The sequence below is a fragment of the Staurois parvus genome, unplaced genomic scaffold (assembly GCF_062004578.1).
Source record: "Staurois parvus isolate SC_StPar_1 unplaced genomic scaffold, SC_StPar_1.0 ptg000498l, whole genome shotgun sequence".
NCBI lineage: Eukaryota > Metazoa > Chordata > Amphibia > Anura > Ranidae > Staurois > Staurois parvus.
The window spans coordinates 6,962,234-7,106,412 of NW_028318294.1; positions in this window are offsets into that span (position 1 = coordinate 6,962,234).

Genomic DNA, 144,179 nt, shown 5'->3' on the forward strand with positions numbered 1-144,179 from the left:
ATTAGATTTGAACACTGTCTGTCCTAACAAAGATTTAAATATTTTGAAACTTCCCTCCTGCATTGTAAGGTAATGAGGCATAGCTCAGTCTGCAGTGGACAAAGACAATGTGAGACAGTCCAGAAATTTGTTGAATCAGCCATGACACATTGGGGTTGATTCATTAAAACTGGAAAGTGCAAAACCTCATGCAGCTGTGCATTGCAGCCAATCAGCTTCAAACTTCAGCTTGTTCAATTAAGCTTTGACAATAAAACCTGGAAGCTGATTGGTTTCTCTGCAAATCTGCATCAGATTTAGCATTGTCCAGTTTTAGTAAATCAACCCCAGTATCCTGTGGTGGAGTACATCTGTCATGTGATGGACAGAGAGAGCTTAATGATATTTTATCAAAGAACCATTTAAAAGATATCTGCATTGTGATCTTGGCTTGACAGTTCTATGGAATGCCTAGGGCCAAGTAGGCTTGTTGTGCCCCCCCACCAATCTTTGGAGGGTGTTTGCACTGAGGGAGTGTTCATTGTAAAAAAATTGTTGATATGTTTCTGAGGCCTGAAAAGTCCTGAAGAAGCGGGCTGTCCCACGAAATGCGTAGACTATGGTCCTCAGAGTGACTACTATGTACCGCCATTTGTGCTTTCTTATCTATATTGTGTTTTTATTGGCTAATTTGGCAGTTTTAATTTCAAGTTTTGTAATAAAGCCATGAGAACTTTAACAGATAATTGTGATATGTGTGTATATAACTATCAAAGGCACAAATAAAGCTGTTCTTTAGTCACTTGCCCACTGTGCAAGCGTGAGTTTCAAGGTGCTTTTTGAATGCTCCTGTAGCCTTCTGGGACCTGTTACATGTCCCAGGAGGTTGGGGGCAAGGAGGGGGAAGGGAGAGCCTTCGCTTGGATCACCTAAGCGATGTGAGCAGAAGTGGGAATGGGTACCTGTCAAACCCCCTAAAAAAAAAAATTGTGCAAAATATGTCAGAGTAGTTGGGTGGAGGAGGAAGAGCGGAACTTTTGGGTGAAGTTTCACTTTAAAGTTCCAAGTATCTTGCAATTATTATATATTTATATTTGGTGATCTATGTGGGGATGATGCCTCCCATGGTGTAATTATATTTTAATCTAAATTTAACACCTCTGTGTGTGTATATATATATATATATATATATATATATATATATATAATTTTATGTATGATGTGTAAATGGGAAGTTTTCTCAAATTTGACCGCAAAAGTGGAAATACACTTTAAATAGACCCAGCCTCTAAAATCGCACTTTTACATTTGCAGGAATAAAAAAATAATACCTAGTGAGTCTGTCTTGATGGTGTTTGTTCAGGAGCTTCACGTTTTGAGGTTGACACCGCTCTGTCTTTGTGCCCCAACTGTCTTGTTGACATATGGAGGTCCAATTGTCACCATAAGGAAACCTGTCTTGGGAAATGCCACGTAGCCATCACTGGAGTGCATACACATGGACAGGAAGAGGCTGTGAATAGGCTGCTCAGCAGCACTGAGATACAAAATATGATGAGATTGGAATTCACACTTCCAATGCGAATTAGAAGTTTTCTCAAATTTGGCTGCAAAAGTGGAAATACGCTTTAAGGTATATATAAACCCAGTTTCTAAAATCTCACTTTTACATTTGCAAGTGTAAAAAAAATTATCTAGTGAGTCTGTCTTGAAGGTGTTTTTTCAGGAGCTTCACGTTTTGAAGTTGACACCATTCATATGGAGGTCCACTGTTGTCACCATAAGGAAACCTGTCTTGGGAAATTTTATTTATTTATTTCAGGTACTTATAGAGTGCTGTCAATTTACACAGCACTTTACATATATATTGTACATTCACATCAGTCCCTAACCCTCTAGGAGTGTACAATCCAAGGCCCCTAACTCACATCCATACATACACATATTAGGGCCAATTTAGACAGGAGCCAATTAACCTACCAGCATGTCTTTGGAGAGTGGGAGGAAACCAGAGTACCCAAAGGAAACCCACGCAGGTACAGGGAGAACATGCAAACTCCAGGCAGGTGGTGCTGTGGTCGGGATTTGAACCAGCAACCCTAGTACTACCAGGCGAAAGTGCTAACCATTTAGGCACTGTGCATGCACTTCATGTATCTATCACTGGAGTGAATGCACATAGACAAGAAGAGGCTGTACATAGGCTGCAGGAGATCAGCAGCACTGAGATGCAACAAAGGCTGAGAAGAGGTGAAAACATTTTGTGAAAAAAAAAATTGTAACTATTTTGTGAAAAAAATAAATTGCAACTATTTTACACAATTATTGTAGTTTAGATCTACAATAATTGGGAAAAAAAATGATATTATCAATGTATGCTGTGTAAGTTTCTAAAATGAAAGTACAGTTTTCTTATAGTAATGTCTACATAATCATTTCTGCATAACTAGTATGTATTACTAACAATAAACCATCATTTATCTGCTACCTAGAAACAAAAATTGTTTCCCAAAAGTGGATTCATGAAGCTGTCCGACGCAAAGGCGTTTGCGAAACTCTATTGATAATTTTGTTTGCGCTCATAAATTGGACTGGAATTAGTTGGAAAATCGGGCAGTAATGAAAGAGTTAAACTGGTTAACTCCGACCTTTCTGTCTGTATGCTTCTGAAAAATTCAATGCAGTTCTCAACTTTTAATCAACAGTGAGTTTGCTGCCTTATGCATTTGATTGCTTCAATATGTGCCTGGCTTCAGCATCAATATAAACTAATAGAAAAGGTCATGAGGACTTTCTAGCGGCTGACATTGGGCTCTTAATCACTAGCGCGCCGTGTTTTGTTACACAACGGTGAGGTTTTTATCAGATGCAGACGTCAACACCGCTACTGAGACATGTTTACGCATTTCATCGGTGCAAATATTTTGCTTTTGCATATGTTTTCATAAATTAAAAATGACTGTGTCCGAGGCTAGCGGCGGCTGAGCACGCTTCAAGTTCTTTGCAGAATAAAACAAACAAACAAGAGGCATGCTCACCAAGAAAAATAATCTTGTTGTCGTTAAGATTAACATTTTGTTGGGAAGAAAGTCATGAAAATGAATAAAACTAGATTTGAATGGAACCTAATTTGAGGAGGAGGCTCAAAATAAACATTTGTGCATACATTGCAAATGACCAAAAATACAGGTTTTAGCCCTGGTTCACACTGCGTTTTCTGTGCGAATTCCGCACTGCATCAGAATTGCCCCCCATTAATGCGAACCGCTGCGGGTGTGTATGTTAAGTTAACAACACCCCGAAAGCGGTCTGCAAAATGCAGTGCGATGTGCAGAATTGGATCACATAGGTGCGAATACCCATGCAATCCGATTCTAGTGCGGACCAAAAAAAGGGTCCTGCACGTTTTTGGTGCGGATGCGGTGCGAATGTATGGGAAAAGAGGGAGCAGACATTTGGTCATTTGGCTCTGAGGAAGAGGCAAGTCCTTGAAACGCGTCAGCCTTTTGGATGTCTATACTCCCTATTGAGGACTGTTACTCAGCGCGGTGTTGACCCAGCTGTTCTTTATGATGTGCCTTGACTATATTGTCATTTTGAGTACAACACATACTTTATTTTTTATTAAACATTTTTTATGGTAATGCACTAGGCCTGTGCGCCCTCTGTTTTTTCTTTCCTCATTGTATGATCCCCAAGGAGCACCAACAGGTCATCTGTTCCTGATAACTATGTAGCCGCACAGCTGTATTAGTCCCAATTACCGCATGCCGCCCAGCCACTGTACATATACGGCGGCAGGGCGGCACTCACAGGCAAAACCACGTTTTAAGACGTGTGTTTTGTAAACAAATAGGGGCCGCGAGGTGCGCCTCCGCCCTATTTGTCCCGCGGATCACCACCGCAGATGTCAGTCGCCGGGTCACAGTCGCTCGTTAGCGGCTATGTTCCGGCGATCGGCGTCAAACAGTGACAGATAGCACAGCTGCAGTAGCTGTGCTGTCTGTCACTTCCCTGTCAGCTCGAGAATGAGCTGATCGAGAAAGAAGAGTTTCTCTTTCTCGATCAGCCTTGTCCCGTGCAGCACACACCTCCGCCCCCTAGTAAAACACTCCCCTCACTCCTATAACCCTTCCCTGCAAAATAAAGTTAACCCCTTCCTCCCTATTGCCATTAGTACAGTGTCAGGTTTTTTTTTTTTGCACTGATCACTGTATTAGTGTTTTTGGGGATGTCAGTGACCCCAAGTCAGTACCCCCCAATGTCAGAATGTCCGCCACAGTCCCGCAGTCCCGCCATAAGTCGCTGGTCGCTGCCATAAGTCCCTGATTGCCGCCATAATTTGCTCATCGCCGCCATTATTAGTATGAAAAAAACCCTAAAAATCCCAGTATCTTTCCCGCCATTTGTAAACGCTATAACTTTCACGTAGACCAATTAATTTACACGTATTGGTTTTTTTTTTAGCAAAGACATATCACAGAATGCATTTTGGCAGAAATTTATGACTAAATTTGATTTTTGCATTTTTTTTTACTGGACATGTTTTATAGCAAAAAGTCCAAAATATTGTTTTTTTTTCCTCAAAATTGTCAGCCTTTTTTTATAGCGCAAAAAATAAAAATTGCACAGGCGATTAAATACCACTAAAAGAAAGCTCAATTTGTGGGGAAAAAAAAAGGATGTAAATTTCATTTATGTACCGTATTGCATGACCGCGCAATTGTCCGTTAAACTAGCGCAGCGCTGTATAGCAGAAAAATGGCGTAAGTTGCAGTATTTGTATCATAGTTTGTAAACGCTATAACAAAGTAATCAATATACACTCATTGAGATTTTTTTTTACCAAAAACATGTAGCAGAATACATTTTGGCCTAAATTTATAACCAACTTTGAGTTTACTATATATTTTTTATAGCTGAAAGTAAAAAATATTGTTTTTCTTCAAAATTTTTGGCCTTTTTATGTTTATAGCGTGAAAAATAAAAAGCGCACAGATGATCAAATACCACCAAAAGAAAGCTCTATTTGTGTGAAAAAAAGAACGTAAATTTCGTTTGGGTGCAGCATTGCATGACCGCGCAATTATCAGTTGAATTAGTGCAGCGCCGAGTAGCAAAAAGAGGCCTGGTCATTAAGGGGGGTAAACCCTCTGGAGCTCAAGTGGTTAAAGGAATACCATGCTGCATTTTCAGTAAACACACATTTTGAGTTATCATTGTGACAGTTACCTTAAAGAAATGTTTGATGTCACGTTCACCTTTTATCTGGCTAGTTGTTTCATATTTTGATGTTTTTGTTTTATATCGCCATTCCTAAATGCTTCCTCTAGTGGTCATCTGTACATCAGAACTGTGAATAGCATCACTTTACAAAAACTAGACTTAGAATCATATATACTATATATTTTCACATTCAATATTGTAACACAGATATTTGTTACCTCTCAAAGAGATAACAGTACTCCCCCAACAAATCTAGAAGGATGATGATATTTTATGCTATTATGCTATTTTATGCTATTATGCTATGATATTTTAAAAAAAACAATGTCTCCAGTGCCAAAGAATCGGGAGATCCAGATAAACAGCAGTGATTTGGTAGTGCCCCTTTTCTTTAACCACTTGCCCTCCTGAGGATTTACCCCCCTTCCTGACCAGGCCATGTTTTGCATTACGGCGCTGCATTACTTTTTTTTTGTTCCAAAAAAACTTTATTAATATAAGAAGAAACAAAATAGCATATAGAGCATATACAGCTATAGATCACAGTCAGAACATAAACATGACATGTTGCCTCCCGTTTCGCAGATGGGACATATTGTAAACTGTAATACAAGTCAAAATGGGGTAGAACATTACGTCAGACATACAATGTAAACCGAATGAGGAAAGAAAAAACAGAGGGCGCACAGGCCTAGTGCATTACCATAAAAAATGTTTAATAAGAAATAAAGTATGTGTTGTACTCGCAAATATAGTCAAGGCACATCATAAAGAACAGCTGGGTCAACACCACGCTGAGTAACAGTCCGCAACAGGGAGTATAAACATCCAAAAAGCTGACGCGTTTCGAGGACTTGCCTCTTCCTCAGTAAATGTAAACCAGTGGATATGCAGAGGAAAGAGGATCGATGTATGTATATGTTGTCACTTCTTGAATATCAGCAATTTTTAATGATGAGGTGATATGAAGATTAGGGTAGGGAAAGCATTGGATGCTGTGAAAGTCATGGTTTACGTATTTATAACTTGAGTGAATGATATAGTTGCAGTTAGTCATATCTGTGTGGAAGTAAATGCTCTGTTTGGTTGGTGAAGAATGAATGATAAGGTGGTATAACAGGTGTGAAAAAAAAGGAGGTCGGAAAGAAGAACAGTAAGAAAAAGAAATGTAGGATGAGATGGTGGGGGGAATATGGGGGAAGGAAAAAAAAAATAATAATAATAATAATTTGGGGAGGGGGGGTGTAAGGGGTTAAGTGACAGTAGAATGTATACAGTAGGTAATAAAAAGTTAAATTGGATCACCTCCCTAAGTATTAGCCAAGCCAGAAAGGTAGTAATAAGGCTTAGAATCTGGTACGTGCAAGATCGGTCAGTGGGTAACCCATGGATCAAAAACCCCCTAAAGCATGTCATGATATAGACCTACAGCCCATCCTTACATGTGGTAAAAGTGTCCTCGGTGATCCGGGTATTTGCGGCGCTGCATTACTTTAACTGACAATTGTGCAGTCATGCAATGCTGCACCCAAATGAAATTTATGTCCTTTTATCCCATGAATTGAGCTTTCTTTCAGTGGTATTTGATTCCCTGTGCATTTTTTATTTTTGGCGCTCTAAAAAAAAGTGACAATTTTGAGAAAAAAACTATAATTTTTTAACTTTTTGCTATTAAACATGTCCAGTAAAAAAAATTTAAAAATCAAATTTCGTCATAAATTTAGGCAAAAATGTATTCTGCTACATGTCTTTGCTAAAAAAAATCCCAATATGTGTAAATTAATTGGTTTACGTGAAAGTTATAGTGTTTACAAATGGTGGTATATATACTGGGATTTTTTTTTCTAATCTTACTAGTAATGGCAGCGATCACTGAACTGAATTGGTGTCACTGACATCCCCAGTGACACCAATACAGTAATCAGTGCTAATAAAAAGCATTGACACTGTACTAATGACACTGGGTAGGAAGGGGTTAACATCTGGGGCATCAAATGGTTAACTGTGTGCTGTTTTGCTAGGGGCTGTGTGTTTGTGCTTCACTGTAAGCACACTGCTTTGCATGGCTGTGCTATGCACAGCCATGCAAAGCAGTGTGCATGAGCTGACAGAGAGGAGAACTGCTTTGTTTATAAACAGTTCTCCTCCCTGTCGGAGATTCTCGGCAATCACCGTGCGGGACCCGGTGATTGACAGCCACAGGAGTGAATGGTGGCCCAGGGCTTGTGGGCCCCCCCCTACCAAAAAATGCTAAATCATGTATATATACGTGATTTTGTGCACCCGTGCCACCGTGTAGCAGTACTACTGCTATAGGGAGGATGGGAAGCAGCTAAAATGGTAGTAAACACTGCATGGCCACTTGTACCAACTGGTAAGCTTGCAATATAGCAATGAATATCTCCCAAACTTTTAAGGAAATATTCTATATCTCTGCAGACGATGACGTCAACGGTGCATGTGCACAGCCCTCTGCATTTAAGGCATATTGAGTATACTGTAAATCCAGAGCACTGTGCTGCAACTATGACACCCATCTGCATGAAGGAAGACTCTCATAAACCCAAAAGGAAGACCCGGTGAAGATGAAAGCCCTTTAAGAGGTAACAGCGCACCATTGGATGATTTTGTTTCAGAGCTAGTTCACACTAGATGCAGTTCAGTGCACTTTTTTTTCTGCATCAAAAATGCATGTACAGTGTTTTCCATGTATTCTAATGACCCTGGTTCACACTAGTGCAGTGAGTTCCAGTCAGTTTCCGGTGCAGAAAAAAAAGTAGAATATGCTGCATTTTTTTCTGCACAGAACTGTACTGGAACATAAGAAACTGCATCAAAACTGCACCAGAACTGCATGTGGTCTGAACTGTAAGCAAAAACGTATCTGGAATGCATCTGGAGTGCATTTTTGTAGTGTGAACTGGCCCTTAGGGTAAGTCTTTCATAATGTGCTAACTGCATTATGTCATTACCTTGCAGGGAGACTTCTTTTTTTTTGGCAAAGATAACTACCACTTTAACCTCCTTAGCGGTATTCCCGAGTGAATTTCAGTACCAAGAGCGGTAACCCTGAGCTACACTCGGGCTTAACATGCGGCGTTGCTCAGGGAGTCCCTGCAGCAGTTACCTTGTCCTTCGCTCCCGCGATGTGTCCCCTGCAGCGTCCCCGGCCATCTCCTCCGGCCGATGCCGGCATCCGGCTTCCGTGTTCCGGTCCCTGTGACGTCGGGATGTACGGGCGCCGGAACCAGCGGCAAATTTGAAATTTTTTTAAAAATGTCATTTTTTAAAAATTATTATTACATAGTAAAACATTGCTGTTTCAAAACATTTCACATACATTTTGTCCCTACTGCTTTGTCCTGTGCCCTGCCTGGATTTTGACTGTTATTTCTGCCTGGAAATTTAGAAAAGTCCATGGTGTCCAAAAAGCGTCCATTTATGTCAAAAGCGGTTTTAGACCGGCTAGAGAACAGCGATAGTAAATCAGAACCACTTGCAAAATTGAGTGATAATGATTTGTGGGGAAATTCGTCATCAGACACTGAAAACGATTCTGCGACTTTGCTCAGCGATGTGTGAACTTGGTGCTATATTTCAAATTTCAGTGTTTTTATTTTGATTATATTATTGAATTAAATGTATTATTATTATATTATTATTTTTTATGATTATTTATTAAATTATAATTTATGATTTCGTGGTTCAAGTCTTATCATATCCAGAATGTTTACTAGACTCTTGTTCGGACAGATTTCAGTGAGTTATTCCTAAAAGTTACAGCCTAAAATAAAAAACTACATATTTCCATGCAAAAAAATGGTACCGCTTTCAGCACAAAAAATCGAAAGAATCATACCGCCAGGAAGGTTAAAACCCTTCAGAAAGCAATGACCATACCAAAGATGAAATCACAACGCATGATAAACACTATGGGGTTCATTTACTAAAAGCAAATAGTCTGTGCACTGCAAGTGCAGTTGCTCCTGGTCTGGTTGGAACATGAAAGGAAAATAAAAAAAATAGCATTTTTACTTGCACATGATTGGATGATATAAATCAACAGAGCTTCCCTTCATTTCAAAGCTTACCCTCAGATCTGGCAGTGCACAGACTATTTGCTTTTAGTAAATCAACCCCCATGAAGAGTGCATGACTTAGGATTAACATTATTGATAGTGTTCATTGTAGGACCTGCACTTTGGACAGTACCCATCATAAGATCAGCACTAGATAAGCACTATGGATAGTACACAGAGCACTACAGACATTACACAACACAGGATCAGCACTATGAATAGTACACAACACAGTATTAGTGCTGGGGATTGTACACAGCACAGGTTCAGCACTATAGACAATACATAGCACAGGACCATCACTACGGGAAATAAACACCAAATTGCCACTTTGGGTAGTGCACAGCACCAAATCAGCACTTTGGTCGGGACCATGCAAAGGATCAGCACTATGGATAATATACAGTAAAGAATAGGCATTATGGATAACACAGAACACCGGGTCAGCACCATGAACAGTGTATAGCCCAAAGTCAGCACTATGGATAGCACACTGTGCACGATCAGCACCGTAGATGGAATACAGCCCATAATCAGCACCATGGATAGCACACAGCACATGTTTAGCACCATGGACAACACACAGCCAAATAAAAATCAGCACTATGCATAGCACAAAGCACAGGATCAGCACCATGGACAGCACACAGCACAGAATCTGCACTATACCTTGCACAAAGCACAGGACCATCACCACGGGAAATAAACACCAAATCGCCACTTTGGGCAGTGCACAGCACCAAATCAGCACTTTGGTCGGGACCATGCAAAGGATCAGCACTATGGATAATATACAGTACAAAATAGGCATTATGGATAACACAGAACACTGGGTCAGAATCATGAACAGTGTATAGCCCAAAGTCAGCACTATGGATAGCACACTGTGCAGAATTAGCACCTTAGATGGAATACAGCCCATAATAATAATAATGTGGGCGGCACAGTGGTTTAGTGGTTAGCACGTCTGCCTTGCAGTAAATGGGTCATGGGTTCGATTCCCGATCATAGCACCTCCTGCATAGAGTTTGCATGTTCTCCCTGTGCTTGCATGGGTTTCCTCCGGGTGCTCCGGTTTCCTCCCACACTCCAAAGACATGTTGGTAAGTTAATTGGATCCTGTCTAAATTGGCCCTAATATGTGTATTTATGAATGTAAGTTAGGGACCTTAGATTGTACACCCCTTGAGGGTTAGGGACTGATGTGAATGTTCAATATATATGTGTAAAGCATTGTGTAAATTGACAGCGCTATATAAGTACCTGAAATAAATAATGAATCAGCACTATGGATAGAACTTAGCACCATGGACAGCACACAGCCAAAAAACATCAGCACTATGCATAGCACAAAGCACAGGATCAGCACCATGGACAGCACACAGCCCAGAATCAGTGCTAGGCATAGCACACAGCCCACAATCAGCACTATGGATAGCACACAGCCCACAATCAGCACTATGGATAGCACACAGCCCACAATCAGCACTATGGATAGCACACAGCCCACAATCAGCACTGCAGATCTCTATGGATAGCACAGCACAGGGTAAGCACCATAGAACACTTTATTTTTTTTTGTACTCATCATCTCTGTAAAATGAATAAAAACTTATGTGTGGTATAAGTGTTTTTACATGCTTTGGCTTCCAAATACCATTATTTAGTCAAAAAATACACTCATGCTAAAATCTCTTGCACTCTTTTGCATGGTTTTAATGGTCGACAAAGGCAGCACAAACATTCAATACACAACCTGCAGAACAATTAAACTAGTGAATACTTAATGAACAAAACAAAACAAAAAAGAACAAAAAGTCAATATAACTCAGACCTCGCCACCCAGTTTGATGTAGTCAGGGCAAAATGACAGGTTCTCTTGATGAATTCATCAGTATAAAATATGCTCCTTCATTGCTCAATTAGCAGAAGGTAAACTGTATTGTTTAATATTGGTAGCAGAAAGATTAAAAAACAGGCTTTACTGTCTGGCAGGGTGTCTGTATCAACAGACTGCATGAACAGATTTTTTGGAAATAAAGGCAATATAAATGAATGAATTCTGAGATTTTATTTAGTTGTTTGCCACAGGTTCTGCATTTAAAAAGGAAAAGTTAGGATAGGTAGGCTGAAAACATAAAACATATATGTCATGCATTTTTTGACATTTACAGAAGATTCCTGGTTACAAAGACCATGAAAGTTCCCTTAATGACTTGATCAAAGACAAATATCGAAATTTGAAATTTGAAAAAAATGAATTGCTGCTACCATGTACCATGCCAGCCCCTTTTCCATAATGAGCCTATCACAAAGGATAAGACTGAAAATTGCTCCCTGTAAGAAAATGAATTCAATATCCATCCTATGAGAGAACAGCTTCATTGTTTAACATGAGTTTTTGGTTTAATGGTTTTTAATTGGATTATTCTACCTAATGTTCTCTCTTTTTTTGTTAATGTCAGTTCCACTAATGCAGCTATTAAGGAAAAGTTACAGCAGATTCAAACTGAGCTTTTTCATCTCTTTTCACCATGGGATATAACAATATATGTTGGTATACATAAGCAATTACTACCTACACAACCTGCCCTGCAGGTTTTATACACACAGAAAAACCTCAGTTTAATTAAACAGCTCTCCCTTGGCTTTGTACAATCTGTGCTTATTGCCCATTCAAACAAGCATATAATCAATTAAGTATTTTATTATCCAATTGATTTTCAGAACCTTTCTTTAAAGCAGGTTTCTTGGTTCCACTGTATATGGGGAACAGTTATGAAAGCCGAACAAACAGGGCTCTTTCATCGGTAAAGAGAACAATAAATAATAAAACAGTTTGAGCCAAGTGTCAACAGGAAATCTAAAGAGGAATAAAAATACCCGCCGTGTATTGCAGGATATAAAAAACAGACAGTGAATGTTAAGATATCACAAAATCAGCACTTGTATTTTGTTACAGTGATAAGTAGGATATACTCTACCCTGTAAAGAATAATTCCAGGCATCAGTATGTTATACATAGTTACATTGGTCCAGCTTTGGCCAATGTACAGTTGCAAGAAAAAGTATGTGAACCCCTTGGGATTACGTGGAGTTTTGCATGAATTGGGCATAAAATGTGCTCTGAACGTCATCTAAGTCACAACAATAAAAGAACACAGTCTGCTGAACATAATACTACACAAACATTAGATGTTGCCATGGTTTAATTGCCCATAACATGTAAACATTCACAGTGCAGGGAGGAAAAATTATGTGAGGCCCTAGCTTAATGACTTCTCCCAGAGCTAATTGGAGCCAGGAGTGAGCCAACCTTGACTCCAATCCGTGTGATGATATTGGATGTGTTGCTGACAGCTGTCCTGCCCTTAAAAAACACACACCTGTTTTGGGTTTACTGGTTTCAAAAAGCACTGTCTGATGTCAACCATGCCTCGCAGAAAAGAGCTCTCAGAATACTTACGACCAGGAATTGTTGACTTGCATGAAGCTGGAAAGGGTTACAAAAGTATCTCCAAAAGCCTTGATGTTCATGTGTCCATGATAAGACAGACTGTCTACAAATGGAGAAAGTTTAGCACTGTTGCTACTCTCCCTAGGCGTGGTCGTCCTGTAAAAATGACTGCAAGAGCACAGCACAGAATGCTGCATGAGGTAAAGAAGAATCCCAGAGTGTCAGCTAAAGACCTACAGAAATCTCTGGCACATGCTAACATTTTTGTTGACACATCTACAATAAGGAAAACATTAAACAAGAATGGAGTACATGGGAGGACACCACGGAGGAAGCCATTGCTGTCCAAAAAGAATATTGCAGTACGTTTGAAGTTTGCAAAAGAGCACCTGGATGTTCCACAGCACTACTGGCAAAATATACTGTGGACAGATGAAACCAAGATTGAGTTGTTTGGGAAGAACACACAATACTATGTGTGGAGAAAAAAAGGCACAGCACACCAACATCAAAACCTCATCCCCACTGTAAAACATGGCGGAGGGAGCATCATGGTTTGGGGCTGCTTTGCTGCCTCAGAGCCTGGACGGATTGTTGTCATTGATGGGAAAATGAATTCCAGAGTTTATCAAGACATTTTGCAGGAAAACGTACTACCATCTGTCCGCCAACTGAAGCTCCGCAGAGGATGGGTGATGCAACAGGACAATGACCCAAAGCATACACGTAATTCAACAAAACAATGGCTGCAACAGCACAGAATACGTCTTCTAGAGTGGCCCAGTCAGAGTCCTGACCTCAACCCGATTGAAATGTTGTGGCATGACCTTAAGAGAGCGATTCACACCAGACATCCCAAGAATATTGCTACACTGAAACAGTTTTGTGAAGAGGAGTGGTCCAAACTTACTCCAGATCTTTGTGCAGGTCTGATCTACAACTACAGGAAACATTTGGTTGAGGTTATTGCTGCCAAAGGAGGGTCAACCAGTTATTAAGTCCAAAGGTTCACATACTTTTTCCTCCCTGCACTGGGAATGTTTACATGTTATGTGCAATTAAACCATGGCAACATCTAATGTTTGTGTAGTATTATGTTCAGCAGACTGTGTTCTTCTATTGTGACTTAGATGACATTCAGAGCACATTTTATGCCCAATTCATGCAAAACTCCACGTAATCCCAAGGGGTTCACATACTTTTCTTGCAACTGTAACTATGTTTATACCATACCTAGCCAATGTCCCTGGAAGGTGGAAATAACTGAAGTAGACACCACTACTCCAGTGATCTCCATACTTGCTTCTGGAAGCTGTGCCTAGTGGATGCTCTTCTGCATTGTGAATGCAGGAGGCTAAACGCTCGGCACAGGTGCTATTCATAGAATGCATTGCATTTGTGCCTATCCGTGCCACCTCATCAGTGCCCATCAGTGCTGCCTATCAGTGCCCATCAGTGCTGCCTATCAGTGCAGCCTCATCAACAGACATCAGTTTGCAAAATTTTATAATACAAAACAAGAAAAACTTTTTTTTTGCTTTTTTTTATAGTGAAAAAAATAAAAACCCCAGTGGTGATTAAATACCACCAAAAGAAAGCTCTATTTGTGTGAAAAAATGATACAAATTTCATATATGTGCAGTGTTGCATGACTGCACAATTGTCATTCAAAGTGTGACAGCAGATGCCTGACACCTCCTTAACCTAATTATTTATTACAGGTAATTATACAGCGCTGTCAGTTTACACAGTGCTTTACATATATATATTGTACATTCACATCAGTGTCCACCCCCAAAGAGCTTACAATCTAATGTCCTTAACTCACATACATACATATACTAGGGCTAATTAACCTACCAGCATATCTTTGGAGTGTGGGAGGAAACCAGAGTATCCGAAGGAAAACAACGCAGGCACAGAGAGAACATGCAAACTCCAGGCAGCTAGTGCCATGGTTGGGTTTCCAACTGACAACCCTAGTGCTAGGCGGAAGTGCTAACCACGTAGCCACTGTGCTGTCCCATCGCTATAATTCTATTTGACAGATTTATAGAACTCTGGGAAGTCAGCTATCGATGTAGTTCTGGGAGCATGATGCCGGACCTTCTAACTACAAAGCGGCTGAATTCCTGGAATTCAGCTTTAATGTTGAAGAAAAGCCTAACTCTAACTTTTCATAAAAAATATCCCCTCCCCCCCCCCTCCTACCTATCTTGCCTAACCCGGAGAAAAAAATCTGGTCTGGTCATGTGATCCCACAGCTTTGACTCTCCTGTGTAAGGGAGTGCTCAATAATGGCTGTGAATTCCAGGGGCCATGGCCCAGCCATTGTTGGTCCTCCCTCCTCTCCCCTGCAGCAGCCAGTCACTGACACAGAGGAGTCGGAGCTGCAGGATCATGTGACTGGAGTGGATTAAAAATAGGTAAGCACACACATCTTTATTATATAGGATAGGTAGGGGGGGCATTTTTAAGAATAGGTATAGTTAGGATATTCTTCTACTTTAAAAAGCATGAAGACCATGGGGGTCTGATATGTTGATGACACTAATGCTGGGGTTCTTTTATCACACCCATTGAGCACTGACAATGAGACATGATGTTAGTGGTTGGAGGTAGGTGAGTGTCAGTGGTTTGGGCTAGGCTGGTGTCAGTGCTTAGGGGTAGGTTGTTGTCAGTTATGGGTGTCAGTGGTTGGATGGGTGATAGGTGGATGTAAGTCTGGGATGTCAGTGGTTGGGTATAGGTGGGTGTCAGTGGCTGGGGTGGGAGGTGAGTCTGGCATATCTATGGTTGGCGGTAGGTGGGTGTCAATGGTTAGGTGTAGGCGAATGTCAGCTTGTGGTGTCAGTGGTCAGTCTGGGGTGTCAGTGCTTAGGGGTAGGTGGGTGTCAATTTGAGATGTCAGTGGTTGGGGGAAGGTGGGTGTCAGACATTGGAGATAGGTGAGTGTCAGTGGTTGGGGGTAGGTGGAAGTCAGTTTTGGGTGCCAGTGGTTGGGGGTATTTGAGTGTCAATTTGGAGTGTCAGTGATTGGGGTTAGATTGGTGTCAGTCTGGGGTGTCAGTGGTTGGGGGTAGATGGGTGTCAGTCTGGGGTGTCAGTGGTTGGGAGTAGGTGGGTGTCAGTCTGGGGTGTCAGTGGTTGGGGCTAGGTGGGTTTCAGTTTAAGATGTCAGTGGTTTGGGGTGATGGGTGTCAGTCTGGGGTGTTAGTGGTTGGGGGTAGATAGGTGTCAGTGGTTGGGCATAGGTGAGTGTCAATGGCTGGTGGTAGACAGACAATAAGGGAAGGTTCACGCATTCCGATGCACTGATGCAGTTTTTATGCATTCCTCTCTTCTGTGGATTCTGCTGCTTTTTGCATGCATTTTTATGCATCCCAGCAGTTTTTTCCCCTCTATTTTTCTTCACCTTGATTCAGGACATGTGCATTTGCATGCATTTACTTGCATTTTGGTGCATTTTGGGTGCATTTATGTTCAAACCAGTTCATTTTGGGTGCATTACCATGTATTCCAGTGCACTTTCTATGCAATTTTGAAGCTTTCGGGTACGTTTTTCTTCTCTTTTTTTCTTCACTGAAAATCAGAACATGTACAGGTGAAACTCAAAAAATTAGAATATTGTGCAAAAGTTCATTTATTTCAGTAATGCAACTTAAAAGGTGAAACTAATATATGAGATAGACTCATTACATGCAAAGCAAGATAGTTCAAGCCATGATTTGTCATAATTGTGATGATTATGGCTTACAGCTCATGAAAACCCCAAATCCACAATCTCAGAAAATTAGAATATTGTGAAAAGGTGCAATATTCTCGGCTCAAAGTGTCCCACTCTAATCAGATAATTAAGCCATAAAACCTGCAAAGGGTTCCCAAGCCTTTAAATGGTCTCTCAGTCTGGTTCAGTAGGAATCACAATCATGGGAAAGACTGCTGACCTGACAGTTGTGCAGAAAACCATCATTGACACCCTTCATAAGGAGGGAAAGCCTCAAAAGGTAATTGCAAAAGAAGTTGGATGTTCCCAAAGTGCTGTATCAAAGCACATTAATAGAAAGTTATGTGGAAGGGAAACGTGTGGAAGAAAAAGGTGCACAAGCAGCAGGGATAACCGCAGCCTGGAGAGGATTGTCAGGAAAAGGCCATTCAAAATTGTTGGGGACTTTCACAAGGAGTGGACTGAGGCTGGAGTCAGTGCATCAAGAGCCACCACACACAGACGGATCCTGGACATGGGCTTCAAATGTTGTATTCCTCTTGTCAAGCCGCTCCTGGGCTAAAGAAAAACAGACCTGGTCTGTTGCTCAGTGGTCCAAAGTCCTCTTTTCTGATGAGAGCAACTTTTGCATCTCATTTGGAAACCAAGGACCCAGAGTATGGAGGAAGAATGGAGAGGCACACACTGCAAGATGCTTGAAGTCCAGTGGGAAGTTTCCACAGTCTGTGTTGATTTGGGGAGCCATGTCATCTGCTGGTGTTGGTCCACTGTGCTTCATTAAGTCCAGGGTCAACACAGCCGTCTACCAGGAGATTTTGGAGCACTTCATGCTTCCTTATGCAGACGAGCTTTATGGGGATGCTGACTTCATTTTCCAGCAGGACTTGGCACCTGTCCACACTGCCAAAAGCACTAAGAACCTGGTTCAATGACCGTGGGATTACTCTGCTTGATTGGCCAGCAAACTCGCCTGACCTGAACCCCATAGAGAATCTATGGGGCATTGCCAAGAGAAAGATGAGAGACATGAGACCGAACAATGCAGAAGAGCTGAAGGCCGCTATTGAAGCATCCTGGTCTTCCATAACACCTCAGCAGTGCCACCGGCTGATAGCTTCCATGCCACACCACATTGAGGCAGTAATTGCTGAAAAAGGGGCCCAAACCAAGTACTGAGTACATATGCATGCTTATACTTTTCAGAGGTCCGATATTGTTCTATGTACAATCCTTGTTTTATTGATTGCATGTAATATTCTAATTTTCTGAGATTGTGGATTTGGGGTTTTCATGAGCTGTAAGCCATAATCATCACAATTATGACAAATCACGGCTTGAACTATCTTGCTTTGCATGTAATGAGTCTATCTCATATATTAGTTTCACCTTTTAAGTTGCATTACTGAAATAAATGAACTTTTGCACGATATTCTAATTTTTCGAGTTTCACCTGTACATTCCGGTGCATTTCAGTGTGTTTTGGAAGCTGTCCATTGCGTTTTCTCTATTTGCTTTACCTCAATTGTGGACATCTGGGTTCCTGTTGCGTTTCCATGCTAAGCTGGCCATACATGTTTAGATTTTCATTTGAGAATATAAGTTTCAAGAATATTCATTTGATTTTCCAACCGTTAGTGGGGTCAAATTAAGGTTTGTTTTCGACAGCAGTGATGGAAAAATTCGAAGGGGCAGGAAGGAAAACTTTTCTCAATCAAAAGAATTTTCGGCCAGTGTATGTGGTTTTTGTTCAGAAATTACATTCATTTAAAATCGAATGTTAAAAGGAAAAGACAATTTTCGAACGACATTCATCCATTCATCGAATGTACAAAGAATTTTCATACGACCTTTCTTACAAATATTCTTGGCCAAAAATCTACACATGTATGGCCAGCTTAAATCAGCAGAGGAAAAAAATTTAATTTCGAATGCGATCAATATCTTTTAAAAATCAGAAAGGAAGTTGATGGGACACTAGTAGTACAGTGGTTTTTTGGTGCACTGTAACAGATCTTCTTGTTCACTGTTGGAGAAGTTTTTTTGTGCAGGTGTACACTGTGACAAATGTTGATGGGGTGCTGGTACCATTCTGATCACCCCATCACCATACCAGTGTCCTGATCACTGCCATGCCCCATACCAGCCTTCTGATCACCACCATACCTCATACCAATGCTCTGATCACCACCATACCCCATAGCAGTATCCTGATCACTGCCATACCCCATTCCAGCGTTCTGATCACCACCATACCTCATACCAATGCTCTGATCACCACCATACCAGCATCCTGATCACTGCCATACCCCATAGCAGTATCCTGATCACTGCCATACCCCATAGCAGTATCCTGATCACTGCCACACCCCATACCAGCATTCTGATTACTGCCATACCCCATACCAGCTCACTGATCACCGCCATACCCCATACCAGCATCCTGATCACTGCCATACCCCATACCAGCATCCTGATCACCGCCATACCCCATACCAGCTCCCTGATCACTGCCATACCCTATACCAGCTCCCTGATCACCGCCATACCCCATTACCAGCATCCTGATCACTGCCATACCTCATACCAGCATCCTGATCACTGCCAAACCCCGTACCATGTCCTGATCACTGCCATACCCCATACCAGCATCCTGATCAATCCCATACCTCATATCAGTGTTCTGATCACTGCCATACACCACACCAGCGTTTTGATCACTGCCATACCCTATACCAGCATCCTGATCACCCCTCTACCCCATAACAGTGTCCTGGCTACTGCCATGCCAGCGTCCTGATCACCACCATACCTCATGCTAATATCCTAATCACCACCATACCCCATACCAGCCTTCTGATTACCCCCATACCCTATACCAGTGCCCTGATCACCGCCATATGCCATACCAGCATCTGGCATTTTAGGATCTCAACTGATCAATTTTCAAATTTATATCCCATAGTTTTTAGACTCTATAACTTTCACACAGACTAAGTAATATAAACTGTTTTTGGTTATTTTTATCACAAAAATGTAGCAGAATACATTTTGGCCTAACTTTATGAAGAAACAATTTCTATTTGCAAAGTTTTATAACAAAAACTAAGCAAAAATTATTTTTTTGAAAATGTTCAGTATTCTTTTATTTATATAGCAAAAAAAACCCCCAGTGGTGATCAAATGGCAACAAGAAAAAACTATATCTGTCTAAAAAAAAAGGATAAAAATGTCATATGGGTACAGTGTTGAATGACTGAGTAATTGTCACTCAAAGTGTGATACCACTGAAAGCTGAAAATTGGCCTGGACTAGAAGGAGGTGAAAGTATCCGGACTTAAATGGTTAATAGTAAAATATAGCAATGACAAGAGCCATTATTTTCCATTGTCACGCACATAGCTGTTTTTATTTTTTTATTTTAGGTTAGACAGCCACTTATGCAGAGTGATAATCTGATACCATCACACGACACATAAAAGCTGTCAGGAAGGATAATGCAGACAATGGAGTTGTAACTGATATTATTTTCTAGCAGTTGGCAGATCCATGCTCTCTCTCTTGTTATGCCTAAGAAGTTCCCAAATACCAGTCTGTGTAGATGGACTTCTCAGCAAGTTCAAAATGCTTTCACGGCAGGGATGAAATTTACAGTGTTCTCAGAAAATGTTTGGAGACTCCAATAACATACAGAGAACAAATACACTTTTTATGGTCTGCTGGTTATTAATCTGACTTTTCCACAGAGACAAAACTGATGGAATTTTTGAAAACTTTATGCTGCTGGTATACTGTGCCAGCATGGGGCTGACAGGCTGAATTTCATTAAGCTACATCTTGTTCATTTTTCTTATTATTAATGCTTGTTGCAATTACAATATGTTTCAACGTGGAAAAAAAACAGTATTAAACAGTAGTTTGGGATGTTCAAGGTCATATATTCACAGACTCATTTTTCTAAAGCTGAACTCTAAGCAGATAAATAAAAAACACCACGGAATACACTTATTTTTTCATTAAAATAATAGTAATGTTACATTTATTTTTTTAGGATGCAGCTAGTATTAGTACCTGAATTAACTTGGTATCAGCTTGTAGCTCCCTGGACTACAGTATTCATATTGGGCGAGGAAAGGACAAAACCTAAAGTTAAAGTGATTGTAAAGGTAAATGTTCTTGCACCTTAATGCATTCTCTGCATTAAACTAAAAAACATTTTAACAGTAGCCCCCCCCCTGTAAATACTCACCTGAGCCTGATCTATATCCAGCGCTGTGCAAATCTCCAGCATCTCTTCTCTCCTCCCTACTCTCACAGGCTTGGCTGAGAGCAACAGGAGCCATTGGCTCCTGCTGCTGTCAGTTAAACCTGAGAGCAGGCGGTGGAGCCGAGATGAGCTGTGTGTCTGAATAGACACAAACAGCCTATCTTGGAACTGAGCATGCACGAGTACCCCCATAGGAAGTGGTTTCCTATGGAGGAACTTGACAGGCGGAGGAGCTCCAAAGGAACCCAAGAAGAAGTGGAAGCATTACACATAGCAGGTAAGTATGACATGTTTATTATTTTAATACACAAAATGTAAAGCTTTACAATCATTTACTTATGTGTGCTGCATAGAACATGTTGAGAGGAGGAGAGAGCAGAGTGGACAGAGTGATGACTTTATTAGACTGCTGCTGCTTCTTCATGATCTAATCATAGACTGGGGACAAGAAGGTGACCTTTGTGTACCGATTACCTGCTTGGCTGTGCTGCTTAAAAAGGCTGTGTAAATCTCAAAACTGGCTAGACATTATTAAAAATCCTTTGCAGGTAAAATAGATTCCTATATATATTTTAACTAAGTATGTATCTGTTTGCCTAGAGTTATGCTTAAATCCTAAGCTTAGTCAAAAAAGGTTTTTGAAAAATCAGCAAAAGTGACATTACTTACAGTCAATGCAATGTGTCCCTTAACTGCTGGTTGCTGCTTTAGTTGAAATCTTCCATCCTCTGATCCACTCCTACCCCCCTAGTGGTAATCTTCCAGTGCTGTGGGGGTTAATACAGACAAAGAACCCGTCATATGTATTCTTCAAGAGTTCTGATTATGCCTGCCCTCTCCACCTTCCTCCTCCATTCATAGTCTGTACTAAAGCTTGTATGAATGAAAAAACTATGTATGAATGGAGGAGGAGAACCTTTCGTTCACACAAGGGACAGTATGGGGTTGATTTACTAAAACTGGAGTGTGCAAAATCTGTGCAGCTCTGCATAGAAATCAATCAGCTTCCAGGTTTTATTGTCAAAGCTTGATTGAACAAGCTGATTGGCCACCATGCACAGTTGCTCCAGATTCTAAGTGCTCTCGTTTTAGTAAATCTTCCCCATTTCATTGACTGTAAGTAATTAGAGATGAGCGAATCGAACTTGGCAAAGTGGAATTCATTTCGAATATTAGGAAAATTTCGATTCGCAACGAATCCGAAAATTAGCAGACTTCGGATGCGCGAATCGAAATTTTTCGAAAAATGGCGGCGACATGTGCCGCGACGGAGCGGGGATCTCTGGGGAGGCGCGCAGACAAGGCGCGCTGACCCATAATGCATTCAATTATGACATGTGATCGCATTAGCCAATCAGCAGCCAGCCAGCCAGCACTGTGTAATGGTCGAGCTATAAATTGCGGCCATTTTAGAATTCTCCATTTGCCTCCAGTCATTCAAGAGAGGAAGACCTGGCTGTATTGAGGGAGAGAGTTAGGGACACAGAAACGTTACTTAGGGACACAGAAACGTTACTTAGGGCCACAGAAACGTTACTTAGGGACACAGAAACGTTACTTAGGGCCACAGAAACGTTACTTAGGGCCACAGAATCGTTACTTAGGGCCACAGAAATGTTACTTAGGGCCACAGAAACATTACTTAGGGCCACAGAAACGTTACTTAGGGCCACAGAATCGTTACTTAGGGCCACAGAAACGTTACTTAGGGACACAGAATCGTTACTTAGGGACACAGAACCGTTACTTAGGGCCACAGAAACGTTACTTAGGGACACAGAATTGTTACTCAGGGACAGACACAGAATTGTTACTGAGGGACACAGAATTGTGACTGCGGGACACAGAATTGTTACTCAGGGACAGACACAGAATTTTTACTCAGGGACAGACACAGAATTGTTACTCAGGGACAGACACAGAATTGTTACTGAGGGACACAGAATTGTTACTGAGGGACACAGAATTGTTACTCAGGGACAGACACAGAATTGTTACTCAGGGACAGACACAGAATTGTTACTCAGGGACAGACACAGAATTGTTACTGAGGGACACAGAATTGTTACTGAGGGACACAGAATTGTTACTCAGGGACAGACACAGAATTGTTACTGAGGGACACAGAATTGTTACTCAGGGACAGACAGAATTGTTACTGAGGGACACAGAATTGTTACTGAGAGACACAGAATTGTTACTCAGGGACACAGAATTGTTACTCAGGGACACAGAATTGTTACTCAGGGACAGACACAGAATTGTTACTGAGGGACACAGAATTGTTACTCAGGGACAAACACAGAATTGTTACTCAGGGACAGACACAGAATTGTTACTCAGGGACAGACACAGAATTGTTACTGAGGGACACAGAATTGTTACTGAGGGACACAGAATTGTTACTCAGGGACAGACACAGAATTGTTACTGAGGGACACAGAATTGTTACTGAGAGACACAGAATTGTTACTCAGGGACACAGAATTGTTACTCAGGGACACAGAATTGTTACTCAGGGACAGACACAGAATTGTTACTGAGGGACACAGAATTGTTACTGAGGGACACAGAATTGTTACTCAGGGACAGACACAGAATTGTTACTGAGGGACACAGAATTGTTACTGAGGGACACAGAATTGTTACTGAAGGACACAGAATTGTTACTCAGGGACAGACACAGAATTGTTACTGAGGGACACAGAATTGTTACTGAGGGACACAGAATTGTTACTGAGGGACACAGAATTGTTACTCAGGGACAGACACAGAATTGTTACTGAGGGACACAGAATTGTTACTGAGGGACACAGAATTGTTACTCAGGGACACAGAATTGTTACTCAGGGACAGACACAGAATTGTTACTGAGGGACACAGAATTGTTACTGAGGGACACAGAATTGTTACTCAGGGACACAGAATTGTTACTCAGGGACACAGAATTGTTACTCAGGGACAGACACAGAATTGTTACTGAGGGACACAGAATTGTTACTGAGGGACACATAATTGTTACTCAGGGACAGACACAGAATTGTTACTGAGGGACACAGAATTGTTACTGAGGGACACAGAATTGTTACTGAGGGACACAGAATTGTTACTCAGGGACAGACACAGAATTGTTACTGAGGGACACAGAATTGTTACTGAGGGACACAGAATTGTTACTGAGGGACACAGAATTGTTACTGAGGGACACAGAATTGTTACTCAGGGACAGACACAGAATTGTTACTGAGGGACACAGAACTGTTACTGAGGGACACAGAATTGTTACTGAGGGACACAGAATTGTTACTCAGGGACAGACACAGAATTGTTACTCAGGGACACAGAATTGTTACTCAGGGACAGACACAGAATTGTTACTGAGGGACACAGAATTGTTACTGAGGGACACAGAATTGTTACTCAGGGACACAGAACTGTTACTCAGGGACACAGAATTGTTACTCAGGGACACAGAACTGTTACTCAGGGACACAGAATTGTTACTGAGGGACACAGAATTGTTACTGAGGGACACAGAATTGTTACTCAGGGACAGACACAGAATTGTTACTGAGGGACACAGAATTGTTACTGAGGGACACAAAATTGTTACTGAGGGACACAGAATTGTTACTCAGGGACAGACACAGAATTGTTACTGAGGGACACAGAATTGTTACTGAGGGACACAGAATTGTTACTCAGGGACAGACACAGAATTGTTACTGAGGGACACAGAATTGTTACTCAGGGACACAGAATTGTTACTCAGGGACAGACACAGAATTGTTACTGAGGGACACAGAATTGTTACTGAGGGACACAGAATTGTTACTCAGGGACACAGAACTGTTACTCAGGGACACAGAATTGTTACTCAGGGACACAGAACTGTTACTCAGGGACACAGAATCGTTACTCAGGGACACAGAATCGTTGAATTAAAGAGTATGTCAGACAAAACGCAGAGGAGTGTCAGAGGAGGCCATGTTTTTAGGAGCGAGCAGACGTGGCAGCAGAGGAAGGGGTCGAGGCAGCACTAGTCGCAGCCAGAGGCCAGTGCTCCCGGTGTCATCCAGCGGTCGTGTCTCCACCGACAACCCTGCCGTCATCGATTGGTTGGCTCGGTCGTCTTCCTCTTCCCAGGTCACCTCTGACACCTACAGCCAACGGTCGGTGGGTACGTCAGACACAACCGTTAGTTGGCATGGCCCGGGAGCAAGCCCACTGAAATCACGTGTCCTCTACCTGCCCCTGTCCTTTGGTGTTCCCTCACCAAGCGAAGTATCGCATGCTGTGGGCTCAGCCCCACTGTACAGTGAGGAAGAGCTAACAGAGGGCGGTCAGGAACGGGGGGAGACATCCGCCTCTTCAGCAGCCAGGCGAAGAAGTACTGGCGAGGAGAGTGGCTCGGTAGCCGGTCTAGAGACAGGTCTGTCTCCTGACCCACACGCAGCCGAGGGGGCTAGTAGTGGGGCGGAGACCCTAATTGATGATGATGAGGCTGATCGCACTTGGCAGCCTCGTCGTCATCAGGCTATTGCTTCCGCATCATCAGGAGAAGAGGGTGCCAGCTTGGCAGCGAGCAAAACAGTCGGTGGGTTGCCCAGGAGGCAGCAGCAGGGTCGCAGCAGTGTCAGTGGAGGCAAACGGCCACGGAGTAGAGCACCAGCTCCACTGCAGCCTACCACCACGGCCAGTAGTGGTGCCGGTGTGCACGGAGGAAGTAGCAGTCAGCCAGTGAGGAGTATCGGGGGCAAAGTTTCCTACTCGGCGGTGTGGCAATTTTTCGTCAAGCCGCCCGAGGAAGTAAACGTAGCCGTATGTCAACTATGTGGCCAGAAAGTCAAGCGTGGCCAGGGGGCCCATGTTGGGACTACAGCGTTGCGTCAGCATATGCAGCGTCGCCATTTGGTGGCCTGGGAAAACCGTGATAAAGATATGGCGGTTCTGCCTGCCCCAGCCCCCGCTCCATCACCCGCTCCGTTACTTGCTCCGTCACCCGACGTCAATCGCCCTCCATCAGCCAGTCAAGGCTCCAACACCTCTGCTGAGGGGAGTTGTCGCTCGTTGGCATCTTCCGCTCGTTCAGATGCTCCTTCTCCTGCTACTCCTCTTCACGGATTCCGTCAGCAGTCTTTCTTGGAATCCGTTTCCAAGAGACAACAGTTTGCGAGCACGCACCCGACGGTGCAAAAGCTGAACGTCCTCCTGTCCAAGTTGCTGGTGCTGCAGTCCCTCCCTTTCCAAGTGGTGGACTCAGCACCTTTCAGAGAAATGATGGCTTCGCCAAAAAGGCAGTGCCAGCCCTGCATTCACATGTAGAAGAGATGGTGGGCCAGTCTTTGAGCATGTCGGTCTCTGCCAAAGTGCACGGCAGCGCTGACGTGTGGAGCTGTAACTACGGTCAGGGACAGTACATGTCATTTACGGCCCACTGGGTGAACGTGGTGCCGTCACAGCCGCACCAGCAACTTGGACAGGTCACGCCGCTTTTGCCTCCACGTTTGCACGTCCTTGGTCCACAAAAGATGTCCGCCTCTACCACCTCTTCTTCCGCCGTGTCCTCAGCCGCCACCCCCGTGCCAAGTCCCATTACCCGACCGGCATATCACATGTGCAGGGCGCAACGGTGTCACGCTGTGCTGCACCTGGTATGCCTTGGTGAACGTAGTCACACAGGGGAGGAACTTCTGAGTGTAATGAACAGAGAAATCGACAGATGGCTGTCTCCGCGCAAACTGAAAATTGGAACCATGTTGACCGACAACGGAAAGAACATGGTGTCTGCTCTGCGTCAAGGAAGGTTGTGCCATGCGCCATGCATGGCTCACGTGTTCAATCTGGTTGTCAAGCGGTTCCTAAAATCCACCATCCCACTGCAAGACATACTTAAAATGTCACGTAAACTTTGCATGCATTTCAGCCATTCCTACACCGCAAAGCACACCCTCCTTGAGCTGCAGCGGCAGAACGGAATTCCACAGCATCGTCTGATCTGCGACGTTGCAACAAGGTGGAATTCAACCCTACACATGTTAGACCGCCTTTACGAACAGCGAAAGGCCATCACCGATTTCCTGATGTTACAAGCAGATAAAGGTACTCCCCTGTGTAACTTAGATGTCAGCCATTGGCAGCTCATGCATGACACCTGCCGCTTGCTCGGGCCCTTTGAGGAGGCCACGCTATTCTTGAGTCGGCAGGACTATGGGATGAACGACGTCATTCCTCTGTTGCACGTCCTGGAACAAATGCTGTTAACAATGGCTGGTCAGGGTGCGGTAGACGTGGCGCACAGATCTCAACGCCACATGACCCCTGTGGGGGCAGGACAGGAAGAAGAGGAGGAGGTAGAGGAGGACATTTGTGCTCAGGAATTATTGAGTGAAATGGGTGGTTTTTCCACTCAGCGGACAGGAGTGGAGGAGCAGGAGCATCTGGTAGAGGAGGAGGAGACAGAGGACCCAGACGCACCGTGGCAGTATGCTGTGGAGATGGAGGCAGGGAGTCCCTCGCATTCCTTGGCACAAATGGCCCATAGCATGCTCGGTTGCTTGCGTAGCGACAGCCGAATAATAACCATCAGACAGAGGGATGACTTTTGGCTGTCCACCTTGTTGGACCCTCGCTACCGTTCAAAAATGGTGGCCTTTTTCACACCTGCTGAGAGGGAGGCCAAAATAACGTACTATAAAAACCACCTATGTAGTCAGTTGGTCTCTGCCTTTCTGCGCCAACGTCCATCCTCAGACACTGTGGGCCCTGTGCGCTTGCGTTCCGCTGCCATGGCAGCAGGGGAGGGGTGGGGTGGTAGGAGCAGTGGCAGCTCCACCAGCAGCGGCTGCCTCAGTCTGCAGTCGATGATGAGTAGCTTTCTTCACCAGCGCAGTGAGGAAACTACTAACCAGCCGCAGCAGCAGCAGCATCATCAGGTGGACCTGGAGCAGGACCTCAAACAACAGGCTTGGGCCTACTTGGACAGCACCCTGCCAACCGAGGTAGACAATCCCCTTGACTACTGGGCAACGAAACTTGACCTTTGGCCCCAACTAGCTGAATTTGCCCTTGAAAGGCTGTCATGCCCGGCCAGTAGCGTGGCATCGGAGCGCGTGTTTAGTGCGGCAGGAGGTATTGTAACTCCGCGGAGGACACGACTGTCCACCCAAAGTGTGGAGAGACTCACGTTTGTGAAAATGAATCAGGCGTGGATTAGTCTGGATTTCAAACCACCAGTTCCTGACACAACTGACTAAATCCGCCATGAATCATGCCCCAAACATGTGCCACTTTCAGGTCTCCTCACACTGCTGGTGTGTTCCATTTTTTGTCATAGGGTGCTGGCAGATTGGCCTCCCATTGCTGCTGCCAGGCCCGTAATCTGCCATGGGCCCCTGTACCGCCTCCTCATGCTGCTGCCAGGTCCAGAGTGTCTCATGGGTCCCTGTACGGCCTCCCATTGCTGCTGTCTCCATCGCCACACTCTGCCATGTGCCACTTTCAGGTCTCCTCACACTGCTGGTGTGTTCCATTTTGTCATAGGGTGCTGGCAGATTACAGGCCTCCCATTGCTGCTGCCAGGCCCGTAATCTGCCATGGGCCCCTGTACCGCCTCCTAATGCTGCTGCCAGGTCCAGAGTGTGTCATGGGTCCCTGTACGGCCTCCCATTGCTGCTGTCTCCATCGCCACACTCTGCCATGTGCCACTTTCAGGTCTCCTCACACTGCTGGTGGGTTCCATTTTTGTCATAGGGTGCTGTATGGCCTCCCATTGCTGCTGCCTCCACCGCCACACTGTGGCTCCACACTCTGGTTTTGGCCCCGTGACTGCCCAAATGAGTGAAGTGTGCGGTGATTCTAAGATCGACGGCACTCATCTGCATGTCATACTGACTGACAGTATTATTTCTCTTCCCCAGCAGACTCCAAGGGCATTTAAATTAAAGGTACAGTGTTCTGCACTAATATGAAGGCTCTCTGAAGCCTAGAAACACCCTTTTATAAGTTAAATTCGCAGCGAATATATTCGCATCGAATCAAATTTATTCCTCGAATTCGCCAAATCAGCCGAATCGAATTTTTGAATACTTCGCTCATCTCTATAAGTAATATTCCTAATGCTGAGGTTTTCAAAATATTTTGTCTAAGCTTAACCAATACATAAACTCACCAAAAATTGAAACTGGCCACATAATACCATCCCACCACTGCTGTACTAGGAGATAACTATACATAGGATAGTACTTTAGTATGCTACTTCCTTATTAGGCCATTGATGTGACAAGGAATAGCCATTTTTGTTCCATAAACCCTTGCAGCATTAAGAGTAGGATTCGATTGGGTGGAGTTCACCAGAAGGTGAGCAGTCCATTCCCTTGGAGTGTAGTCTTCCTGATTTTGGGGCCTGATGTGTACTTTACTTTTTTTGTCAAGTTCTTAGGTCCACTCTATTAGTTCCCATGATCTAATTGAGTTCTATGATGTAGAGCAGTGGTCTCCAAACTGCGGCCCGGTGGCCAGATGTGGCCCTTTGCTTTCTTTTTTCCAGCACTTGGGGCACTATTCCTTCCACTGATACCAACAAGGGGACATAGCCCCCTGACTCCACTGAAGGGGTACAATTTATCCTAATTACACTAATGATGGGGCCCAGTGACACCAATGATGGTGCATCATTTCTCCTAATGACACCAACAATGGGGTGTGTTTCCTACAAATGACACCAGAGATCTCTCCTACCCCCACTGGCCACAGTCCAGCCCCCCTAATGTCTGAAGGACAGTAAAATGGCCCTTTGTTTAGAAAGTTTGGAGACCTCTGATGTAGAGAACTGATATCTTCTGGCAAACAGCCCAGATACAATGTCATTACTGTCACAAATTGATTTCTTAATCTCTATGAATAATCAAAGATCACTTTAAGAGAATGCTGCAGGTAAAAATGATGAATAGATCAGGTATATGATTGATATAATTATGGTTGATTGACTGACTAATAGAAAGTCTCCAAAGGCAACAAGGGCCAGGGCCAAGCTTGAATTTTACAGAAACATTTTTCATTTGCATGAAATTTTAGCTGCCTGTATCTCTGGACCTACTAATCATTCAGTTTTCATTAAATGTAACACCTATGTCTTTTTTTATCATATGTTCAGTTTGAGCTCCAAGGATTGTAATATATTTACTTCAGATTTAATGTGAAACTGCAGCCAAGCTGTGAACATTCAAGTATTTACATTACATTATGCTTACATTGTTAAAGTGGAGCTCCACCCAAAAGTGTAAGTTCCACTTCAAGGCTTCCTTCTCAGCTTCCCATTAGGGATTGGCACCTTTGGGGAGTGGGAAGGGGGAGCAGGTACCTGAATTGTACAGGTACCACTCCCACTTCTGGTGCAATCGCCCAAGGCGATCGGAAGTGGAAGGTGTTCTTCCCCCTCTCTTCCCATAGTCTTCTGGGACATGTGACAGGTCCCAGAAGACTACTGGACCAGGGGCGGACTGACCATTTGGAAGCTCAGATACTGCCCAAGGGCCCGAGGTCAGTAGGGGGCCCCATGAGATGCCCCTGGTACCGTTTTCATAGGCTTTTTTGAGTTTGGGCAAGGACACAGGGGCCCCATGATCCCCTATTGCCTGGGGCCCCATGATTTGTCAGTCCGCCCCTGTACAAAGTGCAGCGCTACTCACATGCACAGTAGGCACTCGGCTGTGAAGCCACAAGCTATCACAGTCGAGTGCCCACACTGAAGATGCTGGCGCCAGGAAGAGAAGGCTGGTGAAACCAGCCGTGGTGAGGACACCACTGGACCGAGGGACAGGTGAGTATCTGTATTTTAAAAGTCAGCAGGTACAGTTTTTGTAGCTGCTAACTTTTATTTTTTTTTCAACTGGAATTCCACTTTAACTAGCTGTAAATAAGCATTTAAACAAGCCCTTACTGACCTATTTAGCTGCAGGCACTGTGGAGGAAGTTATCCCCAAGAGAACAGCAGAAGAACTTTCCAAGGTAATATGATCTTCTCTGAGAAGCTCGGCTACTCCTCATTAGTGACCCAGTAGACCCACAGGCTTCTGATCTCTAATGTAAACACAAAGTAATACCTCTGAAAAGGGGTACTAGGGTGAGCTGAGCTGCGGTTTGAACAACTGCAATGCTTCTGCTGGGAATTTTAAAGCCCAACTCTGGAAAATTTGAAAACTATCTCTTAACTGTTTGTTTAGTCTAGGAGAAAGGAGAAGCACTTTAAGTTACCTGAGCCTGTGCTCTCCCCACAAATGGCATTCCCCCACATTCCATCAGTTGACTGTCCCTTGGTGTCATCACATCCACTGCAAGGCTATGGCCCTAGATCAGCCTTGATGATGTTAGGACCTTAGACTGGTGGAGCACTGGAGAAAAGGCAAGGTGTAGAGGATCAGGTAGATCTTCCTTTTTATGTCCCTTAGGCCTAAATGAACAATTAACTCTTGCAGCATGCAGTCTTACTGCAAGGGAATATTTTTCTGTTTCCCAAAGTTGGGATTTAAGTTAGAACTAAAGGCAAAATGTTTTTTTCCATTTTTGATAGTATGAGAGAGGGTCATAACCCCATGTAAGGTTTATTTTTGCTATCTGTGTCCTGTTGGGGAGATTCTCCTTTACTTCCTGTTCCATAGACAAAATAGGAATTGTGAACATTCATGTAAAGTGAAGGAATCCCTGGTTGTCACTAAAGTCACCAGAACCCAAAATGTAAGTTTTTCTTTTACGTTCACTTTTGGTTATATCAGAAAACAGAACAAATAGAGAGAGAGTGAATCTCCTTAACAGGGGCACAGACAACAATAACACCCTAACAGGCATTCTACTCCATATCCAATCTATCCAAAACTAAAAAGATGGTTAGTTATATTTTAGGAATAAATTACTCCACAGTGCATGATGCTACAGAGGTCAGTGAGGGCCTGTTCTACTTTTTAAAATGTAGATATTTAAATGTACAAAGCATGGCCACAGTAACACTTAAAATAACTAGGTCATATTTCCTTTTAAGAAATAGACATTGTATGGATAGAACCAGGGATACCATAGTGTGGGCAATTTTCATATAATTGTCTCAGACAGTAAGCAGGGAAACCTTCTTGTTTGCTTTGTAGGACCTCTAAATGCCATGTTAGATTGTAATAAAAAGAAAGAAGAAACATGCTTGTTTGTATTTTCAGTTTGGCTACACTTGCTGATTAATTCTCTGAGCAAAAGCAAGCTATGCCTCTGCTTCAGCTGCACACATTTATGCAGTCATAATACTATGAAACTGTGGTTTGGCTCTTAATTATTAGATTGCTTAATATTTTCATAGTATTTTCACAGTCCTGAACAGCGTTTCATTAGAAACAAGAATGAAGTCCCATAGATGTGCCTAAAGTGCATTTGTCTCGTAAAGCTCAATGTTGCATAAAGCAAAGAGTGCCAAACGCTGCCATCTGATGTTGGCTCAACGCGATAATGTCTATGATGTCAAAATTGGCACCACTCAAGCTGCTTATTATCATCAATTAATTTGCATGAAAAATAGCTGAGTTCTCCGCACCATAATTTACTATGCAGAGTCACCAGCTTTATCAATGTCTGCAAAAATTTAGAAATATGGGAAACTCAAAGTCAGATCAGTGGCCAAAAATACTGCTTGAAAATTTGTTTTTGACACTAGGTTGTATTTCAAAATGTATAAAAATCACTTTAAGTCCTATGGTATAAATAATTTTAATCAAGGTAAATTTAACGGTATTGTGAAAAATAACTTTTTTTTTATGATGCCAATTGTTTTAAAGGACAAGAGAATGTCCAGAATAGGAGATTAAGTATGTCCACATCCAAAGTAATTTATTTTTCTTTTTTCCATTTTGGAGAGATTTAGGAAGTATTAAAATCCTTGTCAGATTTTTATTGCTCTCTGTAAACCTGCTTTAGAGATTCACCTTTTTAGTTTGTCATGGTGACCAATGTCAGTACAACAGAAAGTGAGGGAAAATCCATAATTGAACAGATGTCAAATATACCAGAAAGTATTTTTTTCCAGTTTTTACCTGTTGCATTGACAATGGTCTAAAAAGGGGTTAACTTTCAATTTAAAGCATTTTCATCTTGTCCCATTTCTAAACATTAAGTAGAAGGTACAGGGAGATTTTTCCAGAGGGAAAACAGCAACAAAAAAGTCACCATGTTTATCCAAGCCTACACTATCTTATGCTTACGCCAAGGGCTTTATTTCTGCTGGAACATGGTGGAACACCATTCCATCACATCTGGAAGCCTTCTTCTCTCCAGCTTGTCACATACCACAGAAGCAAGTAGAGGAAGTTTTCTATGCCACTCAACCTTTTGCTTTCTCAACCTGCTTCTGTATGCTAGAGCCAGAATCCAGGGTGTGTGCCTGTTTGATGGGTACCCATGAACTGGGACCAGATTCAACTGTCTGAATTTAATGGGGGATTCCAGAGGTAGCTTCTAGCCCCCCACTGCTGCATGTCAGCTTGGTGTAGCTTGGAGCCAAGTGAAGCACTCTAAAACGCCTCCTCGGCTTTGTGCTACACTAATACTGACAGGCAGAGCTGCATGGATGAGACTGCATTAGGCAGATTAAAAAAAGCAGCTCTGCCTAATAGAACAGAGTTAGCTGCACTGCTCTAATGCAACTGCAGGTCAAAAGGGGGGGGGGGGGGATTGTACAAAGAAACTTTGGAGAAGTTGTTGATGTTCTGCAGAGGTCAGAGTTTGAAGGGGGGTTATAGATTGTGCAAAGTGAGCAGGGAAATTTTTAAAGCGCAATGAGAGCTTGGGGGGGGGGTGCAGGTGCAGAGGTTACACATAAGGGGTTTCAGAGGTTGAGAGCTGTGGATTGGGGTGGGCTGTAGTTAGGGGTGCAGAAGTGAAATGTGGATGGGAGAGAGATAAGCTGTGGATGGGGGTGCAGAGGTGGTTGTGGACAGGGGGTGTAAGCTGTGGATGGGGGTGTGTGCAGAGGTGACATTTTGAAAGAGGGTAAAAAGAGGAGTTGTGGATGGAGGGGGGTGCACATGCTAGGGTAAATTGAGCAATGTAGGGGGAGGGATCTGTGGTTGTGGGGGGTGAGCTGTAGATGGAGGGAAGAGGTTGAGCTATGGACAAAGGGAGAGTGTGAGCTGTGGACGGGAGAATAAGGTGAGTTGTGGCCCTGAGGGATGAACTGTGGATGAGTGGAGAGAAGATAACCTGTGGATGGATGGGTGAGCTGTGGAGGGGGGGGGGAGAGAAGGTGGACTGTGGATGGGGGGAGATGAGCTGTGGACAAGGGGGAGAAGGTGAGCCTTGACCACACCCATTATTTGACAGCACTTTACTTCTCTTTTTTGAGGAATGACAGGATTGGGGGTGGGAAGTTGACTGGGAGGGTGGTTTCCTGTAACTATTATTTTACATTATAACTTTTTTGGATTAGTTATCATTCATTACTGTGTCCATTCAGAGATTCACATACATCCAAATCTCTGAAAATCGTATTTTCGGCCACAAATCAATTCATTATGAAACAAAATGCACATGTCTACTGACAATAGTATGAGAGGTTACTCTAATCAAAGGTAGGAATATGTATGTATTTCTATCTGAAGTCTAATCTCTACCTGACCAACCAATGGAAAGTTTAATGCCAGTGGCAAGGCTGGGAGAGGGTATAAATGTTCAGGAAGTGATCTTGGAGAGTTATTTCTCACCAGGGCCTCCTTCCTAGGGTAGAATGTGTTTGACTGGCAAATACTGTTAGCCCTGCTGCCTGAGAAGAGTGACCATGTCACCAAGGCCTAAGTTTGAGACCTGGTTTGTGAAACCTGAAGATTGAGGAGCCATGGAAGAACTTGAGATATCCTGAGGGACTGAAGAAGCTGAGGTTTGAAGCTTAGATCTTACTGGTGTATGAGGTCTTCTCCCCAGGGTTTTGGCAGCTGAACTGAGCTATTGCCATGAAATACCATGTTGGGTTTAAGGTTCTTCATCTGTGAAGACTGTAAATACTTTTGCTCCCCTTTTCTGGAGTCCATGGGTTTCCTGTGCCCTAACTCTATCTATCTGGAATATTGAATGATAGATAACAAAATCCTATTGTGTTGCATTTAAAAGTGACTGGTGCACATCTGTACACATAGATCCACTACTTCAGAGAACACTGAAGTTAAATGCTAGCCCATCCTGTCCCTGGGGGTCCCACTAGGTCAGGGAGGTACCACACAAATATCCCTTTTTCAGTTATGATCTACCACCTTTAATACTGTCACCTACAATGTAGTTAAGGCACATTGCAGTACATTTCCTCCCTCTTGAGGGAGGTGCAAAGTTGGAGAGCTGTGGACAAGGATGTAGTGAGATATATGAATAGACAGGATGTATAATAGAACAAAAACTGCTAAAATGGAGATGAGGTACAGAGGTTGAATGGTGTGAAATGACAGAGTGGATGCTGAACTGGAGGGAAGAGCAATGGTAGAAAGGAGTGCAGAACTTAGTGAAGGGGAGCAGATGTGGAGAGCAGAGCAGAGAATGGAGAAGGGGTACAGAGGTGGAGATGGGTTATAAAGTATGAGTGGGGTGCAGAGATAAAGATGGAAGCTGAGGAGGAAAAGGGTGCAGTAGTAAAGATGGCAAGTGGGGGGTGCAGACATGGAAAGGAGTGCAGTGATATAAAATAGTATGAAGATGAAAATAGGGAACAGAGATTGGTTATAAACAAAAAAGTGGGGTGCAGAGATAGAAACAGAGATGGAAAAACATAGAGGAGGGAAGATAAAGTACAGAGGGATTAAGGGAAGATAAAGTAAGAGTTCTCTAAAACATTTGAGACAGGTGGGTAGAGTTGGGATTTTAGATGCATATATCTTGTGTAAAGAGGTGATTTAGACCCCCGGCATCCATATAAACTAAAATATCATTTTTTGGTGAAATTACCTGTAGGACATTGAGATTAACATAGTTTATTTTTAAAAGTGTACATGAAAATAAAGCTTAAAAATGTGAAAGAATAGTTGTAAACACCTTCATAGCTGGTTAGTCCCATGAAAACTGCTCTAAGGCTGAGGTAGTGCCTTTATAAATATTCAGTGCTCTTTAACACCACACTATTTCTTTGCAAATTATTATTGTAACCCTCTGATATGCTCTAATATTCCTCATATTTTTAGAAAACTGCCTATCACAATATAAGCTATATTGTTAATTTGTTAAACAACATGAGGTGAATTTCCTACCCTGCAGACATTAGTAATTATCGAGCCTCTCCCTTTTCTAAAAAGACATTTACCTAGCATTTACGTGACACTGGCTACCGGGAAAACACAGAAGTATTCATTACATAGTATTCTCCCTTGATTTGTACAGTTAATGTAGTAGGTTAATTAAATGATTAATTTTCCTCATGAATTAATGGTGTTCATGGTTGCACCCTCAAGCAATATAGAAAAGATGTGTATATGTCATGTGCTGCTTTTTTGAAGTCTAATTATTTTGTAGTGTTGAGTTTTAATTATTTTTATGTGCTTTTACTGTAGATGCCTGTATTTTTAGCTTTGTTTTGGTATATTGCTTGAAGTATTTAAGTATTTACTTAAGAAGTTATAGTTTTGTCATTAATGTTGGACAACAGTTGCATGTTGGCTATCTGACCACTAACGAAACTTCAGTTTCATAAATGTATTGTGTATATATGCTGAGGAAATTAGGGTCCTATAGATTAAATATTTATAGGCTCTGTCAATCCATAAATTATATTCCCATCACTTTTGCATGTTCCAGCTCCACCTGTTACTGATAGGGCCAAAAGTACATGAAAAATCTCGAACTATTCAATAAAGACATGATTTGACCAGTTTGGTGTAGAGGAACTTGAGTGGTCTGCACAGAGCCTTGACCCCAACCCTACTGAACGCCTTTAGGGTAAATAGAAGTGCTGATTGCAAGCTAAATCTTCCTGTCCGTGGCTGATCACAAATACTGGTTTGGCTAAATGGAATATGAATTCCTAGAGACACAATCCAACATTTTATGGTAAGACTTCCTGGAAGACTAGAGGCTGTAGAGGGAAGCATGCCTATGGGAATGGGATGTCCAAATCAAAATGATGTGATGGTCCAGGGTTTACAAATATTTAAAAACGTAAACTATGTTGATCAATAAAAAACTTGTTCAGCTGCCAGCAGACAAAGATGATAAACACATCCAACTTAGAAACACAGAAAATTTCATCAGGAACTAGATCCTTTAATAGAGAACAGTGATTTGCTCTCTACTTGCCTTTTTTGGGGAACAGCTTCCATAATAAAGGTCCTCTTTATTTTGGTCTCTGTATTTACACCACTCTAGCTTTAAATGGTCCATATCTTTAACTCTTTTACAGCAGGTAAACAAACTCCAGGCCCTTTAGCAGCCAGGAGCTTGTTTACCTTTCTCGGTCCTCGGGATGTGACATGTAGCAGAAGATGCTGTCACCCTGCCTGACATCTCCAAAACCCTCCATGAGTCCCAGGTTCACTTTTCACTTTTGGGTTCCTGTGACTTCTGTGATGGGTGGCAGCAGGGATAGCAGTAGGAAATCAGTGAATATCCATTTCCCCAGGTTAGTATGAACCTGGAACTGTACATCTATTAGCACTTCCAGGTTCAGAGCTGTCAAACTCTGGCTGATCTGGCTAGGAAAGAAGCTGATCAGTCATGGTCTGTGCCAATCAGTTTCAACAGAGTGCAGAAGTGATGTTGGTCTAAAAGGATCCTTATGTTTCCTTGAAGCGTTATTCTACCACAAACAGAGCGTATCAGCCCCTTGTGATATCAATATAGTTAAGAAAAAAAACTTTTAAAAATGAAAGTTTATTCAATAAATACAAAAACACATAAAATTGTTTTTAAAAGCTTCCCACTTACACATGAATGCAACATGCGCATCAGGTGCACACATGTAAAAAAACAACAATTACATCTCACATATTAAAGAAGTATAGCCAAAGCTTTTTTTGGTTCTACTTCTCCTATGGATCACAGGAGTGCACTTAGTTTTGCACTCCTGTGGCCAGTTTTCAGCTGATAGCAGGCTAAAGAGTCGGTTCAGACTCTGAAAAGATCCGGATCATATGGTCAGGATCCACCCCATTACCTGGGCTTTGCCTGCCGCACTAAAATTTATTTGCTCAAAATGTATATTTTAAAAAGCAGGAGTAGGAATATTGTGTTACATAGTTATATAGTCTGGTTGCAAAAAGACCCAAGTCCATCTAGTTCAACCAATAAAAGGGGAAACAATATACAATCCTATATACACAATCCTATATCCGTAGTTGATCCAGAAGAAGGCAAAAATCCCAATAAAGCAGGACCCAATTTGCTCCAGCAGGGGAAAGAATTCCTTCCTCATCCCCCAAGAGGCAATTGGATATTCTCTGGATTGTTTTTACCTATAAATATTAGTATCCAGTTATATTGTGTACTTTAGGAAAGAATCCAGGCCTTTTTTAAAACAATCTACTGAGCTGGCCAGAACCAGCTCTTGAGGGAGTCTATTCCGTATTTTCACCACTCTTACTGTGAAGAAACCTTTCCATATTTGCAGATTACATTTATTTTCCTCCAGACATAAACAGTGCCCCCTTGTCCTCTGTGATGACTTTAAAGTGAATAACTCTACACCGAGTTCACTGTATGGACCACCTATGTATTTATACATGTTTATCATATCCCCCTTAATCTTCTCTTCTCAAGAGAGAATACATTCAGTTCCTCTAATCTTTCCTCATAGCTGAGCTCCTCCATGCCTTCTATCAGTTTGATTGTCATTCTCTGCACTTTCCCCAGTTCCCTGATGTCCTTTTTGTGATTTATGCAGACCATAGACGGGTCAAAAATCGGCCATTTTTCGGGATTTTTGCACATTTGTTTTTATCGGGCATGTTGGAAAATTCGCAGCCAATTTTGACGATCGGCCGATTTTCCCGGCAATGATGGGCAAATCGGCCGATCGTTTTACCGTTCTTACCAGATGTGACCTGCAAGAAGAAGAAAAAGAAGAAGAATTCCAGTCCGCTATTATATTTTATTTAAAAAAGTCTTGCAGTTGCAACAAATGTATCCATTTGTATCCAAATAAAAACATCTGTATACAAATAAAAATATTGTAATCCAAATAATGTCTTACAATGTTTTTGTTTGGATACAGATGTATACATATAAAATATAATAGCAGACTGGAATTCTTCCTCTTCTTCTTATTCTTCTTCTTCTTATGTATTGCTGTCACATTGTATGGTGTGCTCCCCTGTCTCTGCAAGGGACAGAAGTAATGGAGTTAATGCCGGCTGAGGTAAAATTAATATCTCCTAAACGTGAACCATTTAGGAGATATTGGCCCTGTCTGATAGCCATGCCGTTCCTTCAGAGTACTGTGCTGTGGCCCCGAGTCTCCCATGCGCATGGGTGGGACTGACGTCATCATGGCTCGGCCAGTCAGCCAGCCAGAGCTTGTGAACCCGGAAGGAAGACCAGGTGAAGATGGAAACCCAGGGGAGCCATGACAGTGCTCCGCTGGAGGGCATCATTTCAAGGTAAGTCCTTTATAATGTGCTAGTATGCAATGCATACTAGCACATTATGCCTTTACCTTGCAGGGGGTGTTTTTCTTTTTTTGTTTTTGATGCGGTTTACTACCACTTCAATACTAGAAAGGATTTTGAAAAGTATACCTTATGGCGCTGCTCCAAGCTATGGATGGAAGGAAAAGGATCACTCCACCAGCAAGTGAGAAGAGGGGAGCAAGAGACTGAGCAGTTCCAGTGTTAGCCAATACAAGTGAAGGGATGGACGCTGCTCAACCGACCTCAGGAGTCCAATGTTGAGGAATGGCCTCAGCCGCTGTTTTGGCCATGCCTTCTGATGTGCTTTGCCCTGTCCACCGGGACTTGGCCACAGAGAAAGGATTTTGCTTGCTTTAGAAACTGCAGCTTGGCATTGCATGCCATTATTAAACTTATGATCTACCGGAACACCCAGATCCTTCTCCACCATTGAATCCCCCAGCTGTTTTTCCCCCAGTTTGTATGATGACTGCATATTTTTAGGGCCCAGTGCATAACTTTACATTTATCAACATTAAACCTCATTTGCCACATAGTTGCCCAATTGAGCAGAGCATTGAGGTCAGCTTGTAAATTGGAGATATCCTGCAAGGACCTTATTCCACTGCATATCTTGGTGTCAAACACCGAAATAATACTTTTAATCCCAGACCCTATATGTGTGTCATAAAAAAATCAAATACCATCCTTTTATTGTACAGGGTCTCTGTTTTCAAAAATATGTCATGTTTTGGGGGGTTTATGTAATGTTCTGGTCTAAAATTTGTATGTGTGTACAAAAAAATGGAAAAAAAGGCAGCAAAGAAGTTAAACTGTTCAACTCTACTTCTCAAGGTGACTATACAAAGAAATGTTTTGAATACAGCTGTGTTTCAGACACTTCGAATAAAATCAGCTTTCTCTTTTTTTTTCTTCTTGTTTTGTAGAGCGTACTCAGCATGGGTGTCTGCTAAAAAGAAACTTTTACACTTATTATGGGTGAAGGTGTCAGAGATTTTAACACTCTGGAAACATAAAGATGCTTTTTGTCTGTAACTTTTTTACCTCCTCCGCTTTCTTATTAGATTGTTGCTGCAAGGGTGCTTGAAGGGATCAGAAACTGACGGGCCATTAACTGAAACTTATGTTTAATATTCAGATGTTGTCTTGATGTTTGCGTAAATTCTCTTTGTAGTTTCTCTTCTATACCATTCAAAAAGTTGTCTAGGGCTGAATAAATGAGTGCTTAAGTCCCTAAAGCAAGTGGCCTTTAGATTGTTATATACTGTAATAAACAGCAATGTTATACCATTGACATCACAAGATGCATTTTTGTAGAACACGTGTGCAGTAGAGCAGAACTTTCTTAAAACAGAAGGCATTTATATGTCATTGATTCCATTAAAAATCCAAACAACAGGAGGCTGATTTCTCATCTAAGGTGGGTGGAGCTATGCAAATCATATCTTTTTTGCCCCCCAGCAAACTGTACATCCAGAACTGCTGGTTTATAGCACAGCCTAATGTTATTAAAGAGTAAGTCCACTTGTGTTTGTCCCCTGGGTGGTCAAAGTACATTGTAAGGATTTCAACAAACTTTGTTAAAGATTCCTACCTGTTTCTGCTCTAAAGAAAAAAGCTGTATGTTTGATCATGTCAATGTGCAAAGTAAACCTAAATAGGAGTGAATGTTTTCATTATTAATCAGCTGATGCACTTACAGTGTTCAGTTGAGGAGTTGCAGTGTCAGCATCCCTTTAGAAGAAATTAACCCTTTGGGAGTTTTTCGATGAAAAAAGGAATTTTTTTTGTTGCCGATGATGCATAAAAATCTGACTTGTATCTTGGGGATGACTTCTGGGAAAATCAGTGAACCAATCACACAAACAGGAAATTGTATTTTTGGGAAATAAACCAACTATGTACGGGAGGCCTCCAAGCTGGTATATTGCATTGAATTTTACAGAGAATTACAGTGCTGCAGATTGAACAGGAAAGGTAATTGTTATACCATTCAATTGCAATGGTTTCCAGCCATCATTGGTGCAGTGTATTGAAACCTGGCTTCTATAGAGTTGGGATTGGGAACCAACAAGACAGTATATCTAGACAGGTTATAATAAGGGAGGTTTAAAGAGATATTTTCACCTTGCCCAAGCTGCAAAATGATAACATCTACGCAGATGGCCCTGGTGATGGTAATGCAAACTGGGTACCCAAAAACTGTGTGATAAGACTCAGGGCAGCCATGTTGTTCCAAATTCCAATTCGGTCATGACATTTTTAGAGTATGGATTTCATCTTTATAACCATTTAACTTGAGTACATAGTTTGTGAAGGGTCTGGAACTGCAAAAGAACTCAAGAATGGCCATTACCCTTCTGCTGTACCATTACTTAGCAGATAACTAATAAAAAAGAATTTGCTTAAGCTGTAAAAAAAACTGTGAATAAAACCACATTTTATTCAATTTCTTCATTTTCAAAAAAATTGTGACAAAAAATCTTCAAAAAACTCACCATGCCTCTTATTAAATGCCTTTAGACTGTCTACTTTCCAAAAAGGGGTCATTTGGGGTGTCCATTCACACACACAGCTGTGGCTCAGCCCCGCACCCTCTCTCTCCTGATGGACTCACTGGTTGTGATTGACAACAATGGGATCAAATGTCTCAGCCAATGAGAAGGGAGATTTCCCTGTGAGCCAATAAGGAGAGAGAGGGGGAGGGCCCGAGCCACAGCTTTGTGTGCAGCTGTGCATTGTAGCCAGTCAGCTTCTAATTTCAGATTGTTCAATGAAGCTTTGGCCATAAAACCTGGAAGCTGATTGGTTTCTATGCAGAGCTGATCAGATTTTTCACTCTCCAGTTTTAGTAAATCAACTCCAATGTGTCAAAGGTTAGTAGACACACTTTGAAAATAAACAAGCAAAGCAATTATCACATCACTCTTTTCTCTCCCTGGAGGAAATCCTTCTGACCAGAAGAATATGCACATACTGTAAATGACAACATAAACATAGCAACGGTTAACATCATTGCTATTTTCTGCAGACCACTTTTCTAGGATAAATCCATTACAGAGATCAGCTGCAAAGAAAACATGGTTAGTAACAGATAGGTATCATGCTATGAGTTTCAATCACGTCCATCAAAGCATGAAGCTGCACAGCACAGCTTTGTACAGCATTAGAGATGAGCGAATTATTCAAAAATTCGATTCGGCTGATTCGCCGAATTTGCGGGAGAAATTCGATTCGATGCAAATTTATTCGCCGCAAATTTAACTTATTTAAAGGGTTTCTAGGCTTCAGAGAGCCTTTATATTAGTGCAGAACACTGTACCTTTAATTTAAATGCCCTTGGAGTCTGCTGGGGAAGAGAAATAATACTGTCAGTCAGTATGACATGCAGATGAGTGCCGTCGATCTTAGAATCACCGCACACTTCACTCATTTGGGCAGTCACGGGGCACGACGAAGAAGAAGAAGAAGAAGAAGAATGAAAAGAAGAAGAAGAAGAATGAAAAGAAGAATGAAAAGAAGAAGAAGAAGAAGAATGAAAAGAAGAATGAAAAGAAGAATGAAAAGAAGAAGAAGAATGAAAAGAAGAAGAAGAATGAAAAGAAGAAGAAGAAGAAGAAGAATGAAAAGAAGAATGAAAAGAAGAATGAGAAGAATGAAAAGAAGAATGAAAAGAAGAAGAAGAATGAAAAGAAGAATGAGAAGAAGAATGAAAAGAAGAATGAGAAGAAGAATGAGAAGAATGAAAAGAAGAATGAGAAGAATGAAAAGAAGAATGAGAAGAATGAAAAGAAGAATGAAAAGAAGAAGAAGAAGAATGAAAAGAAGAGGAATGAAAAGAAGAATGAAAAGAAGAAGAAGAATGAAAAGAAGAAGAAGAATGAAAAGAAGAATGAAAAGAAGAAGAAGAATGAAAAGAAGAAGAATGAAAAGAAGAATGAACTATATTACTATATCAGTCTCTAATGGATGCTGGAGAGTTAAACCCCCTAACACCTGCTGTGCCCATTATGAGGGGTTCCCACCATCCCTGTGCTGAGGTTCCAGGTCTGCACACCTGCTGCGCCCATTATGAGAAGTTCCCACCATCCCTGTGCTGAGTTCCTGGGTCTGTACACCTGCTCTGCCCATTAGGAGGAGTTCCCACCATCCCTGTGCTAAATTCCTGGGTCTGTACACCTGCTGTTCCCATTATGAGGGGTTTCTACCATCCCTGTGCTGAGGTCCCAGGTCTGCACACCTGCTGCGCCCATTACTAGGGGTTCCCACCATCCCTGTGCTGAGGTTCTGGGTATGCACACCTGCTGTGCCCATTATGAGGGGTTCCCACCATCCCTGTGCTGAGGTTCTGGGTATGCACACCTGCTGTGCCCATTATGAGGGGTTCCCACCATCCCTGTGCTGAAGTTCCAGGTCTGCACACCTGCTGCGCCCATTATGAGAAGTTCCCACCATCCCTGTGCTGAGTTCCTGGGTCTGTACACCTGCTCTGCCCATTAGGAGGAGTTCCCACCATCCCTGTGCTAAATTCCTGGGTCTGTACACCTGCTGTTCCCATTATGAGGGGTTTCTACCATCCCTGTGCTGAGGTCCCAGGTCTGCTCACCTGCTGCGCCCATTACTAGGGGTTCCCACCATCCCTGTGCTGAGGTTCTGGGTATGCACACCTGCTGTGCCCATTATGAGGGGTTCCTACCATCCATGTGCTGAGATTCCGGGTCTGCCCACCTGCTTTACCCATTATTAGGGGTTCCCACTGTCCCTGTGTTGAATTCCTGGGTCTGTATGTACACCTGCTGTGTCCATTGTGAGGGATTCCCACCATTCCTGCACTGAGTACCTGAGTCTGTACACCTGCCAAAAGAAAGTTTCAGGATTTTGAAGGAGCAAAATACAGTAATACTGGAACAAAAATGAGCTGCGTGGTGGAGTTGCCAGAAGAAGAAGAAAAGAAGAAGAAGAAGAATGAAAAGAAGAAGAAGAAGAATGAAAAGAAGAATGAAAAGAAGAAGAAGAATGAAAAGAAGAAGAAGAAGAATGAAAAGAAGAATGAGAAGAATGAAAAGAAGAAGAAGAAGAATGAAAAGAAGAATGAGAAGAATGAAAAGAAGAATGAAAAGAAGAATAAGAATGAAAAGAAGAATGAGAAGAAGAATGAAAAGAAGAATGAGAAGAAGAATGAGAAGAATGAAAAGAAGAATGAGAAGAATGAAAAGAAGAATGAAAAGAAGAAGAAGAAGAATGAAAAGAAGAAGAAGAATGAAAAGAAGAATGAAAAGAAGAAGAAGAAGAATGAAAAGAAGAAGAAGAAGAATGAAAAGAAGAATGAAAAGAAGAATGAGAAGAATGAAAAGAAGAAGAATGAAAAGAAGAAGAAGAATGAAAAGAAGAATGAAAAGAAGAATGAAAAGAAGAAGAAGAAGAATGAAAAGAAGAAGAAGAATGAAAAGAAGAATGAAAAGAAGAAGAAGAATGAAAAGAAGAAGAAGAAGAATGAAAAGAAGAAGAAGAAGAAGAATGAAAAGAAGAATGAGAAGAATGAAAAGAAGAAGAAGAAGAATGAAAAGAAGAATGAAAAGAAGAAGAATGAAAAGAAGAAGAAGAAGAATGAAAAGAAGAAGAAGAAGAAGAAGAAGAATGAAAAGAAGAATGAAAAGAAGAATGTGAAGAATTAAAAGAAGAATGAAAAGAAGAAGAATGAAAAGAAGAATGAGAAGAATGAAAAGAAGAATGAAAAGAAGAAGAAGAATGAAAAGAAGAATGAGAAGAAGAATGAAAAGAAGAATGAGAAGAAGAATGAGAAGAATGAAAAGAAGAATGAGAAGAATGAAAAGAAGAAGAAGAAGAATGAAAAGAAGAATGAGAAGAATGAAAAGAAGAATGAAAAGAAGAATAAGAATGAAAAGAAGAATGAGAAGAAGAATGAAAAGAAGAATGAGAAGAAGAATGAGAAGAATGAAAAGAAGAATGAGAAGAATGAAAAGAAGAATGAAAAGAAGAAGAAGAATGAAAAGAAGAAGAAGAATGAAAAGAAGAATGAAAAGAAGAAGAAGAAGAATGAAAAGAAGAAGAAGAAGAATGAAAAGAAGAATGAAAAGAAGAATGAGAAGAATGAAAAGAAGAAGAATGAAAAGAAGAAGAAGAATGAAAAGAAGAATGAAAAGAAGAATGAAAAGAAGAAGAAGAAGAATGAAAAGAAGAAGAATGAAAAGAAGAATGAAAAGAAGAAGAAGAATGAAAAGAAGAAGAAGAAGAATGAAAAGAAGAAGAAGAAGAATGAAAAGAAGAATGAGAAGAATGAAAAGAAGAAGAAGAAGAATGAAAAGAAGAATGAAAAGAAGAAGAATGAAAAGAAGAAGAAGAAGAATGAAAAGAAGAAGAAGAAGAAGAAGAATGAAAAGAAGAATGAAAAGAAGAATGTGAAGAATTAAAAGAAGAATGAAAAGAAGAAGAATGAAAAGAAGAATGAGAAGAATGAAAAGAAGAATGAAAAGAAGAAGAAGAATGAAAAGAAGAATGAGAAGAAGAATGAAAAGAAGAATGAGAAGAAGAATGAGAAGAATGAAAAGAAGAATGAAAAGAAGAATGAAAAGAAGAAGAAGAAGAATGAAAAGAAGAAGAAGAATGAAAAGAAGAAGAATGAAAAGAAGAAGAAGAATGAAAAGAAGAAGAAGAAGAATGAAAAGAAGAAGAAGAAGAAGAATGAAAAGAAGAATGAAAAGAAGAATGAGAAGAATGAAAAGAAGAATGAAAAGAAGAAGAAGAAGAATGAAAAGAAGAAGAAGAAGAATGAAAAGAAGAATGAAAAGAAGAAGAATGAAAAGAAGAAGAAGAAGAATAAAAAGAAGAAGAATAAGAATGAAAAGAAGAAGAAGAAGAATGAAAAGAAGAAGAAGAATGAAAAGAAGAATGAGAAGAATGAAAAGAAGAAGAAGAAGAATGAAAAGAAGAATGAAAAGAAGAAGAAGAAGAATGAAAAGAAGAAGAAGAAGAATGAAAAGAAGAATGAAAAGAAGAAGAAGAAGAAAAATGAAAAGAAGAAGAAGAAGAATGAAAAGAAGAAGAAGAATGAAAAGAAGAATGAGAAGAATGAAAAGAAGAAGAAGACGAATGAAAAGAAGAATGAAAAGAAGAAGAAGAAGAATGAAAAGAAGAAGAAGAAGAATGAAAAGAAGAATGAAAAGAAGAATGAGAAGAATGAAAAGAAGAATGAAAAGAAGAAGAAGAAGAATGAAAAGAAGAATGAGAAGAAGAATGAAAAGAAGAATGAAAAGAAGAATGAGAAGAATGAAAAGAAGAATGAAAAGAAGAAGTATTCCAGTACAGCAAAAAGTGTATCTGCAGAGAGCTCCGCTATTTCTGACAGTTCTCTGACAGTTCCTTCACATGTACAGCGGTTGAAACATTGTATCTGTTTCCGAATAAAAACATCTGTATCCTAAATGGAAACAAATAGATACAATGTTTCAACCGCTGTACATGTGAAGGAACTGTCAGAGAACTGTCAGAAATAGCGGAGCTCTCTGCAGGGACACTTTTGCCGGCTGATCGGGAAAAATCGGATTCGTGCACCCGAAGTTGGCTAATATTCGGATTCGGCACGAATCGAATTTTTCCTGAAATTCGAAACGAATTCCACTTCGCCTGGTTCGATTCGCTCATCTCTATACAGCATAGTATGGTCTTTCCAAGATGTCATAAGTAAATACTAATGGGGGTCATCAAACACAATCTCCTCTGTTCAGTTCTCTAGGCATTATTCCAGAAAATCACAGCATAGACTCAATAGGAACACTTGGTGCTTCAATCTTGCCTGGAACCGTAGGCATAAAGTCTGGAGCTCATTGTTCAAAGGCAGGATAAGTAGAGTCCAAACCTAAGGCTGGCCATACATGGCTCGATTTCCGAATGATTTTCCGTTCGAAAATCAGACCTAAGAATAATTGGCCTATTTTCGCTCTGTTAATGGCACCGGCAGATATTCATGGTTCCTCTCCATTTCGTTTATCTGGCATGCTTGAAAATTCGTGAAAAACAACCAATTTTCGAAATCATTGGTGGCACCATCAGATTTTCAATCAAAAAATCATTTGGAATACGACCCATGTATGACCTGCTTTACCCCTGAGAAAGACTTCAATTAACAACAGGTGATGAAGCCTGGAAAAGAGACTCAGGTGTAACTGTAAGCCAACCATTGCCATCTCTCTGTTCTCCATTGTCTGCGCAAGTCACATCTTTAGAGTCTATAGCAGTACTAGATTGTGATAATTCATCACTAGTAGCAAAGTATGGTTCTGTAAGCAAATGTTTTCTATTCCTGGCCCTTATCTGACTTTCAAGTCCTTGAGTCTAGGTTCACACTGATACGGTACCAGTTGAATCCGTTTTGCAGTATGATTTCAGAAGCAGCTCCAGTGCAAGTTAGTATTGAAATCTCTTAGAGTCCACAGCATGGATGTTCCATTTAAGTCTGTGGAGCTACATATCGCACTGCACTAAACTCACACAGGACCCTTTGTCACATCATATTCGCACTGCATATATGTGAACAGCCTCCATAGAAACTCATTTTTTTTCACTGGAACGCATCAGAATTTGCATGAGCCTGGGTTCACACTGATGCGGTGCGGCACATCGCATGAGATTTGCACAGGAACCCCATCGTATTACTGTGCAAATCACATGCGATTTCTATGTGGTACAGTTTGAGTCATACATTTTATATGGCTCAGATCTCACCGCATCCACACCAAAATAGCACAGGGCTCTTTTTATTTTGTCCACATCAGAATCGGATGGCATGGGTATTCACACCCATGTGATCAGATTCTGCTCATTGCAGCGTGTTTTCAGAAACAAATTCTGGGTGTTGTTAACGTACACACTCTCAGCGATTTGCATGAACTGGTGCGAACTCTGTACCGCATCAGTGTGAACCCGGGCTGAATCCTATAGTTTGAAATTCTTGGTAGCTGTTCTGCAACCTGGGACCTGAATTGTGAAGAAACACTTTATCATTAGGCTGCAAGTCTTTGCATTTTTTTGTATTTTTGCAGAATTTTCTTCAACCATCCAATAGGCATATTTAAAACTATTTTTGAGTCATGCAAAATACCAGTAGTGACATCAACAGACACACCCAACTGAATGTCTGTAGGGAGATGGGCTTCTCTCCCAAAACATGAGGAAGTAAATAGAGAAACCAGTTGACTCATGCCTATTACAGTTGGAGGCATGTACCATAACTCAGACATGTTGGCTCCATGCTTTGCTTAACACTAGAGATGAGCGAATTATTCAAAAATTCGATTCGGCTGATTCGCCGAATTTGAGGAAGAAATTCGATTCGATGCGAATTTATTCGCTACGAATTTAACTTATAAAAAGGGTTTCTAGGCTTCAGAGAGCCTTTAAATTAGTGCAGAACACTGTACCTTTAATTTAAATGCCCTTGGAGATGAGGAAGGAGAAGGAGAAGGAGAAGGATGAGAAGAAGGAGAAGGAGAAGGATGAGAAGAAGGAGAAGGAGAAGGATGAGAAGAAGGAGAAGGATGAGAAGAAGGAGAAGGATGAGAAGAAGGAGAAGGAGTAGGAGAAGGAGAAGGATGAGAAGAAGGAGAAGGATGAGAAGAAGGATGAGAAGAAGGAGAAGGATGAGAAGAAGAAGAAGGATGAGAAGAAGGAGAAGGATGAGAAGAAGAAGAAGGATGAGAAGAAGAAGAAGGATGAGAAGAAGAAGAAGGATGAGAAGAAGGAGAAGGATGAGAAGAAGGAGAAGGATGAGAAGAAGGATGAGAAGAAGGAGAAGGATGAGAAGAAGAAGAAGGATGAGAAGAAGGAGAAGGATGAGAAGAAGAAGAAGGATGAGAAGAAGAAGAAGGATGAGAAGAAGAAGAAGGATGAGAAGAAGGAGAAGGATGAGAAGAAGAAGAAGGATGAGAAGAAGAAGAAGGATGAGAAGAAGGAGAAGGATGAGAAGAAGAAGAAGGATGAGAAGAAGAAGAAGGATGAGAAGAAGGAGAATTCCAAGCCAGCAAAAAGTGTATCTGCAGAGCTCCGCTATTTCTTAGCGGAGCTCTGCAGATACACTTAGTGGAGCTCTGCAGATACACTTTTTGCCGGCTTGGAATTCTTCTTATTTTCATCCTACTTCTTCTTCTTCTTCTTCTTCTTCATCCTCATCCTCATCCTCTTCTTCTTCTTCTGAGGATGAGGATGAGGATGAAGAAGAAGAAGAAGAAGTAGGATGAAAATAAGAAGAAATCCAAACCGGCAAAAAGTGTATCTGCAGAGCTCCGCTAAGTGTATCTGCAGAGCTCCTCTATTTCTGACAGTTCTCTGACATTCACATTTACAGCGGTTGAAACATTGTATCTATTTGTTTCCATAAATGGAAACAAATAGATACAATGTTTCAACCGCTGAGCTCTGCAGATACACTTAGCGGAGCTCTGCAGATACACTTAGCGGAGCTCTGCAGATACACTTTTTGCCGGCTTGGAATTCTTCTTATTTTCATCCTACTTCTTCTTCTTCTTCTTCTTCTTCATCCTCATCCTCATCCTCAGAAGAAGAAGAAGAGGAGGATGAGGATGAAGAGGAAGAAGAAGAAGAAGAAGAAGTAGGATGAAAATAAGAAGAATTCCAAGCTGGCAAAAAGCGTATCTGCAGAGCTCCTCTATTCTGCAGATACACTTAGAGGAGCTCTGCAGATACACTTTTTGCCGGCTTGGAATTCTTCTTATTTTCATCCTACTTCTTCTTCTTCTTCTTCATCCTCATCCTCATCCTCAGAAGAAGAGGATGAGGATGAAGAAGAATAAGAAGAAGAAGAAGAAGAAGTAGGATGAAAATAAGAAGAATTCCAAGCCGGCAAAAAGTGTATCTGCAGAGCTCCTCTATTCTGCAGATACACTTAGAGGAGCTCTGCAGATACACTTTTTGCCGGTTTGGAATTCTTCTTATTTTCATCCTACTTCTTCTTCTTCTTCTTCATCCTCATCCTCATCCTCGGAAGAAGAAGAAGAGGATGAGGATGAAGAAGAAGTAGGATGAAAATAAGAAGAATTCCAAGCCGGCAAAAAGTGTATCTTCAGAGCTCCGCTAAGTGTATCTGCAGAGCTCCGCTATTTCTGACAGTTCTCTGACATTCACTCCATACAGCGGTTGAAACATTGTATCTATTTGTTTCCATTTAATACTCCATACAGCGGTTGAGGAGTGAATGTCAGAGAACTGTCAGAAATAGCCTATTTCTGACAGTTCTCTGACATTCACTCCATACAGCGGTTGAAACATTGTATCTATTTGTTTTCATAAATGGAAACAAATAGATACAATGTTTCAACCGCTGAGCTCTGCAGATACACTTAGCGGAGCTCTGCAGATACACTTAGCGGAGCTCTGCAGATACACTTTTTGCCGGCTTGGAATTCTTCTTATTTTCATCCTACTTCTTCTTCTTCTTCTTCTTCTTCTTCTTCTTCTTCTTCATCCTCATCCTCATCCTCTGAAGAAGAAGAAGAGGATGAGGATGAGGATGAAGAAGAAGAAGAAGAAGAAGTAGGATGAAAATAAGAAGAATTCCAAGCCGGCAAAAAGTGTATCTGCAGAGCTCCTCTATTCTGCAGATACACTTAGAGGAGCTCTGCAGATACACTTTTTGCCGGCTTGGAATTCTTCTTATTTTCATCCTACTTCTTCTGCTTCTTCTTCTTCATCCTCATCCTCTTCTTCTGAGGATGAGGATGAAGAAGAAGAAGAAGAAGAAGTAGGATGAAAATAAGAAGAATTCCAAGCCGGCAAAAAGTGTATCTGCAGAGCTCCTCTATTCTGCAGATACACTTAGAGGAGCTCTGCAGATACACTTTTTGCCGGCTTGGAATTCTTCTTATTTTCATCCTACTTCTTCTTCTTCATCCTCATCCTCATCCTCCTCAGAAGAAGAAGAGGATGAGGATGATGAAGAAGAAGAAGTAGGATGAAAATAAGAAGAATTCCAAGCCGGCAAAAACTGTATCTGCAGAGCTCCTCTATTTCTGACAGTTCTATGTCAGAGAACTGTCAGAAATAGAGGAGCTCTGAAGATACACTTTTTGCCGGCTTGGAATTCTTCTTATTTTCATCCTACTTCTTCTTCTTCTTCTTCATCCTCATCCTCATCCTCTTCTTCTACTTCCGAGGATGAGAATGAAGAAGAAGAAGAAGAAGTAGGATGAAAATAAGAAGAATTCCAAACCGGCAAAAAGTGTATCTGCAGAGCTCCTCTAAGTGTATCTGCAGAATAGAAGAGCTCTGCAGATACACTTTTTGCCGGCTTGGAATTCTTCTTATTTTCATCCTACTTCTTCTTCTTCTTCTTCATCCTCATCCTCAGAAGAAGAAGAAGAGGATGAGGATGAGGATGAAGAAGAAGAAGAAGAAGTAGGATGAAAAGAAGAATGAAAAGAAGAAGAAGAATGAAAAGAAGAAGAAGAAGAAGAATGAAAAGAAGAATGAGAAGAATGAAAAGATTCTTCTTCTTCTTCTTTTCATTCTTCTTTTCATTCTTCTTCTTCTTCTTTTCATTCTTCTTTTCATTCTTCTCATTCTTCTTTTCATTCTTCTCATTCTTCTTCTCATTCTTCTTCTCATTTTTCTTTTCATTCTTCTTCTTCTTTTCATTCTTTTCATTCTTCTTTTCATTCTTCTCATTCTTCTTTTCATTCTTCTTCTCATTCTTCTTTTCATTCTTCTTCTTTTCATTCTTCTTTTCATTCATTCTTCTTCTTCTTTTCATTCTTCTTCTTCTTCTTTTCATTCTTCTCTTTCTTCTTTTCATTCTTCTCATTCTTCTTCTCATTCTTCTTTTCATTCTTCTTTTCATTCTTCTCATTCTTCTTTTCATTCTTCTTCTCATTCTTCTTCTCATTCTTCTTTTCATTCTTCTTCTTCTTTTCATTCTTCTTTTCATTCTTCTTCTCATTCTTCTTTTCATGAAGAAGAAAAGAAGAATGAAAAGAAGAATGAAAAGAAGAAGAAGAAGAATGAAAAGAAGAATGAGAAGAAGAATGAAAAGAAGAATGAGAAGAATGAAAATAAGAATGAAAAGAAGAAGAAGAAGAATGAAAAGAAGAAGAGGAATGAAAAGAAGAATGAAAAGAAGAAGAAGAAGAATGAAAAGAAGAAGAAGAAGAATTAAAAGAAGAATGAAAAGAAGAAGAAGAATGAAAAGAAGAAGAAGAATGAAAAGAAGAATGAAAAGAAGAAGAAGAATGAAAAGAAGAAGAAGAAGAATGAAAAGAAGAATGAAAAGAAGAATGAGAAGAATGAAAAGATTCTTCTTCTTCTTCTTTTCATTCTTCTTCTTCTTTTCATTCTTCTTCTTTTCATTCTTATTTTCATTCTTCTTTTCATTCTTCTCATTCTTCTTCTCATTCTTCTTTTCATTCTTCTTCTCATTCTTCTTTTCATTCTTCTTCTTCTTTTCATTCTTCTTTTCATTCTTCTCATTCTTCTTTTCATTCTTCTTCTCATTCTTCTTTTCATTCTTCTTCTTCTTTTCATTCTTCTTTTTATTCTTCTTCTCATTCTTCTTTTCATGAAGAAGAAAAGAAGAATGAGAAGAATGAAAAGAAGAATGAAAAGAAGAAGAATGAAAAGAAGAATGAGAAGAAGAATGAAAAGAAGAATGAAAAGAAGAATGAGAAGAATGAAAAGAAGAACGAGAAGAAGGAAAAGAAGAATGAAAAGAAGAAGAATGAAAAGAAGAAGAAGAAGAATGAAAAGAAGAATGGAAAGAAGAAGAAGAATGAAAAGAAGAAGAAGAAGAAGAATGAAAAGAAGAAGAAGAATGAAAAGAAGAATGAGAAGAATGAAAAGAAGAATGAAAAGAAGATGAATGAAAAGAAGAAGAAGAAGAATGAAAAGAAGAATGAAAAGAAGAATGAGAAGAATGAAAAGATTCTTCTTCTTCTTCTTTTCATTCTTCTTTTCATTCTTCTTCTTCTTCTTTTCATTCTTCTTTTCATTCTTCTCATTCTTCTTTTCATTCTTCTCATTCTTCTTCTCATTCTTCTTTTCATTCTTCTTCTCATTCTTCTTTTCATTCTTCTTCTTCTTTTCATTCTTCTTTTCATTCTTCTCATTCTTCTTTTCATTCTTCTTTTCATTCTTCTTCTCATTCTTCTTTTCATGAAGAAGAAAAGAAGAATGAGAAGAATGAAAAGAAGAATGAAAAGAAGAAGAAGAAGAATGAAAAGAAGAATGAGAAGAAGAAGTATTCCAGTACAGCAAAAAGTGTATCTGCAGAGAGCTCCGCTATTTCTGACAGTTCTCTGACAGTTCCAGCGGTTGACAGCGGTTGAAACATTGTATCTATTTATTTCCGAATAAAAACATCTGTATCCTAAATGGAAACAAATAGATACAATGTTTCAACCTTCAACCGCTGTACATGTGAAGGAACTGTCAGAGAACTGTCAGAAATAGCGGAGCTCTCTGCAGGGACACTTTTGCCGGCTGATCGGGAAAAATCCGATTCGCGCACCCGAATTATGCAAATATTCGGATTTGACGCCAATCAAATTTTTCCTGAAATTCGAAACGAATTCCACTTCGCCTGGTTCGATTCGCTCATCTCTACTTAACACCATCAGAGAGGGTGCCCAGCATGATCAGCAAGATCTGTTTCAACATTCAAGGAGGGCACCCCTCTCTGAATGATAAGGTGTGGTATTGTGAGCGCGTGTCAATATTAAACAATGTTAACAGTTGTATAATAAGGTGGCTTTCATAGTCCTGCCTTGGTTAGATTGAATTTGCTTTAGCAGTCCATGATAAACAAAATACTTCTCCATATAACACTTTGGCTACAGTCGCTATTTTTTGGTCTTTGGTGGAATAAGCTTGAGCATGGTGAGTGTATTGACTGGTTACAATGAAAACATTGGTCACTCCACTGCTGTCATTGTCGATACACAAAAGGTCCATGTACACTACATCCATTGGGTCAGAATTTTTCAAGTGTTCCATAGGGGCAGCTCAAATAGTCGGGTGCAGACATATAACACAATGCCTGCAACAGTCTGCAAATGTTTCCCTCATTTCTGGCCAAAATAAATGGTCTTGAAAAGGTTTTCTTAAAGTCTAGATGTTCATGTCAGTCATGCAAACTTCTCAAAACTGTCCTTCTGTAGACCTAAGGAAGCATTTACTATCTTTCTCCAGGATCAGGGCATACTTGTACCCTATATAGAAGTTCATTGATTATTTTGAGCTAATCCCATTCTTTCAAATAGTAGGTACTCTACTTAGTTTATTTTTATGTGCTTAAGGTCTCTGCTGATAACAGATTCTCTAATATGTCTGATTACTGGATTTCTCTTTTGTAGAAGAGTCACATACAGTGGGGATCGAAAGTTTGGGCACCCCAGCTAAAAATTTGTATTAAAGTGCATAAAGAAGCCAAGAAAAGATGGAAAAATCTCCAAAAGGCATCAAATTACAGATTAGACATTCTTATAATATGTCAACAAAAGTTAGATTTTATTTCCATCATTTACACTTTCAAAATAACAGAAAACAAAAAAATGGCGTCTGCAAAAGTTTGGGCACCCTGCAGAATTTATAGCATGCACTGCCCCCTTTGCCAAGCTGAGACCTGCCAGTGTCATGGATTGTTCTCAATAATCGTCTGGGAAGACCAGGTGATGTCAATCTCAAAGGTTTTAAATGCCCAGACTCATCTGACCTTGCCCCAACAATCAGCACCATGGGTTCTTCTAAGCAGTTGTCTAGAAAACTGAAACTGAAAATAGTTGACGCTCACAAAGCTGGAGAAGGCTATAAGAAGATAGCAAAGCGTTTTCAGATGTCAATATCCTCTGTTCGGAATGTAATTAAGAAATGGCAGTCATCAGGAACAGTGGAAGTTAAAGCAAGATCTGGAAGACCAAGAAAAATATCAGACAGAACAGCTCGCAGGATTGTGAGAAAAACAATTCAAAACCCACGTTTGACTGCACGATCCCTCCAGAAAGATCTGGCAGACACTGGAGTTGTGGTACACTATTCCACTATAAAGAGATACTTGTACAAATATGGTCTTCATGGAAGAGTCATCAGAAGAAAACCTCTTCTACGTCCTCACCACAAAAATCATTGTTTGAACTTTGCAAATGAACATATAGACAAGCCTGATGCATTTTGGAAACAAGTTCTGTTGACCGATGAGGTTAAAATTGAACTTTTTGGCAGGAATGAGCAAAGGTACGTTTGGAGAAGAAGGGGCACAGAATTTAATGAAAAGAACCTCTGTCCAACTGTTAAGCATGGGGTTGGATCAATCATGCTTTGGGGTTGTGTTGCAGCCAGTGGCACAGGGAACATCTCAGGAGTAGAAGGAAAAATGGATTCAATAAAATTTCTGCAAATTTTGTATGGTAACTTGATGCCATCTGTGAAAAAGCTGAAGTTAAAGAGAGGATGGCTTCTACAAATGGATAATGATCCTAAACACACCTCGAAATCCACGGGGGATTACATCAAGAGGCGTAAACTGAAGGTTTTGCCATGGCCTTCACAATCACCTGACCTCAACATAATTAAAAATCTATGGATAGACCTTAAAAGAGCAGTGCGTGACAGACAGCCCAGAAATCTCAAAGAACTGGAAGACTTTTGTAAGGAAGAATGGGCAAACATACCTCAAACAAGAATTGAAAGACTCTTGGCTGGCTACAAAAAGCGTTTACAAGCTGTGATACTTGCCAAAGGGGGCAGTACAAGATATTAACTCTGCAGGGTGCCCAAACTTTTGCAGACGCCATTTTTTTGTTTTCTGTTATTTTGAAAGTGTAAATGATGGAAATAAAATCCAACTTTTGTTGACATATTATAAGAATGTCTAATCTGTAATTTGATGCCTTTTGGAGATTTTTCCATCTTTCCTTGGCTTCTTTATGCACATTAATACACATTTTTAGCTGGGGTGCCCAAACTTTCGATCCCCACTGTATTCCTTTTGTAGATGAGTGTTTTCTGGTACTCTTATCTGTGGAGTTGCAGTAAATGTTGGAGATGCAGGCTTCTCCAGCTCCTAAGGAGACAAGAACTCACACATCAGAAAATGAAATCTGGTCTTCTTGCACAGCAGCCAAAGCAGAGTAAGCATTCACAGTAGATATGGGTACTTTTTCCCACTTACGCTCTTTCAGGTTTGCCAGCAAACCAGTACACTTTGAGACAGCATTAGCTCCAATACATTTGGACTCTTGCTCGTACTTGAGTGTGAATTGATAATTAGGCAAGTCAGTAGGCCACCTGTGATCAGTGGCATCCAGCTTGACTGTAACTAGTTAAAATGTTGTTGTCATTCCTCACCATAAACTAAGGCCCCCTACAAGTAATCATGTACTGTAATTATGTGTTCTTACTGTATCTGCTGGGCTAAGACTCCTATAAATGTGAGTGAAAGGACTCAGTCCTCCTGGATACTCCTGATGGAGGACTCCTCCTAACCCATCATAACTAGCATCCACATGTAGAATGTATGGCTTTTGAGGGTTTGCAAAGGCCTACACATGTGTTTTTGTAAAGCTTTTCTGTAAGGGATTTGACAGCAACAAGGATTTCTCTTTAGCAGGCCAATAAGAGGTCTCACAATCTTTGAACAGCCTCCAAGGAACTGGCAACAGTAGCTGCAAAACCCCAAGAAGGACCTCAGTTCTTTCAAACTAATGGGACAACCCTAGGTCACAAAAACCTACAGGATCAGTTGCTACCCCTTCCGCAGATACAATGTAGCTCATAAAGTTTACTAAAAGATGGAGCAAACTTACATTTGCTCATGGGGAGCCATTCTGTCCTCAATTGATCAGGACATTTTAAAGTCTATTATCATGCTCCTCCAGGATGGAGCCAAAAGCAATTATTTCATCTGGGTAGACAATACACTGAGTGGGGATATTAACTGTGGATGCAGGACTGTCAGTTTGAAAACTATTTTGCACAATTGTGCATCATTTACTGCTTTGTAGTACACACTTGTTTGGTGCCTGTTAAGATTCTCATAGGACTTCTCATTTAGAGGTTTACAAATGTTTTAAATGTTTGGTCAACTTTTCAGAGGTTCCATCATCTCTAGTTATCACACTGAAAATGCAGTCAGTGTACAGGAGTTTTTCACAATGCACTGCAACACAACAATGTGAACAGGTCCTCTTGAAAACAATGTATTTTCTCTTGTCTATTCCTTTTGCTGCTTTTGAAAATGCTGCAAAATATGTTCTAATTGCCATTCTGCAAACATGCCCTAAGGCTGGGCTTACTGACCTATATAATGGGGCTTTTCTAAAATAAGACTGATGGATGTGCATGCTATTTTTTACTTGTTACTTTCTTTGAAAAAAGTTGACTTTTGCATCATCAGTAGAGTCTTTCGTCAATTCATAGGAGGGTAACTTAATGTTCCAGAAAATAGATGAGTTTGTTTTAAGAGCATGGCTAAGGAATACCGATTTTAATGCACAGTTCATACATAATAAACAACAAAGACATTCATTCTACCCAGGGCTGCTATCAAATGTAAATATCATTATCTAAAAGCTGATGGTTCATAATTCATGAATTAGCCAAGAGTGAGTGATACCATGTTCCAGAAACAGAACAATATATTTCATTCAAGCCATCACATGGTGTTATGGGAGATAATTACTAAAATCATAGAGGGCATTAATTTGCAATGTGTATGTTGTTGGCATTATAGTTGTATGCAATATATGTAAAGGTTAGGGGTCCAAATATAAATAAGCCAGTGCTTATATTCCAATCTATGTGATGAAGTCTCCATGAATAATTTGCATATATAACAAATAAAGCTTCTAAAAAGTCCAAAAACAATAAAAATGCTTCTGTGAAATACTTTTCCTTTTTCTATCTAAACATTATAAACTCTCACCAAATGTTTTGATCCTGAAGCAAGGGGTCATATAAAGCTTGATATGATAATACAATTGATGCTCCTTAGTTCTTCCACCCACATATCATCCACAAGAATATCTACCTCCAGCACTCAGGGGGTTAATAGTTTTGGGCTCTGGGCTGAGCTGTTGTGATAAGGAGCCACCCACCCACTGTGCCACAATGCTTTGTGTGATAAGCCTAATAAAATGTCAAAATACAGTGCACAAACATATTTCAAACCCACAACATCATATTCCCCAAACCCCTTCCCATCCCTATACCCCCATTTATTTCCAAAATATAGACTTCAGTTATTCGTGTATTATTTGAGACACCAACCTTATTTAGTGGCTGGACAGCATTTAAGCAGTTTAAATAACCTGCAGTATAAGAGGGAGAGATGAGGCAGGTTTTACCGTGAAAAAAATTAAAGAGTTTGGGGAAGCGTGAAACATCCCTTTGAAGCCTGCCTCATTGCTTTCTCCCCCACCCCCCCACCAGGATTCCTTCCTTCCTCATACTCATGCTCATCATGTACATCCTGCTGCCTGCCTACTGACATGGTAAACATAACCCTAGCTAGCAAGAGCCTGTCCTCGTGCCATAATTGCGCAGATATGCATTACTGGCATGCTGCTGCTAGTGTAGCCTCTGCAGCATGGCCAATGATGAGTTACAACTCATTGGGATGTCAAAAATGAGGCAATTAGCAAGCAGCTGATGTTGGTGATTCATTTTTCCCAGGCAAACTAAGGCAGTGGCTTTGTCCAGCCACTCTACTACCTCTTGTGCATGTTGTGGCTGTATAGCATAGCTACTGTGAAATGTAAAAGGCAAATATGCCCAGCTTCTACATGGTGCAGCCCTACCACTGCTTTGTCCTGAAAAATCTACTACCACCTCCACATGCAGAGCCTTCGCCTCTCACTTTAGGACTGCCTGAACTTTTTTTTTTAATAAAGGGGATTACTATGGTATTGAATGATATTATAATGGTAGGGTGGATAAATAAGTAATACTCTGATTTACAATACTTTATTGTACAAGTAAGCAGTGACCTGTTGCAAACATAGGGCAGCTTTGCCTGTTTTTAGCAACAAGCATACACTGCTCAGGACAACATTTAAAGAGGCTGAATCAATAGGAAATAAAATAAATGATACTTCTCTGAAAAATTACCCTGAAACACTAAACCCCTACCTATTTTTTAAAATAGCAGAAAATAAATGTGGATGAACATGAAAAAAGAAAATAATAAGAAAAAAATAAGAAATCCCTGGAGAACAAAGCATGGTCATTTACTAAGTATCATTGCTGTCACAATGATAGAAGGGGAGTTAGTCACATGACCTCCATACCCAAAAGTACTGGGTAATTTTCTTTTCTCCCAGTGGCTAAGTGGAACAACAGGGTTGGTAGGGAAATGTAAGTATATTTTGCTGGTGGGGCCAATGAACCTGCCCTTTTGCCTTGCATGGTTTACTTTGTGGCAGTGCTCTCCACACTGTGGTCTGTGGGCTGGATATGGCCCTTTGCTTACCTTTGTCTGGCCCTTGGGGTCTGTTCCTCCTATTGATATGAGGCACTAATCCTTCCACTATCACCAATTATGAGGAACCATTCCTCCCACTGACACCAACATTGGCCCACTATTTCTTCCACCGATGCCAATGATAGGGCACTATTCCTTCCACTGACACCAACAATGAAGCATAATGCCTCCCTCTAATTTCATTGATAGGCAATATTTCTCCTACTACTTACCACAGTTGCTATGTCACCACCAAGCCTGCGACGTGGTCTACTCCCACTGATGCTGTGGCATTTTCTACTTTCACTGTCTACAGTCCGGTCCCCCTAAAGTAAACCGACCCTTTGTTTAAAAAGTTTGGAGACCCCTCTTTATGTTATCAGTCATATGTATGTCTTTTATTTCCTCTATAAACAAATTTGTGACTTTGTGTCAGCCTGGACATAAAAGAAAAAAAAATAGCTTGTACTTAAAAGAAATTAAAAAAAAAAATTCAGAGAAGCCTCCTGGAACTGAAAAATTGTCTTCTATAGTAGCCAAATATTTAATATTCTTGACCAGTAGGAATCAAACATAAATTCCTTTTTTAGGATATTTAACCGCCATGTTGATTTTAAACAGATGTTCTGTATTGCCTGCCAGGGATATTATTTTAACATACAGACATTTTAATCTTTGTAAATATTTTCCATAGTTGTAAGAAGATCACAGAAGAAAATATTGCAAGTCAAATAAACTCTTTTGCTGTGTACTAACTTGATAAGCTATACAGTTTATATCACCCGGGAAAATGATTATGTCTGGAAGTATATTAGCCTTCTGCTTTCAAAAAAGCTGTAATATAACAAGTACCTTTTATTATTCAATTTGGCACTTGTGAATTTTAGTATAGATTTTGTGCTGTTGGTGGCCTAAATTACATTAACGCAATGCACAGAGGATACAGAATATCTGTAAGAAGCAAAAAACAGTATAAATAGTTTATTGGTTATGAAAATTTTATGAAAATGAGAAAATGATTTTGCTGGGGTCATGTCTAATATCACCCTCATCTGAAAAGAAAAAATACTTCAACTGTTCATTTCATAGATTGTCAATATGTTTAGAATAAAATAGTTTTTTGCTTATATCTCTAGCTATTTGCAGTCATTGTGAATAAAAATTTTAGAGCAGAGAACCCTTAAGAAAATTTTCAAAAAAATTTATAGAAAATGTGTTTCTCCTTACCTTATGATTACAGTCTGTGTGCCAGGAATACGGACTGATACTAGCTATTGTCACTCCTATTAAAAAAAAATCCAAGAAAAAATTCTTATATGCTATGGATCCTCCAACAAAGAAGCCCCCCTGCCAAAGTTTTAAACTCTATTTCTCTCCTACCTGGGAGTTTTGAAAATGGCCACTCAACTTTGTTTGTTCCAGTGCCTCCTGTTGCGTGCTGTATAATTTGTGTACAGGACGTTAATTTTTCTCACTTTTTAAGAACCGTTGGAGACATGAATGAGAATGGTATGAGTTCAGAGAATGGATCACATTTGGATACTGTGCATACTTGCTGTATTCCCTGCAGGCTGATGTTCAGGCCCATTCCAAAAGTAAGGATACTTGCAATCACAATATAATTTTTCATTGTGCAGAACCCTCCTAGATAGGCTGCTAGGATGTTAGTTCTTTTTGGATCCTTAGTAATCATAGGAGCAGCTGTTGGTTTCTTCTGGCTGTTCTCGGTTTAACAGGCTGCAAGTTTGATTACTCTCCCCTGCCTTCTGGAGACTTCTGGAACATGAGAGGTTGAGAAAAGTATTTGAGCAGCATGCATATTTATTGTGCTGCAGCTAATCCTTGGAAAGGTGTGCCCATTAGGTGGCTGAAAAGCACATACTTATTCTGAAGCCTAGAGCAGCCATGTACTAGTCCTGGGTCAAATCCTGCAGCAGAAGTCCCCAGCCTGAGGGACTATGCCCCTCTGGGCTGTTTGCTGCATGTCCATCAAGGTCCCAGCTGTGGTATAGCTGGGGGGCCTACTTCTAAAAATTCTTTTTTTTTCAAAGCCAAGCAAGGGAACTCTTTTCTAAAGGCCTTGGTCTGGAGATCTCACTGCAGAGTGCCTGGTGGAAGTTAGCAAGAGCCTGCCTGCCCCGTGGCATTGTGAGCATTAACCTCTCCCTCACTGTGGCTGGTGGATACTGGGAGGGGGAATCAAGTGATCCTGTGGCATTGTGAGTAATGACCTGAGCTCAGGATCCTAGTGGTAGTCAGTGACTGGGAGCCAGTGGCAGTCCTGACTGGGATAGCTTTTAAAAAGGACGCTGTCATCTGTACTTGATCCTGCATATAGACTGTTCAAGGAGCCTTGGCAAAGTAGGATGTCCTCCTGCAAATATTCAGTAAATCTAGAGAATCCCATATTATCCTACACCCCAGCAATACAAAACCTAAAAAGACATCTTCTAGACTAATTACTGAGTCTATAATGAATAAAGTGTTGCAGTGTGCCTGGCTACTTCTGCACTAGTTTTGTAAAAGAACTGGTTAAATTACAGCAGCTCTTTTGGGGGTAGCACTACAATTGTAAAATTATTTTATTTAAGTATATTGATGAAAACTGCAAGTCATTAACTGTTGGGTTATAAACAAAAAAATAGCAAGCCAACCTCGGGTAACCCCTCCTACTACCAGCTACCTCAATTTTGGGATTTCCAAAAGAAATCCAACTGAGGGTTGGGCAACAGCAAACAAAACATTAATGGGAGAGCTCTAGTTAAGGTTTTAGGGGGGGTTCAGGGTGAGGTCAGGCACAAAGGTTAGGCATTGTTCACCCTTTTTCCACTACTGAATCATAATACAGTATATCCTGGCCTGTCTATTAAATTTCCTAACATTTTTTTCCCTTCCATTTATATTTTTTGGTAAAACCTTTTCTTTATTGTCCATTTGCTGTTGGGTATTACTGCTACTTGTTTACTCTAAGTTTCCCAAGTCCTATCCAGATGAGCCTGTCCTCAAAGAACTGAAGTTTTCTGCCCTCCCTCCCAAACGTAGAGACCCTTTTGCCTCCTATTGCCACACTTCACTCACTTTGACTCAAGAGGATTGGCCCATTGCATCCACTAGTCCTGTTCCTAGTCTGCAGTTTTTTAGCGCTCATAAGACTGGCACGACCTTTCCAGTGTACCCACTGTTTCAAGTCCTCCTTTATGGAGACTGGAAACACCAGGACAGGATGTTTGTTCTTCCAAGTGCTTATTAGTCTTGCACTTATTTTAGGAGTTTAAAAAAAAGGAGATGATCTCCACCCAAACATCAAACCCACCATGGCCTGAAAAACACAACTTTTATTGAACTTATTCAATAATAAAATAAACTAAAGTAAAAAAAAAAACCTACCAAGTGCATAACTTTACTTAAAGGGAAGTCCAATACCCCACTTGAACTTAATAACTATAATAATAGAGATGTTTTGCCTAATCAGAGAAAGTTCCCTTTGCAGACCTCAGAAGTATCAGAAGGGTGGCCATCACAATGACCTACCCTTTCTACCTACAGGCGTGGGCTATAACTCCTATTTTAGAAGGACTTTGTTGAAAACGTGTAGAGAAAGGAGCAACATTTTAAACATTTTAGTTTTTGGTAAATAAGTGATATAAAAACAGCCAAAGTGTTTCAGGGGCAACAACACTCCACCTTCATCAGGGCTCAACAGAATATAAAACTTGGGTGGACTCAGACTTTACAGATCTGTGTTAGAACCAATATTGAACTTTCTGCAAGGAGTGCTAACTTGTCAGCAACTGTCCTCCCATTGTTTTTTGCTATCTATGTTTTATTGGGGAGACTTACCTTCTCATTCTGTCCTGTAGCCACAACAGGAAGTGAGAAAAAAACTCCTTAAAGTGAGGGAAAACCATGTTAGACAGTCATGGTAACAAGTGTTCCCCACAAGTGCCCCCATTGGGAAGTTTCATCATTATTCCTAGTGTAAGGTAAACTGGATTCTCAGGAAATGAGACCGGACTTACGTATGCTCATATGCTGCTGCTTATGCCCATGCACAGTGCACTGCTGCTCATGCCCCTGCACATTGCATTGTTGCTTCTACGTCTGGGAAAGAGAGCATCATAAGATGTGCTGTGATTACCCGGCACACAAGTGCATATGCAAGAAGCAATTGGCATGCACACTTGCTGCCCAGCATCCTATTTAAATAGATGTGTCACTGTGTTGATGAATGGTCTTCAGCTTGGTCCTGATTTGTTGTATTTGCCTACCCATGTATGACCCAGCTTCTCCCTGGACTTCACCTCTGCCCTTTGTCTAAACCTTGCTCACCTGGTTACCCTGACTTTAGCCTGTTTAATGAACTTGTCTCTGCCTCCTCTTTTGGTACTGCTTTGCCCAGCTGTTACCAACTTTGAACTGCTTCTTGGACTTGCTCTGCCTGCCGATTCTGTCCCTTGCTGCCAGATCATTCTGACTGTTCCTGTCCCTGCTTCCATCTCTTGCTTTGGTGCCCAGCTGCTTCAGCATCCTATTCTGAGGACTGTGACTTCCAGCTATACCCACCTAAGAAATGGACATCACCAGCCACCTACTACAGCACTTGTTCCACTCCATGCCCTCACACTCTCAGTCTCCAACTCCAGGAGTGTTGGGCAGGATATGCAAGGGATATGCAAGAGAGGGCTCCACTACGTTCCAGTCTTCACCAGGTACATGATATCTAGTGAGTCAAAATTTTGGATTTTCTTATCATTTTCCTTTTCAGTGATATTGACAAGCAGGACAAATAGAGGCATGAATCTCCCTAGCAGTGACATAGACACCCCCTTGACAAGGCTTCTAATTCTTGCCTACTATATCCCAAACTAAAGTTTTGGGTTTAGATATACAGTGACATCATTGCTTACTACGTGTGAAATCTGTGAATGATCACAGAGGACACATGGTACAAGGCTATTCACAACAGCCTTGTACCATGGGACAAGCTGTGACCAATCACAGCACACTCAGTAATTCTCAATGAGTGCAAGAATGCAGACAGAGAGAAAGAGAAATGATTGCTTTTACATCCTATATGGGTGTAAAAGCAATCAGTGTAAAAAAAAAAAAAAATCATCACCCCCCACAAGTAATACAGTGTCACCATGGTGACACTGTACTGCTAGGATGACAGTATGTAAAAATAAAAATAAAAAAATGTAAAACAAAAAGTTTAAAAATTATAATTTTTGGTTATAAACTAATTTGGATTTTTTTTTTTACTAAAGAGATAACTGAATACATTTTGGCCAAGATTTATGACGAAATATTATTTATTTGCAAAATTTTATTAAAAAAACACTTTTTTTCAAAATTTTTGAGCTTTTCCATTTACATACCAAAAAAAATAAAAATCCCAGTGGTTAATAAATACCACCAAAATAAAGCTTTATCTGTCTCAAAAAAATGGTAAAAAATTCATTTGGGTACAGTGTTGCATGACCGCACAATTGTCATTCAAAATGTGATAGCGCTGAAAGCTGAAAATTGCCCTGGTCAGGAAGGGGGTAAAAGTGGTTAAAAAGTCCACCTCTACTCCACTCATTAATCTAATGATTCCATGATTTCTAAGTGGGAGAACTTGCAAAATCGCAGGGTGTTCAAAAACTTCTGTTCCTCACTGTACCTCACACTAAGGCTGGCCATACTCTATACAATTTTCTGTTCAATTTCTGCCCAATTTCCTTTAGATTTTCCTTCAGCTATGTAGTGCAAGGGCTGCTTAATTGGATACAATTGAAAGTGTTGTTTAACCTCATATAACCTCATATTATATGTTTTTTGGTAAATCTAAAGCAATTTCTAAAGAAAATTGTATAGTGTATGGCCAGCCTTACCCTCTTTTTACCTTTAATTCAAAATAAAGTTGTTTGCTTACCAAATTTAACTCTGTACCAACTCTTCTTGCTCTGAAAGATGCCAGTACCAGTAGTTTCAGTAGCTTGCATCTGTGAGCCAATTTTAAATGAAAATTGTTTATGTTTATTTTCGGCAATAAGCTGAATATTAGTCTGTGGCCGGCATTTGTAGCATAAGGGCTCATCAGATTTGGTGTACAACGAATTTCAAATGATACAGCTTTGTGCTTTCCAGTAAAAAAAAAACAACTAGAACATTTGCTTAAAAAAAAAACTAGAACATAGAACTGACCTTCAATAGTAGCAAAATAAAATTTGACAGTAAAGAACGTGTTTTCTAATTTTGCTCGGGAAAGTGGTTAGATGTTTATATATCTGTAGGCTGTACACAGAGAGCCATCAAATGGAAATTACAAAGATTTATATATTCATAGGGTGATGATTACTGCAATTCTGAGGGATTCTACAGTATAGAGTACAGTACCTTGCACTAAGATATCAAATAAAAAATGTAGCTTCAGGCACAAACTGTGTTCCGACTAGTTCTCAGTTTTATGCGGTGACTCCAATTTGTGCTCTGTATCAATGCTCAGAAAGCAGTTTCCCAATGTGTTTAACTATTCAGTGGTTCCGGCAAGTTACAAAAGATCAAAACAAATCCTGTGTTAAGATGATATTTTTCTATAACTGTTCCTGTTGGAAAAGAGGGCATTAAATAAGGATGGCTACTTAAAATATAGCTGCTTGTGTTCACAACACCCTTACTCTTCTTCTTTTTACTTATCTGGAATACAGTTCATTTCATCAGTCTTTTGATTTTTGCATCTGCCAGACTTGAGTTTGTAAAAGGGCAAAAAAGACTGGGAGCTAGGCTGGCAAGATATAACTAAGCAGGAGACAAGCTCTTCTAAACCTCAGTCAACTATATAAAATGTAAACTATGTATATATCAAAAGAAAATTACTGTTTATGTGTTGTTAAAACTTTTTATTTTAGTTTTAGGATAGTTTTTGTTTCAAAAGCGGATGTATGCAATTACATACCTCTTTAGACCAAGATGACCACTTGCTGACTTGGCACTATTCACATGCAGCTTAACTCTTCATTAAGACACCGAAGTGGAATCAAATGTAATTTTACTTTAGATAATTGCAGTACAGAAGATGTTTTTCCAGTCTTTTGTAGTGTAAGAAAACAATAACTTTCTATATCTATTACATTGATGTATAGTGATGTCCCTTAAAATACATCATTCAATTCATAAATGAAAATGTATATATCAATCAATCATTAAATGCATATGTGAAAATTCATATATTAATAAATACATGCAAATATCCACCAATATGCAAATATAAATATAAATAAATATGAATAAAAGTCAGCAACTGCAAAAAGAATAAATCCACCAAATAAATAAGGACCCAGTAGATTTATGCTGTATGCACTTGTCTACTTATATCTATATTTATTGATATTTATATATGTAATGCTCTCTAATTTTAGCTAGAAAGTGTTTGTTTGTTTTTGCTGTGAGTCAGAGGCTTTTTGGAAGCATGGGATGAGTCAGCCTGGGAATAGGTAGTGAGGTTACCTCAGGACAGCCTTGGAGGATTTACAGGTCAGGGCTTCTGGTGCCCTCCCACTCTTTTAGAAACTGGAGGAACTTTCTAGAAGGGGGGCGGAGGAGGGGAAGAAGCCTGGAAATGCATATTTAGAGGAACTTAGCCAATCCCCAGGCAGGAGGCTAGGCATGGTGGCAAAGCACAACCCTTAAATGTGAGAGAGCTTGTGCAGTGGGTAGAGTGTTGGAGTTGAGTGGAAGATGGATTGAGAGAAGGTGCTGGAATGTGGAGCCTGGATATAATATCTTTCTTGTTTATTTATATTATTTTGGTTTTCATATCTTGTTATACGTACTTCACACCTATAGTTGGTTTTCTCTGATGGCTCTATTATATGCAAGTACTCAGGCTACTTTGGACTGGATTGGTACATTAACTATTGTACTCCTATTTTTTTTTTTTTTTGCTCTGGAACCATCTTGATGAGACTTTATTTCTTGTCATTTCTGTATTTATTTGTTTGAAAAGGAATAAAGTCTTATTCTTTAAAAAAAAAGAAACCCATTGACATAATAGATAGAAGTGACATGTCTATGGTGCAGATATAATCCTAAAGACAGCAATAAGATTATCCAAAACGTATTGCAGTTTCCTTGGAAATCTCCTGGTTACATGCTATTTTAGCTGAAAAAAAGATACTCACGGATATGAGATGAATCTAATTAGGTAATCGATGTTCTCCTGCCAATAAGCTGCAACAGCTTCTTTCTCCTCTACACTTCCTTCCTTTTCCATTGAAAGTACTTTTAAGCCTGGCTAAGCAAAACTCTCAATTTGGAAGACCACCCTGATACCCACTGGAATAGGTGGATCATACATGCATCTTCTGTTTTTAAAGTCTAGCAGGTTAACAATAAGTTACTTATCTTCCCAAAAAAATTAACTCTGGAAACTGTGCCCAAAAAGGCAGGCAGAGGGTAAAGAATTGGTCACCAGTATTGCCTGTGGTCTCCCTGCAGCTGATCTTTTCCAGGTACTTACCATGCTTTGTTCTGCATTGTGTTTTTGTGTGAAGGCAACCATCAAGGTAGGGGCAGGGATGTCATTCCTCATGTCATATTCTCCAGCGAGGAAAACAGTGTGAAACTGTTAAATCACCAAATCTCGCTCCTGAGACAATCACAGGATGGAGTGTCTTAGATTTTCAATGTAGTTTTACGTGAGGTTGTATGCACAGGAGTGCATAGGAATCCCAACACACCAGGAAATGTACTGCCAATTTTTGAGGAGGAATTCAAGACAAAATGTACATTTTCAAGGAATTGCTTAGGCACAATTTATATTTCTAGACTTCTGTTCCCACAGTGAACATAACAAACATAACAAATCTTTCTGAGTTCAATTCCATTTAAAGGGTCAGAAGAATGATCATTCAGGTGCTTTTCATATTGACCAGAATGCAGACCTATAAAGTCAGGCTGGGATCCAGGGATCCCTCTGTATGACTACCAGGTTCAAATTAACCTGCCTTACTGCCTGACCTCAGTTAGTCCTGGCCAATATAACTGTGCATGTACCGCTGTGAAGTTTCATTAGTTCATATATAGATTATGCTGTTAATACTAATGACTAATGAACACCATTTTGTTGATCTGTAACCAAACTGAGTAGCTGTGTTGCATTTTATATATATATATATATCAAAGGAACACTTTTTAATCAGAGTATAGCATCAAGTCAATTAAACTCCTGGGATATTGATCTGGTCAGTTAAGTAGCAGAGAGGGTTGTTAATCAGTTTCAGCTGCTTTGGTGTTAAAGAACTTAACAACAGGTGCACTAGATGGGCAATAATGAGACCATCCCCACAACAGGAATGGTTTTACAGGTGGAGGACACTGACATTTTTTTCCCTACTTATCTTTTCTGACTGTTTTTCACTAGTTTTGCATTTGGCTAGGGTCAGTATCATTATTGGTAGCATGAGGCGATACCTGGACCCTACAGAGGTTGCACAGGCAGCCCAACTCCTCTAGGATGGCACATCAATACATGCCACTGTCAGAAGGTTTGTTGTGTCTCTCAGCACAGCCTGAAGAGCCTCAAGAGCATGGAGGAGATTCCAGGAGACAGGAAGTTACTTGAGGAGAGCTGGGCAGGGCTGTAGAAGGTCCCTAACCCATCAGCAGGACTGGTACCTGCTCCTTTGTGCAAGGAAGAACAGGATGAGCACTGCCAGAGCCCTGCAAAATGACCTCCAGCAGGCCACTGGTGTAAATGCCTCTGACCAAACAATCAGAAACAGACTTCATGAGGGTGGACTGAGGGCCCAAAGTCCTCTATTGGGCCCTTTGCTCACTGCCCAGAACCTTAGAGCTCGATTGACATAGGTATCAGGGAGGAAATCCTTGGACTCATTGTCAGACGCTACGCTGGTGCAGTGGGTCCTGGGTTCCTCCTGATAAATGACAATGCCAGGCCTCATGTGGCGAGAGTATGCAGGCAGTTCCTGGAGGATGAAAGAATTGAATTGATACCATTGAATGGCCTCCACGCTCACCTGACCAAAATCCAATAGAACACCTCTGGGATATCATGTTTTGGTTCACCCAAAGCCACCTGGTTGCACCTCAGACTGTCCAGGAGCTCAGTGATGCTCTGGTCCAAATCCAGGAGGAAATACCCCAGGATACCATTCGTCATCTCATTAGAAGCATGCCCGGACATTGTCAGGCATGCATACAAGCATGTGGGGGCTATACAGAGTACTATTTTGAGTTGCTGCAATGAAAGTTCAACAAAATAGACCAGCCTGCTGCATCATTTTTTTACTTTGATTTTCAGGGTGTCTTTGAATTCAGTCCTCTGTAGGTTGATCGTTTTCATTAATGATGGGGCATCCTTACGTTCCTAACACATTGCCCAGTCCATATCTGTATAGCTATCCAGCATGATATTTTTCCCCATTGAGATCTGATATGTTTTCAAAGTGTTCCTTTAATTTTTTGGAGCAGTGTATACATACAGTATATAAAAGTCTTCTCAGAATTGCATAAAAATGTGTTCATTTGTTCTAGAAGAAACATCAGATTTCAAACAAATGCTGTTGGAAATGTTTACACAAACTGTTGTCTAATACAATGGTAATAGATACTATTGTTGTATATTGGGCAAATGTCAGTTGCCAGTTAGATGCTTCCATTGTGTTAAAGGAACTTTGTTATTGAGGTCAACAAGTCTACAAGTAAGGTCAACAATAGCTTGACCTTTTGACATATATGGCCTATAGCAGCTATCATAAAACGGTGCAATCTAGAGGTTGAGTTGGGAAATGTTCACTAATACAAAATTAAGTAGTGAGAAAAGATACACCTATGTGGGATTGTCTACCTAAACTTTCCAATTAAAAGGTAACCAGCATCAGCTGACAGGGGGTTCTGTAATGACACAAGAACAAAGAAGGTCTGTGAAGAAACTCCATCTGAGAATGATGATATTGCCTAATTTCTTGAAATCGCTTGCCTGGAACCTTGGTTGCCTACGGAGATTGTGAAGCTGCTATAACCCAAGCGGCGTAACTTTTTAGTCTATCCTTATTGTAGGCAGACCACTATTCATGCTCATTTGCTAGGAAAGATAGGTAGTGTGTGTGCATGGGTGTTGTATGTCTTGACTTGTTTTCCTACAATTGCTTGCACGGCGTTTCTGTTTAGTAAAGTATATTATTATACTACAGAGGTTTTTATACTTCCTTGCTATTACCACAAAAAATCTTAATGGATGCAAAGCAAAGTAGTACGTGTAACTGGCCAGGAACCCCTGACATTACACAGGACAGCAATCATCTTGGGGTTATTTGTTAGGCCCTAAAGTCCTTGAAACTCAACCCAACATTTCCAGTACAGCAATTAGTATTGTAACCCTTAGAAGTCATGTTAGTGGTGCTCCACTAGGGAAGGAAGGGTCACTCTTTAGAGATTTGGTTACTATGTTTGCAGAGAAAGTGGTATTGCAACTAAATATTAAAATATTCATGGAGCTGGTCCCTTTTAACAGTTGGCATTTCAATGGCTTTCATTTTGAAAAAAAAAAAAAAGAATATTTGTATATTGTTTAAATGTATTGTTGTGAGATTTAGTTTTTCAAAACATAACAAAAAAATAAACATGAGCTGACATAGTGTTTATCTATAACTTAGAAAAGATAGAATTATCTGGGCACTAAACCTCTTGGGTGTCCAGTCCTGAAAATGTGATTATAGCTTTGGGAGTCACATTTAAACAAAAAGACTCAAATCAAAGCTCTGTTCTACAGTGCTTATACTAAATGTATGTTAACCTTTGGTGATTACATGGTGAAGCCTTAACATTTTTTTTTCATGCTGCTAAGAGATGGTATTTTACACAGAACCTTTCGGTTTCTGTCTCTATATTAACACCCTGTAGTACAGATCATACTTATGAAAAGAAATGCAACTGGAAAGGTTATGAGCAACTGTACTAAAAGAAAGTTAAAAGATAGTTTAAAGGATAAGTTCATTTTTTGTTCACCTTTTTTCTCCTAAATTCTGGCTCCCCTGTGTACCAATATAGCATTATTGTACTTCTTTTGCAGAAATTCCAAAACTTTCCATTTTTTATACACACCTTTATGTCAGTGTCCAGATGGCTGTACACAAAAGCTTTTCCATTACTTCTGCAGATACTTTAGGGTCATGACACAGGAAGGAGTTGACCAGCTGACCTCTTTAGCACACACCCTGCATCATCTACCCTCCTACCTCCCACCCTCTTCCAGGTGCACGACTATTGAATAAAATGCAATCAATTAGTGATCACTGTTCTCAGGCATCCAAAGGAGATTATGCAATCAGATTGTATAATGCATGGTGAACTTCACAGAATCCAGAACACAATTCTCCTGTTTTCAATACTACAGCTCTATACACATAGGCTCATATCTGATCTCTAAGCACACTATGCCAATTGAATCATCATTGCAAGATGAAAGTTAAGCTGTAACTAAACCCACAACAGTAAAATCAGTCTGTATGTGCAGTAAAGCATGCTTGTTGTACTCACTGTAGAACCTAAGGGGTTAATCATCTGCATTGTGTAAAAAGGCCATTTGATCCTGACTTCTCTGCTCCTCCTCTTGTTCAAATGTCCACATCTTATCTCCTGATAAGCCAGACTGAACTGTAGCCATTCTGCACATGCTTAGTTTAGTGTGTATTGCTAGAGAGGTTTTTTTTTTCTTGGGAGAGTGCATGTGATCAGCACAGGGCCAATCAGCACTGTCCAGACTGAGGTCAGGGGTTTTGCATCCTTCTAGAGCAGAAAGAAAACTCCTCCTACAAGCTTTAACCAGTGCTCTGCTGAACACTGATAGAAGTCACAAGACTGCTCTAACTGCTGATGAGAAAAGGTATTTAGCAGTTTATATTTACTAAAATAACTGTACTTCCATGCTCTGTGTACTGTGGGAGACCAGATATAGTGAATGCAGGGTCCGGGGTTTAGTAACACTTTAAAGTGTTACTAAACCCAGGACCATACATTGAAAATATGCAGTGTCAGAATCCCTTTAGGAGCAATGAACCATTGGGGTGTATCTCATCAAAAATCATTTTTTATAGAGGATGCCTAAAATCTTACTTATATCTTCTGTTAAAATAAGTGAGCCAATCACACAAGTTGGAAATGATGTTTCTGGAGGTTGCCAAATTGCATTGAATTTTACATAAAATTACAGCACTGCCAGTAGAAATAGAAAGATAGTTTTTTTATTAACATTCAATTACAATATGGCTTGTATAAGTTATATATTTTTTTTATTTGCTATATTTTTTCAATAAAAGTCTAGATATCCTTTCAGCATAATTCAAATTAATTGGACAATTCATGCAGGTGCATTGGGGGCCATTTTGTTGTGTATCCTTTAGCAGCGTTACAAAAAAAAACAGAGCAGAGATGCATCTGGTTGTATAGGTCTTGCATTTTTTACATATGTGCATGTGAAAAAACACATACAAACATGCTTAAATACGCCTGAGCAGGGGCGGACTGACCATTTGGAAACTCGGGCACTGCCCGAGGGCCCGGGGTCAGTAGGGGGCCCCATGAGATGCCCCTGGTACCTTTTTCATAGGCTTTTTTGAGTTTGGGCAAGGACACAGGAGCCCCATGGTCCTCTATTGCCCGGGGGCCCCATGAGTTGTCAGTCTGCCCCTGCGCCTGAGCTCATGTAAACGTGTGATTGTGTCTAAATGCGTGAAAATATGTTTAAATGCATTAAACGCAATGGATATAAATGCGCCCTTAATGTGTTTTAATGTGACTAAGCCAGTGGTCTCCAAACTTCAAATAAAGGGTCAGTATACTGTCCTCCAGACTTTAGGGGGGCCGGATTGTGGACAGTGGGGGTAGAAAATATTCTGTGCCCAGCATCAGTAAGAATAAACAAGGCTACAGGGTTTGTAGTCAGAAGGAGGAGGAATAGTGCTCCATCATTGGTGTCAGTGGGAGGAATAGTGCCCCATCACTGGTGTCAGTGGGAAGAATAATGTCCCATCATTGGCGTCAGTGGAAGGAATAGTGTCCCATCATTGGCATTAGTGGAAAAAATAGTGCCCCATCATTGATGTCAGTGGGAGGAATAGTATCAGTGGGAAGAATAGTGGCTCATCATCTATATTAGTGGTAGGAGTAGTGCCCCTTCATTGGTGTCAGTGGGAGGAATAGTGCCCCATCGTTTGTGTAAGTGGGATGAATAGTGGTCTATCATTGGTGCCAGTGGAAGGAATAGTGCCCCTTCATTGGTGTCAGTGGGAGGAATAGTGCCCCATCAATCGGTGTCAGTGGGAGGAATAGTAGCCCATCATTGGTGTCAGTGGGATGAATAGTGCCCCATCATTGGTGTCAGTGAGAGGAATACTGTCCCATCATTGGTATCAGCAGGAGGAATAGTGTCCCATCATTGGTGTCAGTGGGAGGAATAGTGCTCCATCATTGGTGTCAGTACAAGGAATAGGGTCCCATCATTGGTGCCAGTAGAAGAATAATGTCCCATCATTGGCGTCAGTGGAAGGAATAGTGTCCCATCATTGGCATTAGTGGAAAAAATAGTGCCCCATCATTGGTGTCAGTGGGAGGAATAGTATCAGTGGGAAGAATAGTGGCTCATCATCTATATTAGTGGTAGGAGTAGTGCCCCTTCATTGGTGTCAGTGGGAGGAATAGTGCCCCATCGTTTGTGTAAGTGGGATGAATAGTGGCCTATCATTGGTGCCAGTGGAAGGAATAGTGCCCCTTCATTGGTGTCAGTGGGAGGAATAGTGCCCCATCAATCGGTGTCAGTGGGAGGAATAGTAGCCCATCATTGGTGTCAGTGGGATGAATAGTGCCCCATCATTGGTGTCAGTGAGAGGAATACTGTCCCATCATTGATATCAGCAGGAGGAATAGTGTCCCATCATTGGTGTCAGTGGGAGGAATAGTGCTCCATCATTGGTGTCAGTACAAGGAATAGGGTCCCATCATTGGTGCCAGTAGAGGAATAGTGACCCATCATTGGTGTCAGTAGAAGGAATAATGGCCCATTATTGGTACCAGTGGGAGGAATAGTGCCCCAATGGACAGATAAAGGCTAGTAGAGGGCCACATCTGGCCTTCGGGCTGTAGTTTGGAGACCCATGGTCTAAGCAGATGATTTTTCTGCCAGCAGGAACCTGCTTGCCCTTCTGAAAAATGCACTTGTCCGTGTTAACATGGCCTAATAGTTTATCTATTCAGCCTTATCTGCCAGGAGAATTTACCATGGAAAACATAGAAATATCTTTTGTTTGCAGCTTGATTTTTTTAACTTTCCTTTCTTTTTCAGTTAGGAACCAGATATAATTTTCAGCCTATACTGCTGAGGTAAAATTATGGGTATCTTCTGCATTAGGATTTTCATCTTTTGTAAGATGCTTTTTAAGTACATGCACAATAAGCTTTCCTATTGCAGCAGTAAAACTGATTGTGTTATTATAGTAAATGGAGACCTTGGCATTTAGTAGTGAATTTCAGATGCTTCGGCAAGAGCTATATTAGCATTCATGAAATAGATTTCTAGAATCCTTTCAATATATAATTAACCTGATCATGTACTTATAGTGAAGGCAGATCCTCCCTTTCAGCAGTCAGTCTGTAAAAACACACTTGCCTCCACTGAACAGAAACAAGTAATAGATGTACAGCATAACTGAGTAACATCTAGTTTACTAAAGAGTGTATCATAAAACAATTACCATTTAAAAAAAAATATTTTTTACCTTTTTTTCTCTTTTTCCTATATCAGTGGTGCTGATAACTTGCAGCTTCTTTGTAGTAATTTACTCGCCAAATGCAAGTACTCCAATGTTAGTTGAATGCCATTTGTTAGGACGGGTTTCATGATGGAGATAAATGTGTGTTGCATAATGTGTGTTGAAACAGCAAATTTTAAGCTGTCCATAGATGGATCCAGCTGAGATTCAATCGATCTATGGGCAGGCTGGTTGTACCCAAGTGTATCCATCAATCTACTTGGGTACAACAAGCCTGTCGGATTTTTTACTTGGAATTACCACTGACGTCTATAGCTGTTAGCTGTAATCAATGTGCTCTGCTGGCTGGGAAGGCTCTCTGCTGACAGAATACAATAGTGCTGTAGGAGATATTCCCCCATCAATACTGACTGTGTTGATGGAGGAACCAAGCATATTTTCTTTCCTTCCACCCATGGTGAAAGGAAGGAAAATGGCAATATCATTAGCTTGCCTTAGTCTCCATTGGAAGACCATGTGACAGATTCAGCAATCTACTATCTGGTGAGCACTTCCTTGTATCACTATCAGAGAGGTAGCAGCCCAGGACAAGAACAGGGTCCACTTATACTAGACTTCATGCACAGACTTACTTCACAGTACAGGTGAAACTCGAAAAATTAGAATATCGTGCAAAAGTTCATTTATTTCAGTAATGCAACTTAAAAGGTGAAACTAATATCTGAGATAGACTCATTACATGCAAAGCAAGATAGTTCAAGCCGTGATTTGTCATAATTGTGATGGAATGGAAACTCTCAGCCTGTGGCACTTCTGAGGTGTTTTGGAAGACCAGGATGCTTCCATAGCAGCCTTCAGCTCTTCTGCATTGTTCGGTCTCATGTCTCTCATCTTTCTCTTGGCAATGCCCCATAGATTCTCTATGGGGTTCAGGTCAGGCGAGTTTGCTGGCCAATCAAGCACAGTAATCCCACGGTCATTGAACCAGGTTTTGGTGCTTTTGGCAGTGTGGGCAGGTGCCAAGTCCTGCTGGAAAATTAAGTCAGCACCCCCATAAAGCTCATCTGTGGAAGGAAGCATGAAGTGCTCCAAAATCTCCTGGTAGGCGGCTGCGTTGACCCTGGACTTAATGAAGCACAGTGGACCAACACCAGCAGATGACATGGCTCCCCAAATCAACACAGACTGTGGAAACTTCACACTGGACTTCAAGCATCTTGCAGTGTGTGCCTCTCCATTCTTCCTCCATTCTCTGGGTCCTTGGTTTCCAAATGAGATGCAAAAGTTGCTCTGATCAGAAAAGAGGACTTTGGACCACTGAGCAACAGACCAGGTCTGTTTTTCTTTAGCCCAGGTAAGACACTTCTGACGATGTTTGTTGTTCAGGAGCGGCTTGACAAGAGGAATACGACATTTGAAGGCCATGTCCAGGATCCGTCTGTGTGTGGTGGCTCTTGATGCACTGACTCCAGCCTCAGCCCACTCCTTGTGAAAGTCCCCAACACTTTTGAATGGCCTTTTCCTGACAATCCTCTCCAGGCTGCGGTCATCCCTGCTGCTTGTGCACCTTTTTCTTCCACACTTTTCCCTTCCACATAACTTTCTATTAATGTGCTTTGATACAGCACTTTGGGAACATCCAAATTCTTTTGCAATTACCTTTTGAGGCTTTCCCTCCTTATGGAGGGTGTCAATGATGGTTTTCTGCACAACTGTCAGGTCAGCAGTCTTTCCCATGATTGTGATTCCTACTGAACCAGACTGAGAGACTATTTAAAGGCTCAGGAACCCTTTGCAGGTGTTATGGTTTAATTAGCTGATTAGAGTGGGACACTTTGAGCCGAGAATATTGCACCTTTTTACAATATTCTAATTTTCTGAGATTGTGGATTTGGGGTTTTCATGAGCTGTAAGCCATAATCATCACAATTATGACAAATCACGGCTTGAACTATCTTGCTTTGCATGTAATGAGTCTATCTCATACTGTATATTAGTTTCACCTTTTAAGTTGTATTACTGAAATAAATGAACTTTTGCACAATATTCTTATTTTTTGAGTTTCACTTGTACATCCATCAAGAACCAATTTTTATTTCTATGGGTCCAGTCTGCTATCACACAGACACAAGGACAGAATGTTGTCACCTTACAAAAAGAAGGCAGTATATATATTATATAAGATATTGTAAATAGGTTTTGAAATTAAATTATATTGTTATTTTGATAATAGAAGGTTTTATTGACTGGGTTTATGTACACTTTACAATTTTAGATAAAAACTTTTCTGTTAATTTTTTTTAACATTATGTTTATTAATAAATATATATGATTACATTCTGCTTTATTTACCTCTTATCCTGGGTGAAAATGTTCACTCCAGTAGTCTTTTTTTTTTATCAAGGACTGCCATGCTCCATGGTAGACATGTGCAATTTGTTTTAGTACGAATCGAAATTCGGATGAAATTTGTGTGAGTATAAATGCAGATGTAACAAATTTCAACTAATCCAAAATAAACTATAATGAAAACAACAATTCATATTATTTCTTTTCATTTGGATGACATGATGGGACAGTTTGGGCCTTTTTTTAATGTTTGAAACATTCAAAATAACGCAATGAATGAAAACTGATCCAAATTGATTCGGATCCATTAATTTTTATTCTAGTGAGTGTATTATGATAAGATTATTTTTGTACTGGGGTTGAACTTTGTTTAATCTGTATGTGCGCGGCCCAACAAATAAATTCAGTTGGGAACGGGGCAATTAATTCAATTTAATAACATCATGAATATAGCCAATCTTCCGAAATAACAAAACAAAAACAGAACTTCCAAAAATGGGAATCAATTTGGAACAATGAATATATACTTTCCCAATATAACAAATCAGTTCCAAAAAGGAATCATTCTTACATAACGATTATGATGAAACAAAATGATTTACTTAATGAATGAAACCGAAACGAAAAAAAATTTAGTTATGCACCTCTCTACTCCCTGGTAGTGTAGTTGTCCATAGGATCAATTTGGAACAATGAATATATACTTTCCCAATATAACAAATCAGTTTCGAAAAGGAATAATTCTTACATAACGATTATGATGAAACAAAATGATTTACTTAATAAATGAAACCGAAACGATAAAAAAATTTAGTTATGCACCTCTCTACTCCCAGGTAGTGTAGTTGTCCATCTCCAATATATTCTTGGGTAGTCATGAAACAATAGGTAGTAATGAAACAATGGGTATCCATAGAAATTATAACTCTCCCTCTTTGCATATCAAAGTAATTGCACAATGACCCTTAGGTTTTCCTTAACAATAGCACATGGACAATTATAAACTCAGCTAGAACAAGGTTGAGCACCACTTCTCCAGGCCATAATTGAAAAGCAATGTACTGGATAAATATTAAAATAGTAAGCAAACTAATTTCACTTATTTATTAACAAGTTCTTCCAAGCTTGTAGACACAATGGCTTATTTCATGCCAAGCTAGAATCGTTCAACTTTTTGAACTGCACAATAATAACAGCGTGCAGTCTATTATTTGCCTGTATTATTATTCCACTACAATTTCCATAATTCTCTAAATAACAATTGAAAAAAAGAGCCCCAGAGCCATTGGACTATCTGCAGGTTTTCAAAAAAAATCAGGAGAGCAAGAGTGAGGAGAATATTGTAATTAGTCACATAGGAAGTTGTTTATCTGAGCTGTTAACTATTTTATATCTTGAAGGGTTATGTTGATTTATAATTCCCTAATCTAGTATGAATTGAGCCCTAAGTGCTTGAGGTTTACTTTGCCCAAGTTTCATGTTGTTTATGTAATTTTGAAGCTACATCAAGATGCGTAACTATAGGCTCAGACTGCCAGCAATTCATTCCAAGAGGCAGTTCTTTTCTTCTAGTCAGCAGGAAATCTTCAGAAATATTATCATCACTCCTCTGTATCTTGCCTGGCCAGATAGCATTCATTGTAAATGGATTCCCAGCAGATAATTTAATGCCAGCAGTAGAGTTTAAGAAAAAATAAAAAAAAAACATACACAAACATTCTCACTCACCATGGTGTTAGTCGGCCTATGTAGGGAAGACACTCTGGTAATTAAACATTAACTGTTGGAAAATATGCTTTAATTCCACATTCCTATTTTACTCTGCTGTTTCCGAAAGTTTAAATCACGCGAGGAGTATTAGGGACGCCAACCATGAAAGCAGTTTGTGTTAGAGGACTTTTTAAGGAGTCATTAAATCTTCATTTTGACTGGTGGAAAAGTTCTGATTTTTTTCTTTACTTTGCTAGCTACTCCATTAGGATTTCATTTTATCGAAATTATTAGTCGTTCAGCAAGATCTCAGCCTAAACAAGCTTGGTAATTTTCTGATAGAGCGTAACCAACCAATTGTATCTTGTGTCACAGAGTAATCACAACAAGGGCACAAAGGCACAGCTATACGTAAATTAGGATGACATGTGCTGAAATGAAACCTTTTGTCCTTTTGGTATAGACTAAAAATAAGGAAGTCTGGCTCCTATGCTCATAAAACAAGAGAAAAAAAAATAAAATGTGCAAATGATCTGTCTCCTTACCTTCTCTTCTATTTTACTCTAGTTCTTCTATTTATTTCCCTTAAACCTTATGCTTTCCCTTATACTTTCCCCTTTTGCCTTAATAACTTTGTTATTATTTCCTCATTAGATGGGCATAGAGAAGGGAATATGTCAACCACACTCAAAGGTAGGGGCAAACTTTAATCTAAGTGCATTGCCCCTTTTGACTGTCCTCACCAGCTCCAGACCCATGTCAACTTCAACACTTGTCCCATCCCTCTCACAAACGCAAGCTACAAGCCAGTGTTTAAAGATGTATTATTGTTTAGGATAGCATTCATTTCCCACCAGACTTTCCACCCAGGGGCGGACTGACCATTGGGAACATCAGGCACTGCCCGAGGGCCTGGGGTCAGTAAGGGGCCCCATGAGATGCCCCAGGTACCTTTTTCATAGGCTTTTTTGAGTTTGGGCAAGGACACAGGGGCCCCGTGATCCCCTATTGCCCCGGGGGCCCCATGAGTTGTCAGTCCGCCTCTGTTTCTACCTCCTTCCCGATCCACAAAGCAATAGGATAACCTTCTAGATCAACATTCTAGATTAATATCCCTTTTAAATTTAGCAGCCATTCATATTTTGAGCATTTTGAAACACAACCAGCCCTTTTTGCAGGTTAAATCTCATTTTGTATAGTCACAAAAAGTGCCCTTGTAGCTTTTTCAGAGAGTTTATATAGCAGATATTTTAAGAGCTATACCATCTGTATTTATACATGCTGACTATATCTCCATCGTAATCAACTCTGCTCAAGGTTGAATACAATTCAGTTATTATTTTCTCTTAGTTGAGGTCTGGTATGAGACTCAGAAAATTATTTGCTGTCTTTGTGTGAGCATGTGGTGTTATTTCTAATTGTACTTTTATAATGGGGAATATTCATTTTCTATTAATTAAGGTACAACTTAACCATGTAACCTACCTTTTGCATTGTGGAAGAAAATATAGAGACACCCACATAGTCATAGTAAGGGGGTTCCAAAGTGAAGGTTTCCCAGTGATAAATTTCCAAGCAAAGGCTTAAGCCAGCCATAGATGGATCGAATCTTGGCCGGTTCAATAGGGACTGGCCAAAATTCAATCCATCTATGAGTAAGCTGGCTGTACTGAAGTCGATCCATCCATCCTGAAGTCGATCCATTGATCGACTTTTGATCGACTTTTGACATTTGAATTTTTTGCATGTGATCACTGCTGGTGGCTATAGCCGCTAACAGTGATCATTGTGCTCTGCTGACAGGGAAGGCTCCCGGCCAGAAGAACACAATAGCACTTTGGGAGGGATGGGGAAATTGAACCATTATCTTTCCTTCCACTCGTAGTGGATGGAAAGAAAATTGTATAATCTATGGCTTGCTTTAGGGATAAATGGTAATTAGAGCCAGCATTTTTGGGGGGATAAAGTGGGGAAGGGTTAGGACTAATAACAGATTTTTATTGCTCTCCGAGTCTTGACTGGGAAGATTTAACTTTTCTTATTATCTTGATAGCCAATGTTGTCAATACTTGGTCATTATCATAACAAGTAATGAAACATCCCAATTTTGAGTTGACACTAAAGAATAGGGAAGGAATTTTCCTTACATCATACAGACTTCCTTTTATTTCTTTCATTTAATTCTTGTTTTATGTATGGGACACAAAGTGAAGGTGATTCTCTGTGGAATGCAGAGGGAAGATAAAAAGTAACAGGGGTTTGACCATTACCTATTCTATTCAAAATTTAAAAAATAAAGAATGTGGTCTTTGGATGTAATTTAAGTGAGGATTAGTGTGAGGTTCAGAGCTACAGTGAGGGTTAGTAGTCCGGTTATGGGGAAGCATATTACGAGAGTTACTATTAAGGCTGGGGGCAATGTGAAGGGTTTATGATTGGAGTTACAGGGAGGGTATTTCTGAGTGTAATGGTGGCAGAAAAAAAGTAAAAATTTGTGTTTTAGGGAAGATTAGCATACAGGGAGCCTGAGGGTGAGGTGTTGTTATTAAGAAAATTAACACCTGGTGCTAAAATCTAACATACTAAATTGTTGCACTACTGAAGGTTTAGATACGCTTTAAGTAGTCCACCATGTTTAATAATTATCTTATCACAGACAACTCGGGAACACATTTTAGATATTTTGATATATGAGGCTATAAGATGGCTGTTGCTTTTGTATATTTTCCTGCTTACACAACATTTTCAGAGCCCATAGGTTTCAATGAATACTTCAAAAGACATCACTAAAATACTTTTTAAACACATGGTGACAGTTTTAAAGACAACACATTTTAGCTGCCAAAATCATTTCTAGCGCTTCTTCTTCAGCTCCTCAAAAAGCTGTTTTCTGCATTCAGACAGATTCTGTTCGATGCTTGCGATCTGCGTTTGTATAAACAACAGCTGAAAAAAGATATATATATATGAATTTCAGTGCTGCATCGCCAGGTGGAAGGTTTGCCAAATGTGATATCAGCTATTCTCATTATTTAATCAAATATGCACAAATCTCTGCCAACATCATTGGAAAATCAAATTATTCCAAAAGAGCAATTTTTTTTTTTTTTTTTTTGCATATCAATTTTATTTTCTTAAAAACTGCTATGCACAAGTCACAAATGAGTAGGACTTAATTGAAAAATAAATTAGCAATCAGAGTTCATTATCTACCCCATCTTGCAGCCGAAAACACTTCAACAATCCAAATGTGCACTTTAATGTTTAACTCTTCTTGCTGACATTGCTCTCCGACTCGGTGCTGGATCCACTGGCAGGAAAAGCGTATCTGCATTCTATATTAGTTTACAGAAAAGTCAGTTGAAAGCATAATAAGCACATTAAAATATATTTAAAGCCAAAAGTTTGAATTTTTCGATACAGTCATGAGGGATGAGGATCGTGTTTCTCAACTACGGTTCTATGGAACCCTAGGGTTGCTCCTAAGGCTGCAAGGGGTTCCTTGAGCAGTGAGCAATGGCAAATTGATCTTCTACGTACACTGATCACTAATGCAGGGGTTCAAGAGGATAAATCCAAGAGATGCGAGGACTGCAATACTAACTGATAACTGAAAAAGCTCACTGGCTCTGGTTAGCTCACATGGGGTTCACCAGGGCTAACCTCCATTGGGCATCCAAGATGATCACTCAGAGCTAAACCAAAAGAAGGATTACCAGTCCAAATTGATAAAGGAGTCCAAAACAGCTTTAATGGTTTACAAAAAAAGTTTCTTGTAGGTGTTTCAAATGGCGTTTCCATTCAAACATTTGAAAACATTACTGAGCTTTGATGTAAGAGGAGCGTGGCTTCCCCCCAAAACACATTGACTGTCTTGTGAATCAATATAACTGCTTTGGACTCCTGGTGCTTGGTCTGGTGTTCCTTCTTTAGGATAACCAGGCACCATATTGGAATCAGATGTGCTTTTCTCGATGACATGGATGTGACTTTCATGGAAGTACTTACTGTATACTGAGTCACTGAAGATAGGACAGGAGATAATCTATACTGGATATGGGGATATGCCAATATAGTTGGAGCCTTTTGGAGTTAGCCAAGTCGGTAAACACTGCTATTCCATATATATCGCTGAGAGAACATTCACATCTATATAGGATGCTCTGAGGATCAAGATCTACAATTGGTGCTTGGAGAATGTATAATTCTCCAAGAAAATCCTTAGCCAAAGTAATTGGTCCTGTACACCTAAACACTTCAAGATTAGTTGCATATGTGAATTTGTTGTTTTTAATGGTGTTTTTGGAATAAAAATGGATGACAGTATTTTATAATTTCTGTGTGATTTCTCACTGGCACATATAAGGTCCCATTCATGTTCTCCCTGCCTCATCTGGCATTTAAAAGGGGGAGGGAGTCTATAGATTATAGTTTACTATACTTAAATCAGCAAAGAGGTTAAAGTCCTGTGCCAATGAGATATTGTTTGCTCCAGAACTACTTAAGCCTATGGTAATGGAAAAGCAGCTTGAAGCAGGTAAAATGCATGTCAGAAAGAAGTAAAGTTTAGGTCGAATGAACATCAGAATGATCTCAGAGGAGGCTCAAACTGACGTCAAAGCAAGCTTCATTTGCCCATCAACACAAGTCTAAAGCCCATGGAGAGAGGCCCCTAAAGCTAATCTAAGCCTGAAAACAAAAATGTATATATATTACAGCGTATATGGTAACAGTATTAGTTTCATATCTTTTTCTTTATATTTACTGGGTGATCTGGCCATTAACAGACCTCCTGTCCAAGGGCAACAATGCTTGCTCACTGTAATGTATGGAGGGAACAGCGATATTAGCCTAGATTGCTCTCCAGTTTTGCACTACAAACACCCCCTCCTTCCTTCATCTCTATTACGCAAGGAAGTGCTATTTTGTATTTTACAAAAGATATCTGAAAAACTAATAACATTGCTTGTTATATCAATTCAGTGCATAGGAAGTTATATGGGCACTGAAATTCTGGCTAGAGAAACAGGTATTTTTCTTCACTTGCATAAAATGTAAGGCTAAAACATGAAAATGAATGCTGCCACCCAGGGGCAGACTGACAACTCATGGGGCCCCCGGGCAATAGGAGATCATGGGACCCCTGTGTCCTTGCCCAAACTCAAAACAGCCTATGAAAAAGGTACCAGGGGCATCTCATGAGGCCCCCTACTGACCCCGGGCCTTCTGGCAGTGCTCGAGTTTCCAAATGGTCAGTCCGCCTCTGCTGCCACCACATCTAAGGAATGGTACACTCTAATATATGACCATTGTGTTCTTGGGTTTAAATATTTTCTAATCTGATTGGTTTCAGACAATTACTACACTTTGTAGATCACTGATGTGTTTTGCATTCTTGCAGAATTTACCTGATATGTTCCTTCTACTAGGTTGTAGGATTCATGTTTCTAATTTTCCAGAATAATAGCATGATGCCATTCTGAGCATAGCAAACACAAATGAGAACCTCTGATCTAATAGATTGCTTAATAGTGAAAAAAGAAAGAATTTTCAAAAGACAAGCCCGCTGATGTATCTGCTTTTGGTTGATCATTTAGAACAACTAAAACTATCCTTGTTACATCTTTATCCTTATAATCAACCAACGAAGAAGGAAAAACAACATCAAAGTCTTTAGTAGAACAACACAAGTGAGGGAACAAATCCAATTAGCTTTAAAATATATTATTTTTCACACAGATAACGATGCCTTATCTAAATAATAGAGTTCAATGCAATAAAAGGCAAGGTTAATAAAGCCAAAAGATAAAAGATAATTGGAACGAGTCTAGTGACACAAAATAGGAGTCTCTATGTTATGTGTTTAAAGCTGCTCTCTATCATTTATTCATCAGTGTTCAAGCTGTTGGATCTTTTGATTGAAGTTGTGAGTGATGTCACAATGGAGGTGGAACTTGTTGTCCCTTTCTTCATGTACAGTCGCTCCAGGCCACCAAAATAATACAAAGTATATGTATTAATCTGAAATCAGAGAAGAGGCAAAATAACTGCCAAGCCCAAGGATAATCAGTTTGAAGTTGAATGGCACATAACCCAATTTATTTCAAATTGCTGTGTATTTAAAGGATGTGTAGAAAAATATCTGTTTCTGGAATTTCTTTTGGTTTTCAAAAAAGGAGCTAAGAACAACTATAGTCTTATATTTAAAGGAAAAAAGAAATATATATATATATATATATATATATATATATATATATATATACATACATATATATATGTATGTATCTGAGAGTGATTAGTGCTTGAAGGACTTACTCCCTTTTACCTTTTTTGACCGGGGTTGGACAAGGGTCCTTATCCAATTAAAAACTTGGAAATCACATTCTGGTGCTCACTTTCCTTACTCCTGGTACATGAACTCACTTTCACTTCCGCTCCCACTGATAGAACTCTCTTTTGCTTTTGGTGCTGGAACAGAGTGATGGGGCAGTAAAGGGAAGGTAAATAAAATTTGATGGGAAACAATTTAATTCCAGGAATGCCACATCAAGGCACTATAGTGGTGAGTCACACAGCAGTCCGCACTCAAGCGTGTTCTGACATGTTCTAACTTGCACTCACCTGGGTCGTAGACCAGTTGACTCAGTCTTTACAGAGTAGTAGAAGAAATAACATGTGTGTTCATTGTGCTGTAGGTGGAAAGTGAGTGACAGGAATCTGGAGCAGTGCATTAACATCAAACATCAGGCTTATGATGAATTTTCCATGGAGAAATCAATTGTTTTTGAATGGCATAGGTGGTTTAAGAAGGGGCAGGAAGATGTCTATGATGATACAAGAATTTAACAGCCATAAAAGCAAAGGATGGATGCAAATGTGGACAGAGTGTGAACCCTCATGTGCTCAGATCGAAGACTGAGTGTACGAATGATGACAGAAGAACAGTGTTGCAGATTCTAACGGAGGATTTGGGAATGAGAAATATTTATGCAAAGATGGTGCCTCGAATCTTGAAAGAAAATCAGAAAAAACATTATCTTCAAATTTCATCCAGTCTTTTCAAGAATGCAGAGATGTAAATGGAAATGGAAACAGTGCAGCAAAAAGAACAAAGAATTTGGGAAAGATCTCCGCAAAGCTGGTGCCTCAAATTTGGACAGAATATTAGAAAGAATGTTATCTTCAAATTTCATCTGGCCTTTTGAAGAATGCAGATGTGCTTTACTTACGTATTACCGGTCCATTCTGGGAATCAAATTGTCACACCTCATATATTGGTACACCATTATAGTGAACTCGATAATGGAAGAACACAGTAAGAAGGCGCCACTAAGTGTAGTAATATGGTGATTTATTGGCATAAAAGGTTAAAAACACTTACAAGATGTACAGTAAGAAAGGCTCATCGTATATACTGTATATCTCCTATGTTCCTGGTGAGTGTGGAGCATATATAGGAGATATACATGATGAGTCTGTCTTACTGTACATCTCGTCAGTGTTTTTAGTCTTTTATACCAATAAATCGCCATATTACTGCAATTAGAAGGTGCCTTCTTTCTGTGTTCTTCCATTATCAGAGTCTTGCTACTACTCAATGAAGAGCTTCCCTAGTGCTTACTTGGCTTCCAATTTTCCTCAGTACTTATTGGATGTTCCTGAAACCTAGCGCCAATAGAGGTCTGGTCCCAGCAGGAGCGCTCTATGGACTGTATATACTGTCTTTCATTATAGTGAACCTCCTTTCCTCTGCATGGGCAAAACACAAACACAGGTGCCTTTAATATAAATTATATTACCAGTTTATGGCATTATAGTAGACTTTGTTTTTATATGTATAGTTTGTAATTTTATTAATCTGAGGGCATCCTTAATAAACTGAGGACATCCATATCTGTTTATAGGCAGCCTCCATAATTGTGCTTCGCCCTCTTAACTTACTGCCAGTTCACTCATCGGGGTCTGCCTTCTGTTAAACAGTAGACAATAGACAATACAATCTCTAATAACATAGAACACTTGCATTGTTTTGTCATTGGATCTGTAAACAGATGATTGTCAGAGACAAAATATGTTGTCGCATTGCAGGTACTTGCCTACTGAGTAGCCTAGTAATAAATGATTACAATAATTCAGTTGAAGAATGAGAGAGCTTCACCTATAAAAGACTTGGATGCATTTTGTCTCTGGAAAGGCAAGGTCATAGCTGTATTAGATTGAATCATGTAAATCATCAAACAACCTTAACAATTTAGCCAGCCCTTGTGCCAGTCATGAAAGATCCATAACACAGAACTATCAAGACTAATCAATTCTAACCAATAGTCTCACACAGGCATCCACAGGCCTCAGAGGGCAATACAACTGCTGCTAAGGTAAAAGTTGCCAATAAAGATTCTACAATAACAAAATATGTATGGGAGGAACTTGCTAGGAAAATGTGCTGGGCAGTACAGTGGCTAAGTGGTTAGCACTTCTTAGCAGAATTAGGATCGTTGGTTTGAATCCCAACCACAGCACTACCTGCCTGAGGTTTGCATGCTCTTCCAATGCTTACATGGGTTTTCTCCCACACTCTAAACATATGCTGGTAGGTTAATTGACCCCTGTCTAAATTAGCCCTAGTATGTGTATGTATGAATGTAAGTTAGGGACCTTAAATTTTAAGCTCCATAAGGGCAGGCTTTGAAGGGAATGTACAATATATATGTAATCACCGCATGAATTGACAGTGCTATGCACAGTAAGTACCTGTAATGAATAATAAAAATAAATTAATTACAGGAAACAGAAGAGGCAAAGTTCTTTCCCTAATATACTTAGGGAAGGGACTGGACTGATGCTCATCCCTATAAGCTGGAACCAGGGGCGGACTGACAACTCATGGGGCCCCTGGGCAATAGGAGATCATGGGGTCCCTGTGTCCTTGCCCAAACTCAAAAAAGCGTATGAAAAAGGTACCAGGGGCATCTCATGGGGCCCTCTACTGACCCCGGGCCCTCGGGCAGTGCCCACGTTTCCAAATGGTCAGTCCGCCCCTGGCTGGAACAACCAAAAAGAAACTTTAGCATCTACGTTTTTAAGACTAATTTACCACCCTAACACCATGCCATCTTTCCATCAGCTAAGGCTCTCTTTTACTACAGTTTAAGGGGTCTTTTTGTTCCTTGTGTCACTTGCAAAATATGTGTACCTCTACCTCAGGCAGGACTAATAAGATGTAAGCTCTTATATGTTACAGCTAGAATCCGAGAAGACAGTTCTGTCACCCAGCACAGCCAGGTAGATGACAACAATTTTCTGTGACGGTTATAGAATGTAACAGAATTCAAAAGGCTGATACCAAGTCCGGCTTTTTTTTTTAATAGAATTTCATTTTAACTTGCTTTGCAATAACAGTAAAGTATTTATCTTATCTTATACCAGTTGCATTAAAATAATACATTAAACAATGTGTTAGTAAATATTGTATCACATTTATTTGCATCTTTTCTATCTGCTCTGAGTCCAGATTTAAAGGTGATGCCAACATTCTGAATGGATGTTACCCAATTGTTTGATGGCTGACATTGTGATGTAGAGGAAATTGGGATGAGGCTATCTAGGTTTATGAGCCCCTTTGAGTTGAGGGCATAGTTGCAATTGCAACCTCTGCTACCTGGTTCCTGCATCATTAAAAAGTTTTAAAACTTTAGCCTCATAAACATAAAAACAATTAATTTTAATGAGAACCTGTCAGAATAATTGTTACCTATTACAGAAGAGGCTTTTATCCAACACTTGAGGTTACCACTACTTGATTCCATCAAAAACTAGAATTGTTGGCAGAAGCTCAGCTTTAGGATGCCTGGAATAAGTGGTCCTGTTTGAGAACACTATAATTGGACTCTCTTATACAGGAAGGTAATTCAACTCATTTTATGTACTGGAAAAGGATATCACAAAATTCCATTACCTCTATGGTACACTATTAACAACACAGTATTGATAAGCAATTTTAAATAAGGGTTAAGGTTCACAGATAGTCGGACACAGATATCTATCTATCTATCTATCTATCTATCTATCTATCTATCTATCTATCTATCTATCTATCTATATCTCTTGCTATATACTGTATATATATATAAAATCTACATTAGAGCTATAAATATATACAAATATTATATATATATATATATATATATATATATATATATACACTGCTCAAAAAAAATAAAACGAACACTTTTTAATTAGAGTATATCATCAAGTCAATGAAACTCCTGGGTTATTGATCCTCTCAGTGAAGTAGCAGAGGGGTTTGTTAATCAGTTTCAACTGCTTTGGTGTTCACGAAATTAACAACAGGTGCACTAGATGGGCAACAATGAGATGACCCCCAAAACAAGAATGGTGTTACATGTGGAGGCCACTGACATTTTTTTCTATACTCATCTTTTCTGACTGTTTTTCACTAGTTTTGCATTTGGCTAGGGTCAGTGTCACTACTGGCAGCATGAGGCGATACCTGGAACCTACAGAGGTTGGACAGGCAGTCCAACTTCTCCAGGATGGCACATCAATACGTGCCATTGCCAGAAAGTTTGCTGTGTCTCCCGGCTCAGTCTCAAGAGCATGAAGGAGATTCCAGGAGACAGGAAGTTACCCTAGGAGAGCTGGACAGGACCTTAGAAGGTCATTAACCCATCGGTATCTGCTCCTTTGTGCAAGGAGGAACAGGATGAGCACTGCCAGAGCCCTACAAAATTACCTCCAGCAGGCCACTGAATGTCTCTGAGCAAGCAATCAGAAACAGACTTCATGATGGTGGTCTAAGGGCCCGACATCCTCTAGTGGGCCCTCTGCTCACGGCCTGGCACCATAGAGTTTGATTGGCATTTGCCATTGAATACCAGAATTGGCCATTGGTACCCTGTGTTTTTCACAGATGAGAGCAGGTTCACCCTGAGCTCAAGTGGCAGACTTGAAAGGGTCTGGAGAACATTTTGCTGCCTGTAACATTGTTCAGCATGACAGTTTTGGTGGTGGGTCAGTGATAGTCTGGGGAGGCATATCCATGGAGGGCTGCACAGACCTCTACAGGCTAGACAATGGCACCCTGACTACCATTAGGTATCAGGATGAAATCCTTGGACACATTGTCAGACCCTACGCTGTTGCAGTGAGTTCTGGGTTCCTCCTGGTGCATGACGATGCCTGGCCTCATGTGGCAAGAGTATGCAGGTAATTCCTGGAGGATAAAGGAATTGATACCATTGAATACTCCCCACGCTTAGCTGACCTAAATCAAATAGAACATCTCTGGGATATCATGTTTCAGTTCATCTGACACAGTCAGGTTGCACCTCAGACTGTCCAGGAGCTCAGTGATGCCCTGGTCCAGATCTGACATGGTCAGGAATGCATACAAACAAGTGGGGGCCATAGAAACTACTGAGTACCATTTTGAGTTGCTGCAATTAAATTTCAGCAAAATGGACTAGCCTGTTGCATTATTTTTTCACTTTGATTTTCAGGGTGTCTTTGAATTCAGTCCTCTGTAGGTTGATAATTTTCATTTCCATCAAACAATGGTGCATCCTTGCGTTCTTAACACATTACCCAGTCCATATCAGTAAATATATCCAGCATGATATTTTTCCCCATTGAGATCTGATGTGTTTTCAAAGTGTTCCTTTAATTTTTTCAGCAGTATATATATATACACACACACACACACAGTATATATATATATATATATATATATATGTATATTTATACCTGTTTACTTATCTATCTACTCAAATAACAAAGGAAGAGAAACAGGTATTGTATATATTTTTTTTCTGTTGCTTACCCTGTTTTAAATGATATTTTCTTCCAACATCGTAACAATAAAAGGAATCTAAATTACCCACTGTAGAAGTCATCTTGTCCAGCAGCCTAATCTGTTTGACAAATGCCAAGTCTGTTCAGAGAGGCCAGGCTGTGAGAACCCATTCCACTAGCATATTTCATCAATGGGACATGATCTTCTTCATTGAATTTGCATCATCAATGCTTAGAAAGTCATTTTATTTGCACGTTTTCTCCTTAGGCGATTATTGACCACACTTGGCCAGTGGAGTAATTGCTGGACTCGGGTCAATAAGCATTGAAGGATTCTTCAATAAAGCTAATGTCTGCATATTAAATGCTCCGAGTCTGACACAACGTCCAATTTACCCACTACCACTCTGAGACTAAAGACTAACAGGGAAACATTAAAGGGGAAGTATACCAATGAAAACCAAAGGAATAAAATACTCTTAAAGTACATTTAAACTATATTTGCTTGTTTGTTGTTTTACTTTTGGATAATGTGGAAAAGTGTTAAAATAGGTTTTGCATTGGTCTCTGTGTCCCTGTTGAATAGACTATTATCACCAAGATATAATCTGATGTGGAATCCAATCTTTTCAGTTATCAGCTCAAAATGTATAGGAGTGAAGTCTTCCAAGGGGGAACTGCTACTGGAAACCCTGTCAAAGGGGGGATATAATTACATTTGGAGATATTGCCTCTCACTTCCTGTTATATCTCTGGGATAGGAAATTAAGGAAAATCTCCCCAAAGAAACATAGACAAAAAAATGGAAAATTGTATCAAATACACAGTATTGTGATATAGAGGTGTTTAGCTCTCATGGAAGATTAATTTTGTACACTGAGTCCATGGCAGACAGGGACTATAGTTAAGGGTCTGGTAGTCCACTTTTCTTACAAGGAAACAGAAAAGCAAAGAGTCTGCTACTCAGCTTTACACAAAAAAAATATTGCCAATCCACCTGGATCTTAAGCTCACTCAACTTTAATTGCAGTACCTTGCTGCACAGGCCCACTCTTAGCTCTTAGGTAGAGGTTCTCCTGATACCCCAGCAACTCCTACTTACAGATTCATCTGGTTCCCCTGGACTCTCTCTCAGTTGCCTCAACTCTAGTCTTCCAGACTCTCTCAGTCTCCCAGACCCTTTCAGCTGGCTCAGCTCTCTCGGCACAATGGCTTGGAATCTCTTCCACTGTCTTGAGGATATTGCCTTGGTCTCCCTCCTGGCTGCAGCAACTGCAACAACTACAACTCCATCTCCAACTGTAGTAACTCTCATTAAGCTTATATCACCCCTGCACACCTGTGTACTTGGTTATGATTAAGCACGAGATCATGTGAAACGCGTTAACAAGTCCTGTATTCATGCCCTGGTGTTTTGTGTGTCCTATGGATTAATAAATACACACTATATTCATCTATCCTCCAGTGTGCGGCTGACCTTTCTTCCTAAAACTTCCAATTATCATGAGCACCCATGACTGCCACTTAAAAGGAAGTTGTACACCTTTACTTTGGAACTCTTGGAGCCCTCCAGCTGTTGCCAAACTACAAGTCCCATGAGGCATTGCAAGATTGACAGTTACAAGCATGACTCCCAAAGGTAGAGGTATGATGGGACTTGTAGTTTTGCAACAGCTGGAGGGCTGTTTGACTTCCCTGTCTTAGAGTATATTTAAACCCAAGAACAAAAATGAAATAAATTGGAGCTTACCAGTCCTTAGATGTGATGCCTGCATTTGTTACTTTTTTATGGCTCTCTCCATTATTTTTTTCCCAGGGAACAGACTTTGGCTCCTAGGGTGAAAATGCTCACTCATTTTTTTTGTCTATGGGGGAGCAACATTCTAAGCCTATGATAAGAAGTGTGTTAGGACTACAGAACAAATCCCCCTCCCCTCATCTCTATAGGTGGACAGTATTCAGCAGTCCACAGATAAATACTTCCATCAGAGAAGAGTGCAGTAGAGGCAGGCATGTATGAAGTTATCAGCTTTTAAAATATCTGGCAGGAGCAACATTTTTTTATAATTATTCAGCATACATAACAAAATCCTTTTAAAATCCTCAAAATCTCATTTCCCTATGTTTTGCTGCTGGGATCTGACTTTCCTGTTAGAGGGTGGCCACACTCTTTCTCCGTGGTCAGACTGTATATAGTAACATAGCCATCCTCTCTTGCTCACTATAGACTATGGGATGTGTAGTGTTCTTAGAGTAGTGAACAGGGGCGGACTGACAACTCATGGGGCCCCCGGGCAATAGGGAATCATGGGCCCCCTGTGTCCTTGCCCAAACTCAAAAAAGCCTATGAAAAAGGTATCAGGGGCATCTCATGGGGCCCCCTACTGACCCCGGGCCCTCGGGCAGTGCCAGAGTTTCCAAATGGTCAGTCCGCCCCTGGTAGTGAACATAACCACAACTAATGTGCACTGCTTGTTCCAAACAAATAGGAGTGAGAGGGAAAATGAGAAGCTCGGGAACTCTAGGAGGATGTTACAAGGAGGCAGAAAAACACAGTAAGAGACCATTTCTGTAAACACAGATTACAGGTCCATTAAGTAGTGGATGTGCACAGATTGCTTTTGGAGAATAAGGATATTATTTAGTATCACTTTAATTGTTTGAGTTTGCATAGAATTTAAATTCCAAACCTACTTCTTCAAAACACTACTCCACTGTGTGGAGCTGATTTGGGATTTTTTCTTTCATTGCTCTCTGTGTCCCTGTTCAGAACGTTTCTCCTTACTTCTTGTAAAACCATTGCTAATGGGGTGTCCCCAGCAATAGAAGAAAGGGAACATTCCCAAGAAATCCATTGATCTTACTTGGAGCTCATCGTCCTCTGGCTGTAAGTTGTAAATATGAAATATTCATATTCAGTATTGTGTGTAACAATAAGTACACACACAAACACTCACACACACACACACACACATATACACTGCTTAAAAAACTTAATGGAACACTTTTTAATCAGAGCATAGCATCAAGCCAATTAAACTCCTGGGATATTGATCTGGTCAGTTAAGTAGCAGAGGGAGTTGTTAATCAGTTTCAACTGCTTTGGTGTTAATGAAATTAACAACAGGTGCACTAGATAGGCAACAATGAGATGACCCCAAAAATAGGAAAGACATTTTTTCCCTACTCATCTTTTCTGACTGTTTTTCACTAGTTCGCATTTGGCTAGGGTCAGTGTCACTACTGGTAGCATCAGGTGATGCCTGGACCATACAGAGTTTGCACAGGCAGTCCAACTCCTCCAGGATGACACATTAATACGTGCCATTGCCAGAAGGTTTGCTGTGTCTCCCAGCACAGTTTCAAGAGCATGGAGGAGATTCCAGGAGACAGGCAGTTAGTCACAGAGTTCTGGACAGGGCCGTTGAAGGTATTTAACACATCTGCAGAACCAGTATCTGCTCCCTTGTGCAAGGAGAAACAGGATGAGCACTGCCAGTACTCTACAAAATGACCTCCAGCAGGCCACTGGTGTGAATGTCTCTGACCAAACAATAAGAAACAGACTTCATGAGGGTGGCCTAAGGGCCTGACATCCTCTAGTGGGTCCTTTGCTCACTGCCTGGCACCATAGAGCTTGATTGGCATTTGCCATTGAACATCAGAATTGGCAGGTCCACCACTGGTACCTTGTGCTTTTCACAGATGAGAGCAAGATCACCCTTAGCACATGTGACAGATGTGAAAGGGTCTGGAGAAGCCATGGAGAATTTTATGCTGCCTGTAACATCGTTCAGCATGACCGTTTTGGTGGTGGGTCAGTAATGGTCTGGAGAGACATATCTATGGATGGACGCTCAGACCTCTACAGGCTAGACATAGGCACCCTGACTGCCATTAGGTGTCGGGATGACATCCTTGAACCCATTGTCAGACCCTATTCTATTGCAGTAGGTTATGGGTTCCTCTTGGTGCACGACAATGCCCAGCCTCATGTGGCGAGAATATGCAGACAGTTCCTGGAGGATGAAGGAATTGATAACATCGAATTGCCTCCACACTCACCTGACCTAAATACAATAGAACACTTCTGGGATATCATGTTTCGGTCCATCTGACGCTGCCAGGTTGCACCTCAGACTTTCCAGGAGCTCAGTGATGCCCTGGTCCAGATCTGTGAGGAAATACCCCAGGACACCATCCGTCCTTTCATTATGAGCATGCCCTGAAGTTGTCACACATGCATACAAGCACGTGAGAACCGCACAAATTACTGAGGACTATTTTGAGATGCTTAAATATAAATAATGTGAACACTCCCAAAATAAACAATAACCTCAACAGAAAAGATAAACTACTTTCACCCTTGAAAGTGATATAATAAACAAATTGCTCTTTTCATTTACCCTATATCCCCTTTCTTAAATAAATCTATAAAGATAAATAAAATATCCAAACCCAAATGTGCAATGCTAATTACCACGAATACACATCTATATACAACAAAAAATAAATAAATAAAACTTTAGTGTCCAAAAAGTGTCTTTTTTTTAAACCAAGTCCAAATCACTTTTTCTCCACTTCAATAGCTTCTTCTTGTGATATTTTGTATGAAATTTCAAATACGATGATCCAGTAGAAAAACCTAAAAAAATATATAAATCGCAAATAGTGTATTATCTTATTACAAAAAATGTTTTTATGCAAGTCCAGGAAGTGACGAAACGCGTCGGGACACGTGACGTATGACGCAATCACGCTAGACCGGAAGTAGGTGTGCGGCCATCTTTGATTAGGGAAAATACGATTTTCTCCAGGAAAGTGTCTGTCCATGTGCTAAACAAGCCGAAAGCTGGAGTTTTCTATGTAAGTGGATGAAATAAAGTGTTGTACCCTTATTACTCAGCCTCTAACTGCCTGTTTCACCTTATGAGGGATATGGAGATATACTTAAAGGATATGGGTATATGCATAATGGAAGTTTGAGAAAATTGGAGGTGCAGTTATCTACCATTCCAGAAAGCGGATTATTACCTCCATAGGGTAATTGTTCATTTGCTGCACTAGTTTGGAGTGGTCACTAGAGATGAGCGAATCGAAGTAGGCGAAGTGGAATTCGTTTCGAATATTAGAAAATATTGGAGAATTCGAAAAATAGCCTACTTCGGACGCGCGAATCGAAATTTTTCCTAAAATGGCGGCGGACATGTGCGGCGACGGAGCGGGGATGTCTGGGAAGGCGCGCAGACAAGGCGCGCTGACCCATAATGCATTCCTTAATGACATGTGATCGCATTAGCCAATCAGCAGCCAGCCAGCACTGTGTAATGGTCGAGCTATAAATGGCGGCCATTTTAGAATTCTTCATTTGCCTCCAGTCATTCAAGAGAGGCAGACCGCTCTGTATTAGGGAAAGAGTTAGGGCCACAGAAACGTTACTTGGGGACAGAGAAACGTTACTTAGGGACAGAGAAACGTTACTTAGGGACAGAGAAACATTACTCAGGGACACAGAATCGTTACTTAGGGCCACAGAAACGCTACTTAGGGCCACAGAATTGTTACTCAGGGACAGACAGAATTGTTACTGAGGGCCACAGAATTGTTACTTAGGGCCACAGAAACGTTACTCAGGGCCACAGAATTGTTACTGAGGGCCACAGAACTGTTACTTAGGGCCACAGAAACGTTAGTTAGGGCCACAGAATTGTTACTCAGGGACAGACACAGAATTGTTACTGAGGGCCACAGAATTGTTACTTAGGGCCACAGAAACGTTACTCAGGGACACAGAATTGTTACTGAGGGCCACAGAACTGTTACTTAGGGCCACAGAAACGTTAGTTAGGGCCACAGAATTGTTACTCAGGGACAGACACAGAATTGTTACTGAGGGACACAGAATTGTTACTGAGGGCTACAGAACTGTTACTTAGGGCCACAGAATTGTTACTCAGGGACACAGAATTGTTACTGAGGGACACAGAACCGTTACTTAGGGCCACAGAATTGTTACTCAGGGACAGACACAGAATTGTTACTCAGGGACACAGAATTGTTACTGAGGGCCACAGAACCGTTACTTAGGGCCACAGAATTGTTACTCAGGGACAGACACAGAATTGTTACTGAGGGCCACAGAATTGTTACTTAGGGCCACAGAAACGTTACTCAGGGACACAGAATTGTTACTGAGGGCCACAGAACTGTTACTTAGGGCCACAGAAACGTTAGTTAGGGCCACAGAATTGTTACTCAGGGACAGACACAGAATTGTTACTGAGGGACACAGAATTGTTACTGAGGGCCACAGAACTGTTACTTAGGGCCACAGAATTGTTACTCAGGGACACAGAATTGTTACTGAGGGCCACAGAACCGTTACTTAGGGCCACAGAATTGTTACTGAGGGACACAGAATTGTTACTGAGGGCCACAGAACCGTTACTTAGGGCCACAGAATTGTTACTCAGGGACAGACACAGAATTGTTACTGAGGGCCACAGAATTGTTACTTAGGGCCACAGAAACGTTACTCACGGACACAGAATTGTTACTGAGGGCCACAGAACCGTTACTTAGGGCCACAGAATTGTTACTCAGGGACAGACACAGAATTGTTACTGAGGGCCACAGAATTGTTACTTAGGGCCACAGAAACGTTACTCAGGGACACAGAATTGTTACTGAGGGCCACAGAACCGTTAGTTAGGGCCACAGAATTGTTACTCAGGGACAGACACAGAATTTTTACTGAGGGCCACAGAATTGTTACTTAGGGCCACAGAAACGTTACTCAGGGACACAGAATTGTTACTGAGGGCCACAGAACCGTTACTTAGGGCCACAGAATTGTTACTCAGGGACAGACACAGAATTATTACTGAGGGACACAGAATTGTTACTGAGGGCCACAGAACTGTTACTTAGGGCCACAGAATTGTTACTCAGGGACACAGAATTGTTACTGAGGGCCACAGAACCGTTAGTTAGGGCCACAGAATTGTTACTCAGGGACAGACACAGAATTGTTACTGAGGGACACAGAATTGTTACTGAGGGCCACAGAACTGTTACTTAGGGCCACAGAATTGTTACTCAGGGACACAGAATTGTTACTGAGGGCCACAGAACCGTTACTTAGGGCCACAGAATTGTTACTCAGGGACAGACACAGAATTGTTACTCAGGGACACAGAATTGTTACTGAGGGCCACAGAACCGTTACTTAGAGCCACAGAAACGTTACTCAGGGACACAGAATTGTTACTGAGGGCCACAGAACCGTTACTTAGGGCCACAGAATTGTTACTCAGGGACAGACACAGAATTGTTACTGAGGGCCACAGAATTGTTACTTAGGGCCACAGAAACGTTACTCAGGGACACAGAATTGTTACTGAGGGCCACAGAACCGTTACTTAGGGCCACAGAATTGTTACTCAGGGACAGACACAGAATTGTTACTGAGGGCCACAGAATTGTTACTTAGGGCCACAGAAACGTTACTCAGGGACACAGAATTGTTACTGAGGGCCACAGAACCGTTACTTAGGGCCACAGAATTGTTACTCAGGGACAGACACAGAATTGTTACTGAGGGACACAGAATTGTTACTGAGGGCCACAGAACCGTTACTTAGGGCCACAGAATTGTTACTCAGGGACAGACACAGAATTGTTACTCAGGGACACAGAATTGTTACTGAGGGCCACAGAACCGTTACTTAGGGCCACAGAAACGTTACTCAGGGACACAGAATTGTTACTGAGGGCCACAGAACCGTTACTTAGGGCCACAGAATTGTTACTCAGGGACACAGAATGGTTACTGAGGGCCACAAAAGCGTTACTTAGGGCCACAGAATTGTTACTCAGGGAAAGACACAGAATTGTTACTCAGGGACACAGAATTGTTACTGAGGGCCACAGAACCGTTACTTAGGGCCACAGAAACGTTACTCAGGGACACAGAATTGTTACTGAGGGCCACAGAACCGTTACTTAGGGCCACAGAATTGTTACTCAGGGACACAGAATTGTTACTGATGGCCACAGAACCGTTACTTAGGGCCACAGAATTGTTACTCAGGGACAGACACAGAATTGTTACTCAGGGACACAGAATTGTTACTGAGGGCCACAGAACCGTTACTTAGGGCCACAGAATTGTTACTCAGGGACACAGAATTGTTACTGAGGGCCACAGAACCGTTACTTAGGGCCACAGAATTGTTAGTCAGGGACAGACACAGAATTGTTACTCAGGGACACAGAATTGTTACTGAGGGCCACAGAATTGTTACTTAGGGCCACAGAAACGTTACTCAGGGACACAGAATTGTTACTGAGGGCCACAGAACTGTTACTTAGGGCCACAGAATTGTTACTCAGGGACAAACACAGAATTGTTACTGAGGGACACAGAATTGTTACTGAGGGCCACAGAACCGTTACTTAGGGCCACAGAATTGTTACTCAGGGACAGACACAGAATTGTTACTCAGGGACACAGAATTGTTACTGAGGGCCACAGAACCGTTACTTAGGGCCACATAAACGTTACTCAGGGACACAGAATTGTTACTGAGGGCCACAGAACCGTTACTTAGGGCCACAGAATTGTTACTCAGGGACAGACACAGAATTGTTACTCAGGGACACAGAATTGTTACTCAGGGACACAGAATCGTTGAATTAAAGAGTATGTCAGACAACATGCAGAGGAGTGGCAGAGGAGGCAATGTTTTAGGAGCGAGCAGACGTGGCAGCAGAGGAAGGGGTCGAGGCAGCACTATTCGCAGCCAGAGGCCAGTGCTCCCGGTGTCATCCAGCGGTCGTGTCTCCACCGACAACCCTGCCGTCATCGATTGGTTGGGTCGGTCGTCTTCCTCTTCCCAGGTCACCTCTGACACCTACAGCCAACGGTCGGTGGGTACGTCAGACACAACCATTAGTTGGCATGGCCCGGGACCAAGCCCACTGAAATCACGTGTCCTCTACCTGCCCCTGTCCTTTGGTGTTCCCTCACCAAGCGAAGTATCGCATGCTGTGGGCTCAGCCCCACTGTACAGTGAGGAAGAGCTAACAGAGGGCGGTCAGGAACGGGGGGAGACATCCGCCTTTTCAGCAGCCAGGCGAAGAAGTACTGGCGAGGAGAGTGGCTCGGTAGCCAGTCTAGAGACAGGTCTGTCTCCTGACCCACACGCAGCCGAGGGGGCTAGTAGTGAGGCGGAGACCCTACTTGATGATGAGGAGGTTGATCGCACTTGGCAGCCTCGTCGTCATCAGGCAATTTCTTCCGCATCATCAGGAGAAGAGGGTGGCAGCTTGGCAGCGAGCGAAACAGTCGGTGGGTTGCCCAGGAGGCAGCAGGGTTGCCGCAGTGTCAGTGGAGCCAAACGGCCACGGAGTAGAGCACCAGCTCCACTGCAGCCTACCACCACGGCCAGTAGTGGTGCCGGTGTGCACGGAGGAAGCAGCAGTCAGCCAGTGAGGAGTATCGGGGGTAAAGTTTCCTACTCGGCGGTGTGCCAATTTTTCGTCAAGCCGCCCGAGGAAGTAAACGTAGCCGTATGTCGACTATGTGGCCAGAAAGTCAAGCGTGGCCAGGGGGCCCATGTTGGGACTACAGCGTTGCGGCAGCATATGCAGCGTCGCCATTTGGTGGCCTGGGAAAACCGTGATAAAGATACGGCGGTTCTGCCCGCCCCAGCCCCCGCTCCATCACCCGCTCCGTTACTTGCTCCGTGACCCGACGTCAATCGCCCTCCATCAGCCAGTCAAGGCTCCGACACCTCTGCTGAGGGGAGTTGTCGCTCGTTGGCATCTTCCGCTCGTTCAGATGCTCCTTCTCCTGCTACTCCTCTTCACGGATTCCGTCAGCAGTCTTTCTTGGAATCCGTTTCCAAGAGACAACAGTTTGCGAGCACGCACCCGACGGTGCAAAAGCTGAACGTCCTCCTGTCCAAGTTGCTGGTGCTGCAGTCCCTCCCTTTCCAAGTGGTGGACTCAGCACCTTTCCGAGAAATGATGGCTTGTGCCGCGCCGCGGTGGAGAGTGCCAAGCCGTCATTTCTTCGCCAAAAAGGCAGTGCCAGCCCTGCATACACTTGTAGGAGAGATGGTGGGCCAGTCTTTGAGTATGTCGGTCTCTGCCAAAGTGCACGGCAGCGCCGACGTGTGGAGCTGTAACTACGGTCAGGGACAGTACATGTCATTTACGGCCCACTGGGTGAACGTGGTGCTGTCACAGCCGCACCAGCAACTTGGACAGGTCACGCCGCTTTTGCCTCCACGTTTGCACGTCCTTGGTCCGGCAAAGATGTCCGCCTCTACCACCTCTTCTTCCGCCGTGTCCTCAGCCGCCACCCCCGTGCCAAGTCCCATTACCCGACCGGCATATCACATGTGCAGGGCGCAACGGTGTCACGCTGTTCTGCACCTGGTATGCCTTGGCGAACGTAGTCACACAGGGGAGGAACTTCTGAGTGTAATGAACAGAGAAATCGACAGATGGCTGTCTCCGCGCAAACTGAAAATCGGAACCATGTTGACCGACAACGGAAAGAACATGGTGTCTGCTCTGCGTCAAGGAAGGTTGTGCCATGCGCCATGCATGGCTCACGTGTTCAATCTGGTTGTCAAGCGGTTCCTAAAATCCACCATCCCACTGCAAGACATCCTTAAAATGTCACGTAAACTTTGCATGCATTTCAGCCATTCCTACACCGCAAAGCACACCCTCCTTGAGCTGCAGCGGCAGAACGGAATTGCACAGCATCGCCTGATCTGCGACGTTGCAACAAGGTGGAATTCAACCCTACACATGTTAGACCGCCTTTACGAACAGCGAAAGGCCATCACCGATTTCCTGATGTTACAAGCGGATAAAGGTACTCCCCTGTGTAACTTTGATGTCAGCCATTGGCAGCTCATGCGTGACACCTGCCGCTTGCTCAGGCCCTTTGAGGAGGCCACGCTATTCGTGAGTCGGCAGGACTATGGGATGAACGACGTCATTCCTCTGTTGCACGTCCTGGAACAAATGCTGTTAACAATGGCTGGTCAGGGTGCGGTAGACGTGGCGCACAGATCTCAACGCCACATGACCCCTGTGGGGGCAGGACAGGAAGAAGAGGAGGAGGTAGAGGAGGACATTTGTGCTCAGGAATTATTGAGTGAAATGGGTGGTTTTTCCACTCAGCGGACAGGAGTGGAGGAGCAGGAGCATGTGGTAGAGGAAGAGGAGGAGGAGACAGAGGACCCAGACGCACCGTGGCAGTATGCTGTGGAGATGGAGGCAGGGAGTCCCTCGCATTCCTTGGCACAAATGGCCCATAGCATGCTCGGTTGCTTGCGTAGCGACAGCCGAATAATAACCATCAGACAGAGGGATGACTTTTGGCTGTCCACCTTGTTGGACCCTCGCTACCGTTCAAAAATGGTGGCCTTTTTCACACCTGCTGAGAGGGAGGCCAAAATAACGTACTATAAAAACCACCAATGTAGTCAGTTGGTCTCTGCCTTTGTGCGTCAACGTCCATCCTCAGACACTGTGGGCCCTGTGCGCTCGCGTTCCGCTGCCATGGCAGCAGGGGAGGGGTGGGGTGGTAGGAGCAGTGGCAGCTCCACCAGCAGCAGCTGCCTCAGTCTGCAGTCGATGATGAGTAGCTTTCTTCACCAGCGCAGTGAGGAAACTACTAACCAGCCGCAGCAGCAGCAGCATCAGGTGGACCTGGAGCAGGAGCTCAAACAACAGGCTTGGGCCTACTTGGACAGCACCCTGCCAACCGAGGTAGACAATCCCCTTGACTACTGGGCAACGAAACTTGACCTTTGGCCCCAACTAGCTGAATTTGCCCTTGAAAGGCTGTCATGCCCGGCCAGTAGCGTGGCATCGGAGCTCGTGTTTAGTGCGGCAGGAGGTATTGTAACTCCGCGGAGGACACGACTGTCCACCCAAAGTGTGGAGAGACTCACGTTTGTGAAAATGAATCAGGCGTGGATTAGTCTGGATTTCAAACCACCAGTTCCTGACACAACTGACTAAATCCGCCATGAATCATGCCCCAAACATGTGCCACTTTCAGGTCTCCTCACACTGCTGGTGTGTTCCATTTTTTGACATAGGGTGCTGGCAGATTACGGGCCTCCCATAGCTGCTGCCAGGCCCCTAATCTGCCATGGGTCCCTATATACCGCCTCCTCATGCTGCTGCCAAGTCCAGAGTCTCTCATGGGTCCCTGTACGGCCTCCCATTGCTGCTGTCTCCATCGCCACACTCTGCCATGTGCCACTTTCAGGTCTCCTCACACTGCTGGTGTGTTGAATTTTTTGACATAGGGTGCTGGCAGATTACGGGCCTCCCATAGCTGCTGCCAGGCCCCTAATCTGCCATGGGCCCCTATACCGCCTCCTCATGCTGCTGCCAGGTCCACAGTCTCTCATGCCATGTGCCACTTTCAGGTCTCCTCACACTGCTGGTGTGTTGAATTTTTTGACATAGGGTGCTGGCAGATTACGGGCCTCCCATAGCTGCTGCCAGGCCCCTAATCTGCCATGGACCCCTATATACCGCCTCCTCATGCTGCTGCCAGGTCCAGAGTCTCTCATGGGTCCCTGTACGGCCTCCCATTGCTGCTGTCTCCATCGCCACACTCTGCCATGTGCCACTTTCAGGTCTCCTCACACACTGCTGGTGTGTTGAATTTTTTGACATAGGGTGCTGGCAGATTACGGGCCTCCCATAGCTGCTGCCAGGCCCCTAATCTGCCATGGGCCCCTATATACCGCCTCCTCATGCTGCTGCCAAGTCCAGAGTCTCTCATGGGTCCCTGTATGGCCTCCCATTGCTGCTGTCTCCATCGCCACACTCTGCCATGTGCCACTTTCAGGTCTCCTCACACACTGCTGGTGTGTTGAATTTTTTGACATAGGGTGCTGGCAGATTACGGGCCTCCCATAGCTGCTGCCAGGCCCCTAATCTGCCATGGGCCCCTATATACCGCCTCCTCATGCTGCTGCCAAGTCCAGAGTCTCTCATGGGTCCGTGTACGGCCTCCCATTGCTGCTGTCTCCATCGCCACACTCTGCCATGTGCCACTTTCAGGTCTCCTCACACACTGCTGGTGTGTTCAATTTTTTGACATAGGGTGCTGGCAGATTACGGGCCTCCCATAGCTGCTGCCAGGCCCCTAATCTGCCATGGGCCCCTATATACCGCCTCCTCATGCTGCTGCCAGGTCCAGAGTCTCTCATGGGTCCCTGTACGGCCTCCCATTGCTGCTGTCTCCATCGCCACACTCTGCCATGTGCCACTTTCAGGTCTCCTCATACTGCTGGTGTGTTGAATTTTTTGACATAGGGTGCTGGCAGATTAGGGGCCTCCCATAGCTGCTGCCAGGCCCCTAATCTGCCATGGGCCCCTATATACCGCCTCCTCATGCTGCTGCAAGGTCCAGAGTCTCTCATGGGTCCCTGTACAGCCTCCCATTGCTGCTGTCTCCATCGCCACACTCTGCCATGTGCCACTTTCAGGTCTCCTCACACTGCTGGTGTGTTGAATTTTTTGACATAGGGTGCTGGCAGATTACGGGCCTCCTATAGCTGCTGCCAGGCCCCTAATCTGCCATGGGCCCCTATATACCGCCTCCTCATGCTGCTGCCTGGTCCAGAGTCTCTCATGGGTCCCTGTACGGCCTCCCATTGCTGCTGTCTCCATCGCCACACTCTGCCATGTGCCACTTTCAGGTCTCCTCACACACTGCTGGTGTGTTCAATTTTTTGACATAGGGTGCTGGCAGATTACGGGCCTCCCATAGCTGCTGCCAGGCCCCTAATCTGCCATGGGCCCCTATATACCGCCTCCTCATGCTGCTGCCAGGTCCAGAGTCTCTCATGGGTCCCTGTACGGCCTCCCATTGCTGCTGTCTCCATCGCCACACTCTGCCATGTGCCACTTTCAGGTCTCCTCACACTGCTGGTGTGTTGAATTTTTTGACATAGGGTGCTGGCAGATTACGGGCCTCCTATAGCTGCTGCCAGGCCCCTAATCTGCCATGGGCCTCTATTCCGCCTCCTCATGCTGCTGCCAGGTCCACAGTCTCTCATGCCATGTGCCACTTTCAGGTCTCCTCACACACTGCTGGTGTGTTGAATTTTTTGACATAGGGTGCTGGCAGATTACGGGTCTCCCATAGCTGCTGCCAGGCCCCTAATCTGCCATGGGCCCCTATATACCGCCTCCTCATGCTGCTGCCAGGTCCAGAGTCTCTCATGGGTCCCTGTACGGCCTCCCATTACTGCTGTCTCCCTTGCCACATTCTGCCATGTGCCACTTTCAGGTCTCCTCACACTGCTGGTGTGTTGAATTTTTTGACATAGGGTGCTGGCAGATTACGGGCCTCCTATAGCTGCTGCCAGGCCTCTAATCTGCCATGGGCCCCTATACCGCCTCCTCATGCTGCTGCCAGGTCCACAGTGTCTCATGCCATGTGCCACTTTCAGGTCTCCTCACACTGCTGGTGTGTTGAATTTTTTGACATAGGGTGCTGGCAGATTACGGGCCTCCCATAGCTGCTGCCAGGCCCCTAATCTGCCATGGGCCCCTATATACCGCCTCCTCATGCTGCTGCCAGGTCCAGAGTCTCTCATGGGTCCCTGTACGGCCTCCCATTGCTGCTGTCTCCATCGCCACACTCTGCCATGTGCCACTTTCAGGTCTCCTCACACACTGCTGGTGTGTTGAATTTTTTGACATAGGGTGCTGGCAGATTACGGGCCTCCCATTGCTGCTGCCAGGCCCGTAATCTGCCATGGGCCCCCGTACCGACTCCTCATGCTGTGACGTTGCAACAATGTGGAATTCAACCCTACATATGTTAGACCGCCTTTACGAACAGCAAAAGGCCATCACAGATTTCCTGATGTTAAAAGCGGATAAAAGTACTCCCCTGTGTAACTTAGATGTCAGCCATTGGCAGCTCATGCGTGACACCTGCGCTTGCTCAGGCCCTTTGAGGAGGCCACGCTATTCGTGAGTCGGCAGGACTATGGGATGAACGACGTCATTCCTCTGTTGCACGTCCTGGAACAAATGCTGTTAATAATGGCTGGTCAGGGTGCGGTAGACGTGGCGCACAGATCTCAACGCCACATGACCCCTGTGGGGGCAGGACAGGAAGAAGAGGAGGAGGTAGAGGAGGACATTGGTGCTCAGGAATTATTGAGTGAAATGGGTGGTTTTTCCACTCAGCGGACAGGAGTGGAGGAGCAGGAGCATCTGGTAGAGGAGGAGGAAGAGGAGACAAAGGACCCAGACGCACCGTGGCAGTATTCTGTGGAGATGGAGGCAGGGAGTCCCTCGCATTCCTTGGCACAAATGGCCCATAGCATGCTCGCTTGCTTGCGTACCGACAGCCGAATAATAACCATCAGACAGAGGGATGACTTTTGGCTGTCCACCTTGTTGGACCCTCGCTACCGTTCCAAAATGGTGGCCTTTTTCACACCTGCTGAGAGGGAGGCCAAAATAACGTACTATAAAAACCACCTATGTAGTCAGCTGGTCTCTGCCTGTCTGCGCCAACGTCCATCCTCAGACACTGTGGGCCCTGTGCGCTCGTGTTACGCTGCCATGGCAGCAGGGGAGGGGTGGGGTGGTAGGAGCAGTGGCAGCTCCACCAGCAGCAGCTGCCTCAGTCTGCAGTCGATGATGAGTAGCTTTCTTCACCAGCGCAGTGAGGAAACTAATAACCAGCCGCAGCAGCAGCAGCAGCATCAGGTGGACCTGGAGCAGGACCTCAAACAACAGGCTTAGGCCTACTTGGACAGCACCCTGCCAACCGAGGTAGACAATCCCCTTGAGTACTGGGCAACGAAACTTGACCTTTGGCCCCAACTAGCTGAATTTGCCCTTGAAAGGCTGTCATGCCCGGCCAGTAGCGTGGCATCGGAGCGCGTGTTTAGTGCGGCAGGAGGTATTGCAACTCCGCGGAGGACACGACTGTCCACCCAAAGTGTGGAGAGACTCACGTTTGTGAAAATGAATCAGGCGTGGATTAGTCTGGATTTCAAACCACCAGTTCCTGACACAACTGACTAAATCCACCATGAATCATGCCCCAAACATGTGCCACTTTCAGGTCTCCTCACACTGCTGGTGTGTTCCATTTTTTGTCATAGGGTGCTGGCAGATTACGGCCTCCCATAGCTGCTGCCAGGCCCCTAATCTGCCATGGGCCCCTATACCGCCTCCTCATGCTGCTGCCAAGTCCAGAGTCTCTCATGGGTCCCTGTACGGCCTCCCATTGCTGCTGTCTCCATCGCCACACTCTGCCATGTGCCACTTTCAGGTCTCCTCACACTGCTGGTGTGTTGAATTTTTTGACATAGGGTGCTGGCAGATTACGGGCCTCCCATAGCTGCTGCCAGGCCCCTAATCTGCCATGGGCCCCTATACCGCCTCCTCATGCTGCTGCCAAGTCCAGAGTCTGTCATGGGTCCCTGTACGGCCTCCCATTGCTGCTGTCTCCATCGCCACACTCTGCCATGTGACACTTTCAGGTCTCCTCACACTGCTGGTGTGTTGAATTTTTTGACATAGGGTGCTGGCAGATTACGGGCCTCCCATAGCTGCTGCCAGGCCCCTAATCTGCCATGGGCCCCTATACCGCCTCCTCATGCTGCTGCCAAGTCCAGAGTCTGTCATGGGTCCCTGTACGGCCTCCCATTGCTGCTGTCTCCATCGCCACACTCTGCCATGTGCCACTTTCAGGTCTCCTCACACTGCTGGTGTGTTGAATTTTTTGACATAGGGTGCTGGCAGATTACGGGCCTCCTATAGCTGCTGCCAGGCCCCTAATCTGCCATGGGCCCCTATACCGCCTCCTCATACTGCTGCCAGGTCCAGAGTCTCTCATGGGTCCCTGTACGGCCTCCCATTGCTGCTGTCTCCATCGCCACACTCTGCCATGTGCCACTTTCAGGTCTCCTCACACACTGCTGGTGTGTTGAATTTTTTGACAAAGGGTGCTGGCAGATTACGGGCCTCCCATAGCTGCTGCCAGGCCCCTAATCTGCCATGGGCCCCTATACCGCCTCCTCATGCTGCTGCCAGGTCCACAGTCTCTCATGGGTCCCTGTACGGCCTCCCATTGCTGCTGTCTCCATCGCCACACTCTGCCATGTGCCACTTTCAGGTCTCCTCACACACTGCTGGTGTGTTCCATTTTTTGTCATAGGGTGCTGGCAGATTACGGGCCTCCCATTGCTGCTGCCAGGCCTGTAATCTGCCATGGGCCCCCGTACCGCCTGGTCACGCTGCTGCTGGGTCCACAGTGTGACATGGGTCCCTGTACCGCCTCCCATTGCTCCCACTCTGCCATGTGCCACTTTCAGGTCTCCTCACACTCCTGCTGGTTTCCATTTTGTCATAGGTTGCTGGCAGATTACAGGCCTCCCATAGGTGCTGCCAGGCCCCAAATCTGCCATGGGCCCCCGTACCGCCTGGTCACGCTGCTGCTGGGTCCACAGTGTGACATGGGTCCCTGTACCGCCTCCCATTGCTCCCACTCTGCCATGTGCCACTTTGAGGTCTCCTCACACTCCTGCTGGTTTCCATTTTGTCATAGGTTGCTGTATGGCCTCCCATTGCTGCTGCCTCCACCGCCACACTGTGGCTCCAAACACTGGTTTTGGCCCCGTGACTGGCCAAATGAGTGAAGTGTGCGGTGATTCTAAGATCGACGGCACTCATCTGCATGTCATACTGACTGACAGTATTATTTCTCTTCCCCAGCAGACTCCAAGGGCATTTAAATTAAAGGTACAGTGTTCTGCACTAATATTAAGTCTCTCTGAAGCCTAGAAACACCCTTTTTTAAGTTAAATTCACAGCGAATATATTCGACTCGAATCGAATATTGTCCACGAATTCGCCGAATCAGTCGAATCGAATTTTTGAATACTTCGCTCATCTCTAGTGGTCACCTTTACACTGGTTGATTTGATTCACATTTTGAGCATTGGTTGCAGTGTGTTGAGTTCACTGTCACATTATATAGATGCACTTGGAATGTGCTTTGAGACATATTCTTGGTGCACATTTAGAGCATATATATAGAATTGGAATTTTTTTTTTTTTCTCTCACTGTTTGAACACTTTGTGTTGGAGTGTGCATGACACATAGTGCACAAAAAAAAATTTTTGTAATAAGATAATACACTATTTGCGATTTATATATTTTTTTGAGGTTTTTCTACTAGATCATCGTATTTGAAATTTCATACAAAATATCACAAGGAGAAGCTATTGAAGTGGAGAAAAAGTGATTTGGACTTGGTTTAAAAAAAGACACTTTTTGGACACTAAAGTTTTATTTATTTATTTTATTTTTTGTTGTATATAGATGTGTATTTGGGGTAATTAGCATTGCACATTTGGGTTTGGATATTTTATTTATCTTTATAGATTTATTTAAGAAAGGGGATATAGGGTAAATGAAAAGAGCAATTTGTTTATTTTGAGTTGCTGCAATGAAATTTCAGAAAAATGGACTAGCCTGCTGCATCAATTTTTCACTTTGATTTTCGGGGTGTCTTTGAATTCAGTTCTCTGTAGGTTGATAATTTTCATCTCCATCAAATGATGGGGCATCCTTACGTTCCTAGCACAAAAAAATAAATGGAAAAATGAAATGTCATAAATTTTTTAAAACTTTGTTTTACACTGTGTATTTTTTTAATTGAAAAAAAGTTGTAAAACTTTCCTTTTTAAACGCACATTTGTCACCACTGGAGGGTACATGTACCTGTATGGCTAATAGGACAGTCGTGAGTGATATGCTACTTTAGTGCATATATCAATTAGTTGGTAGCATAGAATACTTAATTTCCATCAATTGGGTTTATTTGGTAAATTGAAGAGCACTATACCAACTATAAAAGACAAACCACCACTACAACGGGTTACAGGGGGTGGTTGATTGGTTAGTGTCTTTAAGCTTGTAATTAGAATATATGTAGAACAAATGGTTAATGTATGAATCTGTCTCAGATGTCCACCACCTTCCCAGTCTAGCTAAAGAAAATAACCTTTTGTATATAAGCAATTTCCTAACCCTGCTCATGATATGTGCAGGGTCCTGATGCCAGCTGGACACAGACCGCAAGGCTCATCCATCCCAATCCCATATAAGCCATCCGTTACTATATGGGGCAGGTTTAACAAAAAAGGATACTTCTTTGAAACGTGTTACCACCCCTTCTGATTGATGTAGAGCCTTGGCACAGGACAGTACGGTGGTGGTGGATGGTGCATTTGGCAGACATCAGGTAATGCACTGAGTGGGTCCCTCTGAACTGACAATGGGATCGTGTGCTACCACCACTGTGTGCAGCCTCAGTGATGTGACATCTTGGTCTCTACACTTCCTGCTGATGTACTTTTACCTAGATGTAGGATTTATTTTTATTATTTTAATAAAATGTTATTATGAATTTTAATTGGGATCCCGTACTCCTGTTTTTCTGCCTATACCAACTATAGTAACCGACAAACACCAATCAGAATTTGGCTATTGTAAGTCAAAATCTTATTGGTTAAGAGTTAATAGACCTTACATATTACTCTGTGAACTGCATCAATATACTTTTATAAGACGTTACAGTGAAATATACATATTTCTCAAAATCAGAATATACATTTTTCAAGGGAAAATATGAAACAATATACTTTTTTTTTTAAATGACTAAAAATAGTTTAAATTCAAATATGATTCACATCAAGGTAACCACGGTCAGATATACTGTATATCCTGAAAAAAAAAGACAAATTCCCATTAAAATTCATTTTATGAATTATAGATATTAGAGTCCCTAGATATAAGTCCCTAGTTTACTCTTCCAACTTGAAATTCTGCCAGGGTAATTGACTTATTTTGGATGCACCAACATGGGATCATTATCTATTTCCATGGTAAAAGCATGCTACGGACTTAAAAGAAGTAAGCAAAATTTATTTTAACCCAAGTGTCTATATTCATCCACAACCAAGTACAAAAAAATAAAACCTACAGTCTTGAAAAGGAAACAGCAAAACTAATTTGCAGGCAATATGTTGTGTTATTAATGAGCAGGCTTTATAAACTGCATCTATTTAGCCCGGAGGCCAGTCAAGTTGGGAAGTGCACTGCCAGATAAATACATACTCCCCGGCTCTATCAAGAGGTTTAGTCTTGCGCTTGGAGAAATAGAAAAATACCCAAATTTAAGGATTAATTGCTTTTTGCCATCTAACTTGAAAAGGAAGCTCTTTTTGATCACTTTTAAACCTGACATATATACAGCATCACGGGTATGGAAACACTTGGAGAGTTAGCAGGAAATAATGAACACATTGTAAGAATAAAATGAGATAGGATGCGAGTATCAACGAAAATTAATTTTTATGTGAAGAAATGGTATTTATATATCTATTTGTTTAGTGGTTGTTGTATGTACACTCACCAGCCACTTTATTAGGTACACATTGCTAGTATCCGGTTGGACCCCCTTTTGCCTTCAGAACTTCCTTAATTCTTTGTGGCATAGATTCAACAAGGTTTTGGAAACATTCCTCAGAGATTTTGGTCCATATTGACATGATAGCATCATACAGATGCTGCAGATTTGTCAGCTACACATCTATGAACCGTTGATACAAAGTGGGATTCAGGGGCGGACTGACAACTCATGGGGCCCCCGGGCAATAGGGGATCATGGAGCCCCTGTGTCCTTGCCCAAATGGGGCCCCCTACTGACCCTGGGTCCCGAGTTTCCCAATGGTCAATCCGCCCTTGGTGGGATGAATCCATGCTTTCATGTTGATTATGCCAAATTCTGACCCTACCATCTGAATATTGCAGCTGAAATTGAGACTCATCAGATCAGGCAACATTTTTCCAATCTTCTAGTGTCCAATTTTATGTGAATTGTAGCCTCCATACTGTTCTTAGCTAACAGGAGTGGTACCCGGAGTGGTCCTCTACTGCTATAGCCCATCTGCTTCAAGGTGTGACATGTTGTGCATTCAGAGATGGTATTCTGAATACCTTAGTTGTATCAAGTAGCTATTTGAGTTACTGTTGCCTTTCTATCATCTCAAACCAGTCTGCCCATTCTCCTCTGACCTCTGACATCAGCAAGGCATTTTATCCACACAACTGCCACTCACTGGATATTTTCTCTGTTTCGGACCATTCTCTGTAAAGCCTAGAGATGGTTGTGCGGGAAAATCTCAGTAGATCAACAGTTTTTTTAAATACTCAGACCAGCCCATCTGGCACCAACAACCATGACATGTTCAAAGTTACTTAAATCCTCACTTCTTCCCCATTCTGATGCTCAGTTTGAACTTCAGTAAGTTGCCTTCACCACATATAAATGCCTAAATGCATTGACTTGCTGCCATGTGATTTGCTGATTAGCAGTTTGTGTTACCAAGCAATTGAACAGGTGTACCTAATAAAGTGGCCGGTGAGTGTAAAATATTGGTATATGTTAATGTGAAACACACGCACACCTGTGCACTATAACTGGACTGGTTATCCTGGTTATGTGATCAGCTTATGTTTAAAATTATAGTCAAATATTTAAAGTATAACTAAATGCTAAACCTTTTTTGTTTAGTTTTGAGTGGGGATAGATTAGAACTTCTTTTCATTTTTTATTGCTGCCTTATGCCCCCCCTATCCCCTGTGGAGAGTCACCATCTCTATATGTCATGTATACCGGTATAGTTAAAATAAAAGTAAAAGAAAATCCCAAACTTTGGATTGACACCAGAACAGGAATAGAGGGAACATTTTCCAATGAGAACATTGACCCTAATGACACCCTTGGATTACCACCCTTTGGAGGAAATTCCTCTCACTTTCTGTTTTAGCTATGGTAAAGGAAGTGAAGGGAAATCTCCCAATGGGACACAGATGACAAAAAAACTGGCAAAGGTCATAACCCTCCCTTACGCTATCCAAAATAAAATAAAAAAAAGTATTTTATTCAGTTCTACTTTAACCTCCTTAGCGGTATTCCCGAGTGTAGCTCGGGGTAAAATTTCTATACCAAGAGCGGTAACCCCGAGCTACACTCGAGCTTACCATGCGGCGCTGCTCAGGGGGTCCCTGCAGCACTTACCTTGTCCTTCGCTCCCACGATGTGTCCCCTGCAGCGTCCCCGGCCATCTCCTGCGGCCGATGCCGGCATCCAGTTTCTGTGTTCCGGTCCCTGTGACGTCGGGACGTACGGGCGCCGGAACCGGTGGGAAATTAGAATTTTTAAAAAAATTTCATTTTTGCTGTCATTGCTGTTTCAATGCATTTCACATATATTTTGTCCCTACTGCTTTGTCCTGTGCCCTGCCTGCATTTTGAATGTTCTTTCTGCCTGGAAACTTAGAAAAGTCCATGGCGTCCAAAAAGCGTCCCTTTACGTCAAAAGCGGTTTTAGAACAGCGATAGTAAATCAGAACCACTTGCAGAATTGAGTGATAATGATTCGTGGGGGAAATTCATCATCAGACACTGAAAACGATTTTGCGACTTTGCTCAGCAATGTGCGAATTTGCCTCTGTATTTCAAATTTCAGTGTTTTTGGTTTGATTATATTATTGAATTAAATTTATTATTATTATATTATTATTTTTTATGATTATTTATTAAATTATAATTTATGATTTCGTGTTTCAAATTTTATCCTACCCGGGATGTTTAATAGACTCTTGTTCGTACAGATTTCAGTGAGTTATTCCTAAAAATGACAGGCCTACAATAAAAAACTACCGTATTTTTCGCTCCATAAGACGCACCTGACCATAAGACGCACCTAGGTTTTAGAGGTGAAAAACAAGAAAAAAAAATATTCTGAACCAATGGACTGCAGACATAGTACAGGGGATGACCAGAGACTGCGGACACAGTACAGGAGATGACAAGAGACTGCAGACATAGTACAGGGGATGACCAGAGACTGCGGACACAGTACAGGAGATGACCAGAGACTGCGGACACAGTGCAGGAGATGACCAGAGACTGCAGACATAGTACAGGAGATGACCAGAGACTGCGGACAAAGTACAGGGGATGACCAAGAGACTGCGGACATAGTACAGGAGATGACCAGAGACTGCAGAAACAGTACAGGAGATGACCAGAGACTGCGGACACAGTACAGGAGATGACCAGAGACTGCGGACACAGTACAGGAGATGACCAGGGACTGCGGACACAGTGCAGGGAATGACCAGAGACTGCGGACAGTGCAGGGGATGACCAGAGACTGCGGACAGTGCAGGGAATGACCAGAGACTGCGGACAGTGCAGGGAATGACCAGAGACTGCGGACAGTGCAGGGAATGACCAGAGACTGCGGACAGTACAGGGAATGACCAGAGACTGCAGACAGTACAGGGGATGACCAGAGACTGCGGACAGTACAGCGGATGACCAGAGACTGCGGACAGTGCAGGGAATGACCAGAGACTGCAGACAGTGAAGGGGATGACCAGAGACTGCTGACCTTTGGGGAGGGAGGGGGAGCGGGTACCTGAATTTGACAGGTACCCGCTCCCACTTCCGCGGAGTTGCCTTCCCTCTTCTTCCCGGGCCGGCTTCTGTGACAGCCGGGTGCCCACTGCGCAGGTGCAAGAAGCGCTTCGCTTTGTGAATGGCCCGGCGCCTTCTGTGACCTTTCATGTGTCCCAGAAGACACCGGATCATTCACAAAGCGCAGCACATGCGCAGTGGGCACCCGGCTGTCACAGAAGCCAGAGCGGGAAGACTGTGCAGCGCTGGAGCGAGGAACAGGTAAGGCCCTGCAGGGGAGAACAGCTGAGCGGCCGGCCCGGTATTCTGACATGGTGGCGGCAGAAATACCGGACCGGCCGCTTTACATTCGCTCCATAAGACGCACTGACATTTTCCCCCCTTTTTGGGGGGGAAAAAAGTGCGTCTTATGGTGCGAAAAATACGGTACATATTTCCATGCAAACAAATGGTACCGCTTTCAGCACAAAAAATCGGAAAGAATCATACCGCCAGGGAGGTTAAACAAAACCCTCTCTCTTACTGTCTCCACTGTCTCCACATTCTAAAACAAAACTCTCTCCTATTCTTGCTATCTCATTTTCATTCTCTTGTTCATGATCTCTTCCTTGTTGTCTCTCTTACTTTCTCTTATTCTCTCTCTCTCTATCAATATATTTCAAATAAACTTTATCAGCATGGCAAAATACATGTTAGCATTGTAAAACAGTTAAGGAATTATTATGTTTTCAATAGCCAGGGGGTGGGGGAGTGGAAGGAGTAACTGCTAGGATATTATTAGGACTAAGGGGAAATATAAAGGGAATATTTAAATTCCATTTCTATGTACTCATTAAAATGTGCTTATAGTACTTTTTAGGATGATAACATTCTAGTATGCTGAAGTCTTTGCATGTACCCTTGGGAGCAGAGTCGTAAAGCTGGCATCACGGAAATGGTATTGCTTTTGGTTCATAGAGGAAGCCACCCTGATGTCCTCTTACAGATCTGTAGTGGGTGCAAGGGACAAATGGCATATAAGACATGTGCAGGGGCGGACTGACCATTTGGAAACTCAGGCACTGCCCGAGGGCCCGGGGTCAGTAGGGGGCCCCATGAGATGCCCCTGGTACCTTTTTCATAGGCTTTTTTGAGTTTGGGCAAGGACACAGGGGCCCCATGATCCCCTATTGCCCCGGGGCCCCATGAGTTGTCAGTCTACCCCTGGACATGTATAAACACCCTGTCATACTAAAGATAATTTGGAAGGAGATCAGCAACCTCACCACCCCCTTTCTTTATGTGGACAATGCACAAAAATGTTTCTTCTCATCCAGAGTTTGCTAAGGAAATTGAAATTCCCCATGGTATCCAAATATGTTTGGGGGCAAAACCATGGTTGGCCAGCATCAAGGTCAAGGCCTCTTTTGTTGTTTTTATGGATCATGAAAAAAATCAGCAGTTTTTAATTTTTTGGTGTCATGTTCCCTATCCATTCTTTGTTGCCAATAAATGGGGCCAATAGAATATGCCTGAACCTCAACTTCAAGTTGGCAGTTTCGATCAGCAAAGCCGACATGCATGATGATGCCTGGAGGTGTCAGGAGGGACCTTGCCTGGAGGGTCAATTCCTTATGCCTATCATGACCACTCTGTAACTGAAGATCATGGCACTCTGGTTTTTTTTTTCACTGGGGCACCAGGACCATATTTCACTGGGAGGGATGTCGATTTTGAGTACCTTTTTGCTTGAATAGGATCTTCACTTGGAAGTGTGGACATTTTTCATTGTGGCAAATGTACATTTTGGACTTTTTTATATTTGCTTACTTTTTACTTATTTATTTTTTGGGGGGTATATTTACATATTTAAAATGTTTGTTGGACTTTATTTACATATTTTCAACACTGTTTACTTGCATGCTACGTATTGCACAAAGATATTTTCACATGCGTTATGATGCAATTTTTTTTATTCATTGAGGATTTCATTTTTAAATCATGATTCATTCACAGGGTTTACATTTCACATTCTGACACTTAGTATGGCCTTTTAGCTCTCTTTACATTTATATTGTTTATCAGAATATAAGGCAAGCTGCTCTGACTCCTGATTGCTGTTTTGCTGTAAACATGCTTTGCTATCTTCTTATAGCCTTCTCCAGCTTTGTGAGCGTCAACTATTTTCAGTTTCAGTTTTCTAGACAACTGCTTAGAAGAACCCATGGTGCTGATTGTTGGGGCAAGGTCAGATGAGTCTGGGCATTTAAAACCTTTGAGATTGACATCACCTGGTCTTCCCAGACGATGATTGAGAACAATCCATGACACTGGCAGGTCTCAGCTTGGCAAAGGGGGCAGTGCATGCTATACATTCTGCAGGGTGCCCAAACTTTTGCAGACGCCATTTTTTTGTTTTCTGTTATTTTGAAAGTGTAAATGATGAAAATAAAATCTAACTTTTGTTGGCATATTATAAGAATGTCTAATCTGTAATTTGATGCCTTTTGGAGATTTTTCCATCCTTTCTTGGCTTCTTTATGCACATTAATACAAATTTTTAGCTGGGGTGCCCAAACTTTCGATCTCCACTGTAGATAAAGTGCAATAATAAAGTGTCTTAAAACATAGGTCCATTTGATCCAAAGGCCAAAAAATACATGTGATGTACAGTGAGATCAAACAAGTGTCCATCCACCTTGTGATCCATGGAAGCCTTACCAGAAACTATGTGACTCTCAACCTGAGACGTCAGATAACACTTTGTATATAAAAAGCCCCGTGGTCACTTTGGAATGTCCTCCACTCTCCTCTCCTGTAAACCTCCAGCAGTCACATCACATGTATGAAGGAAAACAAAGGTAGAGCGCCATGCTTGCAATAGTGTAGAATTCAAGATAACTGTTTTATTACCTCAATTAAAAACACTTACAAAGAAAGCTTTACTGTGTATAGCACGATTCATGAAACTACAACTCCTAGAATTCCAAGTAGCAGTAAACACACGTGTGTGGTGAAGTTACAACCTGCATTTCATCCCTACGCGTTTCATCAGAAATGATGTCATCAGGGGCACTTTAAATATGTATGGTTTAGTTGTAGGGTATCCTATATTTGGTGTTTGCAGCTTATCTTTCACACATTGGGTGCATTAGGGTTGTTTTGGACCTTGACCGCGGCTGCTTTATATTTACATGATTTGACATTTTTTTTGTTTATCTTTAAGCTACAATATATGACATTTTTTTTTTGGCTTTGGGTTTAATTCTAATTTTTTGCCAGATTCCATGGGATATCTTCAGAGGTCCAGTGGCATCCATTCCTCAACAGGCCAGGGCTGTTTTGGAAGCAAAAGGGGGACCTACTCAATAATAGGTGGGTGGTGATAAAATTATGGCTGATTGGTATATATTTCTGCTGCACTTATTGTGTATGTTAATTGTGTAATGAAATCCACCAGTGACTCAGTATTGCCACCCATTTAATATCACCAGATTGTCTTGATTTCAGTGACAACTACTTTGTTAGCTAACAATATTATTAAAACTAAGTCTTTAATTATTCTAATAACCTTGAAAGTCCATATCCATTATTCTTCTTAGCAATACATTTCTCTCACATCTTAATTTCTGAGAAAGGAGCAATATATTTACAGCAAGAATGTAATAAAACATCATCCAGCTACTGTATTTATTTCAGTTGTGCCATTTCAGTGAGTAAAGCAGACTTTATGACAATAATACTTTATGGAAAACTGCTACAAAACACATACACTATTACATGCAAAAGAGAAATGGGTATTTTTGAGAAGGGATCTAATAGGTCAAGGCACAGAGCCAAACATAAAGGAAATATCTAAGCTGTAGTTAGTAGCTGTGTTGTAGAATATAGTGACAGATAGTAGGCCACATTCATAAAACAATACTATAGCCTTACAATGCTAATAAAGCTGCTATAAAAATAGACTATTGCACATTTTCCCTTTAGAAAAGTATATTGTAGCTTAACTGGCTTCAGAGTACATAACAATTAATGGGAATTTAGAAAAAAAAAAAAGCTGAAAGGAGAACCCAGCCATTTGACCTGTCAAACTCATTCAACCAGCTTTCCTCTAGTCATGAAGATCTTTTTGTGATGTTCTGAGGCTCAATATTGTGGCCTTATTTTTATGAACAGGCATGAAAATGTATGCCATGATGATGAGTAGTATGTTAAAGTAGCTTCTCTATTGGTCCTGATGACCAGTATCACTGAGATTAAAAAGGGCTGGGAAATACTATGACGTATATAACTACCCACCACACATGAATGGCCTAGGACCTAGACTGCAAAGTCACTTAGTTATCTTTATGTACTGAGTATTTATTGCATTGTATTACTGATATGGAGAGGTACTTCTTCCTTGATATTGGCCTCTCGAGATATATTGTTCAGATGCCCTGCATTATAACACAGTACACTGGAATATTCTTGTCACCTACTATGTAATGTGAAAAAGCAATAAAATAATTGTAAAAAAAAAGTGAGAAAAATCTAAAATTTTGAGCTGCCACCTGAGCAGAATGTTCTAATAGGGGACACCTGCTCTAGTGACAATGGACTGAAAGGGGATTTACCCCACCTTGGAGAAATTTCTCACTTTCTGTTGTGTCAACAGGACAGGATGTGTAGAGAAATCTTGAACAGGAAACAGAGAGCAGGATAAAACCAACATCCTTTCACTATTCAAAATGGGAAAAAAGTTTGCCTTTAGATATACAGTATTTTCTGGCATATAAGACTACTTTTTATACTTAAAAAATACCCCAAAAATTTAGGGTCGTCTTATACGCGGGGTATAAAATGTGAACCTTGAGTTTGTTTGGGTCAAGCTGGCTGCATGTGTGGTAATACTGTACATACAGTATACCGTGCTGAGCCAAGCGTTTTCAAAACGTACCGGTACGTCCCTACTGTAATCAACCCGCTGGATGCGTGTATGTACGGTAGCTGCGGCTACATACAGTATACACTGGGCCAATCACGGTGAGTGATGTATTCTACTAATGAATACAAAGCCTGCTCGGATTGGCTGAGTCAGAGAGGTGGGCTGATGATGTCACAACCTCAGCCAATCCGAGCAGGCTTTGTATTCATTAGTAGAATACATCACTCGCCGTGATTGGCCCAGCATATACTATATGTAGCCTCAGCTACCGTACATACACACATCCAGCGGTCTGATTACAGTAGGGACGTACCGGTACGTTTTGAAACAGCTTGGCTCAGTATACTGTATATACCGCACATCCAGCGGGCTGACAGATTAATCTGTCATAGGGACATTTGTTTTGAGCCAGCTTGGCTCAGCGCGGTATACTGTATGTACATTACTGCACATCCAGCGGGCTGTATATATACTGTATACTGTATGTAGCCGAAGCTACCGTATTACCGCACATCCAGCGGTAACCATCTGATTTGGAATTTGATCCATATGATGACTGTCTTACAAATGTATCACAAGATGTCATTCATGAACTTATGATGTCAGAGGATGAACATGATGAGGAATTTGAAGGATTTTAAGTACCGGTAAGTCATAACCATTTCAATTAAAAAATCTGATGTTTTTAAATGGTGTTGCCTCGGAAGGGGGGTAGTCTTATATGGTGAGTATAGCCCAAAACCTATGTTTTAACTGGAAAATTAGGGGGTCGCCTTATACACCCAGTTGCCTTATATGCCAGAAAATACGGTACTTAAAGTATAGTGAAGCTAATTGCACTCTGAGTTCACCTGAATGCTTGTTCCAGGACTGTAACTCAGGACATATTACAATCAAAGACAGCCAGGCATTTCAGCACATCTACAATGGCAGCATTATTTATTTCTCAATACAAGTTTCATTTAAAAAAATGTAGAGTATATCTTCTGAGATTGGGAGTGAAGACTTTATTTCACCTTTACTTCAAAGCAAAGCTCCAGGCTCCCCTCAAAAAATTAAAAGTCAGCAGCTACAAAGACTTTTAATATAAGGACGCTTACCTGTCCAGGGATCCATCGATGTCTTCACCCAAGTCGATTCTTCAATTGGCTTCGAGTGCAGGTGCTGGCATTTCAGTAAGGGAAACTGGAAGTGAAACCTTGTGGCTTCACAGCCGCTTTCCTGCTGCACATGTGAAAAGCATGCTGTGCATTGTGAATGGTCCCACAGTCTTCTGGGACCTGTGAAGTATTCCAGAAGGTTGTGGGGGAAGGTGTCGGGCTGGACTTCACGCTCAGATCACCATGGCGCATCTGCCCAGAAGTGGGAGCGGGTATCTGGCAAAACCGGGTACCCGCTCCCCCCCCCCAAAAAAGTGCCAAATGTGACAGCGGAGAAGGTAAGGAGGCAAACAAGCGAAACTTCCCCTTTTGAGTGAAATTCCGCTGCTCTAAATTCCATTTACACATTGAAAAAGCGTTTAGAAATTATAATTTTCTGTTTAAATGCTTTGTACAGCAAATTCTTCCCTTGCTGTTGCATGACAATTCCTGCACTGCTGTGCTGTTAGCAAGGGCGGACTGACCATTTGGAAACTCGGGCACCGCCCAAGGGCCGGGGGTCAGTAGGGGGCCCCATGAGATGCCCCTGGTACCTTTTTCATAGGCTTTTTTGAGTTTGGGCAAGGACACAGGGGCCCCATGATCACCTATTGCCCAGGGGCCCCATGAGTTGTCAGTCCGCCCCTGGCTGTTACCTTGCAACTATGCATTTCACCCACTGCCACTAGAAGGAAATATAGAAAGGAAGAAGGGAGTGGAAGATAAAAAGAAAGTTTACTTTGAGTTACCAAAGTAAATAGTGTATATGCTCAGATACTTTACCTAGTTATTTGGTATACCACAATAGATGGCATCTCTATAGGAATAAGATTTTGTACACATATGCAATGTCGTCAAGCATGGATGCTTTCCCGCAGTGGATCAGAGTGGGCTATACAGTGAAAAACTGACAGGAGCAAGGACAGGTGAAAATAAGACTTTAGAGGGTGCACTGTTATCCTTTAAAAAAGATCTAGCAGTTTGTCAGGATCATGTAACTCTCCTTTTCCATGGCAGCTGCTGATCTCATTCCAACATCCTGCTTTTGGCTGAGCTACACTCTCACTGTCTGTTTGTCATTTTGCAAAGTGTTTGATGTAGACACAGCCTCTGTGTGGAGTCCAAACCTGTTCTAAGTCTGCCAAGCCCTTAGTGTCATGCTTGCGGTAGTGTTTGCAACATCTACTTTAAGCTCCCTATTTGCCTCCCTTGTTCCCATTCCCTGGCCTTTACCTGATATCTATCTTGTCAGCTAGTTTGTATTTCCTTGTTATTGACCTCAGATTTGACTTTGGACTTCTCTCTGAACTCAGCCTGCCTTTTGATCGTGGATTTGAGCCTAAATACCTCTCTGTACATTGCCTGCCCCGAACCTGAACTGCCATTGGACCACTCTGTCTGTCTGCCAACCCCAAGTACCTGTTTGCCTTGATTAGCTTGCGCCTATCCTGATGTGGTCGCCAGACACTATAGCATTGTGTCACAAGTGTAATAAAAGCGCCACACCCTTAATACTTTAAAGCAGCAATTCCACCTCAAAGAAACCAAATAAATTTCTTAGTGCTATAACTTAAATAAAGGAATGCGCTAAAACCACAAACTATTCCTAATTTAGTGTAGAAACATTAGTGCAAAAGATATATATATATGTTCTCAATTAATATAAAAAAATATCAAAATTATGTGCAAAACTATTTTTTAGTGCATAAGTAATTTAAATAATTAAATTTGTGAATATAAAAATTGTCCAATTTTGAATTTCTTCAAATGTCCAAACAAATCCTTTTCAAATTCAGGTGCTCTCAAAGAAATTGTGCCAAAATCCACCACCAAAGTAAAGTTGGGTAACTCACCAGAGCTCCATGCTGATCAATCTCTAGATCAGCAAAAAACGCTTTTTGCTCTGGGAGCAGATGCAATAAATCAACTTCTCAGGTGTGATGATCAATAGCTACACAATCATCCATAAGGTAGGTATCCACCACTCAATATAATGGTTCCAGGAGCATTATATCACTCTCTCTTTTTATATCTCTCCACCGAGGTCATGTTTGGGAATGAAAGAAAAAATCACGGTGCAGCCAGTTTTTTTTATAAAAGTATCCAACAATTTAATAAAGATTTACACTCACAAAAAAGGTGTCTTCACCGACACCAGTATAACAGCATAAAACAGCAAATGGTATAACAGTCTCCTGCTCCCCGCACACTCACTACAGCGCTCGTGACTCAATCCTCTCCACAGACGTCAGCATCCAGCAAGCCAAGCCCTACTAGTTTCGTCATGAATGACGTCTTCAAGGGGCGGTCTCAAATTTAATTATTTAAATCACAAATTTAATTATTTAAATTACTTATGCACTAAAAAATAGTTTTGCACATAATTTTGATATTTTTTTATATTAATTGAGAATAGATATATATATCTTTTGCACTAATGTTTCTACACTAAATTAGGAATAGTTTGTGGTTTTAGCGCATTCCTTTATTTAAACTATAGCATTGTGTATCCAAGAATTTGAAAAATATGTGCATCCCACACCACCTATGAAATATGTGATTAAATAAACCACTGTATTATAAAATATAAATAATACCGAAGCCTAACCTGGGAGTGGCTGCAAACAATAAAGTGGTCCCACAATAATTGTAAAAAACCCAAAAACATAAATGCTGCAACTCCCTCTGATCATGCACCAAAATTCATCACCAAATAAATAATATCCTAATTTTCAACAATGCAATATCATATAGTGTCCACGGTCCATAAATTGTGTGTATCTTCCTTCATGAAATGTGCCACTTTATTCTCTTCTGTGGTGAAAGTTCACCACCTCCTAAATAGTTTTTGAGCTGCCCTCTTACAGGTCACAATCGCTTGTTTAACTTTATTGGGGGTCCTTTAATCACCTCCTCTCTTCCTTCTAGACTCCCCTCAGTTGTAGTTCTCCATCCAAAGGTCACTCACTGGCAAACCTTTTTCGGGTGACTGGCCCTTTAAAAGATGCGCTCCCCGTCATATAAAGATATTCCATAGGCATTAACAGGTACAGGCTCTCGCATCACTTCTGGTTCCGGCTCTCCCAGCACCCTGGCTTCGAGGAAATGATTTCCTAAAACAAGCTGTCCGTTCCACTTTTTCTTCTGTGAACCCCTCCTTTCCATCAGCTTATAAGTGAACAACTGAATACTGTTAGGCCTGCTTGCCTTATGGGAAAGGGAGTTGCTATAGGTGAAGAATACAGCCAGCTACAGTGCCTGACCATCAATGTTAGGGGCAGGGGTGGACTGACCATTTGGAAACTCGGGCACTGCCCGAGGGCCCGGGGTGAGTAGGGGGCCCCATGATATGCCCCTGGTACCTTTTTCATAGGCTTTTTTCAGTTTGGGCAAGGACACAGGGGCCCCATGATCCCCTATTGCCCGGGGGTCCCATGAGTTGTCAGTCTGGCCCTGGTTAGGGGTAGGTTTTAGATCATACAAGCCTGAAATGTTATAGCTGCCCTATCCTCCATCCAAGTTATAGGGCCCACCCTTTCTTCAGCAGAAAAAGCTATTGGTGTGCCAGAGGGGTGAAGAAGGACCAAACTGCCATTAAGAAGTTGTCCCCTGTTTCTTTAAAGAAAAAAGTAAGAACCACTTATTATCCATAAAACACATTCAGCTCTGGCTGAGACTAGGAAAAAAAATGAGGTCCCTATGGGGCTCTGGATACAGGTACAATAGACAGATGTCTCACCCACCATCATTCTCAGTGAGAGATTAGTCTGTTTAGCCTAAAGACAGCAAGAGGCAATTGATTAAAGAAAATGAAATGGAGTAGAAAGAAGATAAGTGAATTTGGTATCACCCAGCAATCAGTACACATCATTATTAGTTGTTCAGTGTACTGGTACATGCTGCATTACTGTTCTACAGTCCCCTCCATTAATAGGAATCCTAATGTGTCAAATCACTAGTGCAAGACACTCAATAAGCATTATGTACATTCCTCCAGGCCTCCGCCAGAGCCCAGAGACACACTCTGTGGCACTGTTAAAGAAAGACAAACCACTTAATGCTGGATTTCCCAATATTAACTTCTGAAGCTGCACAGGGACATCTCAGAGAATCCATTTCATTTCCTTTTGTCCATTCTAAATGCAAATCAAAATCTTGTTGGCACTTCGTTAACATATTAATGGATAGGCTATTTCAGTGCTCAGATTGCTTTGGAAGTCAGAAATGAAATACGATGTGGAGTAAAGGGGAGCTCAGGTCAATGAATCAGATTCAAAGCTGCTTCCATTACACTGAAGATTTTCCGACTTATCACTGGAAAAGATCCATAAATAACAGAGTGTATGAATTCATCACTGATTCTAATGGGATTTCCTGAGTCTCAGTGCGGGATTGAAGTCACCTGTGTATGAGATGTGGATTACGGTGAGAGAGTAAAAGTGTTAGTAAGCAGGCATGCAAACAGGATACAGCTAGTTCACTTCGGAAATTAGGACTATGAGAAATATAGAGATGGGCTGCTTAAGACAAGAGGGGGCTTGCTTTACAGAGAGGAGACATTATGTCAGGGGATTTGCATTTGGGGGTTTGCTGGAGATAATTTTCTAGAGGTGGGGGCAGGGGCGGACTGACAACTCATGGGGCCCCCGGGCAATAGGGGATCATGGGGCCCCTGTGTCCTCACCCACACCCAAAAAAGCCTATGAAAAAGCCAATGAAAGGTACCAGGGGCATCTCATGGGGCCCCCTACTGACCCTGGGCCCTCGGGCAGTGCCCGAGTGCTTGAATGGTCAGCACGCCCCTGGGTGGGGGGGATTTTGCTGGAGGGGGTTTGGTTAGGGCTGAGAAGGGAAGATTCTTGCTGAAGGGAGGAGGATTATGACAATCATCAACTGCAGTTCTGGGTTAAGTACACCTCTGTTCTCAGGGCCATGGATAAGGGGGTACCACCAGTCCTCCAGTACGGGGCCCAGGCCAGCCGGGAGGCCCAGGCAGGTGGGTGAATTGGATGTGGGCAGGGAGGGTGATGGGTGTGATGGTGGGGCTATTACTGGAACTGATCCCCTGTATGGCTCTCTCTGCAGTAGCTGGAAGCTGGCTTCTCCTCCTCCTCCTCCCCGGTTTTTAGCTGCTGCGGAAAGAGCAATACAGGGGCTCTTATTACAGTAACAGCCCCCCCCTCGTACCCAAAACCCTCCCTGTGCACCCCTGTGCCCAGGCCCCCCTGTGCGATCCCACTCCTTCAGTGCTGCCAGCTTCCCTCCTCTCTTTCCCACCAGCAGCTACAAGCACACAATAGGATCCTTCAGGATGGATAGTGGGGGAAGGGTCCAGTAAATATGTCACATTTACCAGCCCCTTCCATTCCTGAACTAACCCAAATGAGTGATTGGTGCTGATCACTCACTGTGTTCATTCATAACTGAAGCATAGTAAACTGTGTTTTTGTGTGTGTGTGTGTGGGGGCGGGGGTCCCTGTCTGGTTGGCTGTATGGGGCCCCGTGGTTTCTAATAGTAGCCCTGTCTGTATTCTGTGTACTGTGGGTGCATCCAGAGTATGTAATGACTTCTAACTGACATACTCTGTATGCTGCACTGTATGGTATACATATATTGCTTATTGCTATATTTTGCATACTTATGGCCTCTGCATCTTGTATGGTAGACTTTACATTACACACTCCTGTGTGCTGCACCCTGTATCCTGGCTTGTATGTTAGACACTCCTGACCACTGTATACTGGCCTGTTTATTACATACTCCTAACCCCTTGCACTATATACACTAAGTCGTATATTGCATATTCCTGACCCTTTGCTGGGCTTGGGGAAGACCATATAGTCTACAAATACACATTGATGACATATTGGGAATTCAATAAAGAAATAAGGACAGCTTTTTGGCACTATTGTCCTTTAAAATGGTCTGTGCCAAATTCACTAATTCTACTACCGGTTTCGGTAAGTTTTCTGATACCTGTGGCAGATTCAAGTATTTTCTATTAGTGCCAATTTTACAAAGTGCAGGTGCACCATAATTACTTTCAGTTTGTAGAGGATGAAACTGGAGGTGATTAGGACCCACTCTAAATTGGCGTAGTTGGCAAAGTTCCTCTCCCTGTCACTGGTTATTAAGGAGCCTTTTGGCTTCACAGCTGACAGGAGGAACCTGATGGGGAAGCTGAGAGCACTAGTTCTTCAGCAGGTCCACTCTCACCTTATATAGACATCAGTCAGTGGGTTGATTCTTGCTATTGGCTAAAGACCCACGCACTGTCTGCTGTCAATCATGGGTCTTGATGGGGTCTTGATGGGAAACTAGTGTCTGTAGATCCCCATGAGGGTCCTCCCTCTCAGGTACAAAACTCCTTGTTACTGCACTGTCTGTTTGACGGCTTTAGTGGCGGGAAGGGACAGTCTGGTCTCCGTGAGCCTTCCCACTCAGTGGAGGCACTTGATTTATGTCTACCATTCAAAAGTTTTAATACACCACCATTTTTTCCAGTTTTAATTTAAATTTATGCAGTTTAAAGTGGTACTAAATGTTCTTTTTCTAAAAAATAAAATAACAAACATGTCATACTTATCTGCTCTGTGTAATGGTTTTACACAGATCAGTCCTAATTCTCCTCCTCTCGGGTCCCTGCTAGAGGTCCTGGCTCCTCCTCGCTGAGCACCCCCATAGGAAACCTGTTGTTATGGAGGCACTCGTGTGTGTTTGCTCCCAAGCTAGCTATGTGTGTCCATAAGACACATATAGCACAGCTTGACCCTGCCCCCTCCTCATTGGCTGTGATTGTCAGCCAATAGCTCCCACTGCTGTGTCTGAGCCACTGAGGATGGAGAGAGCTCTCATACACATCGCTGGATTGGGATTGGGCTCAGGTAAGTGTTGGGGGGGGGGGGCTGAGGGGAGAGCTTCACATTGAAGGTAGAAATCCTTCAACCTTTAAAATCGGTTTCATGTTTCAATGTACTTTAAAAATAAAACATAGAATAAAAAACTGGACATAAAAAAAATCATTTGTTTAACAAACTGTAATCTAAAATTTTGACTCATCAAAGTAGCCACCATTTGCAGCTAAAACACCTGACCTCTCTAGTGTCATTCTTTCAACAGTGGAAATCAAATATTGTTGGAAAGTGTTTCCAAACACTGTTGCATTTGTAGGTTGCTTTGCTTGGCTTTTGGCTTTCTTTGCAATTTCTCTAAGCCCTGGTTCACATCGAAGGCAGCTTTGAAAAAGTGTCACTTCAGCGAGATTTCAAAGCCGCCAATAAGTGCGACTTCATGTGCAGCTTGCCGACATCTGTGCAACTTCACACATCAAATAGCAAAAAATAGTGCAGGAACCTTTTTCAAACCAGTTGCGACTCTGAACAGTTCCATTGCTGCAAATAGGGCGCGATTTGTCATGCCACTTTGATCTGTCAAGTCGCATAACAAGTTGCACCGGTGTCAACCAGGGCTAAAGGAAAGACCTTTATTTAGTACATAGTGGATATTAAATTAAAAATGAATTGCAGGTATGAATACCAGGTATTAATAATAAATGTAATGCTTTCTGTAATGCATTCATTTAAAATCTTTAAATATATAGTTATATACAAATAGAAAATGTGCCAAAAACTGTCTTGATATTAGCCTCCTGCCAAAAACACTCAGACTAGTGGAAGGGAAGCAGCCCCATGAGCCAATCAGGCTCAGCTGCATGCAGATGTGCTGGCAGGATACATGCTAATAGAAGGAGAATGTACATTGAGCATTGCTGAAGACTTATCAGTGTGTTTTGGCTCCTTGACTGCCCAATTAGTAGACTGCAGGTAGGTAGATAACATGATTTTATTCACTAAAGAATATGTAAAGCCATTTTTTTTGTTTTTGGTAGAGTGGGGAAGGATTTGAACCCGTCAGGTTTTTTTTTTTTTTGCTATCAGTGTCCCTGATGAGGAGATGCACCCTCTCTAACTGTCCTGGTGACCATTGTCATCAAGACAGAAAATGATGGGAAATCCAAAATTTTGCAGCTGTCCCCATGCCAAGAAGTAAGGTGATATCTACAGAAGGGGGCACTTGTTCCATCACAGTGTGGAGATTCTCTTTAATTTTTTGTTGAGTTTAAAAAAAATGGAAGGGAAATGTCCCCCAAAAAACGTATACAGAAAAAATATACTAATGTGGTTTTAACTCTTCCCTACCCAATCCAAAACTATCCAATCCAAGATGTTATGGCTATAGCTATGCTACCTCCCTCCTGACTATCCCATATGCCAGGGCTGTAGGAACCACGAGAGGGGTTGAACGAAATTACACATACTTTGGCAGGTAAGAGAGTGCACATATGTGTATTTCAACCATGGTTATAACTGTTCAGTTTTGACTGCAAAATTGATAAACTGTGCTTCCTCAATCATTGTCGATAACAAGCTATGGGTATTACTTTGCCATACAATACAACACAATATAGTAAAGTTGGAAAACAATGTCCTTAATGAAATCTAAAAAATAAATCTCAAATCAAAGACTTGCTAAATACGATAGCTCTTTATTATCCGAGGTATCTGTTGTAGCATGACATGGTTGCAAAACAAACTATAGGTATTACGTGCTCAATTTTATTTACCAAACAGGAAATTGAAAGATGCAAACATAATAATTATACTGCCAGCTATTCCTTCCCAACCCAGACCACCTATGGTATCAATTGTTATCAATTGCAGGCTAGTTGTCTTCTAACAGAGAAATACCTGTGTGATTGTAAAGAAGACTGTATGCCTCTTAAATCTACAATGTTTGATAGCACACATAAGTGCTTCAATTGCTTTGGATTGCATCCGGTATATAATAGTGACCCGCACATAAATGTCTCCATTTGAACAGAATGAGAATTACAACGTTTTCGAAATTTCAGTGTAGAGGACATTTGAGAATGAATCACAATTATTGGTTAATGCGCCTCTTGATTTTTGTTTTGCTTCCCATATCTCATTTTGCTTGCATAGAAGTCAAAGGTTTCATTGTGACCCCTACAAACCATTGTGCGGTGATTGCCGCCAATCTTGGTTCAGCTAAAGTCTTGTCAATGTTTTACCTTTGTAAGTGCCAATCCATTCATCTTCTTCTAAAATCCCTAAACACAGGAACAGAAAGCTTAACATTTTTTAGACCCATGGTCTCCAAGCTATGGTCTGCTGGTTGCTGTACACCAGGCCCTTCAGTAAGAAGCCCCACATGCAGGGCTTCCTTGGAACAAGCTGGAGAAAGCTGCTGAATGTAGAGCATTCCAGCACCTAGTAATGTATTGTGGGCATTGTTGGAGGTAGTGATCTCCTACCCATTGCTGCCTATTCAATGTGATGCCATCACAAGATGTAGCATCAAGGCTAAGGGGGATATGGGGTTTTTCAAGATAAGGTGAAGTTGGCAACAAGGTGAGTATTTATAAAATCAAACTTTATTCAATTCAAAGGAGTACATACGATCCAAAATAGGGCCATCTGACATGTTTCAGCCCACAAGGACCTTAATCATAGTAATATGAACTATGATTAAGGCCCTTGTGGGATGAAACATGTCTGTTGGCTCGATTTTGGAACGTATGTACTCCTTTGGATTGAATAAAGTTTGATTTTATAAATACTCACTTTATTTTATAGCAGAAGAGACATTGCATGTACATCCCTATCCCCCAGAGAAGCCTCTGAAGAGTTTTGTGATTTTCTGCACACTTGAAAATCACACCTCACTCATCCACCACTTACTGATATACCTTAAGGTATTTCAAAAATTTATTAGGCCATGCATAGCCTAATGCTGGCCATACATGGTTAGAAAATTGTTAAAAAAAAACCATTCAAATTTCCAAAGTTCTGTCGAACATGCATGCACTAACCTCATCATTGTATTGATAGATGTCACCCAATAATTTAAATATTATTGATTAATAACAACATAAACAGTACATGTTTTGCTGATCGATTACACAATCTTTCTTTTCGTTGCCTGTTGAATCAACTACCTGGATTACAATTTAACACACGCATTGCTGTAGATCTTTTCAAACTCTTTTCGATCAATTTCAATACTAATGCCTTAAAAAATCGATCGTTTAGGCTAAAAAAGTCCTACATGATGGTTCTTTTTTTTGCCATTAAACTTTTAATTTTGATAATCGATATTAGCCCACTAACGTTTTGAAAGTCAAACGATCAGGTGTATTGAATGCTTTTTAGAAAGATTTTCTAACTGTGTATGGCCAGCATAAGAGACATTGAGAATTAGCAAGTGCACTTATGCAAACAATCAATAAGACAGCAACTTTACTTTTGAGAGTATTCTGAATAACAGTAATTAACAAAACGGAACTGCATTTTAATAGCAACAGTAGAGAAAGACAATCCTAATTTGCTCTAACAGTTCCCATTTTGTCACACTGGCCAGTGAATGATAAAAAAAAATGTTGGCCAGTTGGGACCCTTGAAGAAAGCACAACAGTTCCCAGCAAGCAAAAGATTAACCTGTATGATGTTGTTCTCTTGCCAGACGTAGGGCATCTGGGCCTCCAGACACATGCTCTGATTCAGTAAAAGTCAAGTCAGACAGGCATATAAGTTGTGTGATCTTTCTCTTTCAAACCTACTGATAAAGTCCCTCTTTTCCTTCTTGGTGGAAATGCTCATTAGTACAGTCTGATCACACCAGGCATGCAAGTCACACCTCAGCTATGGCAAAGTTCCATTCAGCCAGCAGCCCAGTCTTTTTCCACACCTCTTCAGCTTTAAGACTGTCCTCTCTCCTTTCCTCCCCAGCCTGCAGACCCCCGTCCCTCTGCATTGTTGCATTAGCCATTCATCATTCTCTAGTATCGAATCTGACCTAGTCAAGATGATTTCCCCCACACTGGAGACACTCCATAGATGAGTATTACAAAGTGGTCTTCTTAAATATGGCTGCTGCACTTCTGCATTAATGAATATTTAGTTTAACCCTGTCCACAATGCAGAAGGATAATACAGCAGCAACAAAGGTCCACAGTAGTTATCAACTACAGTCCTAAAGTATACAGCAATAGTATCTAAAGTGACAAACAAACTGACTTTCAAGGAAACTTCTGCTTCAATCTTCTACCTTGCTGTGCCAGGCAGAAAAGAACTCTCCTTCAGTTCCCCTGGCTGAGCAGAGCAGCAGGGTAGTGTAAGGACAGTAAGTAAGTGCTGCTGGGTATGTATGTGGTAGGGATAAGTTAAAGTGAACTTGCTGTTTTGCCTTGCTGAACCCATGCCTCCATGCTGAACCCTAACTTAGTGTTTAAGCTAATGAAGCCCCCATATATTTACCAATCAATAGTGTAGCGCCATTTTGTGTTCAATCAAACTGCTTATTCCACATTATTCCAGAGTCCGGCTATGGTGAGGGGTGGGTTCTGTCTGAAGAAGCTCCATTACTAGACTGTCTTTGCATGCAGAACCTATTCCCTGCATGACTAGGGGTGTGACAGCCAGGCATTTAGCATTTTCTTAAGGAGAGGTCAGCAATGGCATTATCTATACTAACCCCGGTTTTAGTTTTCATTAAAAATAAATGTTTTAGCTTGATTACGTGTCCTTTTTTTTTTTTTTGTTCAGAGCTAGTGTTTAAACACTTATTCAGCATCATAATGTGTATGAAACCTAACCATGTGTAACAGAAATATTATTAAGTGAGTTGAGACTGCTGACTTGCCTGCTCTTCCCATTTTACTGGATGGGCAAAAAACACTAATTATTTTTCTACAGATCTGGTTAGAAAATATATCTTGCATTAGCGTACCTCATTATTTGAATGTACTTTAAAATTTCACATACAAGGTGAGGTCAACCAATTGAGCACTCAGCGCACTTCCACGAACGCGCATCCTGCTGTTGAGCAAGAAATAGAGCTCTCTAAACATCAGACGTACTCAAAGGAACAATTTATTCCAACGCTTCGTGTTTTTTTTTCACAGCATGTACCCTGTCCAATAATTGATACTGAACTAGCAGAAACAGCCATGACAGAGACCTCACCTACACCGACTGTATTTCAAAGCTACCAGACAAATCTAAACTCCCTTAACAGTTAATTAGGATTAAAGGTAACTGGCTTCTGTTGAAGCACAAAAAAAAAAAAAAACCTTCGAACTTTAAAACAACAATCTAGTGAATGACCTTGAAATTCAGAACTTTATTTCTGTAGACGAAATCAAGAAGCAGCCATCAGTTGGCGTTCAGCGTAGTTCTACATATCAAACAGCGACACAGTACATATCTCTTCTAATAAAAACGTATGTCAATACCTGAAATCCCAAGTGTTGCGCTTAATTATAGGATCGGCTATAGTAAGCCGGTTATTTGCTTGAAAATGCAATAAAAATATATTTTAACTGACAGGAAACATTGATAAGACCAAAGCGTTGCTGTATTGAACAATTACAAGGAGTTTACTTTTAATTTACTTTTTAATCATTCTTCTTTTAATCAGATAATTGTTTTGTTCTTCTTCCCGAAACTCATTAAGTTACATCTGGATGGGATATAATAAATCCGTTAACACGACATTTATTGTTTTATGGAAATATTTGACTGTTAGAGTGACAAAAGTCAAATCTTAGTTGAGCAAAGTGGAAAATTAGCACCAGGGATTGTACAATGAGATTGTATAGTGTATGGCTTGAGTTATACACATATTAATTTTTGGATATATTTTACTTGTATATTTATTGCTATTATTATTATTTTATTTCTGTGTTCACTGATTTATTTTTTTATTTTTGTTACTATTTTTTAACCCTATCCATGGAATGAAATTGTATTCTTTATTATTCAGATCATCACATTTGTCTGAGTCTGTTACCTATTCTATCTATTATTTAATGTTACCTGACACAGAGTGCTTTTACATTGCTCCATTAAAAGAAAAAATACATTAAAAATGCATATTTGTTTATTATCCATTTCTGATGTATTTTATTATTATTATTATTATTATACATTATTTATAAAGCGCCAACAGTTCGCTTAGCGTTGTACATTACAATGGGAGACAGAACATGCGACATGCGACAGTACAATAACAATACAATGTGATGCACAAGGGGTTCAAGAGCCCTGCTCCTTGGAGCGTACAATCTAGGAGGGAGGGGATAGTGGTAGAGGAGGAAATAGCTGTGGGGGATGGAGTGGTAGGAAGAGTGGAGGAGGTCGGGAATTTGCAGGGGGTGGAGTAGGCTTCCCTGAAGAGGTGGTTTTTCAGGGTGCGCCTAAAGGAGAGGAGAGTAGGTGATAGTCTGATGGATTGGGGTAGGGAGTTCCAGAGTATGGGTGACGCCCTGGAGAAGAAGTCCTGGAGGCGGGCATGGGAGGAGGAGACTAGAGAACTAGAGAGAAGTAGGTCTTGTGAGGAGCGGAGAGTGCGTGTATGGGTGCTTTTTATGGGTGCTTGGCTCCCAGCATGCACCTGTGAAACATTGACATCTGACTCTAAAAATGCACTAAGCTGCAGTGTGGTTTTGATGCATCATTTTTCCATACATTTTAGTGGGGAGCGGCAGTTTTGGTGCAGTTTTGAAAAATGCATAAAAAATGGAGCATGCAGGACTTTTCAAAATGCAGTGGTGTGAGCAGTCCCATAGGATTTAAGGGGAAATATTTTTATTGTGTTTTTCTTGCATTTTTAGCAAGGTAAAAATGCAGCATAAATACATCTAAGTGAAAGGGCTATTGGGTATTTGGTTTTAACTATGACTCTGAGGAGGAAATATTGTATTGATATTATATAGATATGAAGATGTCCTTATGTTTTTTCAATCACCGTTGTTTTTGGATTCTCAAAATGTGATTGATACTCTTTAGATTGGCTCTTTGAATTTGGAATAAATCTGTGTCTAGACCTTTAGCAGTGGCCTGGTGCTTCAATTTACATTTTTGTTACAAAAGTCAGATCACGGCTTTTCCTTGGTAGGCATGTCTTGTTTCCAGAGTTACACAGTATAGTCAATTTTTAGGTTTCACATTATAGTGAGATCTCAGGTTACACAGTATAGTCAGTTCTTAGGTTACACGGTATGGTCAAGGCTTATGTTATACAGTATAGTTAGTTCTCTGGTTACACATTATAGTGAGTTCACAGGTTACATAGTGTAGTCAGGGCTCAGGTTACACAGTATATTCAGGGCCAAGGTTACACATTATAGTCAAAGCTTAAGTTATACAGTATAATCAGGGCCCAGGTTACTCAGTATAGTCAGGGATTAGATTACACATTATAGCCAGTTCTTAGGTTACACATTATAGTCAGGGTTCAGGTCACACATTATAGTCAGGGTTCAAGTTACACATTATAGTCAGGGTTCAGGTCACACATTATAGTCAGGGTTCAGGTCACACATTATAGTCAGGCTCAGTTTACACATTATAGTCAGGATTCAGGTTACACATTATAGTCAGGATTCAGGTTACACATTATTGTCAGGATTCAGGTTACACATTATTGTCAGGGCTCAGATCACATATTATAGTCAGGGCTCAGTTTACACATTATAGTCAGGGCTCATGTTACACATTATAGTCAGGGTTAAGGTTATACATTATAGTCAGGGCCCAGGTTACACATTATAGTCAGGGCCCAGGTTACACATTATAGTCAGGGCTCAGGTTACACATTATAGTCAGGGTTCAGGTCACACATTATATTCAGGGCTCAGGTTACACATTATAGTCAGGGTTAAGGTTATACATTATAGTCAGGGCCCAGGTTACACATTATAGTCAGGGTTCAGGTTACACATTATAGTCAGGGCTCATGTTACACATTATAGTCAGGGTTCAGGTTACAAATTATAGTCAGGGTTCAGGTTACACATTATAGTCAGGGTTAAGGTTATACATTATAGTCAGGGCCCAGGTTACACATTATAGTCAGGGTTCAGGTCACACATTATAGTCAGGGCTCAGGTTACACATTATAGTCAGACTCAGGTTATACATTATAGTCAGGGCTCATGTTACACATTATAGTCAGGGTTCAGGTTACACATTATAGTCAGGGTTAAGGTTACACATTATAGTCAGGGTTCAGGTTATACATTATAGTGCAGGCTCAGGCTACACAATATAGTTTAAGTTATACAGTATAGTCAGGGTGAAGGTTACAGAGTATAATCAGAATGAAGTTTACACATTATAGTCAGGGTTCAGGTTACACATTATAGTCAGGGCTCAGGTTACACATTATAGTCAGGGCTCAGATCACACATTATAGTCAGGGCTCAGGTCACACATTATAGTCAGGGCTCAGGTTACACATTATAGTCAGGGTTCAGGTCACACATTATAGTCAGGGTTCAAGTCACACATTATAGTCAGGGCTCAGGTTACACATTATAGTCAGGGTTCAGGTTACACATTATAGTCAGGGCTCAGGTTACACATTATAGTCAGGCTCAGGTTACACAATATAGTCAGGGCTCAGATCACACATTATAGTCAGGGCTCAGGTTACACATTATAGTCAGGCTCAGGTTACACATTATAGTCAGGCTCAGGTTACACATTATAGTCAGGGTTCAGGTTACACATTATAGTCAGGCTCAGGTTACACATTATAGTCAGGGCTCATGTTACACAATATAGTCAGGGCTCATGTTACACATTATAGTCAGGGCTCAGGTTACACATTATAGTCAGGCTCATGTTACACATTATAGTCAGGGCTCAGGTTACACATTATAGTCAGGTTCAGGTTACACATTATAGTCAGGTTCAGGTTACACATTATAGTTAGGGCTCAGGTTATACATTATATTCAGGGCTCGAGTTACACATTTTTGTCAGGGCCCAGGTTACACATTATAGTCAGGGTTCAGATTACACATTATAGTCAGGGCCCAGGTTACACATTTTAGTCAGGGTTCAGGTTACACATTATAGTGCAGGCTCAGGCTACACAATATAGTCAAAGCTTAAGTTATACAGTATAGTTAGGGTGAAGGTTACAGAGTATAATCAGGAAGAAGTTTACACATTATAGTCAGGGCTCAGATCACACATTATAGTTATAGTCAGGGCTCAGGTTACACATTATAATCTGGGCTCAGATCACACATTATTATCAGGGCTCAGGTTACACATTATAGTCAGGGCTCAGGTTACACATTATAGTGAGTTCTCAGGTTACACAGTGTAGTCGGGGCCAAGGTTACACATTATAGTGCAGGTTCAGGCTACAGAATATAGTCAAATCTTAAGTTATACAGTATGATCAGGGCGAATCACCAATCACAACAACACACCCCCTTTCTCTCAGCGTCCACTGTGCCTTTATTTATCTTCTTGGCATCCAATGTAACTTTCTCAAAGCACTGACCATGCCTGCAGCCCTTTTTCTTTCAGTATCCAATGTGCCCACATCCTTTTAGAACCCACGAGGCTTGTTTCTCTCACCACATTCCGTGCCTGTAGCCCCCCCCCCCCCCCCCTTCCTTTTCTAAGCATCCAACATGCTTACCATCCATTTTTTACACCACTCACCACACCCGCATTCTTCTTCTCTTAGCACCCACCACATATGCAGCCCCACTTCTCTTGCCACCTATCTTGCCTCCAGACCCTTTCACCACTCACTGTACCCATCCCCCCCTTCTCTCAGCACCCATTGTGCCTTCACCCCTCTGTTATGGACTGACTGGCGGTAGCCTCTAGCGCTCCACAGACCAGAATTCCCCAGGGCACGGAATCTAAGTCCCAACCTGCTTGTTCCCCAGGGCCCCTGATGGTGGGGATGGACTTGGAGCAAGCCGAAACCAGGTTGCGGCCCCTGGGTGCAACCAGCTGTGGTAGAAGCACTTGTCGGTGGTACGTAGCAGGTAAGAGTCTGATGTGAGGAGGCAGAGTAAGCGAGGTCAGACAGGCCAGGTCAGTAACAGCGGGGCAGGTCGGTACAAACGGCAGGCAGAAGAATTAATGGGTCAAGGTCCAGGTTCGGCAGCAGGAGATCAAAAGGCACAGGGTTACGCAGTAGAATGGTCAGGCAAGCCAGGGGTCAGAGCAGGAGAAGTCAACAAATCAGGTTCAGGCAGGGTCGGCAGCAAGGCAATCTCTCAGGACACACGATACAGGAAAAGACCATACAGCAACTAAATACTGTCAGAACCTGTTTAAATAGGGCGTCCTACGCTCCTATTGGTGCCAGGCACATGTCCGCGATCGCGAGTGCGCATGAGCAAGTGCCGTTACCGTTGAGGGCACCCAGGTCCTAGTGCCCTCACGCTAGTGCGGCTCGGCATACTGCGCATGCGCAGACTCGTGCGCCGCGACCCAGCCCAAAATCCCTGACACCCTCATTTATTTAGCACTCATTACACTGGCAACCATACCTTCTCCTTCCATCCATTGCACCTGCAGCCCCTTCTCTCACCAACCACCACATCATACTCACCTTCTGCCCCCCACATTTTTTACCTGTAGCACCCACTTCTCTCATCATCCTCCAGACCTGCAGCCCTCCTTCTCTTGCCACTCACTACAGCTACAACCCCTTTTCTCAGCGCCCATGCAATTCTCCTTTTTAGCACACATTGTGCCTGCACCTCACCTTTCTGAACCTTTACCATTATTTCAGCAGATGATGAATACCTGTGCTGTTGGTATCCTTGCTGTTCCTACAGAGCACTTCTAGCTTTGACATAGGCACTGGCAAAACTTTTTTTCCCAGTCATCCCATGTTTTTTCATGTGGGCAATTTGTTGATGGATTCAGTGGTTTCTGAAAAGAAAGATGGAGCAAGTAGGTATCAGAACACATTCAAGAGAACACTGGCTTCAGAGGGATTGGAATTAGCGTGTGTCAAGAGCATGTAAATGCTCCTTTTCCATTCTAGCATCCTAGTTTTGGCTGTAATACCTGTCTGCCTGTCCACCTGCAAGGGGATTGATGTGGCCAGTCTCTGGGTAAAGATCAAACTCGATTTAAGCCAGCCATACCTGCCATCTCATGCTTGTGATAAAGTTGGAACACATGCTCTAGGCTCTATGTTTTTCTGCCCTTCCTGGTAATCTGGATATCTTGTTTACGACCTTGGACTGGAACTCACACTCTCCTCTGAACTCTGCCTGCCTTTTGACTATGTATTTGACCATTATTATTCTGAACTTTGCCTACCATGCACCTGAACTGTCATTGCACCACTCTGCCTGTCTGCTAACTGCAAGTACCAGTTTGCTGTGCTCAATCCACGCCTAACCCAATGTGGTAGCCAGGCACTATAGCATTGTGTAGTAGACCTGGAGGAAAACAAGTACCAGTTGGTTTGCTAGCCTTTTGGGAAAGAGGGTTGCTATAGGTGAAGAACACAGAAGCCAGCTACAGTTTCTGGCCATCTGCGCTAGGGGTAGATTTTACACAGATCAAACAAGCCTGAAATATTATAGCTGCCCTATCCTCCATCCAAGTTATAGGGCCCACCCCTTCTTCAGCAGAAAGGGCTATTGGTGTGCCAGTGGGGTGAAGAAGGACCACACTGCCATAAAGAAGTTGTCCCCTGTTTCTTTTAAGAAAATAGCATGAACCCCTTGACATGACATTGTGGACGAAAGCACAGTATGCAATAATTTTCTGTATATACTGTAGGTAGGCAAATTAGTAATAGAGTTATTAACAAGTTAACTATCACATGCTGGCTCCACCAAATTTGGCCTAGGCAGCTAAGCATCAATAAATCTCTGGTCATGAAAGGATTACGCCTAATGTGCCGTTTTATTAATCCCCTCCCTCTGTATCAAATTTCCCTGAACCACACATTTAGGTCCCACCTACCATGTGCAGTATGGCAGATCTAGGATGTTAGGTTGTGGGTAAGGTACAGTAGGTGTTGTAGCAAACCTGCTCATCAGAGTCGGAGCGGAGTTCTCCTTCAACCTTTTTTTTTGTAACAAACTAGCTCATCAGAGCTGGAAGCGGAGTTCTCCTTTTCCTTGCTGTATTTGAGGTATTCCTCGAATCATTCCTCACATCCTCCCTGCATTCCTGTGAGGCAAACGTTATCTCCTGACAGATGGTGTGGGACAATCAGGTTAAGACATGAGATTGGAGCCAGGCCGTCTGCTGAAGTGTAACTTTTGTCACCCAAAACTATGTAAGCCCACACATTATCAAACTGACCAGAGTAATTGCACATTCCTCAGGTCAACTGTATGTTTCATGTCATGGATTATGAAGCCTTAGTTTTAACTGAGTTTCCCAATGACCACTCCCAAAACGTGTAGTCAGAGCCCCTCCTCCCCTTTGAGAGGGACTTTTAAAAAAGAGACAGGCTGACCAGCCTAGAGAGAGTTTTAACAGAAGTCTCCGAGTTAACATCGTAACCAAAGGAGACTAAACGAGTCACCCTGCTCTGCCACTGGAGTCTGCAAAACCAGGCAGGGCAAGTAACTTAACCCTGTAATTTCCTCGCTATTCTCTGTTTGCTGTGTCTTTGTATACATATATATATATTTTTGTGACATTTCTTTGTAAATATTTTGTGTACCTGTTTGACGCTTTTAGTAATAAATCTTTCTTTCTGGAAGTGTTAAACTGTTTTTAAGCGCTTACTTGCAATTCACAAATTCCTGCCTTTTGAAGAGACGCTACTGTTTGTTATATCTCTGTATAGCAGGTCTGCGGGCCGTACTATATAGACCCATATTTCAACCACTATAGTGTATTCTGACAGAGTTTCCATTCTTCTCGGCATTACAAAAAAGACGGTGGTGGCAGTGTGAAGGGTTAGTTGCGTAATTAACCCGACCCAGTAACAAGCGCATTCAGGCTGCAGGCACCGATTGTAGCCCATTAGCTGGGCAATCGCTGTGCAGGGTGCAGCTGGGTGGGGCCTTGTTACGCGCGTCACACTGCGGTTTTAGATCGGCCGCTCCTTCGGTCACGAGTTTGGTGAGAAGGTCTGGGGTCTGACGTCATGGGCGTGACGTATTACTGTTAGTCGCGGTCGTGCGATTGTCGCCTGTTGGTGACGGCGACCGTGGATCCGTGACAGGTGTCTCTTGCAATGAGGTTTTGAGATGCTAAAGGAAAATGTATATGTGCTCTAGAGAGGAATTCAAAGAATTTCCACTACCCTACTTTCCACAACTCTCTTTCTTCAATAGCAGTGGTATATGACAAACTTTTCTCTTCCCCAACCTAATCTCCCACCATTTCTATGGTAACTGGTACCAGCATTGAGTCACACAAGACTAAAACAGCTAAATACATGACATGTAACAATTAAACACCCACATTGTCAAAAATGAAAAAGGACATTTACAGTACTTCCGTTAACATCCTTCCTCACAGCCATTTCTAGCAAATTACTGATGTACTTAAAATTCCAAAAATATGACATTAAACAAAATAAAATTGCTATATATTGTTAGCAATAGAGAGTAAAAATTAAATTACACTTTAATTTCATTATTTTCCTTAACGGACTCCTTTTCTGTAATCATTTACATTTTTTATTTAATTTTTCTATGCATAAATAAAAAAGAGACTTTTTTTAATAAACTTTATTAGCTAGATGGGATTTCAATTAATTCAGAATTTAAGAGTTGTTGGTTTCCTCTTGAATAAATTTGAGCTGCTTTGCTATAAGAAGCTGTGCATGCTTCAGTGGCACGTCACATCATTAATAGGTTTATTCAAAACTATAATTAGTTTATTGGATGCATCATTCCAGAGTAGTGGTTTGTAAGGATGCTTATTTATTGTACAAGAGTAATGTCTATTATGCTGATTAACAATTCTCAAAGCCCCCTTAATGCTATTCATAAGCCTTCATTACCACTCCTATCATGCACTGTAAATCTCACCAAACACATGGAACAAATGAGGAATACGCTGTGACTGATGGGAAGAAAAATCCATTTTAGGAGCCTTTTCTTATCATTTTTACAGGTTTGGTATTTATGTATAATAAAAATGGTTTGCACTTTTTCTGTTAAGGGGCCAAAATTTCCAAAGACAAAAATAACACATACAGTATAACATATAGCAATAAAACAAGAGAAAAGGTAATACTGATATTTAAAAAAGGAGGATGATCTTTGTACCACTGTAAGGCATTTCATTGCCCTAAAGTGGTTGTAAATGCTCAAGGTTTTATTTTACAAAAATCTTCTATGTGCACCCCCCCTCCCCAATACTTACCTAAGCCCTATCTCGATCCAGTGATGTGCATGAGACTAGCTGATCTCTGAGGACTTTTCCTCCTCATTGGCTGACTCTTCCTCCTCATTCATTGAGACAGCAGCAGGAACTTTGACTCCCATTACTGTCAATTACAGCCAGTGAGCCAATGAGAAGAGAAGAGAACGTGCTCAGGGCCGTGCCAAGCTCTGTGTGTGAATGCACACACAGAGCAGCAGCTCAGGACTGAGCCTGCTTCAGTGCCCCAGTAGCAAGATACTTGTTGTGGGGGCACTCGGCAGGAGAGATGAGCCAGGTGCGTCGGTGGGGGACCCAAGAAGAGAAGAATCGGGGCTGCGCTGTGCAAAACCACTACACACATGTGGTAAGTATGACATGTTATTTAAAAAAATCTGCCTTTAAAATAACTTTAAACCCAACTTCAGGCTCCCCATCCCCACAGGCGCCTTTACTCTCATGTATAACTGGTTACTAACATTTATAGGTAAAGTTGATCCAGGGAATATCTAATTGCCTCTCAGGGGATCAGGGAGGAGTTTTTTCCCCTGCAGGAGCAAATAAGATCATGCTTTGCTGGGATTTTTGACTTCCTCTGGATTAACTGTGGGTGTAGGATTATAACTTGTTTTTTTGTGGTTGAACTGTATGGACTATGGTCTTTTTTCAGCCAGACCAACTATGTAACTATGTATTTATATATATATATATATATATATATATATATATATATATATAGGTTTTCATACATACCTTTTCCAAAAGCTGTTAAAGTAATGTATGGGCTTCTCTTCTTTTCCAAGTGGTTGATGGTCTTTAATAATGCAGATAATAATCAATGCCAAATATGTACTGTAGCAGGTATACTTGCTGTAGTAATTGGATATGTGGTGCAATAGGTGTGTGTACACAACTGTCTATGCAGAACATCAAAAAGTTCATAGAGTCCAATTGGAGCATTTAGGATAACTTCTCACTGATCTCAATGCACCATATACAGCACCTCTGAAGAGACAAAAGTGTAGCTAGGCAAACAGATAAGAAGATAAGCAGGGGCACAATCTGAGTGTAATATTTTAACATATGTATTGTGGTGAAAAGATAAATGGCAACTCACACTGTGACAGTTAAAATCAGGCTCACCACATAGTAAAGGCTTTTGGTGGACAGCCTCACAACAACAGGGAACCTCAGACCAGGATAGAAGCACTGGGTGGATGGATGGATACACCTGCAGGACCAAGAGAACATTGGGGCCCAAACTAAGTGCAGCATTAAATCTACTCAGAAAAACTAGTAAATTGGTAATCCATGAATGGTGCATTGCATGCATCTGGAATGGGAGCCTCTTCCTAAAACTTGCTGCCTGGAAGGTCTGGAGATCAGGGTGGATGACAGTTTAGATGAGGAAGTGGAAACCAGCGATGCATTTCAAGGCCTCTTCTTCAGGCCTTGAGAACTATCAGTGGCTCAGTATCACAAATATCAGTGGCTTCAGTGGGTGCTCAGGTTGATTCCACAAAAAAAAAGCAAAAAAAAAAAACAGAACTTCTGCTTATGACTGGAGCTTCCCATGATATGACTGGAGGTTTTAATGTCACACTTTAGTAAATCATGTCCTTTGACAAATTATTGACATTAAACTGATTATTTTGCCACTTGTATTTTAAATGATATTAATGTAGATCTAAACCCCTAAACAATCATGAATCATAAACAATTCCAAGGCTTTTTTTTAAATAATAAAATATTGTTTTCACCTTTATTTCATCCTTTTTTGCATCTTAGTGCTGCAGATCACTTCCAACTCTTTCAGCCACTTCCTGTCTACATGCATACACTCCAACATCAGTTGCACATCATTGTCCTGAAAAACGTGGACCA